This window comes from Heterodontus francisci, chromosome 17 (assembly GCF_036365525.1).
Source record: "Heterodontus francisci isolate sHetFra1 chromosome 17, sHetFra1.hap1, whole genome shotgun sequence".
Taxonomy (NCBI): Eukaryota; Metazoa; Chordata; class Chondrichthyes; order Heterodontiformes; family Heterodontidae; genus Heterodontus; species Heterodontus francisci.
The window spans coordinates 7646256-7790434 of record NC_090387.1 but is presented as its reverse complement, the minus strand read 5'-3'; the positions used below and the strand labels follow the sequence as shown (position 1 = coordinate 7790434).

General features: G+C 45.9%; 1 protein-coding gene and 1 pseudogene across 2 annotated transcripts; one reads left to right on the top strand and one right to left on the bottom strand.

Moving 5' to 3' along the window:
* Window positions 1-80005: 80005 nt before the first annotated feature.
* LOC137378717 (cadherin-5-like) lies at window positions 80006-141713 on the top strand. 2 transcript variants are annotated; one of them, XM_068049073.1, is made up of 13 exons: window positions 80006-80448; window positions 99972-100682; window positions 103697-103864; window positions 105584-105875; window positions 113912-114031; window positions 115469-115636; window positions 117428-117609; window positions 123795-124036; window positions 125417-125553; window positions 128333-128445; window positions 134295-134403; window positions 136413-136661; window positions 139657-141713. In XM_068049073.1, the coding sequence occupies exons 3-13, from the start codon at window positions 103712-103714 to the stop codon at window positions 140133-140135; spliced, it is 2244 nt and encodes a 747-aa protein (XP_067905174.1). In that variant the 5' UTR covers window positions 80006-80448; window positions 99972-100682; window positions 103697-103711; the 3' UTR covers window positions 140136-141713. The 2 variants fall into 2 exon arrangements, with proteins under 2 accessions (XP_067905174.1, XP_067905173.1); XM_068049072.1 differs by lacking the exon at window positions 99972-100682.
* On the bottom strand, window positions 92518-92961 carry LOC137379149 (large ribosomal subunit protein eL30 pseudogene; annotated as a pseudogene).
* Window positions 141714-144179: the final 2466 nt, after the last annotated feature.

Below are 144179 nucleotides of genomic sequence, written 5' to 3'. Positions count from 1 at the left end.
TAAATCATGGAGTGTTACCTCCTTCCCCAACATACACTAAATCATGGAGTGTTACCTCCTTCCCCCACATACACTTAATCATGGAGTGTTACCTCCTTCCCCAACATACACTAAATCATGGAGTGTTACCTCCTTCCCCAACATACACTAAATCATGGAGTGTTACCTCCTTCCCCCACATAAACTTAATCATGGAGTGTTACCTCCTTCCCCCACATAAACTAAATCATGGAGAGTTACCTCCTTCCCCCACATACACTGAATCATGGAGTGTTACCTCCTTCCCCAACATACACTAAATCATGGAGTGTTACCTCCTTCCCCAACATACACTAAATCATGGAGTGTTTCCTCCTTCCCCCACATACACTAAATCATGGAGTGTTACCTCCTTCCCCAACATACACTAAATCATGGAGTGTTACCTCCTTCCCCAACATACACTGAATCATGGAGTGTTTCCTCCTTCCCCCACATGCACTAAATCATGGAGTGTTACCTCCTTCCCCCACATACACTAAATCATGGAGTGTTACCACCTTCCCCAACATACACTAAATCATGGAGTGTTACCTCCTTCCCCAACATACACTAAATCATGGAGTGTTACCTCCTTCCCCAACATACACTAAATCATGGAGTGTTACCTCCTTCCCCAACATACACTAAATCATGGAGTGTTACCTCCTTCCCCAACATACACTAAATCATGGAGTGTTACCTCCTTTCACCACATACACTAAATCATGGAGTGTTACCTCCTTCCCCAACATACACTAAATCATGGAGTGTTACCTCCTTCCCCAACATACACTAAATCATGGAGTGTTACCTCCTTCCTCAACATAAACTAAATCATGGAGTTTTACTTCCTTCCCCCACATACACTAAATCATGGAGTGTTACCTCCTTCCCCAACATACACGAAATCATGGAGTGTTACCTCCTTCCCCAACATACACTAAATCATGGAGTGTTACATGCTTCCCCAACATACACTAAATCATGGAGTGTTACCTCCTTCCCCACATACACTAAATCATGGAGTGTTACCTCCTTCCCCAACATACACTAAATCATGGAGTGTTACCTCCTTCCTCAACATAAACTAAATCATGGAGTTTTACTTCCTTCCCCCACATACACTAAATCATGGAGTGTTACCTCCTTCCCCAACATACACTAAATCATGGAGTGTTACCTCCTTCCCCAACATACACCAAATCATGGAGTGTTACCTCCTTCCCCAACATACACTAAATCATGGAGCATTACCTCCTTCCCCCACATGCACTAAATCATGGAGTGTTACCTCCTTCCCCAACATACACAAAATCATGGAGTGTTACCTCATTCCCCAACATACACTAAATCATGGAGTGTTACCTCCTTCCCCAACATACACTAAATCATGGAGTGTTACCTCCTTCCCCAACATACACTGAATCATGGAGTGTTACCTCCTTCCCCAACATACACTAAATCATGGAGTGTTACCTCCTTCCCCAACATATACTAAATCATGGGATGTTACCTCCTTCCCCAACATACACTAAATCATGGAGTGTTACCTCCTTCCCCAACATACACTAAATCATGGAGTGTTACCTCCTTCCCCAACATACACTAAATCATGGAGTGTTACCTCCTTCCCCAACATACACCAAATCATGGAGTGTTACCTCCTTCCCCAACATACACTGAATCATGGAGTGTTACCTCCTTCCCCAACATACACTAAATCATGGAGTCTTACATCCTTCCCCAACATATACTAAATCATGGAGTGTTACCTCCTTCCCCAACATACTCTAAATCATGGAGTGTTACCTCCTTCCCCAACATACACTAAATCATGGAGTGTTACCTCCTTCCCCAACATACACTAAATCATGGAGTGTTACCTCCTTCCGCAACATACACTAAATCATGGAGTGTTACCTCCTTCCCCAACATACGCTAAATCATGGAGTGTTACCTCCTTCCCCCACATACACTAAATCATGGAGTGTTACCTCCTTCCCCCACATACACTAAATCATGGAGTGTTTCCTCCTTCCCCCACAGACACTAAATCATGGAGTGTTACCTCCTTCCCCAACATACACTAAATCATGGAGTGTTTCCTCCTTCCCCCACATACACTAAATCATGGAGTGTTACCTCCTTCCCCGGCAAACACTAAATCATGGAGTGTAACCTCCTTCCCCAAGACACACTAAATCATGGAGTGTTACCTCCTTCCCCAACATACACTAAATCATGGAGTGTTTCCTCCTTCCCCCACATACACTAAATCATGGATTGTTTCCTCCTTCCCCCACATGCACTAAATCATGGAGTGTTACCTCCTTCCCCCACATACACTAAATCATGGAGTGTTACCGCCTTCCCCAACATACACTAAATCATGGAGTGTTACCTCCTTCCCCAACATACACTAAATCATGGAGTGTTACCTCCTTCCCCAACATACACTAAATCATGGAGTGTTACCTCCTTCCCCAACATACACTAAATCATGGAGTGTTACCTCCTTCCCCAACATACACTAAATCATGGAGTGTGACCTCCTTTCACCACATACACTAAATCATGGAGTGTTACTTCCTTCCCCCACATACACTGAATCATGGAGTGTTACCTCCTTCCCCAACATACACTAAATCATGGAGTGTTACCTCCTTCCCCAACATACACCAAATCATGGAGTGTTACCTCCTTCCCCAACATACACTAAATCATGGAGTGTTACCTCCTTCCCCCACATGCACTAAATCATGGAGTGTTACCTCCTTCCTCAACATAAACTAAATCATGGAGTTTTACTTCCTTCCCCCACATACACTAAATCATGGAGTGTTACCTCCTTCCCCAACATCCACGAAATCATGGAGTGTTACCTCCTTCCCCAACATACACTAAATCATGGAGTGTTACATGCTTCCCCAACATACACTAAATCATGGAGTGTTACCTCCTTCCCCACATACACTAAATCATGGAGTGTTACCTCCTTCCCCAACATACACTAAATCATGGAGTGTTACCTCCTTCCTCAACATAAACTAAATCATGGAGTTTTACTTCCTTCCCCCACATACACTAAATCATGGAGTGTTACCTCCTTCCCCAACATACACTAAATCATGGAGTGTTACCTCCTTCCCCAACATACACCAAATCATGGAGTGTTACCTCCTTCCCCAACATACACTAAATCATGGAGCATTACCTCCTTCCCCCACATGCACTAAATCATGGAGTGTTACCTCCTTCCCCAACATACACAAAATCATGGAGTGTTACCTCATTCCCCAACATACACTAAATCATGGAGTGTTACCTCCTTCCCCAACATACACTAAATCATGGAGTGTTACCTCCTTCCCCAACATACACTGAATCATGGAGTGTTACCTCCTTCCCCAACATACACTAAATCATGGAGTGTTACCTCCTTCCCCAACATATACTAAATCATGGGATGTTACCTCCTTCCCCAACATACACTAAATCATGGAGTGTTACCTCCTTCCCCAACATACACTAAATCATGGAGTGTTACCTCCTTCCCCAACATACACTAAATCATGGAGTGTTACCTCCTTCCCCAACATACACCAAATCATGGAGTGTTACCTCCTTCCCCAACATACACTGAATCATGGAGTGTTACCTCCTTCCCCAACATACACTAAATCATGGAGTCTTACCTCCTTCCCCAACATATACTAAATCATGGAGTGTTACCTCCTTCCCCAACATACTCTAAATCATGGAGTGTTACCTCCTTCCCCAACATACACTAAATCATGGAGTGTTACCTCCTTCCCCAACATACACTAAATCATGGAGTGTTACCTCCTTCCGCAACATACACTAAATCATGGAGTGTTACCTCCTTCCCCAACATACGCTAAATCATGGAGTGTTACCTCCTTCCCCCACATACACTAAATCATGGAGTGTTACCTCCTTCCCCCACATACACTAAATCATGGAGTGTTTCCTCCTTCCCCCACAGACACTAAATCATGGAGTGTTACCTCCTTCCCCAACATACACTAAATCATGGAGTGTTTCCTCCTTCCCCCACATACACTAAATCATGGAGTGTTACCTCCCTCCCCGGCAAACACTAAATCATGGAGTGTAACCTCCTTCCCCAAGACACACTAAATCATGGAGTGTTACCTCCTTCCCCAACATACACTAAATCATGGAGTGTTTCCTCCTTCCCCCACATACACTAAATCATGGATTGTTTCCTCCTTCCCCCACATGCACTAAATCATGGAGTGTTACCTCCTTCCCCCACATACACTAAATCATGGAGTGTTACCGCCTTCCCCAACATACACTAAATCATGGAGTGTTACCTCCTTCCCCAACATACACTAAATCATGGAGTGTTACCTCCTTCCCCAACATACACTAAATCATGGAGTGTTACCTCCTTCCCCAACATACACTAAATCATGGAGTGTTACCTCCTTCCCCAACATACACTAAATCATGGAGTGTTACCTCCTTTCACCACATACACTAAATCATGGAGTGTTACTTCCTTCCCCCACATACACTGAATCATGGAGTGTTACCTCCTTCCCCAACATACACTAAATCATGGAGTGTTACCTCCTTCCCCAACATACACCAAATCATGGAGTGTTACCTCCTTCCCCAACATACACTAAATCATGGAGTGTTACCTCCTTCCCCCACATGCACTAAATCATGGAGTGTTACCTCCTTCCCCAACATATACTAAATCATGGAGTGTTACCTCCTTCCCCAACATACACTAAATCATGGAGTGTTACCTCCTTCCCCAACATACACTAAATCATGGAGTGTTACCTCCTTCCCCAACATACACTGAATCATGGAGTGTTACCTCCTTCCCCAACATACACTAAATCATGGAGTGTTACCTCCTTCCCCAACATATACTAAATCATGGAGTGTTACCTCCTTCCCCAACATACACTAAATCATGAAGTGTTACCTCCTTCCCCAACATACACTAAATCATGGGGTGTTACCTCCTTCCCCCACATACACTAAATCATGGAGTGTTACCTCCTTCCCCAACATACACTAAATCATGGAGTGTTACCTCCTTCCCCCACATACACTAAATCATGGAGTGTTACCTCCTTCCCCAACATGCACTAAATCATGGAGTGTTACTTCCTTCCCCAGCATACACTAAATCATGGAGTGTTTCACACTTCCCCCACATACACTAAATCATGGAGTGTTTCCTCCTTCTCCCACATACATTAAATCATGGAGTGTTACCTCCTTCCCCCACATACACTAAATCATGGAGTGTTACTTCCTTCCCCAGCATACACTAAATCATGGAGTGTTTCACACTTCCCCCACACACACTAAATCATGGAGTGTTTCCCCCTTCCCCCACATACACTAAATCATGGAGTGTTACCTCCTTCCCCAACATACACTAAATCATGGAGTGTTACCTCCTTCCCCAACATACACTAAATCATGGAGTGTTTCACCCTTCCCCCACATACACTGAATCATGGAGTGTTACCTCCTTCCCCAACATACACTAAATCATGGAGTGTTACCTCCATCCCCAACATTCACTAAATCATGGAGTGTTACCTCCTTCCCCCACATACACTAAATCATGGAGTGTTACCTCCTTCCCCAACATACACCAAATCATGGAGTGTTACCTCCTTCCCCAACATATACTAAATCATGGAGTGTTACCTCCTTCCCCAACATACACTAAATCATGAAGTGTTACCTCCTTCCCCAACATACACTAAATCATGGGGTGTTACCTCCTTCCCCAACATACACTAAATCATGGAGTGTTACCTCCTTCCCCAACATACACTAAATCATGGAGTGTTACCTCCATCCCCAACATTCACTAAATCATGGAGTGTTACCTCCTTCCGCCACATACACTAAATCATGGAGTGTTTCCCCCTTCCACCACATACACGAAATCATGGAGTGTTTCCCCCTTCCCCCACATACACTAAATCATGGAGTGTTACCTCCTTCCCCCACATACACTAAATCATGGAGTGTTACCTCCTTCCCCCACATACACTAAATCATGGAGTGTTACCTCCTTCCCCCACATACACTAAATCATGGAGTGTTTCCTCCTTCCCCCACATACACTAAATCATGGAGTGTTACCTCCTTCCCCAACATACACTAAATCATGGAGTGTTACCTCCTTCCCCAAGACACACTAAATCATGGAGCGTTACCTCCTTCCCCAACATACACAAAATCATGGAGTGTTACCTCCTTCCCCAACATACACTAAATCATGGAGTGTTACCTCCCTCCCCCACATATACTAAATCATGGAGCGTTACCTCCTTCCCCCACATACACTGAATCATGGAGTGTTACCTCCTTCCCCCACATACACTGAATCATGGAGTGTTACCTCCTTCCCCCACATACACTGAATCATGGAGTGTTACCTCCTTCCCCCACATACACTAAATCATGGAGTGTTACCTCCTTCCCCAACATACACTAAATCATGGAGTGTTACTTCCTTCCCCAGCATACACTGAATCATGGAGTGTTTCACACTTCCCCCACATACACTAAATCATGGAGTGTTTCCTCCTTCTCCCACATACATTAAATCATGGAGTGTTACCTCCTTCCCCAACATACACTAAATCATGGAGTGTTACTTCCTTCCCCAGCATACACTAAATCATGGAGTGTTTCACACTTCCCCCACACACACTAAATCATGGAGTGTTTCCCCCTTCCCCCACATACACTAAATCATGGAGTGTTACCTCCTTCCCCAACATACACTAAATCATGGAGTGTTACCTCCTTCCCCAACATACACTAAATCATGGAGTGTTTCACCCTTCCCCCACATACACTGAATCATGGAGTGTTACCTCCTTCCCCAACATACACTAAATCATGGAGTGTTACCTCCATCCCCAACATTCACTAAATCATGGAGTGTTACCTCCTTCCCCCACATACACTAAATCATGGAGTGTTACCTCCTTCCCCCACATACACTAAATCATGGAGTGTTACCTCCTTCCCCAACATACACTCAATCATGGAGTGTTACCTCCTTCCCCAGCATGCACTAAATCATTGAGTGTTACCTCCTTCCCCAGCATACACTAAATCATGGAGTGTTACCTCCTTCCCCAACATACACTAAATCATGGAGTGTTACCTCCTTCCCCAACATACACTCAATCATGGAGTGTTACCTCCTTCCCCAGCATGCACTAAATCATTGAGTGTTACCTCCTTCCCCAGCATACACTAAATCATGGAGTGTTACCTCCTTCCCCAACATACACTAAATCATGGAGTGTTACCTCCTTCCCCCACATACACTCAATCATGGAGTGTTACCTCCTTCCCCCACATACACCAAATCATGGAGCGTTTCCCCCTTCCCCAGCATACACTAAATCTTGGTGATTTTCCCCCTTCCCCCACATACACGGAATCATGGAGCGTTTCCCCCTTCCCCCACATACACTAAATCTTGGTGATTTTCCCCCTTCCCCCACATACACGGAATCATGGAGCGTTTCCCCCTTCCCCCACATACACTAAATCATGCAGAGCTTCTCCTTTCCCCACCTCGTTGACGCCAGCTTCTCCAGGACAGGAAGGTGAAGTTGCATGAGTGCCGCATGATGCGCTCAAGATTGGGAACTGAAGATAAGATTGCGGCGAATTAAATGCAAAATTATGCTGAGTGCTATTTTAAACATTTAAAGTAGGGTCCCATCGCAGAGCAGCGGAGGTTGTGCCCTGGAGCCTCGCCACCGCCAGGAAGATCGGGCCCAGCTATCCCAGCATCAGGCTCCGTGACAGCCGCTGCCACCCCAATTCCCCACCGCCACGAAACCTGGCGTCGGGCTGGGAACAAAATCCAGCTCCAAGTCCCATTCACCCGTCACCCTTTGGCTCACTGACCGACATTGGCTGCTGATCCAGTAGCATCTCAAATTTTTTAATTCTCATATTGGTTTTCAAATTGCCATATCCTTGTCCATCCCTATCTCTGTCATCTCTTCCAGCCCTACAACCCTCCAAGGTCTCTCTGCTCCTCCAATTTTGGCCTGTTGTGCATCCCCGATTTGAATCACTCCACTTTTGGTGGCCATGCCTTCAACTGCAAAGATTCTGAGCTCTGGAATTCTCTGCCTAAACCTCTCTGCCTCTCTACCTCTCTCTCCTCCTTTAAGGTGCTTCTCAAAACCTACCTCTTTGACCAAGCTTTTGGCCACCTACCCTTGTATCTCCTTATTTATGCAGCTCTGTGTCAGTTTCTGTATGATTACTCCCCTATGAACTATTACTCCCCTGTGTTCTCGCACCCACACTTTTTGGGATTTTCTTCTCCCTGCTGCTTTCACATGCGTTCAAATCCTCTGAAGAAGGAATTTTCCTCCACACAAGATCAGGGGGCAGGTTGTTCAACCTTGCCCGTCTAAAAGCGAAGTCCAAAGTACGGAAAGTCCTCATCAGAGAACTCCTCTTTGCTGACGATGCTGCTTTAACATCTCACACTGAAGAATGCCTGCAGAGTCTCATCGACAGGTTTGCGGCTGCCTGCAATGAATTTGGCCTAACCATCAGCCTCAAGAAAATGAACATCATGGGGCAGGACGTCAGAAATGCTCCATCCATCAATATTGGCGACCACGCTCTGGAAGTGGTTCAAGAGTTCACCTACCTAGGCTCAACTATCACCAGTAACCTGTCTCTAGATGCAGAAATCAACAAGCGCATGGGAAAGGCTTCCACTGCTATGTTCAGACTGGCCAAGAGAGTGTGGGAAAATGGCGCACTGACACGGAACACAAAAGTCCAAGTGTATCAGGCCTGTGTCCTCAGTACCTTGCTCTACGGCAGCGAGGCCTGGACAACGTATGCCAGCCAAGAGCGACGTCTCAATTCATTCCATCTTCGCTGCCTTCGGAGAATACTTGGCATCAGGTGGCAGGACTATATCTCCAACACAGAAGTCCTTGAAGCGGCCAACATCCCCAGCTTATACACACTACTGAGTCAGCGGCGCTTGAGATGGCTTGGCCATGTGAGCCGCATGGAAGATGGCAGGATCCCCAAAGACACATTGTACAGCGAGCTCGCCACTGGTATCAGACCCACCGGCCGTCCATGTCTCCGTTATAAAGACGTCTGCAAACGCGACATGAAATCGTGTGACATTGATCACAAGTCGTGGGAGTCAGTTGCCAGCATTCGCCAGAGCTGGCGGGCAGCCATAAAGACAGGGCTAAATTGTGGCGAGTCGAAGAGACTTAGTAGTTGGCAGGAAAAAAGACAGAGGCGCAAGGGGAGAGCCAACTGTGCAACAGCCCCAACAAACAAATTTCTCTGCAGCACCTGTGGAAGAGCCTGTCACTCCAGAATTGGCCTTTATAGCCACTCCAGGCGCTGCTTCACAAACCACTGACCACCTCCAGGCGCGTATCCATTGTCTCTCGAGATAAGGAGGCCCAAAAGAACTCCCCTATGAAGCACTATGGGGTGCTTTACTACATTAATGGCGCTATAGAAATGCAAGTTATCATCATGTGCTTTAGAGAAGGAAACCTTCTGTCATTCACTGGTCTGGGACTATATGTGACCCCAGTCCCACAACGGCGTGATTGACTGTCTCTGAAACGCCCTTGTACAGTTGAATGAAACCATTACAAAGAATCACCACAGAGACTGAAGTGGTTCAAAAAGAAGGTACACCACCCCTACTGTCTCAAGGAACAACTATAAATGGGCAACAAATGCCAGCCTTGCCTGCAACGCCCACATCCTGAGAATGAATGGAAATAAAATCTGCCACTTACTAGCACCTCCCACTAACATTATGGCATGCTCCTTACAGTTCCAGCACTTCACTGAGAACTGTTCCTTCACTCACGTCCTTACATGCATCTCACCTTTCACATTTAGCTTCCACTCCCGTCTGTAACCCAACTCCTTCACAGTCACTGAGTAGTAAAATAGGCACATTTAACAGCAGAGCAACTTGCATTGATACACCACATTTAACATCGCAAAACATCCCAATGTTTAAATTTAACACAGAGTCATATGAGGTGATATTAGGACAGGCCACCAAAAGCTTGCTCAAAGAGGTAGATCTTAATAAGCATCACAAAGAGGTAGAGAGACAGAACGGTTTTGGGAAGGAATTCCAGAGCTTAGGACCCAGGCAACTGAAGTCACAACCACAAATGGCGAGGCCATTAAAATTGGAGGAGTGCAGCGATCTTGAACGGTTGTAGGGCTGGAGGAGATTACATCGATAGGGGGAGGATTTGGAAACAGGATCAGCATTTTGACATTTCTGGGAATAAGCGTACGAGGGAGAAAATAATAGGTTATGCTGATAGGGTGAGATGAAGGAGAGTGGGAAGAGGCAGATGCAGAGCAGAAACACTGGTATAGCCCAGTTGGGTCAAATAGCCTGTTTCTGTGCTGTAAATTCTACGTAATTGTCGTATGAGGTTTTTTTTAATTTCCGAAATATACTTTATTTATAAAAATCTGTAAAAAATACATTACAAAACAGTTCCAAACAGCACCAAGTCAAAAAATACAAAGAGTGCAAAGGAGATCAGTTTCCTTCAATACAGGAGTGAGTTGCCTCATCACCCTTCCATTTCATTTTTCATGCCATATACATTTAACAGCAAACAAAGATTTTCCCGATACAGTTCGAGGGGTTTCCCGTGGATCCAGCCCCTCAGTTCAGCATGGTGGGGGGACCTTACACTGTGGTCTTTCCCCATTGAGCCTTTGTTGCGGCTGCCCCAAGCTTTAGTGCGTCCCTCAGCACGTAGTCCTGGACCTTGGAATGTGCCAGTCTGCAACATTCGGTCGTGGACAACTCTTTGCGCTGGAAGACCAGCAAGTTTCGGGCAGACCAAAGAACGTCTTTCACCGAATTGATGGTCCTCCAGCAGAAGTTGATGTTTGTCTCGGTGTGCGTCCCTGGGAACAGCCTGTAGAGCACAGACTCCTGTGTTACAGAGCTGCTTGGGATGAACCTCGACAAAAACCACTGCATCTCTTTCCACACCTGCTTTGCGAAGACACATTCCAGAAGGAGGTGGGAAACCATCTCTTCCCCACCACAGCCACCTCGAGGGCATTGTGCGGAGGGGGTGAGACTTCTGGCGTGCAGGAAGGATCTGACAGGGAGGGCTCTTCTCACCAGCAGCCAAGCTACGTCTTGGTGCTTGTTTGAAAGTTCGGGTTCATTCATTCCGCCAAATGACTTTCAGTCTGCTCAGGGAACCATCTGACAGGATCCACCGTCTCCTTTTCGTATGAGGTTATTTTTATTTCCAAAATATACTTTATTCATAAAAATCTGTAAAAAAATACATTACAAAAAAGTTCCAAACAGCACCAAGTCAAAAAATACAAAGAGTGCATATGAGTTTTTTTTAATTTCCAAAATAAGGCCCAATAGGGCCTTGAGGACATTCCGTGCAGACCACTGCCTGATGGATTGGTGGTCAAAGGTAATTTTCCGCAGAAACTTTTCCACGAAGGATAGGTGGTACGGCACGGTCCAACTGGATGGAGCGTTCCGCAGCAATGTGACCAGGCCCATCCTTCGCAACACCGGGGACAGATAGAACCTCGGGATGTAGTGACACTTGGTGTTTGCATACTGGAGGTCTACACACAGCTTGATGCAGCCGCACACGAAGGTGGTCATCAGGATGAGGGCAATGTTGGATACATTTTTTCCGCCCTTATCCAGAGGTTTGAAAATCGTGTCCCTCCAGACCCAGTCCATTTTGGATCCCTAGATGAAGCAGAAAATGGCTCAGGTGACCGCCACAGTGCAGGAGTGGGGTATGGGCCAGACCTGTGCCACGTACAGCAACAACATGAGCGCCTCGCACCTGATGACCAGGTTCTTACCCATAATGGAGAGAGATCGCTGCCCCCACATGCCCAGCTTATCTTGTACCCTGGCTACTCGCTCCTTGCAGGTTTTGGTGCATGCCCCGGCCCTTCCGAACCATATCCCCAGCACCTTCAGGTAGCATGACCTAACGGTGAAGGGGACAAAGGATCGGTCAGCCCAGTAGCCAAAGAACATGGCCTCGCTCTTGCCATGGTTAACTTTGGCTCCCGAGGCCAGTTCGAACTGATCGCAGATGCTCATCAGTCTGCGCACGGACAGCGGATCCGAGCAGAAAACGGCGACGTCATCCATGTACAGGGAGGTTTTAACCTGAGTGCCTCCACTGCCCGGGATTGTCACCCCTCTTATGCTCGCATCCTTCCTAATAGACTCAGCAAAGGGTTCAATACAGCAAACAAACAAGACAGAGGAGAGAGGAAAGAGTGCGTATGAGGTATGAGGCAAGTGAATTCGCCCATCCTTTCTGAACTGTACATTTGTTGCTGGGAGGTCCTGCGACCCAAAATCTCTCTCATAGTACGGTCTGAGCAGCTGGTTGATGAGGTGAATGAGCTACAGGAACAGCAAGAAAGCGTGAAAATACCGGTGCTAATGTAATGACGATCAATGGTGTATATAAAGGGATAGAATCCTCACAATCTGTTCCTGTAAGTCATTTCATAACCTGAAAACTAGCATCACTTTATATCGCACAATCTAGTCAGCTGTCTGCTCTCTTGTGACTTTAAATAAGTGAGCCTGATAACATGCAGCAACTTCAAGAGAAGAAAGAAACTTGCATTGTTATAGCGACTGAGAAGGGAAAATTCTGGAAATACTCAGCAGGTCTGGCAGAATCTGTGGTGAGAGAAACAGGTTTAATGTTTCAGGTTGATGACCTTTCATCAGAACTGGAAGGAGTTAGAGATTTAACAACCTTTATGAAAGTGCAGAGCCAGGGAAAATCAGGCAGGAAAAGAACAATAAGTAAAGGTTTGTGATAAAGTGGACAGCTGGAGTAATTAAATGACAAAAGTGATGATAAAGTAACGAAAAATGAAGCTAATATTACACAAATAATTCTTCTGCGTTTTTGCAGTATTTACATTTCGACAGCACCCTTTCGCGACATCAGTGCATCCCAAAGCACTTTATAGCCAATGAAGTACTTCTGAAGTATAGCCACCATTGTAATGTAGGACACACGGCAGCCAATATGTACACAGCAAGATCCCACAAACAGCAATGTGATAATGACATGACATTCTGCTTTTAATGATGTTGATTGAGGGATAGATATTGGGCAGGACACCGGGGAGAACTCCCCTGCTCATCTTCAAAATAGTGCCAGTGACAGAGAGATTAGGAAGAGAATTCCAAAGCTTAAGCCCTAAACAGCTGAAGGCATGGGGGTCAATGGCAGGATGAAGCAACAGGGGGTTGCACAAAAAGTCAGAATTGGAGGAGAGCCGAAATCTCAGAGGGTAGTGGAGCTGATGAAGGTTACAGAGGTAGGGAGGGGTAAGGCCAGGGATAGGTTTGAAAACAATGATGAGAATTGTAAATTCTCTATTCAAGTGGAGGGGGTAAAAAGGAATGTAGTAGCAGGAAAGGGGACAGATACTTTTCTCTGCAGCCAAGAGCATGAGTCCCGAAGGCTGTGCTGCCTGCCTGGTGTCAGGGTTAAGGCCATCTCCTCGGAGCTGGGGGCTGGATTTTAAAAGCCCGCCATCAATGTCAGTGGCAATCTCAAAGAACAGCAGCCCAGACATGTGGGCCACACACCAAAGAGCCACCGCGATCTCATGGGCAGCGGCTCATTTAAATAGCCGGGGCAGCCCGCACCCCCCCACAATGGCACGGAGGCGACGGGCTGTCTGTCCCCGGCAATGGCGTCAACTGCCTGTGTGCAGGCGTCATTTTTAAAGAGCAGCCAGCCCTGCCGGTCAATTTGAATTTTTAAAGGAGGGAGGAACTTAAAACAATCACTACCACTAGAGAAAAAGTACTTGGAAACTAATGTGACTAAAAGCTGACAAGTCCCTTAAGATCCTGAGGTCTTAAAAGAAGTCTCCAACAAGAGAGAATCTAAACATCTCCCCCTGACATTAAATAGCATTACGATGGCTGAATCCCCCACTATCAGCATCCTGGGGGTTACAACTGACCAGCAACTGAACTGAACCAGCCACATAAATACTGTGGCTACAAGAGCAGGTCAGAGGCTAGGAATCCTGTGATGAGTAATTCACCTCCTGACTCCCTAAAGCCTGTCCACCATCTACAAGGCACAAGTCAGGAGTGTGATGGAATACTTTCCACTTGCCTGGATGGGTGCAGCTCCAACAACACTCAAGAAGCTCGACACCATCCAGGACAAAGCAGCCCGCTTGATTGGCACCCGATCCACAAACATTCACTCCCTCCACCACCGACGCACAATGGCAGCAGTGTGTACCATCCAAAAGATGCACTGCAGCAAAGCACCAAGGTTACTCAGGCAGCACCTTACAAACCCACGGCCTCTACCACCTGGAAGGACAAGGGCAGCAGATGCATGGGAACACCACCACCTGCAAGTTCCCCTCCAAGTCACACACCATCCTGACTTGGAACTATATCGCCGTTCCTTCACTGTCTGTGGGTCAAAATCCTCAAACTCCCTTCCTAAGAGCACTGTGGGTGTACCTACACCCCAAGGACTGCAGCAGTTCAAGCAGGCAGCTCACAACCACCTTCTCAAGGGCAATTAGGAATGGGCAATAAATGCTGGCCTGGCCAGTGACGCCCACATCCCATGAATGAATTAAAACAACTAGGAGGCACAGTTTCAAAATAAGGGGTCTCCCATTTAAGATGGAGATGAGGAGGAATTTCGTCTCTCAGATGGTCGTTAATCTTTGGAATTCTCTTCCCCAGAGAGCAGTGGAGTATGAGTTAGACAGATTTTTGATCTACAAGGGAGTCAAAGGTTACGGGGATAGGCAGGAAAGTGGAATTAAGGCCACAATCAGTTCAGCCATGATCTAGTTGAATAACAGAGCGGACTCGAGGGGCCGAATGGCCTATTCCTGTTTCTATTTCTTGTGTTCCAGAAGCCAATGTAGGTCAACGAACATAGGAGTGATGGATAAACAAGATTTGATGCGAGTTAGGATATGGACAGCAGATGAGCTCAAGTTTCTGGCTTCATAAAAATGCAGTTTAATGCACTTTGAGAAGAACTTGGTGTCCTGGAATAATGTGATAGATTGATCTTAAAGCAGTTTAATGTAGAAGTTAAGTCATGTATTCATTGTCATCTGATGGTTAACATTTTCTTGCTTCTGTATAATTTTATTTCTTACAATGAATTAGATTTAGTAGTTTAACCCGAGCCACATAGTTGGCCAACATTTTCAGAGAAATCACAATTATATGGTGGCTACTACCTCTGGTGCATATCCTATGGGTCTATTGCTAACCCATGGCGTGCTAACCCAGATTGAGTAAACAAGGAAAAACTGTTTCCACTGGCAGGAGGGCCAGTTATCACTTCCAAAAGGATGCTGGAAACAGATTCAACAGTAACATTTAAAAGGATGTATACTTGAAAAAGAAAAAGAAAAGCCTGCAGGGCTATGGGGAAAGACCAGGGGAGGGGGAATAATTGGACAGCTCTCTCAAAGAGCCTGCATTGACATGATGGGCTGAATGGTCTCCTTCTGTGCTGTGAGATACTATGATTTTGTGCAACTTTTTTGATGATTGAAAACTGACTTCTGCAAAAGAGCAGAAAAACGCAGCATTGAGAATTCCAAATGAATTCCAACCCATGTTTATATTGCTCCCTCTGCTGGATTGTTTCTCATTTCAGTTGCTGGACAACCCAACATGTTCCTTCTACTGCCAATGTTATGAACGCTGGACTTTGTAACATGATTATGGTTTATAAACTGTAATTTTTAATGTAGCGTGTGATGGAGTCAGAGAAGTCATGTGACCTCACATCAACTCTAACTTAAGACAAGACAGGAATCGTGCTTACCAGGGCAACAGAGAAAACACATCAAAGACTTTATTTTTTTGAAAAGCAGAGAGTACAGGGGTATAAAACCTGAAGAACAATGGGTTTCACCCTCTCAGATCATAAACAAGGAGCCCGTGACTCTGAGAATGTAAATGAATGGCAGCTGCTAACACCTGGAAACAATGGAAAGCCTGGGTGGCTCTGCTGTAGCCAGACTTGTGGAATTTGCATCTTGGAAAAGGGCAATTGGCTATTGACTTTTGATTTAAGATAAATTCAACAGATTGTCAGAAGGGAAAGGAGTTGTAAGAAAGACCCAGCAGTGGTCGCCTCATGGAAGAGATAGGGGGAACACCTGCTCTCAGAAGACCAAAAAGCCGCAAAGGCTTGAACCTGTTTTGATAGTTGAGGTTCACAGAGAAGTAAACGTCTAACAGGATCACCAGGGATCGCCTTATTCACTGACGTGCGGGTTGAAAGTGCTCATGGAAGTTAGCGAAGAGGACATTGACTTTGAGAAAGATCTGGGAGATCCAACCCAATGCATCTGGGAGGAGTTTGGGACTTTAACCACAAAGATTTCACCATCAAGGAGGACGGTGTAACATATAAGTTTGGATTGAGGTTTTCACATATTTTAGTAAGTAAAGAAAATACTTTTCTTTGTAATTTGGGGCATCAGCTACTTTAAAAGGTCTATTTAATTAATGGGGATTTCTATTAGTTTAGTTGTTATGATAAAAGTCTTAAAACATGAAATCATGTGTAATTATTTAAATTGGCCTGGCGATTCATATCTCGTATTTTAACGTCAACAGTCTCACTGAGACTGTTATCTACACAGTGTTGAAAAGAAACACCACTCAGTCCATTGTTACGAACTGGTGAGAAAGGGGTCTAGGGATCCCTCTCAGCCTTCACCTGGCCTTACTGTAACAGAATTTAATTTTTAAAACACCGTGTTTTTAGCTCCCCCTTAGTGAATCCTTGTTCACTAACTTCCAATTATAAGGCAAAGAAACTCGACATACACGTTTTCTTACGTTTAAAGGAAAAAGGTTGAATTTTATTAAAGAACAAAGAACAGTACAGCACAGGAACAGACCATTCGGCCCTCCAAGCCTGCGCCGATCTTGATACTTGCCTAAACTAAAACCTTCTGCACTTCCGGGGACCGTATCCCTCTATTCCCATCCTATTCATGTATTTGTCAAGATGCCTCTTAAACGTCGTTATCGTACCTGCTTCCACCACCTCCCCCAGCAGCAAGTTCCAGGCACTCACCACCCTCTGTGTAAAGAACTTGCCTCGCACATCCCCTCGAAACTTTGCCCCTCTCACCTTAAATCGATGTCCCCTAGTAACTGACTCTTCCACCCTGTGAAAAAGCTTCTGACTATCCACTCTGTCCATGCCACTCATAACTTTGTAAACCTCTATCATGTCGCCCCTCCACCTCCGTTGTTCCAGTGAAAACAATCCGAGTTTATCCAACCTCTCCTCATAACTAATGCCCTCCAGACCAGGCAACATCCTGGTAAACCTCCTCTGTACCCTCTCCAAAGCCTCCACGTCCTTCTGGTAGTGTGGCGACCAGAATTGCACGCAATATTCTAAGTGTGGCCTAACTAAAATTCTGTACAGCTGCAGCATGACTTGCCAATTTTTATACTCTATGCCCCGATAGATAAAGCCAAGCATGCCGTATGCCTTCTTGACTACCTTATCCACCTGCGTTGCCACTTTCAGTGACCTGTGGACCTGTACGACCAGATCTCTCTGCCTGTCAATACTCCTAAGGGTTCTGCCATTTACTGTATATCTCCCACCTGCATTAGACCTTCCAAAATGCATTACATCACATTTGTCTGGATTAAACTCCATCTGCCATTTCTCCGCCCAAGTCTCCAACCGATCTATATCCTGCTGTATCCTCTGACAATCCTCATCACTATCCACAACTCCACCAACCTTTGTGTTGTCTGCAAACTTACTAATCAGACCAACTACATTTTCCTCCAAATCATTTATATATACTACAAAGAGCAAAGGTCCCAGCACTGATCCCTGCGGAACACCACTAGTCACAGCCCTCCGTTCAGAAAAGCACCCTTCCACTGCTACCCTCTGTCTTCTGTGACTGAGCCAGTTCTGTATCCATTTTGCCAGCTCACCTCTGATCCCATGTGACTTCACCTTTTGTACCAGTCTGCCATGTGGGAACTTGTCAAAGGCTTTACTGAAGTCCATATAGACAACATCCACTGCCCTTCCTTCATCAATCATCTTTGTCACTTCCTCAAAAAACTCAATCAAATTATTGAGACACGACCTCCCCTTCACAAAACCATGCTGCCTCTCGCTAATAAGTCCATTTGTTTCCAAATGGGAGTAAATCCTGTCCCGAAGAATCCTCTCTAATAATTTCCCTACCGCTGACGTAAGGACTATAATTTCCTGGATTATCCTTGCTACCCTTCTTAAACAAAGGAACAACATTGGCTATTCTCCAGTCCTCTGGGACCTCACCTGTAGCCAATGAGGATACAAAGATTTCTGTCAAGGCCCCAGCAATTTCTTCCCTTGCCTCCCTCAGTATTCTAGGATAGATCCCATCAGGCCCTGGGGACTTATCTACCTTAATGCTTTGCAAGACACCCAACACCTCCTCCCTTTTGATAATGAGATGACTGAGACTATCTGCACTCCCTTCCCTAGGCTCATCATCCACCAAGTCCTTCTCTTTGGTGAATACCGATGCAAAGTACTCATTTAGTACCTCGCCCATTTCCTCTGGCTCCACACATAGATTCCCTCCTCTGTCCTTGAGTGGGCCAACCCTTTCCCTGGTTACCCTCTTGCTCTTTATATATGTATAAAAAGCCTTGGGATTATCCTTAATCCTGTTTGCCAAAACTTAAACTCTAATTCGGTTAACGCCTATGGATAAACGATGCACCCACGCTAGCATGCACACACGATATACACATGCAGACAGAGACAGAAAAGAGCTGAAGAAATAAAGTGGAAAAGCTTGAGGCAATATCTGAAGATGGTTTTGGTTACTGTTCTTTGAACTCACTGTAAAGTCCTTGATTGTAGGTAAGTCGTGTTTTTCATTGGGGCCCAGTATTCTTCTTAAACTTTGTTCGACATAGGAGACTTTTCTCTTTTGATGTTCATGTGTCCTCAGTGGGTCCAGAGGCTTGTGAGGAAGAGATGGGAGCAGACAGGAGAGGTCTTCTCACTCCAGGAGCAAAACAGTCTTTTCTCAGTTCAAAAACACTGTGGCTAGTTCAAAAATCGCCCTGGACCAGCCAGTTAGTCATGTGACCAGCTGGTTTAACCAGTCCTGGCTTTTGTGGATTGTATCATCTTAGCAGTCTCTGGAACGCTCTTCCTTACACCTTCAATGTCTGGTGATCAAAATCCATTGTGGGTTGAATGTGTCAGGGAATGGTCCTTTTGTCTCCACAAGCACTGTCTGTTCGTATGCAAATGTTTTTCAGCTAAGTGTCTGGCAGCCCTTGTACAGACCTTCTCTTCTTCCCAGCAAGTTTAAAATCAATGTTCTTATGACAAAATTAATACACCTCATTTTTGGCAGGTGGGGGCCTGCATGACACCATCATCTGCCCTTTCTCAGAGCCTCAACAACCATGGAGCCCATGAACTTCCTCAAACCTCTTGCCTCCAGCAATCTACAATCTTTGCAAAAGTCAGCATTGTTACCGTCCAACCAACATTCTTTCCATGTCTTTTCATCAACTTTGGAGTTAGTCCTGCAAAATAAGCCTGATAAACCCTTCCTCCAGTTCCCTCAATAGTGAAGGAGTCTGAATGAATTCATTTGCCACAATGATTCTGATTATTTTGTCATCGATGGAAAGCAAAATTGGGAATGGGTCAAAAGAAAAATGGCTCCACCTGAAAACCCAAATGGTTGGAACCAGCCAATCAGACAGTGGAAGAAGAGCAGCCAGCCTTAAAGCTTCCATCAGCATTCTGCCATCACTTAATGACACATACGTCTTGACAAGTGGAGGGAACTTCAGCGAGCTTCAATATTCTTTCGGAGATGTTCAGGCCAAGAGAAAACTACATTCCATCGAAGCTACCCAACTCATTCCCTGCTCCAAACCTTCATCATTCTCTAATCCCATCTGAGATTGATGAGAACTCTTTCATGAAACAAAAACGAAATACTTCAGATGCTGTAAATCTGAAATAGAAACAGAAAATGCTGGAAAATACTTAGGACAGCATCTGTGGAGAAAGGAAACAGAGTTAACGGTTCAGGTTGGTGACCTTTTGTCAGAACTGGAAGAGGTTAAGAGATTTAACAGTTTATGAGCAAGTACGGAGCCAGGGAAAAGAGAGTTGTGTGGAAAGGAGGAAAGAATAAAGGAGAAGGTCTGTGAAATGGTGGAGCTTCTTTGGAATAGTGTCGGATGCCAACGACAGAGAAGTCAAAGTAGGAGTGGGATGGAGATCTCTTTTACGACAATTTGATAGATTTATTTTTCCCTCCAAGCTTGCCAGATATTCTATTGCAAGCAATGCTAATCATTCAATTCACATCCTCAACCCAATCATTGTCTGTGCTGTGACACTAAGTGCTCACTGATCTATATTGCCTCATGGTTTGGCAATGTTTCAATTTTAAAATTCCCATCTTTGTTTTCAAATTGCTCCATTCCCTCTCCTCTGTCCATCTCTTTAACCTCCTCCAGCCCTACAACCCTCTGAGATCTCTGCAATCCTCCAATTTTGGTCTCTTGCACATCCCTGATTTTCACTGCTGCACCATTGGCAGCCGTGCCTTCAGCTGCCTAGGCTCTAAGCTCTGGAATTCCCTCCCTAAACCTCTTAGCTTCTCTGCCTTTCCTTCCTCCTTCTTTCTGGAATATTCTTTCTCTCTCTCTCTCTCTCCTCTCTCTCTTGTTCCTTCTCCTGTCTTTCTCTCTCTCTCTCTCTCTCCTCTCTTTCTTTCACTTCAGGTTCCTTCTGGAAGGCTCTCTCTTTCTCCCTCTCTCTTTCCTCAAATTCAAGTTTCCTCTGTTCCAATTGTATTTTTGCGAACAATACCCTGTCAGAGTCTGCTTCTAACCCTGTTTCTGCTTCTTCAGATTCAAGGGAAAAATGGTTGGCCACTAGCCTTAGGAGTTCAGACGTCCTAGCCTTGCCACGCACCGTGATCCCACACTGCTCAGCTCCTCCATTGACAGTGCTTAACTTATCCCAAGTTACTTCACCCTGGCTTGGAGTGCTACTAGCTTCAGTTGCAGACATGTTAGTATTCAATCACACACAACCACAAAAAAACCTGTATTGAAATCTAGCTCTTTTTTGATTGGGAACAATTAGGCTTCCCACTTCTAATTTATCTCGTTTGTCTCTGGGTCAATTCTAGACGCTAGCACCCAAATTTCTGATACGACCAGGTGAGAAAGAGCTCTAGGGCTCCCCTTCACCTGGTCTTACTGTAACAGAATTTAATGTTTAAACACACTGTGTTTTCAGCTCCCCCTTGGTGAATCTTTATTCACCACTTTCTAATTATAAGGCAAAGAAACCAGCACAAACAGGCTACATTAATGATATAGATGAGGGAATTAAATGTAATAGATCCAAGTTTGCAGATGACACAAAGCTGGGTGGGAGTGTGAGCTGTGAGGAGGATGTAGAGAAGCTCCAGTATGATTTGGATAGGTTGAGTGAGTGGGCAAATACATGGCAGATGCAGTATAATGTGGATAAATGTGAGGTTATCCACTTTGGTGGCAAAAACAGAAAGGCAGATTATTATCTGAACGGCGATAGATTGGGAAAGGGGGAGGTGCAGTGAGACCTGGGTGTCCTTGTGCATCAGTCGCTGAAAGTAAGCGTGCAGGTGCACCAGGCAGTTAAGAAGGCAAATGGTATGTTGGCCTTCATAGCGAGAGGATTCGAGTACAGGAGCAAGGATTTCTTGCTGCAATTATACAAGGCCTTGGTGAAACCACATCTGGAGTATTATGTGCAGTTTTGGTCTCCTTATCTAAGGAAGGATGTTCTTGCTATGGAGGGAATGCAGTGAAGGTTCACCAGACTGATTCCTGGGATGGCAGGACTGACGTATGAAAAGAGATTGGGTCGATTAGGCTTGTATTCGCTAGAGTTTAGAGTTTAGAAGAATGAGAGGGGATCTCATAGAAACCTACAAAATTCTAACAGGACTGGACAGACCAGATGCAGGAAGGATGTTCCCGATGGCGGGGGAGTCCAGGACCAGGGGTCACAGTCTAATGATAAGGGGTAAGCCATTTAGGACTGAGATGAGGAGAGATTTCTTCAGCCAGAGAGTGGTGAACCTGTGGAATTCTCTGCCACAGAAAGCAGTTGAAGCCAAATCATTAAACATATTCAAGAAAGAGTTAGATATAGTTCTTAAGGCTAATGGGATCAAGGGATACGGGCGAAAGCGGGAACAGGTTACTGAGTTTGGATGATCAGCCATGATCGTATTGAGTGGCAGAGCAGACTCGAAGGACCGAATGGCCTACTCCTGCTCCTATTTTTCTATGTTTCTATGTTCCTTAGGTTTAAAGAAAAAAAGTTGAAATGTATTAAACTTAAACATAAACCGTAATTCGGTTAACACCTATGGATACAAGATGCACCCACTATAGTATGCACACACGATACACACATACAAATAGAGATGGAAAAGAGCAGAAAAAAAATAAAGTGGAAAGGTTTGAGACAATATCTGAAGAGTTGTTGTTACGGTTTTTCAAACTCACTGTAGAGTCCTTGATTGTAGGTAGATCTTGTTTTTCGTTGGGGCCCAATATTCTCCTTCAACCTTATTCGCTGCAGGAGACTTTTCTCTCTTGGGGTTTATGTGTCTTCAGAGGATTCAGAGGCTTGTGAGAAAGAGATGGGAGCAGACAGGAGAGAGATCTTCTCAGTCCAGGAGCAAACAGACTTTCTTTCCAAATTGTTTGTACAAAATTCAAAAAAAACTCGGATTGCCTAGCAGGTTAGTTATGTGACTAGCTGGTTTGACCATGTCCGTTTGTGTATTCGGCCATCTTAGCAGTCAATCTGGAATGCGAGCTCCCCCACCTCCAACGTCTGGTGATCAAAAGTCAATTGTGTGTTGAATGTGTCAGGGAATGGCTGCTTTGTCCTTCCAAACACTGTCTGTTAATATGAAAATGTCTTTTCCAGCTACAGCTGATCTGTTTAAGAAGTCCTTTCTTCACTCCAGTAACAGTTTAAAATCAATGTTCGTGACAAAATTAATGTGCCTCATTCTTGGAAGGTGGGGGCCTAGCATGACAGACGCTTCTTAAAACCTACCTCATTGACCACGTTTTTGGTCAACTGTCCGAATACCTCCAATTTGCACACAGTAAGGTTCCACATGCAGTAATGAAATAATGACCAGATAATATGTTTTAGTGATGTTGTTTGAAGGATAAATATTATCCCAGGACACTGGGGAGAAATCCCATGCTCTTAAAAAAGTGCTGCAGCATCTTTTACATCTATCTGAGAGGCCAGATGAAATGTCATCCCATTCAAAGGACAACACCAATAAAAATGCAATGCTTGTAGCATTAGCTTAGATTATGAAATCATGTTTCTGTAGTGGGACTTGAACCCATGATTATTTGGATTCTGAAGTAAGCTACCCACTGAACTACAGCTGGCACAGTTGTATTTTATACCAGAGTCAGGATAAACCTTCAGGAGAGAAGCAAAAAGACTTTGAGAATAATAATAAAAAACAAATTCTACTCCAATCACTAGAGGAGTGGAGTGGTTAAAAATAACACACAGTCCATGTGTGAAGGGGCTGATAAAAGTCAACCTTCTAGTGGCTCTGCTTTCTTTTAAGATCATACAATCATAGAAACTTTCAGGACCAAAAGGGACCGTTTGGCCCATCTTGCCTGTGCTAGGTCCCCATCATCCTGTAAGTTTTTTTCCCCTTCAAGTATTTATCCAATTCCTTTTTGAAAGTTACTATTGAATCTGCTTCCACCGCCCTTTCAGGCAGCACATTCCAGATCACAATAGCTCACTGTGTAAAAAGGTTTCCTCATGCTGCCTCTGGTTCTTTTACCAATTAGCTTAAAGATTTTATTTTTTGCTGCTTTCGACCTTCTGCTGTCAAAACCACCCACTGCTATAAAGGAATTAGTTTAATCAGCAGGGCAGCTGGAAATGTCAAGAATGGCTTCTGAAAAAAAACAGCAGTGTGTTACAAACCCCAATCTAAAGCCTTTTGGAACAATGCATTCACATGTAAGGAAAGTCCAAGTTAATTAGCAATGGCCAGGATTAGTGGTCAGTTAATTTGATAATGGAGAAAGCAGGAGATCAGAATTATGAAAGGCTTTCGTGAAAGTTCATAGTGAAAGTTTGCTCCTAGCTTTGTATTGTATCAACAAGGCGGCACGGGCTGAAGATTAAAGGTTAAAAAAAAGGGCAAGTTGGAGGAAACTTTATATAAATGGGACGTTTGACTTTGGGCAAAAGCATAAAATATTGAATCAGCCACCCCGGAAATCAAGAGAGACATATGATTCAACAACACCCAAGGGGTTATGGGCACTTTGGTCAGGGTTGAACTCTGCACACAGCAAGTCCACTCTGCGGAGGCAGCTGAAAGTTACACGGGAGGGAAGTGAGTGGGCGCTGCATCACCCAAAGGAGGAAGAGCTAAAGTTAAATGGGGTCACAATCCAGTGAATCCCACTGACTTCAGTGGGAGCAGAAATTGGGCCATATGCATAATGGGGTGTCTGTCCAATATCACACTTTAAAAGATGAATTGCATTTCTGTAGCACCTTTCACAACCTCAGGACATCCCAAAGTGCTTTACAGCCAAGTTTTTGAAGAGTAGCCACCGTTGCAATGTAGGAAACTTAGCAGCCAGTTCGCACACAGCAAGCTCCCACAAACCGCAATAAGATGATGACCAGATCATCTGTTTTTAGTGACGATGGTTGAGGGATAAACCAGAGTGACTACTTCCCTGCTCTTCTTAAAAATAGCACCACTGGATCCTTTATATCCACCTGAGCTTCGGTTTAATACCTCATCCAAAAGATGGCACCTCAGACAGTGCAGCACTCCACTGGATGCGTTAGCTTAGATGTTTGCACGCAAGTCTCTGGAACCTGATACTTGAACCCACAACGTACTGATTTAGCAGACAAGTGTGTTACTCACTGAATCACAACTGACACTTTATGCTATTGGCAAAAGTTAAAATGACTCCTCCTGTGTGAGTAAACCATCCCAAGTCAAAGCAGCCACAACCACAAACACAGACAATTCAGGGGACCTAAATGTGACAAGGTCCTTGCTTAGCTGAGCAATCCATCACAATGTATATAATACTCGATTCCGCAAATAAAACAAAATCCTATTCCCTGGCTTCATACATATATTACCTCAAGCCAATGTGATTTAGATTGGTAATTATCCTGTAGAGGAAGATTGATCAGGGCATAGAATAACTCGATACTTTGATGGATTGAAAGCACTGCTCATTCGTACTCTCACGTGTGTATGTTCCATATTCCTTCATCTTAAACACCACCCCCATCCCACCTTGTGAAAGAAAGCAGATCTACTTGGTGCCTGGAAAAAATATATTCAAAATATGTGTGAGACATCAAGGAATTAAAGGGAAAGTTCAAAAGAAAATTCGCTATACAGAGGAAATGTTGGAACTGACTGTGAACAAATCGTTGTTTGAAGGCAAAATTATTTCATAAGGGAATGAGGTAATTACTTGTAAAAAGGGGGATATTAAAGGGGTATCAGGAATGAGGAGGAGTTTGGGAATAGACTGGGTGGCTTATGTGGAAAAGAAACTTAGTGGGCGAATACAAATAGAGAGCATGCATTTCATATAGCATCGTTCACGCTCTGAAAATGCCCTAAAGTAATTCATCATGTATTTTTAAAGTGTAGTTACTGTTGGGTTATCGGAAACGATGTAGCCAAGTTACACACAGTAAGCTCCCACAAACAACAATGCAATAATGACCAGATCATCTGTTTTTACTAATGTTGATTGAGAGGTAATATTGGCCAAGACACCGAGGTGAACGGCACTGCTCTTCCAAGTAGTGAAATGGGATTGTTTATATTCACCAGAGAGGGCTGACAATGACCTTGGTTTAATGTCTCAGCCAAAAGGGTGGCGCAGTGGTTAGCACCGCAGCCTCACAGCTCCAGCAACCCAGGTTCAGTTCTGGGTACTGCCTGTGCGGAGTTTGTAAGTTCTCCCTGTGACTGCGTGGGTTTCTGCCAGGTGCTCCAGTTCCCTCCCACAGCCAAAGACTTGCAGGTTGATAGGTAAATTGGCCATTGCAAATTGTCCCTAGTGGTGGTAGGAGAATGGTGGGGATGTGGTAGGGAATATGGGATTAATGTAGGATTAGTATAAACGGGTGGTTGTTGGTCGGCACAGACTCAGTGGGCCAAAGGGCCTGTTTCAGTGCTGTATCTATAAATAAATAAAAGATAGCACTAACATCAGTGCTTGGTAAGGTTTTGGAAACAATAACCAGGGGGAAAAAATCAACAGGCACTTGGAGAAGTTTGATTTAATTAAGGATAACCAGCACAAATTTGTAAAAGGCAGATTGTATTTGACTAATCTACTTGAATTTTCTGATGAAGCAACAGAGAAGGTTGATAAAGAGAAAACAATGAATGTTTTCTATATGGATTTTAAGAAAGCATGTGACAAGGCTGGTTAACAAAATGGAGGCTCAGTAAATAGGAGAAATAGGAACCAAGGATGAAAGATTTTATTTGCAAGGTTACATTGGGGAAGCTGGGGTTGTTCTCCTTGGAGCAAAGGAGATTGAGGGAGATTTGATAGAGGTGTACAAGATTATGACTGGTTTAAATAAGGTAGACAAAGAAAAGCTGTTCCCATTAGTTGATGGTACAAGGACTGGGGGACACAGATTTAAGGTTTTGGGCAAAACATGCAGGTATGATGTGAGGAAGAACTTTTTTCCACAACTTGAGTGGTGATGGTCTGGAACTTGCGGCCTACGAGGGGGGTGAAAGCAGAGATAATGAATGATTTCAAAAGGAAATAGGATGGGCACCCGAGGGAAATGAACTTGCAGGGCTACAGGGATAGAGCAGGGGATTGGGACGGATTGGATTGTTCTACAGAGAGCTGGCATGCAGTTTGATGGGTAGAATGGCCTTCTTCTGATCCATTCTGACTCTGTGATTGGATTGTTCTTCAGAGAGCTGGCATGCAGTTGATGGGGCTGAATGGCACCCTTCTGATCTGTTATGACTCTATGACTATAGCAGTCCCTCAGTACTAACAGCGTGCGAATGTCAGCCTAGTGTACGTGGTTAGGTTCTGAGTGGAGTTTGAATCCATAATGTGCTGATTCAGACATCTGTCTACCAAGTTGGTGACAGATTTACTGATGTCAATACAAATCCTGCACCACGCTAAGTGAGAAACACTAGGACACATCAATAGGTCTTCCTTTGTGACAATCTTGATTGGTTGGCCTTGCCAGTGAGAGAAAAAAGCCCTTCTCAGCTCCATTTTGTTGCCGATTCCCATTTGGAGGGCTGTGCCAGAGTTTCCTTCAACAATGCTTCAGGTTCATGTATCAACTCAGATCCAGAGAGGCGGGTAATCCCATGGGGACAAGCTGGTCTAAATATGAAGACAGTCATCCACAGTCAAATACTGAGTACCCCACTAATATAGACTCCGTAGCCCTGCCGTAACCTATCGCCCTGAAACCAGGACATCATTCTCTTCTTGTTTCTGCCCAGGTTTGCTCCTCAATTATTAAGAACATAGGAACAGGAAGAGGTCATTCAGTCTCTTGAGCTTGTTCCTTCATTCAATTAGATCACAGCTGATCTGTATCTTAACACCATTATATATTCTATATTCCTTAATACCCTTACCCAACAAAATCTAACAATCTCAGTTCTGCAATTTTCAATTAACGCCCCAGTCACAACAGTTTTTTGGGGATAGAATTCCTGATTTCCACTACCTTTTGTGTGAAAAAGTGCTTTCTGACATTTACGCTGAACAGTTAAGTTTTTAATGTTTTGCACCTTTATTCTGGCCTTCCACACCCTTGCCCTCCCATTCTGTACTGGTAAAAAATAAATTGAATTAACTGTCCTGAATATCTTTCTTTTCAAGTCTTTTTTTGTCTCTTTAATATTTCTGCAGGAGTATCTGGGCACTGAACACACATGGGCAGGAGTGGCCTGTGTTGATTGGAAAATAAATATTTCATTCAAGTTTGGCAAGCAGGGGACAGAAGCTACAGAGCCAATGGTGGAATGGGTGGTCAGTTAGAGTCTGAAGGATCAGAAAGAAAGAGGCATGCATTTCTACAGCTCCTTTCAAAACCTCAAAACTGTGATGGAATATAGGTATATTAGGCTTAATTAGGTAGCATTTAGATATAGTTAATATATTATACCTTTTAGAATTAGAGATTGAATAAATGGTCAGTTTTCAGGACTCACTGGAATTCCCCTTTAAAAAGGTAGAGTTAAATATTTCAAGGTCCCTGTTAGAATAGAACTTCTGTTGCCAGGGAATTAGAAGATAAACACATGCTTTGAAATATCCTGTGTGACATCAGTAAGAGGTAGCAATAAACTTAATTAGTTTATGGGGTTGTTAATGCAGACAAATTGGCTCAAAAGTTTGCTTTAAAGTACCATAAAAAAGGCAATTATACAGAATAAAACAATAAATGAAAATGGACTTACAGAAACAAGAGGTCAAGTAAACACAATTATAAACATTTTGACCAGATAAATGCTCACAACTTCAAAAACAGGGAATTTCCAGTAAAACATTAAGTGGCGAGTTAGTTAATGATACTACCAAATATGGATTTTGAAAGCAAGAAAAACATACACAGAAAGGTAGCACCTATATGCTAAGAGGTCATATGACACCTTAGAAACAGAATAAACTTGAGAGGCTCCAAAGTGAAAATTAGAAGTGTTGAATTCCTCAAACAATACTTCTCACCTCATGCCTTACTCAGGGAATTTAAGGTAAAAAGTTTACTTTAAATTTTGATGGATATTCTAAGATATTTTGCTTAATGTTAGCAAGGTTAAACTTTTGGATTCTATGTAAGAAGTATGAATATGTGTTACATCTCTCAGTATTATTTGATATTGTGATATACTTATAACTGTGCAACAGCCCCGATAAACAAATTTCTCTGCAGCACCTGTGGAAAAGCCTGTCACTCTAGAATTGGCCTTTATAGCCACTCCAGGCGCTGCTTCACAAACCACTGACCACCTCCAGGCGCGTATCCATTGTCTCTCGAGATAAGGAGGCCCAAAAGAAAAGATATACTTATCCACTTAAGAAGTTTATTGCATGTTAAATTCTTTAATAAATATATAAAAGTTAATAAATCGTCTCATGTAGTATTCTGTAAACAACTACAAGAAACCCCTCTCTGTGTCTCTTTAAGTGGAGAGATATGTATTAAAGAGAGTTTCCCAGACCCTTATAATATCTGGGATATTTATGACTTAGCCTGATATTAAAAATAGGCTATGCGAAAGATGGTAATAGTCTCTGTTAGTTTTCTTTCTCTGAGGGAAAGCTAGTTCAATTCTTTGGACCCAAATAAGTGTCAAAAAGAGTTTGTCTGGTTTGGACTTAATTAAAGGAGATTCATAGGGATGTACTCCTGATTTGCTTTAGTCCCTATAAGGGGTTAAATTTATAAATCACTTCAAAACCTCCCAAAGTGCTTTGCAACCACTGAAGTACTTTCACACTGTTGTAATACTGTCGCAATACTCCAGCTGAGGCCGAGCTAGTGTCTTATATAAGTTCAACATAACTTCCTTGCTCTTGTACTCTAACTCCTATTAATAAAGCCCAGGATACTGTAACCTTAAGCAATTCCCTTTTGAATTATGTTATGATCTCTGCCTCAGTAACCCCTTAGGCTGAAGGAGTCAATGGTCCAATAACCCTCTGTGTGAAAAAATGTTGTTGAACTTTTTCTTCCTTTCCTCAGGTGATGAATCACATTCTATGCTCCCTTGTTACTGATTCAGCAACTACTGGGAATTATGCTTCACTGCTTAAACTCCCAGAATCTGGGAAGACTCTTTTACATTATCCTAATTGCAAATGTTTCTTGCACTGTAAAGTGCAGTCTAGACAATTTCTTTAATGGAATTACTATTCGAAAGGATATCATTTCTGATGAGAGGACCTGACATTAAAAGTTCCTTTACACAGAGTTGCAAAGGTAAATCCCCACTTAAACTGTCTTATTTTAACTTGTCTCAAGTTAATGCAATTAGCAGTACTGAAATTACAGCACAATCTGAATTCAGAACAGTCTAAGAACTGATTGTTAAATGCAAGCTTTATACAGTGCTGTCACAGTGGGTACATGTAGTACTGAGCCATTCTGAACACTATGTCACACATGGTTTGCCGTGATGTGAGTTTGCTGAGGACACTTTTTAAACTGTCTCCTTTGCTTCACAGCTCAAAGACTCCCACGAGGTTTCCAGCTTTCTGCTCAGCTCTTCCTGCACCCATATTCAACTCTTTGTAATCTGGAATAGCTACGTTTACACAAATATCAGACTCCTTCTAACTGGTCATCCAAAGCACGATACCTCCGACAGTGCAGCAGTCTTCAATACCGGCACCTGGTGTGTCAGTCTGAATTACAGGCTCTAGAGTGCTAACCACTGGGCCAAGACTGACATATGTGCACATTCACCATCTCTGACTTTGAGCTGGATTTTACCAGTCATCCAGGGATGGGCTTGGGAGGCGGTGGGGTGGAGTGGGGGGGGGGGTGGGGGGTTGGAGGTGGGGGCGTGCCTGTAAAGTGGTGAAGGAAGGTGGGGAAGAGTGTGGAGTGCCCATTGCCTTCCCGGCGCCATAGCATTTTACCAGCAGCAGGGAAGGTGGAGGACAGCCCTCCCACCCAAAGAACAATTGAGCCACTTAAGTGGCCAATTAAGGGCCTCTTCCCACCACTAGAGCAGATGGAGAAATTTGAATTCAATTAATAAATCTGGAATTAAAAGCTAGTCTAATAGTGACCAGGAAACCATTGTCGATTGTTGTAAAAACCCATCCGGTTTACTAATGTCCAATAGGGAAGGAAATCTGCTGTGTTACTTGGTCTGGGCGACATGTGACCCCGGACCCACAGCAATGTGGTTGACTCTTAAATGCCCTCGCAAGCCATTCAGTTGTACAAGGGCAATTAGGGATGGGCAATAAACGCTGTCCCTGCATCCCATGAATGAATAAAAAAAAACTGGCATTTGACAAGCAGCGGGGGGCCCTCCGCCACATGCGGAGACCACCTGGTGAACTCTGGTGGTCTCCTTGCTGGCTTGGGGTGGAGGAGGGCCCTCCAAACTGGGCACTCTGTGTTGTATGATTACCTTTAAGAGTGATGTCCCTTTAAGATCTTAGTATGCTAATGTGTCAACTGCCAGGCCACAGTCATGCGACTTGGAGCAAGAGTCACTCTGTAGCTGTAACACCCAGAGTAAGGTTCTGTAAATAGTTAGCTGTGTACTGTATATAATAGTCTAGCTGCAAATAAACCTGTTTTAGATCTTCAATGACCTAGACACCACGCATTTCATTTATGTTGCATCAGCCAACATAAAGAACTCATTACACTCTGCGGCCCACAGAGGGGCCACCCAGCTGCAACAGCCGATCTGGCCTCACAAACCACCACCACCCTCATCGCACCTCAGTGACCCAAGACCCCACTTACCAGTTGGGAGGAAAGCCTGCTCCCATGGTGTCTTCTCATACAGTCCCAGCAGTGGCCACCACTCCCAGTGATGCTGCTGAGACTGCTGAGCTGCTAACCCTCCGATTGGCCAGCAACTCCTGGGCTTTTTTAATTCGTTCATGGGATGTGGGTGTCGCTGGCCAGGCCAGCATTCATTGCCCATCCCTAATTGCCCTTGAGAAGGTGGTGGTGAGCTGCCTTCTTGAACTGCTGCAGTCCATGTGGGGTAGGTACACCCACAGTGCTGTTAGGAAGGGAGTTCCAGGATTTTGACCCAGCAACAGTGAAGGAACGGCGATATAGTTCCAAGTCAGGATGGTGTGTGACTTGGAGGGGAACTTGCAGGTGATGGTGTTCCCATGCATTTGCTGCCCTTGTCATTCTAGTTGGTAGAGGTTGCGGATTTGGAAGGTGCTGTCTAAGGAGCCTTGGTGCGTTGCTGTAGTGCATCTTGAAGATGGTACACACTGCTGCCACTGTGCGTCGGTGGTGGAGGGGCTAATTAGATTCCGGATGGCCAGAAAATGCAGCCAGGTGTCCCACAAATGGTCGAGGTGGGGTTGCCCCCAGCTTTCGGGCCCATTGCCAGGGCCCCTGCCGCGCTGACTAAATTCCGGCCGAAGTTCAAGTATCAGTTCCAGAAGAGGAATCACAGGATTATAAAACACAGAAGGGTGCCATTCAGCCCAACATGTCTTTGCCAGCTCTTTGAAAGAGCTAGCCAATTAGACCTACTCCCCTGCTCCTGCCCACATAGTCCTGCACATTTTTTCCCAGCCCCAATCCCACCTACAGCACCTGGCAAATGGAGAGTATTCCATCAAACTCCTGACTTGTGCCTTGTAGATGGTGGACAGGCATTGGGGAGTCAGGAGGTGAGTTACTCGCTGCAGAATTCGCTGCCTCTGACCTGCTCTTGTAGCCACGGTATTTATGTGGCTGGTCCAGTTCAGTTTCTGGTCAATGATAATCCCTAGGATGTTGATAGTGGGGGATTCAGCGATGGTAATTTTACTGAATGTCAAGGGGAGATGGTTAGATTCTCTCTTGTTTGAGATGGTCATTGCCTGGCACTTGTGTGGCTCGAATGTTACTTGCCACTTATCAGCCCAAGCCTGAATGTTGTCCAGGTCTTGCTGCATTTAGACACAGGCTCCTTCAGTATCTGAGGAGTCGAAATGGTGCTGAACATTGTGCAATCATCAGCGAACATCCCCACTTCTGACCTTATGTTAGAGGGAAGGTCTTTGATGGACGCACCAACTGGCATCAACCTGTGCACCGGAAGCAACAATGGCACACCCTACCCAGCCGACCCTGCAAAGTCCTCCTCACTAACATTTGGACATTTTACTACATTAAAGGCGCGATAGAAATGCAAGTTTTTGCTGTTGCTTCTCACAAGTACGCTACGCTTGCCCCACGTCATTTCTCAAATTATTTGTACACTCTATCCCAAAATATCACTTCAAAAATCGGGCAGGGTATATAACAAACGACTGATCTGCTCCCGCCCATTTTGTGCCCTCGCTCGTTGAATTTCACCCCCTACCATGACAGATCCCAGGGGGTGTGGGGTAGGATTTCCTCTTCAGCTCGAGGGAGTGAATACTTGGTGAGGTGGGCGGGCACTAACTGCTCTCGGTTTTACCCTCCCCCACACCCCCCCCCCACCACCCCGCCTGGCACTAAATTGGAATATTTACCACTGGCACATCTAACAAAGAAGGTTTGAAAAGGAACTTTTGGAAGGATGTTAAGGCATTAGAGAGGGTGCAGAAAAGATTCACCAAAATGGTTCCAGGGATGAGGAACTTCAGTTACGTGGGCAGGTTGGAGAAGCTGGGTCTGTTTTCCTTGGAGAAGAGCAGATTTAGAGGAAATTTGATAAAAGTGTTCAAAGTCATGAGGGGTCTGGACCGAGTAGATAGAGAGAAACTGTTCCCATTGGTGGAAAGATCCAGAACCTGAGGACACCGATTTAAGGTGATGGGCAAAAGGAGCAACAGCGACACGAGGAAGAAATCTTTTATGTAGCGAGTAGTTAGAATCTGGAATGCACTGCCTGAGAGTGTGGTGGAGGCAGGTTTAACAGTGGCCTTGAAAAGAGAACTGGATAATTACTTGAAGAGAAACAAATTGCAGGGGTACGGGGGAAAAGCAGGCGAGTGGGGCTAGCTGTGTTGCTTTTGCAGAGAGCTGGCACAGACATGACAGGCCGAGTGGCCTCCTTCTGTACTGTAACCATTCTATGATTCTATGATAAAGTGGAACCTGCCCTGGGGGAAAGGAAACACATGAGAGGATGTGAAAAGGAGAGTGTGTCAGACTGGTGCTAGGGACTTAGAGCTGGTCATGGAGGCCAATCCTGGATGCTTTTTAAAGGTGCTCTGCAAGGCGATTGTTAGGTATCAAGGGTGATTGACTTGAGAAACTATTTCCTCTAGGGGGGGAAGTTCAGAACCTTAAAATTAGATATAGTCAATTGAAGGGTGATGTCAGGAAGCACTTCTTCACACAAAGGGTAACGGAAATCAGGAACTGTCTCCCCTAAAAAACTGTTGATGCTGGGGGGGGTGTCAACTGAAAAAGACCAAATCGAGATTGATAGATTTTTGTTCGGGCAAGGGTAACAGAACCAAGGCGGGTAAATGAAAAAGAAACAAAAAAGGAAGACTTGCATTTATATAGCACCTTTCAAGACTGCCAGGCAGCCCAAAGCACTTTACAGCCAATGAAGTACTTTAATTGAAGTGTAGTCGCAGTTGTATTGTCGGAGACATGGCAGCTAATTTGTACACGGCAAGGTCCGACAGACAGTAATGTGATAATGACCAGAGAATCTGTTTTTTGTGATGTTGATTGAGGGATAAATATTGGCCAGGACACTGAGGCGAACTCCCCCTGCTCTTCTTCCAAATGGTGCCCTGGGAGCTGTTACGCTCTCCTGAGAGGGCAGAAGGGGCCTCGGGTTAACATCTCATCTGAAAGACAGCACGTCTGACAGTGCAGCACTCCCTCAGAATGTGATTTTTGTGCTCAAGGCCTGAGCTGGGATGTCCTTCTGACCCAGAGGTGAGAGTACTACCACTGAGCCACAGCTGACACTAGAAAATGGATTTGACATGCAGATCAGACCTGGTTTAACTGAATGGTGGTACAGTCCTGAGGGGCTGAATGGGCTCTTTATGTTCATATGTCTCTTGCAGCAAGTCTCCCATTGGCCCTACTATCTGACTGCTGCATTCACATGTCAATGGAGGTGCTAATTGCCCATAGCGCATAGTGCCAGTGAATAAGGTCTATCCGTAACTCAGTCTGCTCAGAATGACAGAGAACATTGATGCAGACACCCAAGATGCTGCTTGGCCTCATTTAAGCTGAAATTTCTGTGTTATTGTTAGCGCACTTGTTAACATGGTCCCTGTCAAACTCCCATGTGTGTTACTGTGAGGATAGTGGTTGCCATATATTTTAAAAGAGCCCCCAGAGGAATTGGATAACAATTTTACTGTTGGCAGCCAGGAAGTCCACCAAGCTTTCACTGTTTATATATGTAAGTCCACCTCCGCGGTATCTAAATGTGAATGCTTTTCACGTATTCCATTTACTGTCGATATAAACTCAGCATTTTAAACTGTCTGTGTGTTGCCTCTCTGGTGCCAGGGTCAAGGATGGCACGGAGAGCCTGCAGGACATTCTTCTGGAGCAGGATGAACAGCCAGAAGTCGTGGTCCACATTGGTACCAATTACATAGGTAAGAAGGTGGATGAAATCCTGAAAGCAGATTTTAGGGAGCTAGGAAGGACCAAAAAGCAGGACCTCAAAAGCAGTAATCTCAGGATTACTGCCAGTCCCACGTGCAAGTGAGCAAAGGAATAGGAGAATTGAGTGATTGAACACGTGGCTGGAGAACTGGTGTAGGAGGGAGGGCATCAGATTTCTGAGACATTGGGACTGGTTCTGGGGCAGGTGGGACCTGTACAAGATGGATGGGTTGCATCTTAGCAGGACTGGAACGAATATCCTTGCAGGGAGATTTGCTAGTGCAGTTGGGGAGGGTTTAAACTGAATTGTCAGGAGGATGGGAACCTGAGAAGGAACTCAGATTGGAGGGAAGCAAAACTGGTAACTGGTCAGGGGTGTGGAAACCAGGAGCAAGTATCAGAGAGGAATACCAAGGAGCACAGAATACTGGTGGAGATAGATAGCATGAGAGTAGGGACATGTTGTTAGGGTCAGAGTAAGGGAGAAAGTAATAAAGTCTGAATCAGGGTTAATGTACATGTTTGTGAATGCATGGAGTGTGGTTAATAAGACTGTCGAGGTACAGGTGCAGCTTACCATGTGGAAATGTGATGTTGTGGCTATAACAGAGACCTGGCTCAAAGAAGGGCAGGACTGAGTGTTAAATATTCCTGCATACAAGGTGTTCAGGAAAGATAGAAAGGTGAAAAATGGGGGAGGGGTGGTGGTATTGATTAAAGAGAGCATTACAGTGCTGGAGAAAAAGGATGTCCCAGAGGGGTCGAGGACAGAATCAAGTTGGCTAGAGCTAAGGAACAAAAAAGGTGCGGTTACATTGCTCGGTGTTGTCTATAGGCCACCAGCTAGTGGGAAGGATGTGGAGGAACAAATTTACAAGGAAATTACAGAGAGGTGCAAAAATTATAGGGTAAATTTAATGGGGGGCTTTAATTATCCAAACATAGACTGGGATAACAGTAGTGTAAAGGGCAGTGAGGGGCAAGAGTTCCTAGAGTGTGCTCAGGAAAATTTTCTACAACAGTATGTAGCTAGTCCAATGGGAAAGGAGATGCTGCTAGACCTGGTTCTTGGGAATGAGGTGGGCCAAGTGGATCAAGTATCAGTAGGAGAACATTTAGGGGATAGTGATCATTGGACAAATGTGAGTTAATTAAGGGAAGCCAGCATGGATTTCTTAAGGGAAAATCATGTTTAACTAACTTGCTGGAGTTTTTTGAGGAGGTAACAGAGAGGGTTGATGTGGGCAATGCTGTTGATGTGGTGTACATGGACTTTCAAAAGGCATTTGATATGGTGCCACACAACAGACTTGTGAGCAAACTTGTAGCTCATGGAATAAAAGGGACAGTAGCAACATGGATACAGAATTGGCTGAGTGACAGGAAACAAAGGGTAGTGGTTAATGGATGTTTATCGGGCTGGAGGAAGGTTTGTAGTGGAGTTCCCCAGGGATCAGTGTTGGGACCCTTGCTTTTCCTGATATATATTAATGACCTAGACCCTGGTGTACAGGGCACGATTTCAAAGATGATGTGAAACGAGGAAGCATTGTAAACTGTGAGGGGGATAGTGTAGAACTTCAAAAGGACATAGACAAGTTGGTGGAATGGGCAGACAGGTGGCAAATGAAAGTTCAGTGCAGAGAAATGTGAAGTGATTCATTTTGGTATGAAGAACATGGAGAGACAATATAGATTTTAAAGGGGGTGCAGGAGCAGAGGGACCTGGGTGTATATCTGCATAAGTCATTGAAGGTGGCAGGACAGATTGAGAGAGCGGTTAATAAAGCATACAGTATCCTGGGCTTTATTAATAGGAGCATAGAGTACAAGAGCAAGGAAGTTATGTTGAACTTGTGTAAAACACTAGTTCAGCCTCAGCTGGAGTATTGCGTCCAAATCTGAGCGCCACACTTGAGGAAAGATGTGAAGGCACTGGAGAGAGTAGAGAAAAGATTCATGAGAATGGTTCCAGGGATGAAGAATTTCAGTTATGAAGATAGATTGGAGAAGTTAGGACTGTTTTCCTTGGAGAAGAGAAGGCTGAGAGGTGATTTGATCGAGGTATTCAAAATCAAGAGGGGTCTGGACAGAGTAGATAGAGAGAAACTGTTCCCACTCGTGAAAGGATGGAGAACGAGAGGGCACAGATTTAAAGTATTTGGTAAGAGAAGCAAAAGCGACATGAGGAAAAACTTTTTCACACAGCGAGTGGTTAAGGTCTGGAATGCACTGCCTGCGAACATGGTGGAGGCAGGTTCAACTGAAGCATTCAAAAGGGAATTAGACAGTTATATTAAAAGGAAGAATGTGCAGGGTTATGGGGTGAATGCAGGGGAATGGGACTGAGGGAATTGCTCTTTCAGAGAGCCAGTGTGGACACAATGGGCTGAATGGCCTCCTTCTGCACTGTAATAATTCTGTAATTCTGTGAGCTGGAGTCTAGTTTCTTGCAAGACCTCGCAAAGGGGGTAGGGTGAGGGTGGGGGGACAGGGGAAGAGGGTAGGATGAGATTGGGGGGCAGGGAATGGGGTAGGGTGAGGTTGGCGGGACAGGGGAAGGGGTAGGGTGTAGATTGGGGACAGGGGCAGGGGGTAGGGTGAGGATTGGGGACAAGTAAATGGGGGAGGGGGAGGTTGGGAGGGACAGGGGAATGGAGCAGGGTGAGGTTGGGAGGGACAGGGGAATGGAGTAGGGTGAGGTTGGGAGGGAGAGAGGAATGAGGTAGGGTGAGGTTGGGAGGGACAGGGGAATGAGGGAGGGTGAGGTTGGGAGGGACAAGGGAATGAGGTAGGGTGAGGTTGGGAAGGACAGGGGAATGGGGTAGGGTGAGGTTGGGAGGGACAGGGGAATGGAGTAGGGTGTAGATTGGGGAAAGGGGCAGGGGGTAGGGTGAGGATTGGGGACAAGGGAATGGGGTCGGGTGAGGTTGGGAGGGACAGGGGAATGGGGTAGGGTGAGGTTGGGAGGGACAGGGGAATGGAGTAGGGTGAGGTTGGGAAGGACAGGGGAATGGGGTAGGGTGAGGTTGGGAGGGACAGGGGAATGGAGTAGGGTGAGGTTGGGAGGGACAGGGGAATGGGGTAGGGTGAGGTTGGGAGGGACAGGGGAATGGGATAGGGTGAGGTTGGGAGGGACAAGGGAATGGGGTAGGGTGAGGTTGGGAGGGACAGGGGAATGGAGTAGGGTGAGGTTGGGAAGGACAGGGGAATGGGGTAGGGTGAGGTTGGGAGGGACAGGGGAATGGAGTAGGGTGAGGTTGGGAGGGACAGGGGAATGGGGTAGGGTGAGGTTGGGAGGAACAAGGGAATGGGGTAGGGTGAGGTTGGGAGGGACAAGGGAATGGGGTCGGGTGAGGTTGGGAAGGAAAGGGAATGGGGTCGTGTGAGGTTGGGAAGGAAAGGGAATGGGGTAGGGTGAGGTTGGGAGGGACAGGGGAATGGGGTCGGGTGAGGTTGGGAGGGACAAGGGAATGGGGTAGGGTGAGGTTGGGAGGGACAGGGGAATGGGGTAGGGTGAGGTTGGGAGGGACAGGGGAATGGGGTAGGGTGAGGTTGGGAGGGACAGGGGAATGGGGTAGGGTGAGGTTGGGAGGGACAGGGGAATGGGGTAGGTGCTGCCTGTATCCTTATTAACCTATAGTCCCATTCACCATCACCACCTGTGCTTGATTCTGTGCTTCTGTGGCTTTGGACAATGAAATCCTGTCGCCAGTGAGCTGCTATGGAGTGTGTATAAGCATGAAATGTCAATGACAGGTAAAAAGGCTCAGACATATGGCAACATATCAATGTAACAAGCAGATGAATCAATGGGTTCGATTCGCAGTTACTTGGCATCCCACTAAAGGTCAAGTCACAGGGCAAAACCTTAAATGAAACTGAACTCAAACCATTGTCCTGGCTGGTTAATTGTTGCCAAAGCCACTAGCACGGAGACCTCACAGAGCGCCCAGAGTCTGACCCTGCCTGAACCTTCACCAACCAGAGCAGAGCAACATGGGAGAGGGCCACAAGGCAAAATAAGAATAAGATGGGACAACGACAGAATATTATCCCTTAACAGCATTGGGCCTAACTACCAATGAGGTGCCAGTGAGAGCACCGTAATGGGAGGTAGCAGCAACCTCCTCACATGTGGGTAAGCCACCGGATAATCAAGTCATTAGCAACTTATGAACAGGAGCAGGCCTTTCAGCCCCTTGAGATCTGTTCACCCCATTCAATTAGGTAATATCTGATCTATATCTTAACTCCATTTACCTGCATTGGTTCCATAACACCAGCCAGGGTTTCTTCAACAGCACCTCCCAAACCAGTGACCTCTACCACCTAGGAGAACATAGACAGCAGACACATGAGAACACCAGCACCTGCAAGTTCCCCTCCACATCAGACACCATCCTGACTTGGAACTATATCGCCGTTCCTTCACTGTCACTGGGTCAAAATCTTGGAACTCCCTTCTTAACAGCACTGTGGGTGCACCTACCCCACACGGACTGCAGCGGTTCAAGAAGGCAGCTCACCACCACCTTCTCAAGGGCAATTAGGGATGGGCAATAAATGCTGGACTGGCAGCGATGCCCACATCCAGTGAACAAATAAAAAGCCTTTTCCGAATGAAAATGTTCCATGTTGCAGGGTCAAGAGGAGATGGGAAATGTTTAGGAACGCAGACAAAATCACACAATGGTAGCCTCAGCCTGTCTACCCACTGTGCACCCACCACTGCTGTGTTAGGTGCAACCAGATATTCGTCAGTACAAGAACAGTATAAGGTTTCTTATATTGCCATTGTAAATTGGACCGAATGATAAATACACAAGTAAATCAATTAGCCAGAAAGCCTGCATTAGAAGAGACGTATAAATGGGATGTCCAGGAGCTAAGAACTCATTGTTTCCCATTTGTCTTTCTCGTGTTTCCACATGAAATACTGCCCCAACAGTCGTTAATGTCTGGATAGTGTTGCAGACTGAGAGTATAATATTCTCCCCGCCATGTCTCTGAATAAGTTGACGTGGGTTTTAAAAGCACATTACTGCCTAATTACCATTTTTTTTTCTGTATCAACAAGAAACCGACCCAGCTGGCTCCACTTAAAATTGCGCCGGACTTTTATTTTTTTTGACAAGCCCCTCTTCAACTCTGAACCTAATCCTAATGACATTTGAATGCCACATCTTGAACTGATTTCAACCACCAATCACCCAATCCTTCAAACCCCAATAAGAACCCATTAAAAACCTCAAATTCCATTTTTTCTGACAATAGAACACTTCAAAGGGCCAGATTTTAACCCCCTTTCTGCCCATTACCACCCCCCGCCCCCCCCCCATCTCCCCCCACAAACCACGATCCCAGCGAGAATGGGGCATTCAGGATTGAGCAATGTAGAATTTCTCTAGAATCTTCAGCAACTGAAGAAAAATCATCCAGGCATCAAAGAAACCGTTTTCTTCATTTTCTTTAAACATTTTATTAGTTATAGAAATATTAGAGATGGGGAAATAAGGGTGTTTGACTGACAGGATCAATCCAATCGGCTAAGAAAGAGTCTGTTCTCTTTCCAATTGGACCTGGCAAGATGAGGTGCTGCAAGGATGTGCCATTGGTCGGACAGTGGGGGAGGGGTGGTTCAAGGTGGAAGATCAATTGGTGAAACGTCCAGGAATGCACCCAATCAGAGTTGGCAACCCCTAGGGCAGTGAGGTACTCACCTTGACTATGTCCTATGTGTGCTCCGTGCCATTTTGTGAGAGGCTGTATTGGGTGGCATTTGGAGACCCTCGATCCCAGTCAGGAGATGGCCTTGTCAATTTCAATGATTGGGCTCTGTTCATATAATTCAGACTCCGGACATGACCTTAAACTCACATAGGGTGGAAAACCCACTGCCAATCACATGAAGGTCAGCCTCATTTTCAACGTTTCCTCAAGTGTCTTGTCGTCAGGATTCCCTCCCCCCTCTCACAACCATGAATTCCTCGGACCCTTTCTCCCCATGCCCCTCCCCCATACGGCACTTACCTTCCTCGCAGTAGCCTGATGCCGTGCGATTTCCGGCTCCTGCCCATCACGGCAATCTGGCCACTTCATGGATTACAGTGACCCAGGTCTCTAGCCAGCCCTGCCTTGCCAATGTGTCACCAACCCCCAACTCCCAACCCCATCTCCTTGCCCGCCCTGACGACCCCAGAGTCCACACTCACGCCCACAATTGACGGCAGTGCCTTCAGCTGCCTAGATCCTAAGCTCTGGAGTCCCCTCCCTAAACCTCCCCTGAGAGAAATAGACTTGCAGGCCAAGGGGATAAAGCTGGGGAGTGGGACTGACCGCATAGCTCTGTGGAGAGCCAGCATGGACTCGATGGGCCGTATGGCCTCCTTCTGTGCCATAAATGACTCTATGGGCTGGAATTTGGTGCGCAAAATTGTAGTGGTCCCGCCTGTGAGGTTAGCGGCCACGTTGACACAATTACGTGGCAGGCAGCCATTTTATTTTTTATTTAGAGATACAGCACTGAAACAGGCCCTTCGGCCCACCGAGTCTGTGCCGGCCAAGAACCACCCATTTATACTAACCCGACAGTAATCCCATAATCCCTACCACCTACCTACACTAGGGGCAATTTACAACGGCCAATTTATCTATCACCTGCAAGTCTTTGGCTGTGGGAGAAAACCGGAGCACCCGGAGGAAACCCACGCAGACAACGGGAGAACTTGCAAACTCCGCACAGGCAGTACCCAGAATTGAACTTGAGTCCCTGGAGCTGTGAGGCTGCGGTGCTAACCACTGCGCCACTGTGCCACCCTTAGCGTAACAATGGCGCCCGTTTCCCCCAATCACATGGAGGGGACTGCATTGGCGCCGCAATTAACGCCATCTCTTGATGTTGGATTGCAGAGTTCGACCCTCCCCACTCCAACAGTATCCACTTGCACAGTTCCCTTCTCCTCTCACATCTGCAAATTTCCGATGTGAAAAATAGTTAACGACGGATAACTTAACTAACCTTTACAGGCACCGACGACTCTCGCCTCGGTGGTGCCAGTTTTTCGAGGACAGGAAAGTGAAGGCACGCGAGTACCACCCATCATGCATAAGATTGCGAACGGCTGGTAGGATCGCAGCGAATTAGATACAAATTCATGCAAAACAGCATGTAACAGATTTAAATTACAGTCCCGTCGCATCACAATGGAGGTGGCACCATGGAACCTTGGCACCTCCAAGAAAATCAGAAACCTGCATTACGGCGTCAGGTTCTGTGGCAGACGACTCCACATCGATCCTCCTGATTCCTCCCCCGCCAAAAAAACCCGACTTCTAACGGAGCATAAAATCCAGCCCAATGACTCTATTATCTCCCTCCTCCTTTAAGACAGTCCTTAAAAACGACCTCTTGTCACTTGTCCAAACATCTCCTCATGTGGCTCAGTGTCAAGTTTTGTTTCAATAATGTCCCTGTGAAACACCCTGGGTCATTTCACCACATTAAAGATGCTATATAAATGTAAAAGATGTTTCCAATTGTGGGTAAGACCAGAACTAGGGGCCATCAGTATAAAGATAGTCATTAATAAATTGAATAAGGCTCTCACAGCAGGTCACTGCTGACTTTTGCAGCCTCCTAGAATAAGACCTTGCCAGTGGAGCAGGTGAGCACACATTGCCAATGGCCGCCAAGGTTCCTGTCATTGGAGGGCCACCCACACACACACCCACTCTCCATCCGCAGATCGCTACCTCTTGCTCGGTAGTGTGGTTTTTTTTTTATCCTGCAAGGAGAGAAAACAAAGAAGTGTTCGTGCTGGTAATGGCTTGTGTAGAGGGAAGGGAGGGGGTAAGTATGAAGCATGGGTGCCAGACAGTTGTAGGCTGAGAGTGCGTTTGAGTGTTACCTGTTTTGGATGGGGATGTGCAGTGCCTGCAGGGAGAGGGATGAGTGGAGCTGCAAGGTGTGTTGACCTGAGGCGTGATGTCCAGGAGAATTCTGGACAAGTCAGAGCGTGGGGCTTGGGACCTGTAAGTGTTGACTGCTCAGCTGTCATGCCTTCCTGACGTCCTGGATCCTCTTGGTGCACAGTCTGCAGGTTGGAGGGACCACACTTCTGCCGCTGACATTTTTGGCCACTTCAATCCATGCCTGCTTGGTTGGAGAGGCTGTCCTCTTCCTCCCGTTCTTGGCAGAGCCCACCTCACTGCAGCCCCTCAGATCCCACAGGTAGAGGTGAGAGGCCTGGTGTGGAGGGTGGGCAGCTTCCTAGGTCTCCTCCCCTTTCCTGTGGCTGCTGCAGCCTCAAAAATACAAGTGCTGTTGAGCCCTTGTAAGATATGTCGTGGCCCCTTTAATTAGACATCCTTTCTCCGACAGAAGAGCCACTTCAGCCTGGTTGGTCAGGGAGCCTGGAGACAGGATGATAGCAAGTTTACTTTGGGGAGGAACAACAGTAGGGCAGGCAAATTAGTCAATCAGGTTCCTGACCTGAAAATGGTCCTGTCATGGCAGCAGGCACTAAAATGAGAAGATTCTGCCCTTAAATTGGAACAAGTGGCACTGCATTTAGTTTACAGGCATAAACCATGGCATCTATGCATCCAGTATGGCTGCTGCAGTCTATAATTGTTGTGGAACCTTTTGCATGAAACTGGGCTGTTCCAATACCTGACTCGCCACCTGAGAAACTCACCCAGAAACTCCAGGTGCGAATGGGCAGCAAGGACCCTTCAGCAGTGCTATTTAAAGGGCTCATCCACTGCATGCAGTTGGTGGTCTGTCCTTTTAAACTGCTGGCTAACTTGTGGTTGCTTATTGTCCATTTTCTATTCTCTAAAACGGTTCTTTTTAAATCTGCTCATGGAATGTGAACATCACTAGAGAGCATTTGTTGCCAATCCCTAATTGCCCTTGAGAAGGTGGGAGAGAGCCACCATCCAAGACAAAGCAGCCTGCTCGATCGGCACACCATCCACCACCTTCAACACTCACTCCCTCCACCACCGACGCACAGTGGCAGCAGTGTGTACCATCTACAAGATGCACTGCAGAAACACACCAAGGCTCCTTCGAAGGCTCCTTCCAAACCCGCGACCTCTACCAACTAGAAGGACAAGGGCAGCAAATGCATGGGAACACCACCACCTGCAAGTCCCCCTCCAAGTCACACACCATCCTGACTTGGAACTATATCGCCGTTCCTTCACTGTCGCTGGGTCAAAATCCTGGAACTCCCTTCCTAACAGCACTGTGGGTGTACCTACACAATACAGGCAGCAGTTCAAGAAGGGGGCTTGCCACCACCCCCTCAGGGGCAATTAGGGATGGGCAATAAATGCCAGCGACGCCCACATCCTGTGAACGAATAAAAAAAACTGGCCATTCATCTCATTCGCTTTTTGTGGAACCCTGATTTATGCTAATTAGCTGCTACTTTTACCTACACAGCAGCAGTGACATGTGGACAGGATTAGGGGATATATAAATGTAGTTTCTTGCATTCTGACCATCACACACAGGAAGATTCGCTGTGGAGCCCATAGTGATACAACACTAACAGTAACTTGTATTCATACACCACCTTTACTGTCACAAAATATCCCACGGAGCTTCACAGGAACGTTATTGAACAAAGTTTGACATTGAGCCACATCATGAGATATTAGGACAAGTGACCAATAGCTTGCTCAAGGAGGTAGGTTTTAAGGAGCATCTTAAAGGAGGAAAGCGAGGTAGCGAGGCGGAGAGGTTTAGAGAGAGTATTCCAGAGCTTAGGGCCCAGGCAACTGAAAGCACAGCCACCAATGGCGGAGCGATGGGAATCAAAAGATTGCTCAAGAGGCCAGAGATCCCAGAGGACTGTGGGACTGGAGGAGGTTACTGAGATAGGGAGGGAATGAGGCTATGAGGGATTTGAAAAGGAGGATGAGAATTTTAAAATCAAGGTGTTGCCAGACTGGAAGCCAATGAGTACAGGGGTGATAGGTGAATCTGACTTGGCACAGAATGTATCCAGTTTTCGCATGCAAGGCTCTGAAATAAAATTGAAAAGGCAGCACTGTGAGCAAACAGAAAATGGAGAAAAAAATCTGAGGCTTTCACCTTGTGAATTGAATGAGGAGCTGGTTGAGAACACATTAGTCATTCCTCTGCGGGAGAAACCTGACGATGTAATTTGTACATGTCGTGAGTATGAGCATCATAAACAGTGTGAAAGATGTTGTGAATTTTCAGCGGGCTCCAATTTAGCTGCAATATTCAACTCAAGGCCTCAGAGTTACAGCAATTCATATCAAAGCCAACAGACCAACTTTGACCAAATTTCCACCTAGATCCACCTTCCCAGCAGAAGAAGCATCAACTCCTGTCATAGGATCATCGCCCAAGTTCTCCTTCAAGTTACATAATGATTTGGATGTATATCAGCTGTTCCTTCATTGTCACTGGGTTAAAATTCTGGAATCTTCTTCTCAAGCAGAATCTGCTTCTACCGCCCTTTCATGCAGCTCATTCCATAGCATAATAACTTGCTGGATGAAAAAAACAATCTCCTCATCTTCCCCCGGTTCTTTCTTCCAATTACCTTATATCTGGGTCCTCTGATTATCGACCATCTGCCACTAGAAATAGTTTCTCCTTATTTACTCTATCAAAGCTCCTCATGATTTTGATCGCCTCTATTAAATCTCCCCTTAACCTTCTCTGCTCTAAGGCGAACAATCTCAGCTTCTCCAGTCTCTCCACATGACTGAAGTCTCTCATCCCTGTGCCCATTATAGTAAATCTCCTCCGCACCCTCCCCAAGATCTTGACATCTTTCCTAAAGTGTGGCACCTAGAATTGAACACAATACTCCAGCTGAGGCCTAACCAGTGATTTATAAATGTTTAGCATGACTTCATCACTTTTGTACTCTATGCCTCTAATTATAAAGCCAATGCTTTTTTTAAACTGCTAAAACTTTATCCAACCAAGTATACAAGAAGGTTCACAATCAGGAACAATAACTTTTCTTTGTCCGATTCTCCTCCGCTACCTTCCAAAGGCACCAATCCTTGACTGGACATCGTCAAGCCAATCATCATTCACCATGCAACAGCCCAGTCTGTGAGTATCGGTGGGCCAGTGAAACATGGAGGTCCATAGGCCTTGACAGTGAATACTGGTTCACCTTCAACCACTGGAATCCATCGCCCCTTCCTGCTGCAGAACCCCCCCCCCCGCCCCTCCTCCCCCCTCAGCCTGCCCCTCAGTGGCACATAGAATTTACAGACCATTTGGCCATTTCTGTTCCATAGGAGCCTCTTCCCACCCCTACTTCATCTCACCCTATCTGCACTTTTCCCTTCTCCCTCATGCTCTTATCCATCTTCCCCTTAAATGCGTCGAAGAATCAATCCTGGAATCTGCCTAGTTTGTCAGCAGCGTAATTTTCCAACTAATCCCTCAAAGTTATTTGAAGTTCTTTTGTATGTTCAGGGTTGCACTCCCAGTCCCTAATATCCACTGTGTCCCATTGAAAGTTATTGACACCGTGTGCTCCACCAGGAAGCTACATAAGAAATAAGGAGAATTTTTTTTTTTACTCGGCAAGTTGTTGTGATCTGGAATGCTCTGCCTGAAAGGGCAGTGGAAGCAGATTCAATAGTAAGTTTCAAAAGGGAATTGAATAAATGCTTGAAGGGGGAAAAAAAATTGCAGAGTTGTTGGGAAAAGAGCAGGGGGAGGGGGACTAATTGAATAGCTCTTTCAAAGAGCCAGCACAGACAGGATGGGCCGAATGGCCTCCTTCGGTGCTGTGTGATCCTGTGATTCTAGGATTCTGCCTTCTTTCGGTTAAAATGCCAGCCTGAAATCAAAATGTTTTCTCTTTTTCTCTCTCTCTCTCTCTCTGTCCGATGAAGCCAATGCAGAACGATGGATAGATCTATATGCAGCAATTCGTCTAGTCACATTAAAAAACATTAACTTTAAATCCCACTGACAGATTGCAATTTCTCTGAGCCCTCACTCCCTCCTTCGGTTTGTCTGACCACAGGAGCGGCAGTGAATAAAAGATGCTGTCCCCAAAAAAAACAACAAAAATAAATCGCTATTGGCAAATCAGATTGACAGGTTATAAATTGGGATTTAATGAGTTGTTTTTATCAGGTAGGATGCTGGATTGTGGTCAAGGCACTGAGCAGAAATGTAACAAATGTTTTTTTTTATATTTTCTTTTAGTGATGGATTGTGGCAGGGTGACAGAGTCGTAAGTTCTAGGTTTCGGAGATGGTAGTTTGGGGATCATTTACAAGACCAATGACTTCATTCGCAAGGAGACGGTGTTGTGAGAGACAAATTGTAACATGATGGAGGACTGCCCTCTGGTGGTGTTTTAGGCCCAAGGTTGCTTTATTCCAACAGTCGACAAGGCAACTCATTTCGTGTTTTTGCATTTCATTAGCTCCTTTCACAACCTCTGGATGTCCCAAAACACTTTACAGCCAATGAAACACTTTTTGAAGTACAGCTATTTTTGTAATTCAGGAAACACAGCAGCAAATTTCCACACAGCAAGCTCCCACAAATAGTAATCTGTATTTTAGTGATGCTGGTTGAGGGATTAATAATGGCCAGGATATCAGGGAGAACTCCCCAGCTCTTCTTCGAAAATAGTGGCATGAGATTTTTAGGTCCACCCAAAGGTGTAGACGGGGCCTCGTTTTAACTTCTCATCTGAAAGACAGCACCTCCAACCGTACAGCATTCCCTCAGTACTGCCCTGGAGTGTCAGCCTGGGTTATTGTCCTCAAATCTCTGGAGTGGGACTTGAACCCATGATCTCCTGACTCAAAGGCAAGAGTGTGACCCACGGATAATGGATTCTGGTTTCAACAGAGATGCGAGAAAGAGAAAAGGCAAGGTAGGAGGAACCAGAGCGGAGCATTTATGGGACTCAATGAACATTCCTTGACACCCTAGGGCTGTCTGTCCCTACACCACTGACTCTTCCAAACCTTAGAGGTGTTGGGGAGGGAGGTCACTGGTCAGGCATCCATACCACTAGGGGTGTATCTCAGGCTGCACTTTTCACATGAGATGTAAACTAAGGCCCCGCATGCTCTCTCAGATGGGTGTAAAAGATCCCATGGCACTATTTCAAAGAAGAGCAGGGGAGTTCACCCTGGTGTCCTGGACAATACTTATCCCTCAATCAACTTCACAGAAACAGATTATCTGGTCATTATCACAGTGCTGTGTGTGGGAGCTTGCTGTGCGCAAATTGGCTGCCATGTTTCCTACATTACAACATTGATTACATATCAAAGTACTTCATTGGCTGTAAAGCACTTTGGGATGTCCTGAGATCATGACAGGCACTATATAAATTGTTACGACCCAGTGAGAAGGGGGTCGAGGGTTCCCTCTCAGCCTTCACCTGGTCTTACTGTAACAGGGTTTAATTTTAAACACACCGTTCTCTTAGCTCCCCCTGAGTGAATCCTTGTTCACTAACTTCCAAATATAAGGCAAAGAAACTAGTCAAACAGGTTTTCTTAGGTTTAAAGAAAAAAGGTTGAACTTTTCTGTTTCTGTGCTGTATAACTCTATGACGTTATGCAAGGCTACGGGCCGAGTGCTGGAAAACAGGATTAGAATAGATAGGTGCTTGATGGCCGGCACAGGCACGATGGGCCGAAGGGCCAGTTTCTGTGCTGTATAACTCTATGACTCTATTTATTAAACTTAAACTTTAATTTATGGATATGCGATGCACCCACGCTAGCATGCATACGCAATACACACATGCAGATAGAGATAGAAAAGAGCAGAAGAAATAAAGTGGAAAAGTTTGAGGCAATAAATGAAGATAGTTTTGGTTACTGTTCTTTGAACTCACTGTAAAATCCTTGTTTGTAGGTAGGTCTTGCTTTTCATTGGGGCCCAGTATTCTTCTTAAACCTTTCGATGTAGGAGATTTTTCTCTCTTGAAGTTCATGTGTCCTCAGTGGGTCCATAGGCTTGTGAGAAAGAAATGGGAGCAGACAGGCGAGGTCTTCTCACTCCAGGAGCAAACAGTCTTTCTCCGTTCAAATTCTTCATACAATTCCCAGGTTGCTAAGCAGGTTAGGCATGTGACTAGCTGATCTGACGATGTCTGTTTATGGATTCTCTTCTCTTAGCCGACCCTGGAATGTTTCTTCTTACACACAATACTGGTGCTCAAAGTCCATTGTGGGCTAAATTGGAGCAGGGATTAGCCCTTTGTCATTCCAAGCACTGTCAGTTAGTATGCAAATGTTTTTTCCAGCCATGGCTGATCTGGTGAACAAGTCAATTCCGCACTCCAGCAACAGTTTAAAATCAATGTTCATATGACAAAATTAATATGCCTCGTCCTTGGCAGGTGGGGGTTCTGCATGACAAAATGCAAGTCTTTCCTTTTTTGGATACCACTCCTGGCCGCTAATTTGTTCTTTGCACCTGTCCTCCAAATCTAGCCTCTTACACATCCCTGATTTCAATCCCTCCACTATTGAAGACTATGCCTTCAGCTACTGAGACCTTAAGGAATTCCCTTCCTAAACCTCTCTTTAAGGCACTCCTTAAAACCTTCTGCTTTGAGCTTCTGGTCTTCAGCCCTAATATCTCCTTATGTAGCCCAATGTCAAATCTTGTTTGATAAGGTTCATACAGAACGCTTTGGGGCATTTTACTACTTTAGAATCATAGAGAGATACAGCACCAAAACAGGCCCTTCGGCCCACCGAGTCCGTGCCGACCATCAACCACCCATTTACACTATTCCTATATTTATCCCATTTTTCCCTCTCAAATCCCCACCTTCCCTCAATTCTCCTACCATCTACCTACACTAGGGGCAATTCTTACAATGGCCAATTTATCTATCAACCCACAAGTCGTTGGCATGTGGGAGGAAACCAGAGCACCCGGAGGAAACCCACACGGTCACAGGGAGAACTTGCAAACTCCGCACAGGCAGTACCCAGAACTGAACCCGAGTCGCTGGAGCTGCGAGGCTAGCCACTGCGCCACTGTGCCGCCCACTTTAAAGTGGCTACATGAATGAAAGTTATTGCTGTCCGTATAATTTAACTCTAAGCACCGGTATCATTCTGTCGAATCTGTTCTGTAACCCTCTTCCAGGCCAATATATTCCTCCTGAGGTGCACTTTCCAAAGTAGCATAAACTTTGATACAGCATAGCAGGAAGCCAGTGCTAGTGCCAGCTCTTTGAAAGTGTTAGCCCCATTCCCCCACCCCCTGCTCTTTCTCCACATCCTACCAATGTTTTCTTTTCAAATATAACTTGAATTGCTTTCCATGGAGTTTAGAAAGTTGGTTGAGGTGTGATTTTTTTAAATTCTTTCATGGGATGTGGATATCACAGGCAAGGCCAGCATTTGTTGCCCATCCCTAATTGCCCTTGACAACTGAACAGCTTGCTAGGCCATTTCAGAGAATACAAACACCGTTACTGCAGGATTCTCTGCAGGAGCACCAGACTGAGTGAGAGCGAGGCTGAGTGAGTGCGAGGCTGAGTGAGTGCCAGGCTGAGTGAGTGCGAGGCTGAGTGAGTGCAGGGCAGAGCAGGCTCCACACATTACACAGCTAATATGGCAGTCAGTGTCCGACGTATGTCACAGGACCCTAATATTAAATGAGTTGACCACCTGACTTGGGATGGGGTTGGGGGTCGTGTTTGACCACTGAGCAGGAAGTGCAAGCAGTGTGAACAGGAACGGTTGGTCAGTTCCACAACACTCACACATTCCAAATTAAATCTTTAAATCTCCAACTATAATAAGAGCAAAGCCACCACCAGAGGGACTCACTTACCTTTGCAGTTCAGAGGATCTGCATCAGGAAACCATTACAGAAAGAAACATCTTGCATTTATATAGACTCAGGACTGTCCAAAAGTACTTTACAGCCAATGAAGTGCTTTTGAAGTCTCGTCACTGTTGTAATGTAGGAAACACAGCAGCTAATTTTCACACAGCAAACTCCGCCAAACAGCAACATGATAATGAAAAGATCATCTGTTTGTGACATCGATTGAGGGATAGATATTGGCCAAGTCACGAGGGAGAACTCCCCTGCTCTTCTCAAAATAGTGCCATGGGTTCACTTATATCCCAAGAAGGCAGACAGGACTTCGATTTGACATCACATCTGAGAGACAGCACCGTGCTTCCTCTTAAATGTCAACCTAGAGTTGAGCCCAAGGCACTGGAGGGGAATCTAAACCCACAATCTCTTTACGACAAAGTGTGAGTGCTACCCGCTGAGCCACTGCTGACATACTGCAATGCAGGGCCAAATCTTACAGTTCAACCATCTCAATGTGTATGAACAGGCGGATCAAACACATATTTCTGCGCCCGAATTTTTGACGTGTGCTCCTACTGGGTGAAACTCCATACCAGGAGCCAAGCATCCTGGAGTGGAGTTTTAGCTTTGAGTTCAATCAGTGATCCAAACAAAAAAATTTTGCTTTTTAAAATATTTCTTGACATATTTCAGAGTGGTAACTTGATGCAAATTGATTAATTCATGTGAAAATGGGTTTATCACAAACTATCAACCTTTTTGATCACAGTGTCAATCCACCCACTGGTGAACAACCTTTTGTTTTATATTTGTTCATGGGATGTGGGCGTCACTGGCCAGGCCAGCATTTATTGCGCATCCCTAATTGCCCTTGAGGAGGTGGTGGTGAGCTGCCTTCATGAACCGCTGCAGTCCATGTGGGGTAGGTACACCCACAGTGCTGTTCGGAAGGGAGTTCCAGGATTTTGACCCAACAACAGTGAAGGAATGGTGATATAGTTCCAAGTCAGGATGGTGTGTGGTTTGGAGGGGTACTTGCAGGTGATGGTGTTCCCATGCATCTGCTGCCTTTGTCCATCTAGTCGGTAGAGGTTGCAGGTTTGGAAGGTGCTGTCTAAGGAGCCTTGATGCGTTGCTGCAGTGCATCTTGTAGATGGTACACACTGTTGCCACTGTGCGTCGGAGGTGGAGTGTGTGAATGTTTGTGGATGGGGTGCCAATCAAACGGGCAGCTTTGTTCTGGATGGTGTCGAGCTTCTTGAGTGTTGTTGGGGCTGCACCCATCCAGGCAAGTGGAGAGTGTTGCATCACACTCCTGACTTGTGCCTTGTAGATGATGAACAGGCTTTGGGGAGTCAGGAGGTGAGTTACTCACTGCTGTATAAATTTAGATTGGGGATATTCACCTTCTCATGGAGCCTCCTCATAGGCCTGAATACAAGCACAATTAGCAGAAATTCCATCTGGGGTCATAGCCAATTTTATGGGGCGGGGCCTGCTTCTCACACAATGACTTTAAACTATAGCAAAAGGCCGTGGAACCTTTGCACTGGATGTAATTAACGCTTAACATTCCTCAAACATCTTACATGTGTTGCACCGATTTTGGGCGAATTACGCTGAAAATAACCAGCGCAACCGAACGTCTGCCCATAATATTTACTCCATTGATCCACCAGATGGGCATGAGTGACAGAATTGTACATCAAATTTATACAGCACCTTCCACCATCCATGGACCTCTCAAAGCACTTTGAAACCAATGAAGCACATTCGATGTGTAGTCACCGTTGTAATGTCGGGGATGCGGCAGCCAATTTGTGCACAGCAAGCTCCCACAAACAGCAATGTGATAATGACCAGATAATCTGATTTTTAGTGATGTTACTGAGGGCTAAATATTGCCCCAGGAGACTGGGAGAACTCACCTGCCATTCTTCGAAATAGTGGCTGTGGGATCTTTTATTTCCATCTGAGAGAGCATTAACATCTTAAACGAATATGTTTATACGTCAGAAATCAATTAAAGCACATCAAAGGTCATAACTCAGGAAAGGTCATGAAATGCTAATAATAAATTCATTAACATAGCTGTAATGTTACTAGGCTAGTAATCCAAAAGCCTGGATGAATAATCTTGAGACATGTGTCCAAATCTCACCATACTAACTGGAGGAATTTAAATATAATTAATAAACCTGGAATTAAGAAAACTAGTCTCATTGGTAATGATTATGAACCGACTGGATTGTTGTAAAAACCCATCTGGTTCACTAACTTTCTTAAGGGGGTAAATCTGCTGTACTTACCTGGTCTGGCCTACATGTGACTCCAGACCCACACCATGTGGTTGGTGCAGCAATGCCACTCACTTGTAAGCGGCTCACCGTCATCTGCTCACGGGCAATTGGGGATGGGCAATAAATGCTGGCCTTGCCATTGATGCTCACATCCCAAGAATGAATGAAAAATAACTTTATAGAGATTGGACGCTATGTGATGTCTATTGGAGGATAAGAGATGTGACATCACCTCCTTTATTTGGGAAAAAAAATGCATACGTATACAGCACCTTTCACAACCTCAGGACATCCCAAAGAGTTTTACAGCCACTGAAGTACTTTTGAAGTGTAGTCACTGTTGTAATGGAGGACACGCAGCAGTCAATTTGTGCACAGCAAGCTCCCACAAACAGCAATGTGATAATGACCAGATAATCTGTTTTGATTGAGGGATAAATATTGGTCAGGACACCGGGGATAACTCCTCTGCTCTTCTTTGAAATAGTGCCATGGGATCTTCTAAGCCTACCTGAGCAGCCATACAGGGCCTCAGTCTAATGTCTCATCTGAAAGACAGCACCTCTGACAGTGCAGCACTCCCTCAGCACTGGAGTGTCAGCCTTAATTTTTGTGCTCAAGTCCTAGGGTGGGACCTGAATCTGGAACCTTGTGACAATGTTCCTGCTATGCTGCATGGGTGCATGGCCATGCACCGGCATGAAATGTACCACACAGGCCTTTCTCTGCGATAAATAATGAGTGTGTGCAACTGCGCAAACAAAATTAAAGGGACCGCGCACTGAAATAAATGAGCCACGCACAACAACTAAATTTTAAAGAGAACATTGCTCAGAGGCGAGGATCCAATGACTAAGCCAGAGCTGACACTGCAAGTCAGTAAGATTTCAAAGCAAGATTTTGGCAGCACAGGTTTTGGAGTTTAAGTATTTCAGAGAGATTTTTTTTATTTGTTCTCCAGATGTGGTCAATTACTATCCACCCTTCATAGTCCTGGGAGAGTGACTGGCCTGCAATTATTCGGTCTATCCTTCGCTCCCTTTATAAACAGAGGTACAATGTTAGCAGTTCTCCAATCCTCCGGTACCAGACCTGTATCCAGTGAGGACTAGAAAGTGATGGTCAGACCTTCCGCTATTTCCTCTCTTGCTTCTTTTAACAGCCTAGGGTACATTTCATCTGGCCCTGGTGACTTATCAACTTTCAAGGAAGCTAATCCCATTAATACTTCCTCTCTCCCTATGTTTATCACATCAAATACTTCACATTCCTGCTCCTTAACTACAGTATCTGCATCATCCCCTTCTTTTGTGAAGACAGGTACAAAGTGTTCATTAAGAACCATACCAACATCTACCGCCCCTACACATAGGTTACCTTTTTGGATAACACCATAACAGTGTAGGGAGGGGTGTTCCAGGATTCGGGCCCTCATCAGGAATGGAAATGCTCCAGTTAAAGTCAAAAAGGAAAGACGTTCTCATGGGCGGAGCAATGGTGGAAGGATATAATCTTTATATATTTCACATTATTGTCATATTTTTACCTTGGATGTCTCTTTCCCACTTCCATATTCTCCTCCTTGGTTGGGATCCCATCAATGTCACTTGATCAAACAAACAAGAGCTCAAAACTCCTTATCACTCATTCATATAGAATCCCAATGGATTAAATTTCTTCCCAGTCACTTCCCCTTCCTATTCACCTCCATTGTAGAGAATCCCAATGGAACAAACCCCTTTCCAACGACTCCCATTGTATAGAATCCCAATGGAGAATATCCCATCTTTTCATTGCCGTTGTGCAGAATTCCAAAGGATCTAATTCCTGCCATTCATTCCCATTGTACAGAATCCTAATTTGTCTGAACAGCTTTCCATAATTCACAATGTATAGAAACTCAATGGACTAAATCACTTCCCATTCACTCCGATGGTACTAAATCCCTCTGTCATGCCAATCAGAGCAGTTTCAGACCCAAACTATTCCTGAGATAAGCTCTTATACTGCATGATCATGGCAGTGACTAAACTATGTATAAGGTGAACTGCATCATCTTGACAGAGTTCCTGTAGCATTCCCTGCTTCCTGCCCTCGGTGTTCAAGATTTGTTTTTCCAGGGAAATCCTGTGGACGTGATCATGAATCAGGACAGCGAGAAAAAGGCCTCGTCTCAGTTCCCTTACTGTTTAACCGATTTAAATAGGAAACCGAGCTGGGGGGGGGAAGTCATAGGAGGTTTACCCAGTGTAATATTAGTGAGAGGGTTACCCAGTGTAATGGTTGTGTTCAGTGGGCTGCAAACCAGAGGTTAAGGGCAGGCTACAGAACAAAGCAGAGTATCAAAGCAGGAAAAGAAAAACTTATTTCACCATTTTCAACAGTAAAATCAAACTTCTCCAGCTCTTTTGCTCACCCCCGGCGACTTTGAGCACCCCTAACTTTAATCACTCCACTCTTGGTGGGCGTGCCTTCAGCTGCCTGGGCCCTAAGCTCTGGAAGTCCTTCCCCAAACCTCTCCACCTCTCTACCTCTCTCTCCTCCTTCAAGATGCTTCTTAAAGCCTACCTCTTTGGCCAAGCATTTGATCACCTGTCCTAATATCTAATCATGTGGCTCAGTGTCACATTTTGTTTGATCATGCTCCTGCGAAGCACCTTGGGATGTCTTACTACATTAAAAACGCTATCTTTGTAGGGCTTTAGGGAAAGAACAGGATGAATAGGACTAATTGATTTCAAAGAGCCCATACAGGCACATTGGGTCAAATGGCCTCAATCTCTGCAGTATCATTCTTTATTTCTATCTAGAGTAGTGCTATAGTATCGCTACTGTTGTAAATTTAATAGCAAGCTCAATTGTCAAAAGGCCAATTTGGGCCAATGAAATGCTCGGGCTTGAATTAGACAAAACAGCACAGTCTGCACTAATTTACTGCATTGTTTTGGAAGGCAAAAGGAAATGAAGGAAGTGAGTCAAAATGTACATTGTAAGACGACTTTAAAACCCCCAGTGCGAGAGAGGAAGGAAGGGAGCTGATAGGAAATGTGAGTCTTTAGCTGGGCTGATCAATGGAATGCAGCCTCTTAGCCCGATGAAACTGGTGTTCAGCAGAAGTTGTGGTTCTGCTTCGGTTGTGTCGACATCACAGACTAACATCCGTATCTTGCCAACAGGGGCAGGACAAAGAGGCAGGTCCCCAAGTCTACCTTTGCCTATCGAGCATCTCCTCGGAACAGAGAAGATCTCACTTGTGGCTGAATCCAAAATTAGAGCTCATAAACATAATTTTGATTCATTATTCAGAGATGCTACCAAAGCACTAGCACAGACACGATGGTTGGAATGGTCTCCTTGTGTGATGTACCATTCCATAATTCTATGATCTTTCTCTGGAAGATGGGACGAATGGCCTACTCCTGCTCCCATTTCTTATGTTCTTATAGAAGCTTCCAGCTTATGATTAGGTCATCTTTCTGTCACTCTCCCACGCTCCCTTCAGAACTGTCCATGACCATCATGCAACCTGTTGGGTGCCAAATAATGCTATGTGGCAATTTGTTTCACTGCACTCTACATCACTTGCAACAACATCAACAACTTGCATTTATATAGCACCTTTAATGTAGCAAAATGTACTAAGATGCTTTACAGAAGGGTAATAAGAACATAAGAACTAGGAGCAGGAGTAGGCAATTCACCCCCTCGAGCCTGCTCCACCATTCAATACGATCATGGCTGATCTCATCTCGGCCTCTAGTCCACTTTCCTGCCCATTCTCCATAACCCTTCATCCCATTACTAATTAAAAATCTGTCTATCTCCTCCTTAAATTTACTCAATGTCCCGGCATCCACCGTACTCTGGGGTAGTGAATTCCACAGACTCACGACCCTTTGAGAGAAGTAATTTCTCCTCATCTCTGTTTTAAATCTGCTACCCCTTATCCTAAAACTATGACCTCTCATTCTAGAATGCCCCACAAGAGGAAACATCCTCTCTACATCTACTTTGTCAATCCCCCTAATCATCTTATATACCTCAAATAGATCTCCTCTCATTCTTCTAAACTCTAGAGAGTAAAGGCCTAAACTGCTCAATCTCTCCTCATAAGACAAACCCCCCATCTCTGGAATCAATCTAGTGAACCTCCTCTGAACTGCCTCCAGTGCAACTACATCCCTCCTCAAGTAAGGGGACCAAAACTGTATGCAATACCCCAGGTGTGGTCTCACCAATCAGGCATAATTTGACACTGAGCCTCAAGAGGAGATATTAGGACAGGTGACTAAAAGCTTGATCAACTAGGTATGTTTAAAGGAGTTTGAATCTTTGGAATTCTCCATCCCAGAGAGTTGTGGATGCTCAGTCATTGAGTATATTCAAGACTGAGATCGTTAGATTTTTGGGCACTAAGGGAATCAAGAGATATGGGTATAATGTGGGAAGGTGAGACAGGGACGAAGTTGGGTGATGTTCTTCTTTGGCCTCCTTGTCTCGAGAGACAATGGGTAAGCATCTGGGGGTGGTCAATGGTTTGTGAAGCAGCGCCTGGAGTGGCTATAAAGGCCAATTCTAGAGTGACAGACTCTTCCACAGGTGCTGCAGATAAAATTGGTAGTCGGGGCGGTTACACAGTTGGCCCTCTCCTAGCGCTTCTGTCTTTTTTTTATTTTTTTAGAGATACAGCATTGAAACAGGCCCTTTGGCCCACCAAGTCTGTGCCACCCATCAACCACCCATTTATACTAATCCTACATTAATCCCATATTCCTACCACATCCCCACCTTCCCTCAATTCTCCTACCACCTACCTACACTAGGGGCAACTTACAATGGCCAATTTACCTATCAACCTGCAAGTCTTTGGCTGTGGGAGGAAACCGGAGCACCCAGCGAAAACCCATGCGGGTTTTTTCCTGCCAACTGCTAAGTCTCTTCGACTCGCCACACTTTAGCCCCACCTTTATGGCTGCCCGCCAGCTCTAGCGATCGCTGGCAACTGACTCCCACTACTTGTGATCAATGTCACAGGACTTCATGTCGCGTTTGCAGACGTCATTACAGCAGAGACATGGAGGGCCGGTGGGTCTGATACCAGTGACAAGCTCGCTGTACAATGTGTCCTTGGGGATCCTGCCATCTTCCATGCGGCTCACATGGCCAAGCCATCTCAAGTGCCGCTGGCTCAGTAAGGTGTATATGCTGGGGATGTTGGCCGCCTCGAGGACTTCTGTGTTGGAGATACGGTCCTGCCACCTGATGCCAAGGATTCTCCGGAGGCAGTGAAGATGGAATGAATTAAGACGTCGCTCTTGGCTGACATACGTTGTCCAGGCCTCGTTGCCTTAGAGCAAGGGACTGAGGATACAGGCTTGATACACTCGGACTTTTGTGTTCTGTGTCAGTGCGCCATTTTCCCACACTCTCTTGGCCAGTCTGGACATAGCAGTGGAAGCCTTTCCCATGCGCTTGTTGATTTCTGCATCAGGAGACAGGTTACTGGTGATAGTTGAGCCTAGGTAGGTGAACTCTTGAACCACTTCCAGAGCGTAGTCACCAATATTGATGGATGGAGCATTTCTGACGTCCTGTCCCATGATGTTCGTTTTCTTGAGGCTGATGGTTAGGCCAAATTCATTGCAGGCAGCCGCAATCCTGTCGATGAGTCTCTGCAGACACTCTTCAGTGTGAGACGTTAATGCAGCATCGTCAGCAAAGAGGAGTTCCCTGATGAGGACTTTCCGTACTTTGGTCTTCGCTCTTAGGTGGCAAGGCTGAACAACCTGCCCCCGATCTTGTGTGGAGGAAAATTCCTTCTTCTGAAGACTTGAACGCATGTGAAAGCAGCAAAGAGAAGAAGATCCCAAACAGTGTAGGTGCGAGAACACAGCCCTGTTTCTCGCCACTCAGGATAGGAAAGGGGTCTGATGAGGTGCCGCTATGCTGAATTGTGCCTTTCATATTGTCATGGAATGAGGTGATGATACTTAGTAGCTTTGGTGGACATCCGATCTTTTCTAGTAGTCTGAAGAGACCACGTCTGCTGACGAGGTCAAAGGCTTTGGTGAGATCAATGAAAGCAATGTAGAGGGGCATCTGTTGTTCGCAGCATTTCTCCTGTAGGGAGAACAGCATGTCAATGGTGGATCTCTGTGCTCAAAAGCCACACTGTGCCTCAGGGTAGACACGCTCAGCCAGCTTCTGGAGCCTGTTTAAAGCGACTCGAGCGAAGACACTCCCCACTATGCTGAGCAGGGAGATTCCACGGTAGTTGTTGCAGTCACCGCAGTCACCTTTGTTCTTATGGAGGGTGATGATATTGGCATCTCGCATGTGCTGAGGTACTGCTCCCTCGTCCCAGCACAGGCAAAGCAGTTCGTGCAGTGCTGAAAGTATAGCAGGCTTGGCACTCTTGATTATTTCAGGGGTAATGCTGTCCTTCCCAGGGGCTTTTCCACTGGCTAGAGAATCAAGGGCATCACTGAGTTCCGATTTTGTTGGCTGTACGTCCAGCTCATCCATGACTGGCAGAGACTGGGCTGCATTGAGGGCGGTCTCAGTGACAACATTTTCCCTGGAGTACAGTTCTAGGTAGTGCTCAACCCAGCGGTCCATTTGTTTGCGTTGCTCAGTGATTGTGTCCCCTGATTTAGATTTGAGGAGGGCGATCTTCTTGATGGTTGGCCCAAAAGCTCTCCTAATGCCATCATACATTCCTCTGATATTTCCGGTGTCTGAGGCCAGCTGAATATGACTGCATAGGTGTTGCCAGTAGTCATTTGCGCAGCACCTGGCTGTTCTTTGTGCAGCGCTTCTGGCTACTTTAAGTGCTACGGATGTTAACTCACTGGGGGCTTTCTTGTAGTTCAACAGTGCAATGCGCTTAGCGGCTATGACAGGTTCCAGCTCTTCAAAGTGAGATTGAAACCAGTCTGCATTCCGCTTCACGTGTTTGCCATAGGTGGTCACTGCTGAGTCATAGATGGTGTCATCACCCAAGTGGGTGATGTTACAGAGGTGGAAATAGGCGGACTTAGTGATGGCACGAATATGAGATCAGAGGCTCATCTTGGGCCAATTCACAGCCAATGCAATACTTTGTGAAGTGCAATCATGAATAAAATAAAACCACAGAGAACCATAGAAAAATTACAGCACAGAAGGAGGCCAGTCAGCCCATCATGTCTGCACCGGCTGAAAAAACTAGCCGCCCAATCTATTCCTACCTTCCTGTACTTGGTCCGTACCCTTGCAGCTTGCAGCACTTCAGGTGCATGTTCAGGTACCTTTTAAATGAACTGAGGGTTTCTGCCTCCACCACCATTCCTGGCAGTGAATTCCAGCCACCCACCACCCTCTGGGTGAAAATGATTTTCCTCATGTCCCCTCTGATCCTTCTACAAATAACCTTAAATCTGTGCCCCCTAGTAATTGACCTCTCTGCCAGGATAATCAGGTCTTTCCTGTCTACACTATCTAGGCCCCTCATAATTTTGTACACCTCAATTAAGCCACCCCTCAGCCTCCTCTGTTCTAAGGAAAACAACCCTAGCCGATCCAGTCTTTCCTCATAGCTGCAACTTTCAAGCCCTGGCAATATTCTTGTAAATCTCCTCTGTACTCTCTCCAGATTAATGATGTCCTTTCTGTAATGTGGTGACCAGAACTGTACGCAATACTCCAACTGTGGCCTAACCAGCGTTTTATATAGTTCCAGCATTACATCCCTGATTTTGTATTCTATACCTCGGCCAATAAAGGAAAGTATTCCATATGCCTTCTTCACCACTTTATCTACCTGTCCTGCCACCTTTAGGGACCTGTGGACATGCACTCCGAGGTCTCTCACTTCTTCTACCCCTCTCAATATCCTCCCGTTTATCGTGTATTCCCTCGCTTTGTTTGCCCTTTACCTCACACTTCTCTGGATTGAATTCCATTTGCCACTTTTCCACCCACTCAACCAAACCATTGATATCATTCTGGAGTCTACAGTAAAGGCCTGCTCAGGTCTGCAAATGAGACCCGACCCGAGCCCGACATAACCCCATCTGACCCCAAGCCCAACCTGGCCCAAGTCCTTCCATTTTTTCCTGCGTCCGGCCCGACCATCAGTTAACTTACTTTTTCACTTTGTTCCTTACCTGCACAAGCTTAAAATAACTGTAACAAAACCACCTTTAAAGTCCAAAAAGTAAATTAACATTAGAGTAACTTACCTGAGGTGGTGATAGAGTGTGTCCAATCGAGCCTGACCCGACCCGAGTCTGAATGCTGGACCCCAAAGTGCGACCCGATCTGACCCTAACCCGACACATGTCGTCGGGTCCCGTCAGGTTTGGGTCGGGTAGCAGGCCTTTAGTATGTGGCTATCCTCTTCACTATCAACTACACGGCTAATTTTTGTGTCATCAGCAAATTTCCCAATCATGCCTCCCACATTTAAGTCCAAATCATTAATATATCCCACAAACAGCAAGGGACCCAACACTGAGCCCTATGGAATGCCACTGGAAACCACTTTCCATTCGCAAACAATCCATTGACTACTACCCTTTGTTTCCTGTCACTGAGCCAATTCTGGATCCAACCTGCCACATTCCCCTGTATCCCACAGGCTTTTATTTTCCTGACCAGTCTGCCATGCGGGACCTTGTCAAAGGCCTTACTGAAATCCATGTAAACTACATCCACTGCACCACTCTCATCAATCCTCCTTGTTACTTGCTCTAAAAACTCAATCAAGTTAGCAAGACATGACCTTCCCTTAACAAAATGTCTGAAGAATATGGTTAATTCCACACTCTCGAGTTCCTGATAAGGGAAAACTCACTCAAGGGGCATGGGGGTTGGGGACTGAGTCAACAATGTTGTAGTTCCAATTTTCCACCCCTCTTGCTGTCAGTGACATCGGGAGGTTTGGACTGCAGAATTAATACCGATATCCAACTCCGGGCTAATTGTGGATTCTTAATATTATTCTCCTTTCAGACGAAGGTGCTAGCAATGGAAAAAAATTGTTGGCTTTCCGTATGGATAAGCAGTTCTTCACACCTTATTTTGTTCTCTCTGTTCTGTCTAGGCATTAATTTGCACCCTAGCATCACGGATGAAAATCTATCCTCCAAATACAACTTTGACAAAGGTTCCTGGTTGAGATTTCCATCCACTGAATATATTTACATAGAATAATATGACATCGAAGGAGGCCATTCGGCCAATTGTGTCTGTACCGGCTCTTTGAAAGAGCGATCTAAATAGTCCCACTCCCCTGCTCTTTCCCCATAACCCTACAAGGTTTTACTCTTCAAGTATTTGTCAAATTCCCTTTTGAAAGTTACTATTAAATCTGCTTCCACCGCCCTTTCAGACAGCACATTCCAGATAATAACAACTCACTGCGTAAAAAGAATTCTCCACATCTCCTGCTCTGTTTTTTTTGCCAGTTGCCTTAAATCTGTGTCCTCCGATTATGAACCCGCCTGCTACTGGAAATAATTTCACCTTATTTACTCTATAAAGACCCCTCATAATTTTGAACACCGCTATTAAATTTCCCTTTCAACTTCTCTGCTCTAAGGAGAACAATCCAAGCTTCTTCAGTCTCTCTATTTCCTCTAAACTTTCCCATTATTTCTTTCTGTCAATATCTTATGTCTGTACCCTCACACATGGCTGTCTTGAAGTCCTCTATCAGGTCACCTTTACATCTTCTCAGCACCAGTCATGACTTCATAACATGAACTCCTAATCCCTGTTAAAATTCCAGTCCAGCTACATTGCACCTTTTTCCTGTTCCTTTATATTCTTCCTATATTGGTGTGATCTTGTCCTAAATGGCAGGCAATGGTTGCCATGGTTTCTCAAATTAGTTCAGGAAAACTCCATCGGGACAGCAGATGGACTTTGACATACACAGTGAGCTACTGGAATTGGAAACGGAATAAACTCATGATATATAACAAATGAGTGTTCAAAACCAAGGGGAAAAATAGGAAAGATATTAAGCTGTGCTCATCAACCAATCACTCACAGTGTTCAGTCAACGTGAGGCTGTTGTCAACAAGGTAAATCTCAAGGGGATTTGATCCAAATAGATACAAGTGGCTTTAACCCTCTATATCGCAGAATGTTGCCAGGGCACCAAGGGCTAGATTAAGAGGACAGAGTACTTAAAATAGATTTGTTTTCCCTGGAATATGGAAGGTTAAAGGGTGGATTCAATTGAGGCTTTAAGCGTTTCAACGGGAATTGATGGGCTAGATAGAAATGTTTTCTGCTGCTCAGGGCTTCTAGGACAAGAGCATTTAAAATCAGAGCCAGGCCATTCAGGAGAGGTTAGGAAACACTTCTTCACACAAAGGGTGGTATAAGTCTGGAACTCCCTCCCACAAAAGGCAGTAGATGCTAGCTCAATTAATCATTTTAAATCTGAGGTTGATACATTTTTGCTCGACAAGTGCATAAATGGAAATTGAGTCAAGGCAGCTGGATGAAGATAAGGTACAGATCAACCATGACATCAGCAAAGGGAGGAACAGGCTTGGGCGGCTGAATGGCCTCCTCCCCCCAGCCCCCTTCCTAGGTTCTATTCCTCATTGTCAAGCTTACGTCTGCCACACTGAGCTTTGCAACTCTGAAATAGCATTGGACAAAAAAAAACGATGGGGATGACTCTAGGGCTGAAAAATCCTAACAATGCTCGCTCAGGAGGTCATGTGCATTTGCGCGCAGTCTCTTTGTTCTCTCTGCTTATCGTCCTCCATCAATGGCTTCCTGCTGGAGGTTGCTGATAGTAACAGCTTTCCACAGCTGCTTCCTCTGACTGCTGATTCAACAATAACAACAGCTTGCATTTATATAGTGCCTTTAACATCGTAAAACATCAGAAGATGTTTCACTGGAGAGTAAACAATGTAAATTTGACACCGGGCCACATAGGGAGATATCAGGACTGGTGCCCTCAAGCTTGCTTGGTTTCAAGGACCATCTTAAAGGAGGAAAGAGGATGGTAGAGAGGCGGACAGGTAAACAGGCAATTCCAGAGCTTAGGGCCCAGTCAGAACTGCCAATAGTGGAACAATGAAAAATTGACAAGAAGCTAGAAAGATCTCAGAGGGTTGTAGGGCTTAGAGTAGGTTACCAAGATAGAGAGATAGATCCAATTGCTAATTGTTCTCTCACACTGGATGAATTCCACCTAGAAACTAACAATGGACTTTTCCTTGTCCAATGGACATCTCATTAACTAATTCACCTGCCGTCTTTCTCCTCATCACTCGCTCCATCACACATCCATGAATGCACACAATTCCCCCGCCGGCTAACCTTTGCTTCCAAACGCTTCAGTGATTGTGACTCCCTGCCAACTCTTGGCAACTTTCGAAGTCTTCTCCCAACCATGGGCTGGCGACTGCTGTGAGCAATCGCGGAGAGTTAAATCATAGGGACATGAGGTTCCTTTTCATTGAACACTTCTGTTTATTAGTTATAAAAATATTGGAGATGTGGAAAAGGTCATGAATTGCCCAATTGAGTGATGAGTTGAGTTTGCTAACCAATTGGCCTGGGAAGGCGATGCGCGATGAGGATGGACACAGTGGGAAATTAATGGCAAGTGTGGCAGGGGATAGTGTAATGAATTCTTTATGTTGTTTTATGCAGTTCATAAACTGGAGTCCAGTTCATTGAAGATCTATAACAGGTTCATTAACAGCTAAACTAGTGTATACAGTACAGAGCAAACTATTTACAGAACCTTCGTCTGAGTGTTACAGTAGCAGAGTGACTATGGCTGAGTGACCAGTTGTTCTTTAGTCACAAGTTTTTTGTTGAACCTCGGCCTTCAATTGTCTGTATACCTGCTTTTTTTCCTTCAAACTTTGGTGATGCTTCCAATTGGCATCAAGGAGCCCTAGCAAAACTGGACTCAATGGGAATCAGGGGGAAAACTCTCTGCTGGTTGGAGTCATACCTATCGCAAAGGAAGATGGTTGTGGTTGTTGGAGGTCAATCATCTGATCTCCAGGACATCACTGAAGGAGTTCCTCAGGGTAGTGTCCTAGGCCCAACCACCTTCAGCTGCTTCATCAATGACCTTCCTTCAATCATAAGGTCAGAAGTGGGGATGTTCGCTGATGATTGCGCACTGTTCAGCACCATTCGTGACTCCTCAGATACTGAAGCAGTCCGTGTAGAAATGCAGCAAGACCTGGACAATATCCAGGCTTGGGCTGATAAGTGGCAAGTAACATTTGTGCCACACAAGTGCCAGGCAATGACCATCTCTAACGAGAGAGAATCTAACCATCTCCCCTTGACATTCAATGGCATTACCATCGCTGAATCCCTCACTATCAACATCCTAGGGGCTACCATTGACCAGAAACTGAACTGGAGTAGTCATATAAATACCATGGCTACAAGAGCAGGCTAGGAATCCTGTGGCGAGTAACTGACCTCCTGACTCCCCAAAGCCTGTCCACCATCTACAAGGCACAAATCAGGAGTGTGATGGAATACTCTCCACTTGCCTGGATGGATGCAGCTCCAACAACACTCAAGAAGCTCGATACCATCCAGAACAAAGCAGCCGGCTTGATTGGCACACCATCCACAAACATTCACTCCCTCCACCACCGACGCACAGTGGCAGCAGTGTGTACCATCTACAAGATGCACTGCAGGAACGCACCAAGGCTCCTTAGACAGCACCTTCCAAACCCGCGAACTCTACCACCTCGAAGGACAAGAGCAGCGGCTGCATGGGAACATCACCACCCGCAAGTTCCCGTCCAAGTCACACACCATCCTGACTTGGAACAATATTGCCGTTCCTTCACTGTCACTGGGTCAAAATCCTGGAACTCCCTTCCTTACAGCACTGTGGGTGTACCTACCCCAAATGGACTGCAGTGGTTCAAGAAGGCAGCTCACCACCACCACCTTCTCATGGGCAATTAGGGATGGGCAATAAATGCTGGCATAGCCAGTGCTGCCCACATCCCGTGAATGAATAAAAAACAAATTCAGGAATACCTTGCGCTTGCAATTTAGTAGCTCCTGGATCTCTTGGCTCTTCTCGTCAAACCAGTCTTGATGTTTCCTGGTCAAGAAACCAAGAGTATCTTCGCAAGTGATGATTATGGTAGCTTTGAGGGCAGACCAGGCATTGTGGAAATTCTGTGGTTCCTGTTCGTTGAGCGTTGCCAAGTTGCTTGTAAGACGCTGCCTGAGTAAATCTTTCTTCACAGAGTCCTTCATACCATAGACATTGATTTTCCTGCTTCTGCTGCCGCTGCCATTTTTGGGCTGGGTTTATGGAGACAGTAGCTCGGATTAGGCAATGGACGGTCCAGCAGTCATCGGCTCCTATCATGGCACGGCTGATGCGAACATCCTTGTGGTCCTTCGCTCGGACGATGATATAGTCAAGAAAGTGCCAATGTCTGGAGCGAGGGTGCTGTCATGCGGTCTTGTATTTGTCGCTCTGATGAAATAGGATGTTCGTTATGATCAGGTCATGTTCAAGGCATTTCATCAGAAGAAGAACTCCATTGGAGTTAGCCCTTCCAACACCTTCCTTGCCAATCACACTTTTCCAAAGGTTTGTGTCCCTTCCAACTCTGGCATTGAAGTCTCCGAGGAGGATCAGCTTGTCTTCCTTGGGAACATGGGACAGCAAACGATCAAGGCTGGAGTAGAATTCCTCTTTGGCCTTGTCTGTTGCTTCTAGGTTTGGGGCGTAGGCACTGATGACTGTGGTGTGCTGTTTCTGGGTTAGGGTGAGCTGGAGGATCATGAGAGGAACATTTAATCCACAAGTGGCTTGCTGAGGCGGTCAGCTAGTTCATTTTTTATGCTGAAGCTGGTCTGATTAGTAAGTTTGCGGACGACACAAAGGTTGGTGGAGTTACGGATAGTGATGAGGATTGTCAGAGGATACAACGGGATATAGATCGGTTGGAGACTTGAGCGGAGAAATGGCAGATGGAGTTTAATCCGGACAAAATGTGAGGTGATGCATTTTGGAAGGTCTAATCCAGGTGGGAAGTATACAGTAAATGGCAGAACCCTTAGGAGTATTGACAGGCAGAGAGATCTGGGTGTACAGGTCCACAGGTCACTGAAAGTGGCAACGCAGGTGGATAAGGTAGTCAAGAAGGCATACGGCATGCTTGCCTTCATCGGTCGGGGCATAGAGCTGTACAGAACCTTAGTTAGGCCACACTTAGAATATTGCGTGCAATTCTGGTCGCCACACTACCAGAAGGATGTGGAGGCTTTGGAGAGGGCACAGAAGAGGTTTACCAGGATGTTGCCTGGTCTGGAGGGCATTTGCTATGAGGAGAGGTTGGAAAAACTCAGATTGTTTTCACTGGAACGACGGAGGTGGAGGGGCGACATGATAGAGCTTTACAAAGTTATGAGTGGCATGGACAGAGTGGATAGTCAGAAGCTTTTCCCCAGGGTGGAAGAGTCAGTTACTAGGGGACATAGGTTTAAGGTGAGAGGGGCAAAGTTTAGAGGGGATGCGTGAGGCAAGTTCTTCACACAGACGGTGGTGAGTGCCTGGAACTTGCTGCCGGGGGAGGTGGTGGAAGCAGGTACGATAGCAACGTTTAAGAGGCATCTTGACAAATACATGAATGGGATGGGAATAGAGGGATACGGTCCCCGGAAGTGCAGAGGTTTTAGATTAGGCAGGCATCAAGATCGGCGCATGCTTGGAGGGCCGAATGGCCTGTTCCTGTGCTGTACTGTTATTTGTTCTTTGTTGTTTGAAGCCAATCCGGTGGAGTCAGCACTCTTCTTCTGGTTTACCTTTCCAGATGAAGGTGTATCCACTACCTTGTTCCTTGAGCTGGCCTTCTGCTGCCCGCCATGTCTCATTCAGGGCAGTGATATCAATGTTGTAGCGGCGCAGTTCTCGGGCCATGATAGCGGAGCGACGTTCAGGTCTGTTGCTGCTGGGGTTGTCCATAAGAGTCCTGATATTCCAGGTCCCAAAGTTCATTTTGAGGGGGTGGAAGATGCCTGTGCGTGGGTTCCTTTAACGTGGGTTAGCCATGGCACACCGACTACCACACGGTCTGAGCAACGCAAGGTCTTTGTCCAATGGCAGGGATGGCCGAGACGATTGGAGACTGGGCCCCACTGCACGGACGGGGACTAATACATACACATGGCCAGCATGTCCAGCTGGTGAGCCTGGGAGATGGCTGTGTGAATCGGCATCAGGGTGTTCTTGAAGGGGTAGCTGAAAGCCTGCTCCAAGGGCTCCTGTGACATGGGCTCCCCAGGACCCCTCATGGAGCTGGCAGGAGTAGGCTGAACTCATGACCTAAAGAACAGCTAGTGGGCTGAAAGTGCGCAGGAAGTACAGCAACTCACTGACAGCCACAACATGCATGGGTTCTTCAGCGCAGTCAAGACCATTTACGGCCCAAGTACCCAAGGATCTACCCCACTGAGAGCAAAGAATGCAGTGTCGCTGATCAAGGACAGAGAGGCAGTCAGCGCTCGTTGGAAGGAGCACTTCGAAGATCTTCTCAATCACAACAGTCCTTGATGCGAGTGCCCTCGACCACATTCCACAGCATGCTACCCGACACGACCTCAACACAACTCCAGCCCGACATGAGAGCGAAAAGGCCATCCGACAGCTAAAAAACAATAAGGCGGCTGGTGTAGCTGGGATTCCCCAAAAATTCTAAAATACGGCAGAGAGGCACTCTTGACACAAATATATGGTCTCATCTCCCTCATCTGGAAGGAGGAGAGCATTCCAGGGGATCTCCGAGACGCCATAATTGTGACTATCTTCAAAAAAGGTGACAAGACTGACTGTGGTAACTACAGAGGGGTATCCCTGCTGTCCGCCACAGGGAAGGTCATCGCAGGAGTCCTTCTCAACCACCTCCTCCCTGTGGCTGAAGAGCTCCTACCAGAATCACAATGTGGATTCCATCCATCAAGAGGCACAGTGGACATGATCTTCACAGCAAGACGACTCCAAGAAAAATGTAGGGAGCAGCAGCAACCTCTATACATGGTCTTCTCTGACCTCACAAAGGCCTTTGACTCTATCAATCAGGAGGGATTATGGAACAGCCTCCTCAAATTTGGCTGCCCAGAGAAATTCGTCACCATCCTCCGCCTGCTGCACGATGCCATGCCAGCTGTAATCCTTACAACGGATCTGCCACTGGCCCAATCCAAATGCAAACTTGGGTAATGCAAGGCTGTGTCATCACACCAATGCTCTGTTCCATCTTCCTTGCTGCAACACTCCACCTCATCTCCTTGAAGCTCCCTGTGGGAGTAGATCTACTCTGCATGACGAGTGGGAAACTATTTAATCTACATCGTCTCCAGTCCAGAACCAAGGGCACTCCAACCTCTATCATCGAGCTGCAGTACGCTGATGATGCTTGCGTATACGCACACTCAGAAACCGAGCTTCAAACCCTCGTTGATGCATTCACGGAGGTGTATGAAAGAATGGGCCTTAAGCTAAACATCCGGAAGACAAAGGTCCTCTACCAGCCTCCTCCCGCTGCATAACACTGACCCCCGACGATCAAGATCCACGGCAAACCACTGGACAATGTTGATCACTTCCCATACCTTGGGAGCCTCCTCTCAGCAAGGACAGACATCGACAATGAAACTCAGCATCGCCTCCAGTGTGCCAGCACAGCCTTCGGTCGTCTGAGGAAAAGAGTATTTGACAACAAAGTCCTCAAACCTGGCACCAAGCTCATGGTCTACAGGGCCGCAGTGTTAGCTGCCCTCCTGTATGCATCAGAAACATGGACACTGTACAGCAGACACCTCAAAGCCCTGGAGAAATATCCGCAAGGTCCTGCAAATTCAGTGGCAGGACAGGCGCTCCAATATTAGTGTCCTCTCTCAGGCCGACATCCCCAGTATCGAAACACTGGTCATGACTAGTCAGTTACATTGGCAGGCCACATCGTCCACATGCCTGACATAAGACTCCCAAAACAAGCTTTCTACTCCGAGCTCCGTCACGGCAAGAAGCTACCAGGAGGGCAGAGGAAACACTCCTTAAAGTCTCCCTGAAAAAATGTGACATCTCCACTGATTTGTGGGAATCTCTTGCCCAAGACCGCCCAAAATGGAGAAGAAGCATCCACAACGGTGCCCAGGCAGTCAACATGCCCAGGCAGTGACCAAGTGCAAACAGCAGAAGGAGGTTTGGAATTTCCTATTCACTCACCTCACCAAACACCACCTGCCTCACCTGTGGCAGAGTGTGTGGATCCAGAATTGGACTATTCAGTCACCTAAGGACCCACAACCCTGGATTGGAAGAAAGTCATCCTCGCTCCCGTGGGACTGCCTAAGAAGGGAAGAAGACTATGACTTGTAGTCACATGACTACATCCTGATACTTAGCTCATTAGCATACTGTCATGCAGGCCCCCACCTGCCAAGAATGGGACATATTAATTTTGTCATATGGACATTGATTTGAAAACTGTTGCTGAAGTGAAGAAAGGACTTGTTAAAAAAATCACCAGACACTTGGCTGGAAAAACTTTTTTGCTTACTAACAAGACAGTGCTTGGAGTGTCAAAGGGCTAATCCCTGCTCCAATTTAACCCACAATGGACTTTGAACACCAGGTATTGTGTGTAAGAAGAGACATTCCAGGGTCAGCTAAGACAAGAGAATTCATAAACAGACGTGCTCAGACTGGCTAGTCACATGACTAACCTCCTTGGCAACCTGGGTTTTTCTGAATTGTACAAAGAGTTTGAACTAAAAAAGACTGTTTGCTCCTGGAGTGACAAGACCTCTCCTGTCTGCTCCCATCTCTTTCTCACAAGCCTCTGGACCCACTGAGGACAGATGAACTTCAAGACAGAAAAGTCTCCTACATCGAACAAGATTTAAGAAGAATACTGAGCCCCAATGAAAAGCAAGATCTATCCACAATCAAGGACTTTACAGTGAGTTCGAAGAACAGTAACCAAAACCAAATTCAGATATTGCCTCAAACTTTTCCACTTTATTTCTTCTGCTCTTTTCTGTCTCTATCTGCATGTGTATATCGCCTATGCATGCTAGCGTGGGAGTGTCGCATATCCATAGGTGTTAACCGAATTAGAGTTTAAGTTTAATAAAGTTCAACCTTTTTCCTTTATATCTAAGAAAACCTGATGGCTAGTTTCCTTGCCTTATAATTGGAGGTGAGTGAACAAGGATTCACTAAGGGGGAGCTAAAAAACGGTGTTTAAAAATTAAACTCTGTTATGGTAAGACCAAGTGAAGGCTGAGAGGGAACCCTAGACACCTTTCTCACCTGGTAGGAACAATACTGAGATCTTAAAGGGGCATCACTCTAAAGGCGATCATACAACATCCCATTTCTTTCCAAAGATAAGTCTCATACGCTACTAGTAAAAACACATAAAATTAGATAACATCAAAATCAGTTTATGGGATGTAGATTATAAAATTTACAAGTATAAGGATAGGGATTATGAAATTTACAAGTGCAGAGGCTTAACAGTCCATATATCATTTCAGTGGTTTGACAATTCTTGCTCGGAGAATTTGCATCTCATTTTTCTTTTCTTTCTGAAGTTTCTCCCTCTCTGCATTCAGTTACTGTTTCTCCTCCTTCAGTCTGCTAATATACTCTGTTGCTTTTCTCAAAATGACCGCTTTTGAGGCCTGGTCATTCTTGGAGATTTCCGGCACCTCATCTCGAAGAGTCAACAGACAATCCTTCAACTTATTCCTCCTCTGCCTCTTCAGGACATTGTGTGTCCTTCGCCTCTCCTCATCCTCCATGTCTGAAGGCTTGGGACTCAAGGTCGAGGACTTGTTTGGGGAGGAGGACTTGGTCTCATGGAGATACCTGTCCACTCTGGCTCTGTTTTGGGGCTGGTGGTTCTCTAGAGAGCAGAGGTGAGGGCGCGGCATAGTTGTGCTGTTGCTGGATTTCCAGGTTGCACCGTTTGATGCTGATCAGAGTCAGCGAGCGGGTTCCGGTCCTTGGAGATTTCCCCTTGGCAATGCTCCCCACTGCCAGCTTTGCTTCTCAGTGATTACAACGTCAGTCTCTTCTTCTGAGTTATTGGTGCGTGAAGAAACACAAAGAACTTTTACCATCTGAGTTTGGATCTTCATTCTGTTGGTGTGGCGGCTCTGAGATGGGGTTGATACTCTCCAAGTCTCCCATGGCGTCGCACCTGTCCCGGTAATTTTGTTGTAAGCCATGGACTGAGTCAAAGTGGGTATCCTTGATCTTTTCTGCTTTAATGGGTAGCTTGGTGACTTTGTGGACAGTCACAATGTTGAGGTCCTTACACGCTGGTAGTCCTGCCACTGCTGGTCCACTCGTGTCTTCCAGGTAAAATATTTGTGATTTCCATGTGACTTGCCATAGCTGCATTGCATTGTTAGTGTTAGAAGGGTGACCCATTATATACAGATAACTTGGAAATTAATGATAAAACCGACAACTACCACCGACTCAGGTACATATCTTTCAGGGTTTGAACTGGTCGGATATTTGCACTAGCTCTGGTGTCAGTCTTAATCCAGAATGTATGTTTGCCAACTGTCTTTGGGTACATGATGTTAACAGTAGCGAAAGCTTCCAGTTGTTTGACCTCATCAACGCAATGTGTCAGGTTCGCAATGTGAAATGCCTGCTCATCTTCTGTCTGAGACTTACTTTTCTCTGTGTCTTGTCTCAGGTCTGTTTCACTGTGGACTTCGCAGGACTTTGGCGCTTTCCTTGTTGCTGTTGCCTTGTTTGCTGTTTGTTTGTGCCCTACTGTGACTTCTGGCTGCGTCTTTGGAGCCAGATTTCTTGCATAGACGGGCCCAGTATCCTTTTGCACCGCACGCCTTCCACAGATCTTGAAATGCAGGACAAACTTTGCGGTGAGTGGGACAAACCATGCTTACCAGACAGCTTGCTTGCTTTTTGCAACCTGATTATCATGCCGATACTGTCGGCTGCAACTAGTGCTTGCAGGTGCTGTTGTCCAGCTACAATGGCTTTGTATTTCCTGCCATCTTCTAGCAGCGCATCAATGCTGTGACCTACTTGTTTCTCCAAGAGGTCTTTTTGAAACACTTCAATTGGTGTTGAGACAATCACCAGTTTTATTATTCACCCTGACAGCTCAGCTTCTGAAAAATCGCATTTGTTGCCTTTGCTACAGCATCTACTGGTGAATTGATCTATTGAGTCCTGTGGCTGTTGCCTGTAGGACATCAATTCCAGGCAGTGAATTCTAAAATTCACTCTTAACCAGAGCTGATCTTCTAGCACTTTCCATATCCTTGTGGGATCTTTCTGGTCTTCTTCAGATAAGCCAGAGGTGTTGATTCTGTGTCACCTCTCATTTCCAACTGCTATTAGTATTTTCACAGCCTGTTTCTCTGATTCTACAGTCACTTGGTCTGTGAAGCATAACTGCATTCTTTGTTTAAAAAGGTTGAACTTGGATAGGATATCAATGGCCTTCCAGTTCATGCTGGGAAATTTGGTATCCATCTTCCTGCTGTTCTTTTGCTTTCTGCACTATATTTAACTTTGTTCAGCTCTGTGTGTGCTGCAGCACTGTATTTATTATGACTTTTCTATTTGTGGTTTGAAACTGGTTTTAAAACTTGTTCTATTCTCTCTGCGAAGTTTCCCCCTTTAAGAAATTCTCTTTTATTTAGACTAGCTGTTTTGGTGGTGTGTAGCAGGTGTTTGACAATGTTCTCTGTTTATCTTGCTTTCAGCAGTAAAGCTTGTATGTTACACAGCTGTTCAGTAGGAAGTTCAATTGCTTTGTTTTAGAGTTTGTTTATGTTCTTCACGCACGAGTGGTTTAATGATTTTTTAGCTGTGGCTGCGTGAATGGAGACTCTTCTTCATGCTCAAATGGTTTACTGATTTTTTAAAGCTGTAGCTGTGTGAATGGAGGTTCTTCTTCATGTTCAAGTGGTTTAATTATTTTTTTAACTTTGGCTGCATGAATGGAGACTCTGCAGTGTTCAAGTTTTCCCATGCTTTTGCATCGGACCCCTCCTGTAATGGTGCTGACCTCAATCAGCCTGGGAGAGGAGTCAGGTTTTCTCCGTTTTTTGTCTCTCCCATGGCACCTTTGGAAAAAAAATCACAGAATCACAGACAATCTTTTAAGAACTTCAAACCCTGTCTTTTTTAAACCAGTATCCCTCGACCGTCGGCACAATGACTCACCTGATCGCAGGAATTTATTTGCAGCCTGTCGTTCTGTGCTCTGTCTTCTACAGCTGGAGGTAAGTCCTTTCTTCTTTCCACTGTTTGGGACAGTATTTTTTTAGTTTTAGTTTTAGAGATACAGTACTGAAACAGGCCCTTCGGCCCACCGAGTCTGTGCCGACCATCAACCACCCATTTATACTAATCCTACACTAATCCCATATTCCTACTACATCCACACCTGTCCCTATATTTCCCTACCATCTACCTATACTAGGGGCAATTTATAATGGCCAATTAACCTATCAACCAGCAAGTCTTTGGCATGTGGGAGGAAACCGGAGCACCCGGAGGAAACCCACGCAGACACAGGGAGAACTTGCAAACTCCACACAGGCAGTACCCAGAATTGAACCCGGGTCGCTGGAGCTGTGAGGCTGCGGTGCTAACCACTGCGCCACTGTGCCGCCCTTTTGAACTTCATCTCTTTTGGCTGCAGGAAGGGTTGTTTTCACAGCTGTTTTACTTGTGGTCTTCAAACTTAGATCTTGTGTTTTCACCACAGCTGCCACCATGTAATGAGTTCTTTATGTTGTCTTATGCAACATATTGTGATGCGTGGAGTCCAGTTCATTGAAGATCTATAACAGGTTTATTAACAGATAAACTGGTATATACAGTAAAGAGCAAACAATTTACAGAACCTTCTTTGGGGTGTTACAGTTGCGGAGTGACTATGGCTTGTAGTCACATGACTACATCCATCCTGGTACTTAGCTCATTAGCATACTGAGATCTGAAAGGGGCATTACTCTTAAGGCAATCATACAACAGGTGGGTCAACTGGGAGCATGATCATGTGATGAAACCTCCTGGACTATGTTTAACAAGAGTTGGCAGGTCTACCCAGCATGCTCCAGCAACATTCACTCAATCTGACCTTGGTTTCTATCCTGAACTTCTAAGCCATTCCTAACTCAGCTGTGGCTCAGTTGGGAGCACTCTTGTCTCTGAGTCATAAGGTTCAAGCCACACTCCAAGGATCGAATACAAAAATCAAGGCAGACACTGCAGTGAGTACTGTATTACTGGAGGTGCCATCTTTTGAATGAGATGTTAAACTGAGGCCCCATCTTCCTTCTCAAGTGTCTGTAAAAAATCCCAAGACATTATTTTGAAGAAGAGCAGGGTAGTTATCCTTGGTGTCCTAGTCAATAATTATCCACATGGAACATCTCAAAAAGCAGATTATCTGGTCATTATCACATTGCTGGTTTTGGATTTTGCTGTGTGCAAATTGGCTGCTGTATTTCCTACATTACAACAGTGACTACACTTCAAAAAGTACTTCATTAACTGCAAAGCGCTTTGAGATGTCCAGCGGTCATGAAAAGTGCTATATAAATGCAAGTCTTTCTTTCTTTCCTGTCCTATAACTTAATGACATAATTTCTTGAGTTAAAAACAGAAAATGCTGGCAAATACTCAGCAGGTCCGTCTGTGGAGAAAGGAACAGAGTTCATGTAATCAATTAGAGGTTCTGATGAAAGGTCATCAAACTAAAAAGTTAAATCGTGTTTCTCTCTCTCCAAAATGCTGTCTGACCTACTATTGTTATTTTCCAGCACTTCCTGTTTTTATTTCAGATTTCCAGAATCCGCAATAACGTATGCTCATGAAATTGCTTGAGTTAATTTCAACCAGGAGAGATGATGGTTGGAATTCTCCTTGGGACCATGGACCAGCTTTTGTATAAGTATAGCTGTGTGTAAATGTGAATACACAATCTGGGGACCTTTACGTGGTCCAATGTCATAGTTAGAAGGCTCCAGCTCCCTTCTTGTGCTGGCCAAGTTGTACATAAATTCTGAACAAGCAGCTAATTAGGCACACTGCTACCAACCTCACTCCAATGCCCATGTTAAAGCCCAGCAAGAACAATCTGGGGGGTGGCGAAGGAGTAAAGTGCCCACTCATTTACCCCTTTACTCACAGAGGCCAACAGGAAACCTATCAGACTCCTTAAGTAAGATTGGGAATATGCCATGTAGGGAAATGTTAAGAATGCCCTCTCCTGCATGGAAACCCTTTTAAATAACTCTCTGCTCTCCTACCTACATTGGTTCTTGGTCCAGCAATGCCTCAAATTTAACATTTTTTACCTTGTGTTCAAGTCCAAATTGGGGAGGTGGTGGACACTGGACAAGTAATCCCAGAAGCCCAGGCTAATGCCCTGGGGACACATGATTCAAATCCCACTACAGCAGGTACTTTCATGGGCATCGCCCACTCCAGGAGTTCCCACTACAAATTTGAATTCAATTAATAAATCTGGAATTAAAAAGCTTGTCTAATGGTGATCATGAAACCATTGTCGATTGTTGTAAAAACCCATCTGGTTCACTAATGTCCTTTAGGGAAGGAAATCTGCCGTCCTTGCCTGGTCTGGCCTACATGTGACTCCAGACCCACAGCAATGTGGTTGACTTCTAAAAGGCCCTCCGAAATGGCCTAGCAAGCCACTCAGTTTCTCAAGGGCAAATAGGGATGGGCAACAAATGCTGGCCTAGCCAGCGATGTCCACATTCCATGAAAGAATAATCCCTCCAAGGCCTCACCCCTTTCCTATCTTTGTAACCTCCCCTCACCCTAAAACACTCAGAGGTCTCTGTGCTCCTCCAATTGTGGCTTTTTGTGCATCCCTGATTTTCATTATCGCACCATTGGCAGCTAAGCTATCGGCTTCCTCAGTTCTAAGTTCCAGAATTCCATCCCTAAACCTCTCCGCCTCTCTACCTTTCCTCTATCAAGACACTCTGTAAATCCTGCCTCTTAGACTCAGAGAGAGCTCCCCTGCTCTTCTTCAAAATAATGCAGTGGGAATTTTTGCATCCATCAGAGAGAGCAGACAGGGCCTTGGGTTTAACATCTCATCCAAAAGATGGCACCTCCACCAGTGCAGCACTTCCTCAGTGTTGACACTGGGAGTGTCAGCCTGGATTCTGTGCGATATATTCTGAGAGTCGAACCCACGACCTTCTGACTCAGAGTAACAGGAACCCTTACTGCCTCACCTCTTCCTAGCCCAAGGATACTTGGGGGATGGATGAAGCAATCCCAACTGTAACCACAACTGAGATCAGGTGGCTCAAGAGAAATTGAGAGGGGAGGTGGTGTTGCTAGATAAGTAATCCGGAGGGCCAGGCTATTGTCCTCAGTGCCAGGGCTCAAATTCCACCATAGCAGCTGGTGAAATTTAAATTCAAATTCAAATAGTTCATAAATTCACTTCATTAATAAAAATCTGGAATTGAAAGCTAGTCTCAGTAATAGTGCCAAGCTATCATTGATTATTGTAAAAACCCATCTGGTTCACTAATGTTTTAGGGAAGGAAATCTGCCATCCTTACCTGGTCTGGCCTACATGTGACTCCAGACCCACAGCAATGTGGTTGACTCTTAAATGCCCTCTGAAATGGCCAAGCAAGCTAATCAGTTCAAGAGCAATTAGGGATGGCCTTCCCAGCGATACCCGTGAAAGAATAAAAAAATCCTGGGACACAGTAATTCTGTTTGGATCAATGTGATCGTATGCAGTCATTGGGGTGTAAAGTAAGTTGTCTTTCTCTCTGGTGTTACTGTTTGAGTTGAATTTAATGATTCCTGTGTGTTTTTTTTTAACTCCCAGCCAAATGGAAGAAGTTCATGCCGAGATCCTCTCCGTCCAGCTGTCAGTTACAGGAACTGCTCATGACCCGAGCAGACATAAGCTCTTGATTGTGCAAGTCATCCCAGGGGACATGGATTTTAGTTGCTCTACACAGGCTGTTCTTGAAATCGTCTTTTTTTCGGTGCCTTTCAACTGAACCAGCGTGGGTGAGGCAACTGCTTTGTAAATGCAATACAGCTTCCAACCCATGTTGGAAGCTCACTCCTTTTTACTCTCCACTCTGTACTTTCAAAAACATATGTGCTAAATTTCTTAAGTCCACTCTCTTAAACATTCACTCCCTCCACCACCGGCGTACAGTGGAAGCAGTGTGTACCATTTACTAGATGCACTGCAGCAATTCATCAAGGCTTCTTCGACAGCACCTTCCAAACCCGTGACCTCTACCACCTAGAAAGACAAGGGCAACAGTCACGGGGGAACACCAATACCTGCAGGTTCCCCTCCAAGTCACACACCATCCTGACTTGGACATATATTGGCCATTCCTTCAGCATTGCTGGGCCAAAGTCCTGGAATTCCCTCTCTAACAGCACTGTGTGTGTACCTGCATCACACAGACTGCAGTGGCTCAAGAAGGCTAACAAGCACCCTTGCAGCTGCATCTAGGGGATGGGCAATAAATGCTGGCCTTTCTATTGAAACCTATATCTTGAGAAAGCATTGACAACTTTATAGAAAGTTTGGCAGGGACAACTTGCTGAGTGTGGTGATGGATTGAACTGCCCAGGACAGGTTAAAAAATAAGGAAGTTAGAAGTAAGAAGGAAAGTCAAGACGAGAGAGGTCAAAGGGTTGTGGGCCGAGTTATCAGGGAAGGTCATTGAACCAGACGGTTAAATGGGTTCAAGAAATAATTACATGCATTTTTGGAAAGGGATGGGATTGAGGGATATAGTTCGGAGGTGGGGTTGATTTATTTGAAAAGGTCCAGACTGTTGGGTCCAGCTTCCATTTCCGGCCTCCTCTTTTTTTCATTCTTATGACAATATTATTCAACTGTTCTTTTCACTAGAGAATTTCATAAACAATTTTTTAAACTAACTGAAGAGTTATTTTTGTCTCTGTTTACATTTCTAATAATTTTGTTTAAAAGGGGAATTATGATCGTATCAGGGTTTAACATGGGGAGAATCACTGGCCTGAGCATAAGGGGATAGCTCCAGGTCAAAGGATACTGCCTCCCAAGAGCTGTGCCCCTTTTGATAGTAACCCAGCTCCCATATAGTCCACTTCAGAGACTCCTTTTTAGGTTTAAAAGAGAAACTGAAAACACAGTAATAAGCAAAACGACAACAGATGATCATTTATTTGAATTGGATGAGGTACTCTCTCTGTATGAGCAGTTCATGTTACAGCCAGCTCCCTCCACCAATTATATGACATGCAACACAATTATTTAAATCGCCATTTATTTCTCTGGAAATCAAGAGGCTACTTTGGGATAATTACGCTCAATTTATCTGGTTTCCTTCACTCTCAGCCCTCAGCTTTGATATCACAAAAGTGTTAGACAATGTCAGGAAATGACTGAATGGCAAACAGGCTAGGTCCCTAAAGCACTAGCAAAGGAACAAACAGCTCTGGAAAGCTAGGGCGTCACACTGTACATCGCGACCACACAAGTCACCTCTCGAAACAATCACTGTAATCTGCATGAGACTTTTGCCTCTGAATATTCCTTATTTTTGGATGTAAACTGGACTGCTGAGGCCTGATCCAGACTTCTACAAAGTGATTTATAAAGAGGTGAGTGAATTTTGTTTGATAAGGAATTGTAGGGACAGCTCGGCTATTGTCGGTGTGAGTTCAAGCATCCCACTGGGGCAGAGAACCAATACTAGCCTACTTTTACCGTATGTGGGACTTGACCTGGGACAGTGTAGAGGGAGCTTTACTCTGTGTCTAACCCTGTGCTGTACCTGTCCTGGGGAGTGTTTGATGGGGACAGTGTAGAGGGAGCTTTACTCTGTGTCTAACCCCGTGCTGTACCTGTCCTGGGAGTGTTTGATGGGGACAGTGTAGAGGGAGCTTTACTCTGTATCTAACCCCGTGCTGTACCTGTCCTGGGAGTGTTTGATGGGGACAGTGTAGAGGGAGCTTTACTCTGTATCTAACCCCATGCTGTACCTGCCCTGGGAAACTGATACTGGGATGGGGGATTTCCTCCTTATGTTCTATATGCAATCAATGTATTAAGATATGTACTGAGAAGTTGTTCACTACACAGAGGAAATCATTCCCCTGGCTCCCTGAGATAGAAGGTGCTCCACTCACATGCATTAACTTTCTCATTGCCCTGTTTGAGCACAAACCTTACAAGGAAAAGGTTTCCTTTGAGTTAATTGCTTTAACGACCAGCTGCATTGTGGCTTTTATCGCAAAGCGGGCTTATGGTGGCTTTCTGTACCTGGAGCAGTTTTCACCAGTCGACCTGGTGACTAAGATTTACCCAACCTCTACTGCTTTGTGGGCGGCACAGTGGCGCAGTGGTTAGCACCGCAGCCTCACAGCTCCAGCGACCCGGGTTCAATTCTGGGTACTGCCTGTGTGGAGTTTGCAAGTTCTCCCTGTGTCTGCGTGGGTTTTCTCCGGGTGCTCCGGTTTCCTTCCACATGCCAAAAGACTTGCTCGTTGATAGGTTAATTGGCCATTATAAATTGCCCCTAGTATAGATAGGCGGTAGGGGAATATAGAGACAGGTGGGGATGTGGTAGGAATATGGAATTAGTGTAGGATTAGTATAAATGGGTCGTTGATGGTCGGCACAGACTCGGTGGGCCGAAGGGCCTGTTTCAGTGCTGTATCTCTAAAACTAAAACTTAAAAAAACTTCCAATAGAGATGTAGGACAACAATCGGAATGACAAAGATTCTCTTCTTCATGAAGGATCAGCATGTCTGCGCTATTTAATATGCTTTTGCCCCACTCAGATGCAAGCTTATTACTTGTTTGCTTATTATTTACTAATTATCATCGATATTTTTCAGTTCAATGTGTATCTGGGTTAGTAGATGTGTTAAAAGTGGCTCAATGAAGCTTAGAATGGTAGGAGCAATGAAAATGGCAGGTGAAACGGTTCTCAAAAATTAAATTCAATGTTTCATTGCTTTGCCTGATTTACTGACTGTTCATTTTAAATGGCTTTTTTTTAAAATAACATGCTTAGCAGCCATTGTATAACAATTTAAAACAGCTTGTCTTTGGAGTTCCTCACCCCTCCCTGTCTTTGTAATCTCCTCCAGCCATGTAATCCTCTCAGGTCTCTGCACTCCTCCAGTTCTGGTCTCTTGGGCATTCCTGATTTCATCCACTCCACTATTGGTAGCCGTGCCTTCAGCTGCCTGGGCCCTAAGCTCTGGAATTCCCTCCCTAAACCTCTCTCTTTTTCTCCCGCTTTAAGACGCTTCTTAAAACCTATCTATTTGACCAAGTTGTTGGTCATCTGTCCTAATACCTCCTTATGTGGCTCAGCATTTATTTATTTTTTTTGTTGACAATGGTCCTGCGAAGTGCCTTGGGGCATTTTACTATGTTAAAGGTGCTATATAAATGCAGATTTTTGTTGCTGGTGTTATTCTGCCTGCCTTTCCCATGCTGGATTGTTCTGTTGCCAACCACTGTTCAAATCTGATCCATTCAGATGCAAGTATGTTGCAAAATCTTCATATAGAAAAGGGTGTCATCCAAGACTGACATCTGAGGTGTGATAAGCAAAACAAGCGTTTCCACTGGCAGGAGCGTTGATAAACAGAGGACACAGATTTAATAAGAATTGGCAAAAGAACCAGAGGAGAATTATTTTTAACTCAGCGGGTTGCTGTGATCTGGAACGCGCTGCCTGAAAGGGCAGTGGAAACAGATTCAATAGTAACTTTCAAAAGTGAATTGGAAAGGAAAAGATTGCAGGGCTAAGGGGAGAGAGCAGGGGATAATTATATAGCTTCTCAAAAGAGACAGCACAGGAATAATGGGCTGAATGGCCTCCTTTTGTGCTGTATGATTGTATGAGTCTACCCTGTGCATGACTTTTTATAAAGTGAGAGATATGAAATTGAAGGATATTGGAAAATTATCTGCACCTGAAATATGTCGTATACTAAGTTATTGAAACAAAATCCTACTTTTTATTTCCAAAGTGCAAACAAAAGCACAGCAGACAAAATGTTAATCCGCTTACCCTCATATGAAGGTTATTGCCCTAGAATCTCAAGCTCAGACTATGAGAGTACTAGATCCTTTGTGATCATACCATGTCACATTGATCTCCAAGAGCTGTTTATCAGATTCTACAGATGGATCACTTCCAAGATTCTGTGGGAAGATAAAGTGAAATCAAGCCAAAAGGAAATGAAGAATAAGAATAGATTTCTGACTAAAACAGGACACTCCTCAAGATGTCAATGAAGGAAGGCATCATCGTGGTCAAGTGTGACTCAGTCAGCATGACCCTTATCTCGTAGTCCCACTCTGGATACTTGAGCACATAACCCAGGCTGATGCTCCCAGTCCAGTAGTGAGGGGGTGCAGCACTGGCAGAGATGCTGCATTTTGTGTCAGATGTTAAACTGAGGCTCTATCCACCTTTGCATGGTCACTATTTGAAGAAGAGCAGGGGAGTTCTCCCTGGTGTCCTGGCCAATATTTAACCCCCAACTAACATCACATAAAATACAGCGTATCCGGTCATTTATCTTATTGCTGTTTGTGGGATCTTGCTGTACACAAATTGGCTGCTGCATCTCCTACAATAACTACTAGACTTCAAAAAGTACTTCATTGGCTGTAAAGCACTTTGGGACGCTGTGAAAGGTGCTACATAAATGTAATTTCTTTCTTTTGTCCCGCTTCGTGCAACTAGAATCAACTGGCCAATAACAGTTGGTACTGGTTGTTGGACAAGTAATGAGGCCTGATTTTAACTGCCACTAGTCAGCTGCTCGGACACTTTGGGTAAAATGCAGAAGCTGTCCAGCAGCAAGATTAGTCAAGGTGGGTGGGCCATGTTCTGAGGGTCCGGGGAGTGGGGAGCAGGCCCAGACATTCCCTGTGGAGCCTGCCAGAGCTCTGCTGTCCTCCTGGTCCAGCTAAAGAAGGTTTTAATGTAACTAACTGTAGAAGCCCTTCCTGACATTTTCACCTGGCAGTCAGACCAGGGTGGCCAGTCAACTCACGAGTATCGGAGCTCAGCACAGTCACAACCAAAGGTTCATAGTTACAGGGAGGAGGCCATTCAGCCCCATGCCCCTTGGCTCCTTGTCTCCATGCCCCTTGAAATCTATTGATCTCAGTATTAAAAACTCTAGTTGACTCCCAGCATTCACGGTCTACTCGGGAGGAGAGTTTCGGATTTCCACTAACCTTTCTGCGAAAAAGTACTTCTTGACTTTCCTCCTAAATGGTTTGGCTCTAATTTTAAGGTAATATCCCCTCATTCTGGATTTCCCAGACAAGAGGAAATAGTTTGCCTCTATTTATACTATTGCAATACTTTTTCTGGAAAATTCCCTCCCGCCCCCTCAGGCAATCAGGCCCCTTCCTCTTTCTCATCTACATGCTGCCCCTCAGTGACATCATCCGCAAACACCTTCCAGTAAGACTCCCCTACTGTCTCTAAACTGTCAGCCTGCTTGTCCGGCATCCAAAGCTGTTGAACAGAAATTTCCTCCAATTTAATAATGGGAAGACCACAGTCATTGTCTTTGGTCCCTGCCACAAACTGCATTCCCCAGCCATTTACTCCATCCCCCTACCTTGCAACTATCTGAAGCTGATCCATTGCGTTTTGTATTTGAGCCCAAAATGAGCTTCCAACCACATATCTGCGGAATCACTAAGACCGCCTATTTCCACCTCCGTAACATCGCCCGACTCCACCCCTGTCTCAACTCATCTGCTGCTGAACCCCTCTAGACTTGATTACTCCATCACACTCCTGGCCAGCCTCCCACATTCTACACTCTGTAAATGTGAGGTCATCCAAACCTCCGCTGTCCATGTCCAAACTCAGACCAAGTTCCATTCACAGATGTGCCAACTCTTTATGGATTGGTCACGAGAGACACATTTTTTCAGCCAAATCCATCCTAACACGATCTCATGAGGGTGGGGGATGTGAAATCTGCCGATTTGCTCGGGGAGCCCTGTTCATACTTCACCTCCGACATTTACTCTCCTCCCAGTTCCATCTCCCCTCCGATGGGTCCTTATCCAATACTGTTCTGGAGTTGCCATTTGATGTGTGCTGTGAGCAGGAGATCTTGGATAATTATTGTGGGAATTTCCAGCTGCCGTGGTGATGGTGGACAAATTTAGCAGTGGTGCCGACATTTGGCCATGAATGCGGGCAAGGAATCCAAAATGTTCACTGTGTAAAATATAGATTGTTGGTAGTTATACAGTAAGTTAAAATGTTACGAGCAGAACTTGAGTAATTATACAGTTACTTAAAATATGCCCCAGCACCTGCAAATGGAAATATGTTTCCACCCCCCCCCCCCCCCCCCCCACTTCCCCCTCCCCCCAATTCAGGCTTGTATTTGTGAAGTAAAAGGCAGATCGAACAGCTAGATATTAGGAAAGCAAATAAAAACAGAAAGTGCTGGAAATACTCAGCAGATCTGGCAGCATCGGTGGAGAGAGAAGCAAAGTTAATGTTTCAGGCTGATGACCAAACTCAGCACAAACTCTGTTTTTCTCTTTATAGATTGTTGCCAGACCGGCTGAGTATTTCCAGCATGTAAGGAAAGCAAATGTGATTTAAATTAAAAGAATCAGATTATTACTGGTGATGTCCAAATCGGTGTTCGAACGTGCATGTTGTTATGATGAAGTGGAACATTTGCTGTTATTATCAGCGTAAGAACTGCATTGTTTGTGGATGTAACTATAAAGGGCCAAAATCAATTGCAGCAGATTTCCTTCTCTAAAGGATGTTAGTGATCCAGTTGGGTTTTTACAACAATCACGGTCTTCAAAGTCTTCCAGATTTTGACAACTAAACTGAAATTCCCAAATTCGCAGGATTTAAACTCGCAAATTCTGGATTAATAGTCAAAATCTCTGGATTACTACCCCAGTATCATAACCACGACACTAACATGCACTTAATTTGCAGCAACAGTAAGTTGATCAGAGTTTTTACCTGAGTAATACTATGATTATGACTGTCAAAATGTCAGATTTCATAAACAGTAACATCCATTCAGAGCCTTAATTATAGTCTTGAACTCACTTCCTGCTCACTGTCATCTTTTCAAATACATGTGAAAGAAAGAGTGAAAGAGAAATCGAAACACAGAGACAATAGGCTGAAAGAATTAAAGAGTGGGAGGCAAGCAGATAGTTACAGGCCAGAGAAACAAAAAAAAACTGTATTCAGTTCCACGGCAAATCAACTATATCGGGTTGATATTTTGAATCTTCACCAGCGGTGTGATGGTTGGCCTGCTGTGAGGTCAGATTGGAAAATTGTGAGTGCACTGCCTGTAATTTTCCAATCTATTCTTGTTCGGGTTGCTTACTGTCTGCTGATTGGTGACTGGTTACAAAAGGCAGCTTTGCATGGGCCTGAAACTGCCACTGGCATTTTTTTAAAGAGGTAAGTAATGTGCGGGGTAAAGGCTGGAGACGGGGAACTGGGGGCGAGAGTGCTACCACCATCTTTCTCTTTCTGTCTCACTCTTTCCCCCACATTATAGAAGCCCGAGGGAGTTGACGTGAATTGTTGGCCTAATTTTCAACTTCCTGCAAGCTCCCTCTACTCCTGTAACACCAAGTTTCTAGCTGTTTTTCACTTTTTCTCTATTGATGGCTCCTCAGTTAGCCTCTACTCTCCTGCCCTCTCTACTCAGTTCTCTCCACCTTAAAAAAAACTCCCTCAAGCGCTTTTCTTCCACTGTTCTTTTCATTTCCCAAATTTCTCTTTATTTTTAAACTTGCCATTCCAGCTTAGCATCCACTGGTTTGCACTCTACCAAACCCGTGACCTCTACCACCCCGATGATCAAGAGCAGTGGACGCATGGAAACAAGCTCCCCTCCAAGTCACACACTATCCTGACTTGGAACTATATCCTGGGTCAAAATCCTGGAACTCCCTCCATAACAACACTGTGGGTCTACCTGCACCAGATGGACTGCAGTGCTTCAAGAAGGTGGCTCACCAGCAACTTCTCAAGGGTAACGAGGGATGGGCAACAAATGATGTGATGCCCACATCCCCCGAATAAATAAAAAATGCTCTTCATTGTAAAGCACTTTGAGGTGTGTCCCTGCACAGGAGTGCCTGGGGACATTTTCTTATGTTAAAGTGCTATATAAATACAAGTTGCCATTGTTGTTGAAAGCAATCCAGGAGATCACACGGATCTTCTTTGGCTTCCTTGTCTCGGGGGATAATGGGTAAGCGCCTGGAGGTGGTCAGTGGTTTGTGGAGCAGCGCCTGGAGTGGCTATAAAGGCCAATTCTAGAGTGACAGACGCTTCCACAGGTGCTGAAGAAAAATTTGTTTATCGGAGCTGTGACACAGTTGGCTCTCCCCTTGCGCTTCTGTCTTTTCTCCTGCCAACTGCTAAGTCTCTTTGACTCGCCACACTTTAGCCCCGCCTTTATAGCTGCCCGCCAGCTCTGGCGATCGCTGGCAACTGACTCCCACAACTTGTGATCAATGTCACAGGACTTCATGTCACGTTTGCAGACGTCTTTAAAGCGGAGACATGGACGGCCGGTGGGTCTGATACCAGTGGCGAGCTCGCTGCACAATGTGTCTTTAGGGATCCTGCCATCTTCCATGCGGCTCACATGGCCAAGCCATCTCAAGCGCCGCTAACTCAGTAGTGTGTATAAGCTGGGGATGTTGGCCACCTCGAGGACTTCTGTGTTGGAGATACGGTCCTGCCACCTGATGCCAAGTATTCTCCAGAGGCAGCGAAGATGGAATGAATTGAGACGTCGCTCTTGGCTGACATACGTTGTCCAGGCCTCGCTACCATAGAGCAAGGTACTGAGGGCACAGGCTTGATACACTCAGACTTTTGTGTTCCGTGTCAGTGCGCCATTTTCCCACACTCTCTTGGCCAGTCTGGACATAGCAGTGGAAGCCTTTCCCATGCGCTTGTTGATTTCTGCATCTAGAGACAGGTTACAGGTGATAGTTGAGTCTAGGTAGGTGAACTCTTGAACCACTTCCAGAGCGTAGTCACCAATATTGATGGATAGAGCATTTCTGACGTCCTGTCCCATGATGTTCGCTTTCTTGAGGCTGATGGTTAGGCCAAATTCGTTGCAGGCAGCCGCAAACCTGTCGATGAGATTCTGCAGACACTCTTCAGTGTGAGATGTTAAAGCAGCATCGTCAGCAAAGAGGAGTTCCCTGATGAGGACTTTCCGTACTTTGGACTTCGCTCTTAGATGGGCAAGGTTGAACAACCTGCCCCCTGATCTTGTGTGGAGGAAAATTCCTTCTTCTGAAGACTTGAACGCATGTGAGAGCAGCAGGGAGTTGAAAATCCCAAACAGTGTGGGTGCGAGAATACAGCCCTGTTTCATGCCACTCAGGATTGGAAAGGGGTCTGAGGAGACGCTGCTATGCTGAATTGTGCCTTTCATATTGTCATGGAATGAGGTGATGATACTTAGTAGCTTTGGTGGACATCCGATCTTTTCTAGTAGTCTGAAGAGACCACGTCTGTTGACGAGGTCAAAGGCTTTGGTGAGATCAATGAAAGCAATGTAGAGGGGCATCTGTTGTTCACGGCATTTCTCCTGTATCTGACGAAGGGAGAACAGCATGTCAATGGTCGATCTCGTTGCACGAAAGCCACACTGTGCCTCAGGGTAGATGCGCTCGGCCAGCTTCTGGAGCCTGTTTAAAGTGACTCGAGCAAAGACTTTCCCCACTATGCTGAGCAGGGAGATTCCACGGTAGTTGTTGCAGTCACCGCGGTCACCTTTGTTTTTATAGAGGGTGATGATATTGGCATCGCGCATGTCCTGAGGTACTGCTCCCTCGTCCCAGCACAGGCATAGCAGTTCATGTAGTGCTGAGTGTATAGCAGGCTTGGCACTCTTGATTATTTCAGGGGTAATGCCGTCCTTCCCGGGGCTTTTCCGCTGGCTAGAGAATCAATGGCATCACTGAGTTCCGATTTTGTTGGCTGTACGTCCAGCTCATCCATGACTGGTAGAGGCTGGGCTGCATTGAGGGCAGTCTCAGTGACAACATTCTCCCTGGAGTACAGTTCTAGGTAGTGCTCAACCCAGCGGTCCATTTGCTTACATTGGTCAGTGATTATGTCCCCTGATTTAGATTTGAGGGGGGCGATCTTCTTGATGGTTGGCCCAAAAGCTCTCTTAATGCCATCATACATTCCTGTGATGTTTCTGGTGTCTGAGGCCAGCTGAATATGACTGCATAGGTGTTGCCAGTAGTCATTTGCGCAGCGCCTGGCTGTTCTTTGTGCAGTGCTTCTGGCTGCTTTAAGTGCTACGGATGTTAACTCGCTGGGGGCTTTCTTGTAGTTCAACAGTGCAATGCGCTTAGCGGCTATGACAGGTTCCAGCTCTTCAAAGTGAGAATGAAACCAGTCTGCATTTCTCTTCGCACGTTTGCCTTCGGTGGTCAAAGCTGACTCATAGATGACGTCTCTGATGTGGGCCCACTTGGTCTTAGCATCCCCTGTGGGAGTGTTTTGAAGGGCTGTTACAAGTGAATTTAGAAATTTTTGTAACAGCTGTGGATAAGAAATTCTGCTCGTGTTGATGTGCGGGTGGCCCTCCTGCTTGGAGTGATGCAACTTCTTTGGTCTGAGTCTAACCTTGCTGCACACCAGGGAGTGGTCGGTGTCGCAGTCCGCACTGTGGAAGCTGCGTGTGATTTGAACACTGTTTAAGGAGGCTCGCCTTGTGACGATGAGGTCTAGCTGGTGCCAATGACGTGATCTAGGGTGCCTCCATGAAACCTGGTGACAGGGTTTAGTGTGAAAGAACGAGTTGATGATGCAGAGGTTATGATAGGTACACAACTCAAGCAGTCTCTGCCCGTTCTCATTCATCCTTCCAACGCCATAGCGCCCAAGGCAGGAGGGCCTTGAGTTATGGTCGGCCCCAACCCTGGCATTAAAGTCCCCCAGCAGGAATAGGTGTTCGGTGTTGGGGATGCTACTAATGATATTATGGAGTTCCACGTAGAACTGGTCTTTAGCTTCAGGTGGGGAGCAGAGTGTTGGAGCATAGATGCTGAGTAGGTGTACTAGACCAGAGTTGGTGAGCAGTCGGATGGACAGTATGCGTTCCGAGCCATTTGAGGGAGGCTCTGTCATGCTGAGCAAGGAGTTTCTGATGGCGAAGCCCACTCCATGCTGTCTTGGTTCTTCAGGATCCCTGCCCTGCCAGAAGAAGGTGTAGTCTTGCTCTGTTAGAGATCCACTCGCGGAGAGGTGTGTTTCCTGAAGTGCTGCAATGTTTACATTGAGTCTACTGAGCTCGTTGTTAATGATGGCGGTCTTCTGAGAATCGTTAATTTGTGTAAGGTCTTCCGACAGGCCAGGACACATAGTTCTGACGTTCCAGCTTGCAAAGCGAAGGGCTGGTACCTTCTTTCCTTTTTTCACGTTGTTTGGTGCGATGTTGCAGTCCGCTTTTCGGGCAATGACCCTGAGCTCCAAGCACCCATTGAAGCAGGTGGACTGTGGTGGGACAGAACCTTATTGATCGGGGGCTGCCCGGTTTGAGGCGGGCGGTAGCTGTCCAGTGAGGTGCGATGACCTCTCCCACTGACAAAGGCAACCCGTGGCGCCCAATCTCTACGCTAATTTATCTGGACTTATAACCCGTAACTGCTGCCTTCCGTGTTGTTTCAGTCGCTGTGAGGCGACTATGGAGTGACCTCTCCATGGCGCATGCCTGGGCAAATGTGTGGAGGTTGAGAGTTGCCCAAGCATCAAATCCCCCTCTCGGCCTTTCCGGTGGGGTCCAAAGGAGTGCAGAGCACGACGTTTGGCACCGGTATAGCTGCAGGAACTGCCGGAAACATGCCAAAGGTGACACATGGCCGCCTACGGGGTTCCGCTCCGGATTTTCTGTTAGGGTTTACTCCCTTAGCCTTGGTCTCTCCCGAGATGCCCACAAGGCAGTGGGGTTGTTAGGGCCCCTACACAGGGGTAGGAGGATGCCAGTGGGAGGAGGGGGTGCGAGGGGGAGGGGTGGAGGGAAGGGGTTGCGAGGGGGAGCTGGGAAGGGGGCTGTAAGCGGGTAGGGGGTGTGTTGGGGAAGGGGGTGCAGGGGGGAGCTGGGAAGGGGTTGCGCTGGGGGAGGGGGTGGGGAAGGGGGGTGCGGGGGTTGGGGGGTGGTGAGCTGAGAGAGTGGAGCTGGGAAGGGGAAGAGGAAGGGGGGGAAGGGGAAGGCGGGGGGAAGGGGGGGGAAAGGGGGTGCAGGTAATAAACCATTTCATCAGTTCCCACCATCGACACCAGGAAAGCTCATCCGCGTCTTCCGGGAGGTGAGCGACATCCTCGGGTGCCGGTACCAGCAGGAATACGCCGACATTGCACTGCAGATGCTCTCCGAGCCGACTCCCGCGGGCGCACGGACCAAGTGTTAGTTATAAAGACATGTGCAGAGGAGGTTCACTAGGATGTTGCCTGGTATGGAGGGCGCTAGCTATGAAGTACAAAATCATGAGAGGTATAGACAGGGTGGATAGCAAGAAGCTTTTTCCCAGAGTGGGGGATTCAATTACTAGGGGTCACGAGTTCAAAGTGAGAGGGGAAAAGTTTAGGGGGGATATGCGTGGAAAGTTCTTTACGCAGAGGGTGGTGGGTGCCTGGAACGCGTTGCCAGCGGAGGTGGTAGACGCGGGCACGATAGCGTCTTTTAAGATGTATCTAGACAGATACATGAATGGGCAGGAAGCAAAGAGATACAGACCCTTAGAAAATAGGCGACATGTTTAGATAGAGGATCTGGATCGGCGCAGACTTGGAGGGCCGAAGGGCCTGTTCCTGTGCTGTAATTTTCTTTGTTCTTTGTTCTTTGTAAATTCTTTCATGATACAATCACTGCCAATGACTAAGGGCACTGTGTTATGGGCAGGGTCTTGTTAAATATAATCTAAATACAAGGCAGCTTGCATTGCCTCAACTCTGAACCTTAGTGACAGTGAAATCACCAAAAGGGTTCTGCTGTGTTAAAGGAAACTTTGATACAATTTAGTTGAATTATTTCGGGATTATTAGGTACACTTTCTCCCGAGTCACAAAGAATGAGCAGAATAAATCTTCATTTTATACTCAGAACAAGTTTATCTCTCGCAGTTCCAATTGGAGGAAAATGAACCCTGTGCAGGGATTGGCTCAGTGGATGTAGATATGATACACACTGTGGGAAAGTTTTCAAATACTGGGAAGCACATGGCAAAATATAGGAAATTCAAAAATACATTCATGGAAGTACACTGTGAAAAAGCAGGGCATTCGACCCAACCAGCCCATGTTGGTATTTACCCTCCACACAAGCAAATAGTTCCAATCATGTTTACGTGGACTTACATAGAACTTACAGCACAGAAACAGACCATTCATCCAAACTGATCCACGCTGGTGTTTATGCTCTACACAAACCTCCTCCCATCCTTTTTCATCTAACCCTATCAGCAGATCCTTTTATCCCTTTCTCCCTCATGTGTTTATCTAGCTTCCTCTTAAACTCATCTATGATATTGGCTTCAACTTCAATCTGCCCTGTTCCTGTATTCCTTTAACTCTTATGGTCGTACAATGAATGGTCCAGTCTTGCTCTCTCACTCAGTATGTCATTTTTTTTTTTTTTCTTTTTACAGAATAACTTTATTTGTAAAATATTTCAGAGTCACAGGCGAGTTTATTTCTCACTGATCTGCTCTGGCATGCTCCTGATGCTGTCAGAGTCACCAGGATCAATGATAGCCAGTGTGCACACTCTGTAATATTTACCGCAAGCTGTACCTAGCTCAATATTGTTGCTGCTGTAATGATGCACACCAGTCTTGGCTAACATAGCATCGTACTCAATCTCTGATTTCCTCAAGGCTGGACAGTTGTTGGCAAGAATAACCAGTTTGGCTTTGCCCTGGCGAATCATTTTCAAAGTCTGTTTGTAGCCCAGCACATATTTGCCGCTTTTCATAACCAGCTGGAGCCGGGAGTTGATGGACTCCAAAGACTTTTTCGTCTTCTTGGCCGCCACCATCTTGCCGCCCTCTGCCGCTGCTAATGCTGCTGCTTTCTCGTCATGGGAGCTGAATTTCAATGTTTCCCCAAGCCAAACAGCCTCCTAATAACTCCCACACAATTTGCATGCTATGATCCCATAAACACAACCACAGTACTCAAAACGTCTCCTGATGTAGGTGTACAGGACAGCGAGGCAAACTGCCAACATGAACAACTTTGAATCTAAAATGCCTATTCAATGGAAAGCCTGTGAAACATACACTTTTCGCACCCTCTGTCAGCCGTGGCTCAGTTGGTAGCTCTCTTGCCTCTGAGCCATAAGGTTCAAGTGCCCCTCCAGGACTTGACTACAAAAGTCAACGCTGACACTCCAGTGCAGTACTGAGGGAGTGCTGCACTGTTGGAGATGGTGTCTTTCAGATGAGATGTTAAAGTGAGGCCCTGTCTGCTCCCTCAGGTGGACGTGAAAGATCCCATTTAGAAGACAAGACGGGGAGTTCTACCCGGTATCCCGGCCAATATTTATCCCTCAATCAACATCGCAAAAACAGATTGTCTGATCAGTATCATATTGCCATATGTGGGAGCTTGCTGTGCGCAAATTAGTTGCTGCATTTCCTACATTATAACAATGACTACACTTCAAAAGTACTTCATTGTCCGTAAAGTGCTTTGAGACATCCCGTGGTCATGAAAGGCACTATATAAATGCAAGTCTTTCTTTTTCTTTTACAATGTCCAACCTCAAATCACACTCCTCTGCCACCCCACCACTCTCTGCATTGACCTGTCCTCCAGGCACCACCGCCTTCCCAAGGCCAATTGGAAAGGCAATGGATTCTTTGTTGTCCAATTAGAATGAAACCAGACAGACCACCCGGCATCGACCTAGGCACCGGAAACAACAATGGCAAACTCAGCCCTGTCGACCCTGCAAAGTCCTCCTTACTAACATCTGGGGGCTTGTGCCAAAGTTGGGAGTGCTGTCCCACAGACTAGTCAAGCAACAGCCTGACATAGTCATGCTCACGGAATCATACCTTACAGACAATGTCCCGGACACTGCCATCACCATCCCCGGGTATGTCCTGTCCCAACGGCAAGACAGACCCACCAGAGGTGGTGGCACAGTGGTATACAGTTGGGAAGGAGTTGCCCTGGGAGTCCTCAACATCGACTCCGGACCCCATGAAGTCTCATGGCATCAGGTCAAACAAGGGCAAGGAAACCTCCTGCTGATTATCACCAACTGCCCTCCTTCAGCTGATAAGTCAGTACTCCTCCATGTTAAACACAACTTGGAGGAACACTGAGGGTGGCAAGGGCGCAAAATGTAGTCTGGGTGGGGGACTTTAATGTCCGTCACCAAGAGTGGCTCGGTAGCACCACGACTGACCGAACTGGCTGAGTCCGAAAGGACATAGCTGCTAGACTGGGTCTGTGTTAGGTGGTGAGGGAACCAACAAGAGGGAAACAACATACTTGACCTCATCCTCACCAATCTGCCACAGGGGCAGCTGTCCATGACAGTATTGGTAGGAGTGACCACCACACAGTCCTTGTGGAGACGAAGTCCTACCTTCACATTGAGGATACCCTCCATTGTGTTGTGTGGCACTACCACTGTGCTAAATGGGATAGATTTTGAACAGATCATGCAATGCAAAACTGGGCATCCATGAGGCGCTGTGGGCCATCAGCAGCAGCAGAATTGTATTCAACCACAATCTGTAACCTCATGGCCTGGTATATCCCCAACTCTACCCTTACTATCAAGCCAGGAGACCAACCCTGGTTCAATGAAGAGTGCAGGAGGGCATGCCAGGAGCAGCACCAGGCATACCTCAAAATGAGGTGTCAACCTGGTGAAGCTACAACCCAGGACTACTTGCGTGCCAAACTGCGCAAGCAGCATGCGATAGACACAGCTAAGCAATCGCATAACCAACGGATCAGATCTAAGCTCTGCAGTCTTGCCACATCCAGCCGTGAATGGTGGTGGACAATTAAACAACTAACTGGAGGAGGTGGCTCCACAAATATCCCCATCCTCAATAATGGGGGAGCCCAGCACATCAGTGCAAAAGATAAGGCTGAAGTATTTGCAACCATCTTCAGCCAGAAGTGCCAAGTTGATGATCCATCTTGGCCTCCTCATGAAGTCCCTAGCATCACAGATGCCAGACTTCAGCCAATTCGATTCAGTCCGCCTGATATCAAGAAACGACTGAAGGCACTGGATACTGCAAAGGCTATGGGCCCTGACAATATTCCAGCAATAGTACTGAAGACCTGTGCTCCAGATCTTGCTGTACCCCTAGCCAAGCTGTTCCAGTCCAGCTACAACACTGCAATCTACCCATCAATGTGGAAAATTGCCCAGGTATGTCCACTGCACAAAAAGCAGAACAAGTCCAAACCGGCCAATTACCGCCCCATCAGTCTACTCTCAATCATCAGTAAAGTGATGGAAGGTGTCGCCAACAGTGCTACCAAGCCGCACTTGCTTAGCAATTACCTGCTCAGTGACGCTCAGTTTGGGTTCCGCCAGGGCCACTCAGCTCCTGACCTCATTACAGCCTGGGTTCAAACATGGACAAAAGAGCTGAACTCAAGAGGTGAGGTGAGAGTGACTGCCCTTGACATCAAGGCAGCATTTGACCGAGTATGGCATCAAGGAGCCCTAGCAAAACTGAATTCAATGGGAATCAGGAGGAAAACTCTCGGCTGATTGGAGTCATACCTAGCGCAAAGGAAGATGGTTGTGGTTGTTGGAGGTCAATCATCTGAGCTCCAGGACATCACTGCAAGAATTCCTCAAGGTAGTGTCCTAGGCCCAACCATCTTCAGCTGCTTCATCAATCACAAGAGGCTCAACACCATCCAGGACAAAGCAGCCTGCTTGATCGGCACCCCTTCCACCAACTTAAACATTCTCTCCCTCCACCGCCGACACACAGTGGCAGCAGTGTGTACCATCTACAAGATGCACTGCAGCAACGCATCAAGGATCCTTAGACAGCACCTTCCAAACCCGTGACCTCTACCACCTAGAAGGACAAGAGCAGAAAATACATGGGAACACCAGCACCTGCAAGTTCCCCTCCAAGTCACACACCATCCGGACCTGGAACTCTATCGCCGATCCTTCACTGTTGTTGGGTCAAAATCCTGGAATTCCCTTCCTAACAGCACTGTGGGTGTACCTACACCACACGGACTGCAGCGGTTCAAGAAGGCAGCTCACCACCACCTACTCAAGAGCAATTAGGGATGGACAATAAATGCTGGCCTGGCCAGCGATGTCCACATCCCATGAATGAATTTTTAAAATCTTGACCGTCAGTGAAACAGCCTTTCCTTTTGCCAACTCAAATATTTTTAAAACCATGAACGAAAATGAATAGAGAAAATGAAACAGAAACACAATATTGTTTCATGCACCCTGTGAATTTTCTCCTGGGTTTTTGTTTATAGTAGCATCCTGGACATTTATCTTCAACTTCTGAAGATTCCAGGGCAATCCTGGAGGGTTTGCATCCCTTCATCCACCAGTGAAATGGACTCACAATGAATCAGCTGCCATTTTACACCATGCATGTTTTTCTTTTCCAATGTCCTAGTGTAAATCAGTCTACCAATTTGTTGTGACCCCATTTTGCGCTACAGAGAAGCGCGATGGCAGGAGGGAGTGGAGTACTGTTGGAGGTGGGATGGAAGCAGCGATTGCAGCCATTGAGGGAGTTTGGTTTTAATTTGTTTTTTGTGACAAATTGAGCAGCACCATCCTTATTACTGGCAGCTGCCTGAGACGTCGCAGACAGTGACGTTTCAGTGGATGAGGCTGCATTTGCACATGTGCCAGTACTGCGCCACCTAGTGGTTACGTTGTCAGCAAACACAGCCTTCTTAAAATTCATTCTCTGGGACGTGACCATAGCTGGCACAGCCAGTATTTATTGCACACTCCAAGTTGCCCTTGTGATAGTGGTGATGAGCCTTCTTCTTGAACCACCGCAGTCCACAGTGCTGTGAGGAAGGGAGTTCCAGGATTTTGACCCAGCAATAGTGAAGGACTGGTGATATGGTTGCAGGTCAGGATGGTATGTGGCTTGGAGGGGAACTTGCAGATGGTGGTGTTCCCATGCAACCTGCTGCCCTTGTCCTTCTACATGATGGAAGTCGCCGGCTTAGTAGGAGTTGCCAGCATTATCCAGGTTAACACAAATAAGTAAACTACATGCCAGGAACACAAACTGAAGAAAGTATTACTCAATTTCAGTCTGTTGTTAACAGTGCAATCAAGCTACTTGAGAAATTTGAAGAACATCTGACTAAAATCTAAGAGAAGAACCAGAGGGAAGATGAGGAGAAATTCTTTTACGCAGAAAGTTGTTGTGATCTGGAACGCACTGGCTACAAGAGTGGTGGAAGCAGATTCGGCAGTATCTTTCAAAAGGGAAATGGATAAATACTCGAAAAGGAAAAAAATGCAGAGCTATGAAAATATCAAAGGGAGTGCGGCTAATCGGATAGCTCTTTCAAGGAGCCAGCATGGGAACTATGGGCCAAATGGCCTCCTTCAGTGCTATAAGTTTCTATGATATATTTAAACTGTGTGCAATGCATTGGTGCAGAAAAGTTTAGGATTTTATTGCAGGCAAAGGTTGACACTCAGACGTCACAAGGACATTACTACGATGCTCAGAAAATAAAATAAGCAATGATTCTGGAGCATGAAGCTCTTAAGGTATTGGCATCACTTTGCACAACGAGTAACCAGCGTGATACATGTTAGTGTGAAATACTTGCCAACATTTTGATAAAGTTGCTAACCTATTTAATAAAAATAGATTAGCACCTTGGTTTAAACAGCACAGAAACCTCACACCGATTCCTTCCAAGGACTCCCTCAGCAGACTTAGGCTTCCAGTTCATTGGCATTGAGCAGAAGCTGCATTACTTAAATATCCTTTCACTGGAGAAAGACAAAGAGAGGACATCATAGATCTTTTTTGTTTCCATCTATCTACCACGGAAATCCTTATCCACGCTTTTGTTACACTGCCCACCTGGCCAGCGTCCCATCTTCCATACTTTGTAAACTTGGCTTCATCTAAAGCTCTTCTACCCTTATCCTAACTCGCACCAAGACCCGTTCACCACTGGCCTATATTGGCCCCCAGTACAACAACATCTCAAATTTAAAACTCTCATCCTTATGTTCAAATCCCTCCATGTGCCGCTCCTCCCGAACTCTGCAACTTCCTCCAGCCCTACAATCCTCCAAAATCTCTGCACTTCTTCAGTTCTGGCCTCTTGTGCATCCCCGGATTACTCTGGCCCCACCATTGGCGGAAGAGCCTTCAGCTGCCTGGGCCCTAAACCTCTCCACCTTTCCACCTCTCTTTCCTCCTTTAAGTCGATCCTTAAAACTTACCTCTTTGACCAAGCTTTTGGTCACCTGAACTAATATACCCCGATATCAAATGTTGTCCAATAATGCTTCTGTGAAGCATCTTGGGATATTTTGCTATGTGCTATATAAATGCAAGTTGTTGTGCATCCTGTAAAATACATGAATAATGCAGGTTACATCAGATTAATTCCCTCAAAATCATGATAGGAACATTGTGGGGATATGAGCTCACATTCAGCAAGCCCTTGCAGACAAAATGACTGATTCTTAGGGTGGATTTTCCTCCTGAGCTGATTTCGAACAGCTAACCAGCTGGTAAGGCCCTGCTTTCAGACAAGACGTTAAATGGAGGCCCCATCGGCCTACTCAGGTGGATGTAAAGGATCCCATAGCGCTATTTCCAAGAGGAGGGGGGGAGTTCTCTCAGGTGTCCTGGCCAATATTTAGCCTGTTGCAACATCATTAAAAACAGATTATCAGGTCTTTGTCTCATAGCTGCTTGTGGGAGCTTGCTGTGCACAAATTGGCTACCGCTTTGACCTACATTACTACAGTGACTACACTTCAAAATTACTTAATTGGCTATAAAATACTTTGGGATGTCCTGAGGTCATAAAAGTTGCTAAATAAATACAAATTCTGTCTTTTTTAATCTAAGGTCTCTAAGTGTTTTAATTTATTTGTGACATTTAAAGTGATTTGGATGAGCTGTTAAACTGAACCCCCTTCTGCCCCCTCAAGTGGACCTAAAAAGATCCCATGGCCACTATTACCAAGAGCAGGGGAGTTATCCCTGGTGTCCTGGCCAATATTTATTCCTCAACCAGCATCACAACAAAAAGGATTATCATTGAGAGTCATTGCAGCCAAACTGGATGATTTGGATAATTATTCAGGTTAAACGATTCTCACTAATGTTGACATTCCAGATGGTCAAGAAGGCGCGATTCTGATCTTCTTGGTAAACTTTCAAATTGAAAGAGTCCACCAAGCCTGGGACACTGCACCTTGACCATTCAAGATGTCCCAGAGCTGTTAGCACTAAAGGTCTGCAAAGGAAACCCAAACCGAGCCTGAATGCCGGACCCGGAAGTCCGACCTGACCCGACACATGTCGTTGGGATCCGTCGGAGTCGGGTCGGGTAACAGGTCTTTACCCATGTACTGATGTAAAGGCCTGCTACCTGACCCGACCCGACCCCGACGGGTCCCGACGACATGTCGGGTCGGGTCGGACTTCCGGGTCAGCATTACATTGTGAAAATTCTGCATGAACACTCAACAAGGGCTCAATATGTTCCCACATTAACATCCCAACTGCCTTAATTTGAAAGCTGCTTTAAACTACTTAACATAGCGAAAGCCTTGCATAGAATGACATAGTATTTACAGCACTAACTGGTCCCAACTGGTCCAGACCAGTTATTCTCTACACCAGCCTCCTCTCACCCTCTCAATATAATCTTCCTATTCCTTTCTCCCTCATGTGTTTATCCAGCTTCCCCTTACATCACCTATGCTATTCTCCTCAACCACTTCCTGTGGTAGTGAGTTCCACATTCTCACCACTCTCTGGGTGAAGATGTTTCTCTTGAATTCCCTATTGGATTTATTACTGACTACCTTATGTTTTATGCTCCCTAGTTTTGGTCTCACTCACAAGTGGGAACATCTCGACATCTATCCTGTTAATCCTTTCATCATCTTAAAGACCTCGATTACCTGATATCATGGCCTGGAGCTTCAGTAGAAGATGAGTCATTTGATGTTCCTTGATGAGATATTTCCTCAGCAGACCATTCATGGCTACTTACAGTTGTTGGGATCAAGGGGACTTGCTTTGCTGAATAATCTTGGCTTTATTGAGTTGACTACTTTAATCATTGGGCAAGAGACAAAAGAAATTCATTTATATAGCATTGTATTTTGTCTCTCAGCACTTAACACACAACAGATTTATAGAGCAATAACTATTAGTATGTGGACAAACGTGGAAGCCATTTTGTATCAATGTTTCAAACTAACAGCAATGAGATGAATGATCTGCTTTTGACTTGAGAGACTAACGTCACCAGGGCACCAGGAGAACTTGCTGCTTTTCTCGGAATGGTGCCATGAGGACTTTAGCAACCTGAGCTACTATAACATGAAGGACAACACTTCCAGCACTAATTGCATTGACGGCACCCCACTGTCTTAGTAGAAGGGATGGAATATCAAGCCTACATTACAAACTCAAAGCCCTGGTATAGAACCTGAACCCACAGCTAGAGGCAAGAATGCTAGCAACTGAGCCAAGCTGACAAGACCTTGTTAAGTTGGCATTTCGGAGAGTCAAATAACTCTGATCAACAGGTAGGTAAGATACACCAGACACTTTTTTTTATTCGTTTTTTTTGTGGGATGTGGGCATCACTGGCTAAGCCAGCATTTATTGTCCATCCCTAATTGACCTTGAACTGAGTGGCTTGCTGAGTGGCATTTAAGTGTCAACCACATTGCTGTGGGTTCAAATTGATTGAGTTCAAATTTCACCATCTGCCATGGCGGGATTCAAACCCATGTCCTCCGAGCATTAGCCTGGGCTATGGATTACTAGTCCAGTGACATTACCACTACACCACCGCCTCCCCCTCAATGTAATTTTTCTTTGAAAGCTAAAATTTAGTTCAAGTTGTAGCATCAGTTGACTGGTTAATATAGATGGATTCACAACAGAGGAAGAGACCACTCAGCCCATTATGTCTCTGTCAGCTCTTTGCTTGATTAATGCAAATGTAATCCCACTGACCGATTGCCTTGTCTCTTCCTCTTTAGATTTTTCACTAGCTCTCAACTGATTGGTTGGCCTCATATGGGACTGAAATAAAAACAGGAAATGCTAGAAATGTTGGGAGTTAGGTTAAGATTTTGGTGAAACCCCTTCATTCGAACCTGTTATCAGATCTCGAATGGAGGATTCATTGTAAGAAAGAAGTTGCATTTATACTGACTTTTCATGACCACAGGACTTCCCAAAGCGCTTTATGGATAATGAAGTATTTTTGCAGCGTAGTCACTGTTGTAATGTAAGAAACACAGCAACCAATTTGCATACAGCAAGATCCTACAAATTGCAAAGTGATAAATAACTAGGTAACCTGTTCCTTTTGTGTGATGTTGGCTGAGGAATAAATATGGCCAGAACTCCCCATTCCTCTTCAAAGTGACACCACGAGATCTTTCACATCCACCCAAGAGGGCAGATGGGACTGCGGTTTAATGTCTCGTCTGAAATATGGCACTTCAGACAATACAGTGCTCCCCCAGTACTGCATTGGGAATGTCAGCCTAGATTATGTACCCAAGTCTCTGGAGTAGGACTTAAACCCACAACCATCTTACTCAGAGGTGGAAGTGTTACTCATTGAGTTTTATGCTATATTCTTGTGTATAAAGAAAACCTACATACGTTAACTGGCAGTGCACAAGACCATATGGAAGTCACTAATTGTTCATAAAGCACTTTGAAAGATTTCTAAGGGGCACTCTTTCTCGTTAGATTTTATTCTGCCCAACAAAAATCCACACTGAAAACAGTTAAGAGACCAGATCCTGCTCGGTGAACATCGACCTTTCACTTTGTATGTCAATGGAAAAGGATGGTGCTTTTCCCCAAATACATAAACAATATCAGTGGGAAGGAACGTCTGATAATCAACACACCAGACATTTTCTCCGACTAAATGGCAGGAAGGGTGTGTTAGAAAAGCAAAACCTATTTAAAGTCCAGGCCTCAATTTTAATGCTGCTTCATCACACTAAAGCTAAGGCAGTTGAATTGCGAGAGGCAATAAGTGTGATTGGTTTCAGATTCATATGTCCTGTTTTCAATGCTGTAATTCATATCCCTGTGAGAAGGAGAGAGGGGAATAAAGCTTAACAAAGGGTCTTGGCGTTAATAACTTAATGCAACTGTATCAAAGCACACCAAACAAATCAGAGGGGGGAGGTGAGGAGATTTTTTTTAACATAGTGAGTTGCTGTGATCTGGAATGTGCTGCTTGAAAGAGTGTCATAGAGTCATTTATGGCACAGAAGGAGGCCATTCGGCTCATCAAGTCAATGCTGAGTGGTGGAAGCAGATTCAAGAGTAACTTTCAAGAGGGAGTTGGATAAATTCTTGTAAAGGAGAAATTTGCAAAGCTATGGGGATAGATCAGCAGAGTGGGACTAATTGGGCTGTTCTTTCCAGGAGTCAGCAGAGACATGATGGGCCGAATAGCCTCCTTCTGTGCTGTATGAGTCTATGATTCTGTAAAATGTCCATTGAAGCTTTAGTTATCACTGCAGTCAACCAACTGGTGCATTTAAACTATCAGCAGCTGCAGAGTTTTGAAATGTCTCGCGCTTTACGGGGTCAATGTTGCTTGCTTTCCCCTGGAATTAACAGGATGGTAATATTGTTAAAATGGGGTTGATTGCCCCTTCATTCCATACACTGATGATGCAGCCTGTATTTGTGAGTCCCAGTGGAAACAATACTGGAGGGTGTTGGGAAAGCAATTTGAATGACATTGTCAGACACAAAGGAATTGAATCAATATGAATTGTTAATTCCATTGACTGGCAAAATACACTCATAGATTGTGTCTGCGACTGAATGTTGGCTAGGACAAGGACAATTAGAGCTTCATCCCTGACTGCCGATTGGCAGTTCAATGAGTTACTACTCGAAACATCAGCAAAATTGTTTTTCATATCTTCTGTTCTGTAACACCTTGCATTTATATAGCACCTTCAACATAGTCAAATATTCTAAGCCACTTCAGAGGAGCAATTATCAAACAAAATTTGACTGCAAGCATACAAGGGCAAAGACCAAAGGCTTGACCAAAAAAAGTAGGTTTAAAGTAACAGAGAGGTAGAGAGGTTTATAGGGGCAATTCTGGACAATAGGGCCCAGGCAGCTGAAAGCACAGCTGCTAGTGGTGGAGAGATCAAAATCAGGGATGCACAAGATGCAGAATTGGAGGAGCACAAAGATCTTGGAGGGTTGTAGAGCTGGAGGAGGTTACAGTGATAGGGAGGGGACAAGGCCATTGAGGGATTTGGACATGCTTTTAAAATTGAGACATTGCCGAACCAGGACCAATGTTGGTCAGCGAGCACAGGGGTGATGGGTGATTGGGACTTGGTGTGATTTAGGGTACAGGCAGCAGGGTTTTTGATGACCTCAAGTTTACAAAGAATGGAAAATGGGAGGTTGGCCAGGAGAGCATTAGAATAGTCATAATGTTACCCACACTCTATACTATTGCCCCTGTAAAATAACCTGTGTACACTAAGCTAACAGGATGAAATGAAATATGCTTTGCTTTGGGTTACAGGTCAGTGATTCCAATATGTTCTCACTATTGCTGGCGATCAGCATTGTGGGTTGTGCAGCACAACCAGGACCAGTCTTGAAAGGCAACAGCAGTGACCCTCAATCAGACTGGATCTGGAACCAGCTACACTGCTGGGAGGGCCGATCGGAGCCCAAACAAATCGGAAAGGTAAGATTACTTAAAGTTTTCACCCCTTCCCTTTCCTGCACCTGGTTTTTAGCTGGTGCCACTTTGAAGCCAGCAGCTACCCATATACTGAGGACTCCTTCCTCGCTCATCGATTCTGGTGACACAGAAGGTTGTGGGTTCAAGTCCTACTCCAGAGATTTGAGCACATAATCCAGGTCAACAATCCTAGTGCAGTAGAGTCATAGAGTTATACAGCACAGAAATAGGCCCTTCGGCCCACCGTGTCTATGCCAGCCATCAAGCACTGTACTGAGGAGCAGCTGGACTGTTGGAAGTGCCGTGTTTCAAAGGAGACATTAAACTGTCTTCCCTCTCAGGTGGATGTAAAAGATCCCATGGCTACTATTTGAAGAAGAGCAGAGGTGTTGTCCCTGTGTCCTGGGTCAATATTTATCCCTCACCAACAAAGCTAAAACAGATTATCTGGTCAGTATCACATTGCTGTTTTGGGACCTTGCTGTTGGCAAATTGGCTGCTATGTTTTCTATATTACAACAGTTATTACACTTCAAATAAATACTTCACTGCCTCCAGAGGGCTTTAATCCACCCTCTAGTGATGAAAGGCACCGTATAAATTACAGCCTCTCTATATGGAGGTACACTGGACATTATGAATAGATCCAAACTCACAGCATTGGACACAAATCCCCGTGTCCCCATTTATATTCCTAACTAAGAGTTTTATATGGTGTCAAGTCTCGTGTTGAGACAGAGTTTTATATGAACATTGGTGTAATGCCAAGGAGTATTAATGGGGCACTGACTCATGAGCCTCGGGAATGGCCCAGGGACTCGGAAGCAGTGGGAAGGGATCATGGGGTCTGGGATCATGAGGTCTGGGATCATGAGGTCTGCCTTTACTGGGATGGGGGGTCTCAGAGTCTAACAATTTTAATGAAGGATCCCAGACCCTGGAAGCACTGTGGGAGGTGGGAGAATGTTCTGGGAACATAGAACTTCTGGACCCTGGGATCTGAGGATAGGGATTTGGGGAATTGTGGGAGTGAAGGTAAGAAGTTCCAGAGGATTCAGGTATTTCTGGGATTAGAGAGCACTGGAAAAACAGTCTAGGGCTTTGTGAGAATGATTCAGTTAGTACAATGCCTGCATTGGAGCTATCCCACAAAACTCAAATGAGACGGTTAGCAAGATCGAATGAGAAAGAGAAAATTACAGAATACTGAAATTGATTTACAAGCCAACAACAGAAACAGCTCCATTAAAAAAATGGAGTGAAGGACTAATTCTATAAATAGACTTTATCATCTTCCTATAGGATCATAATTCCATAACACAAATGGACTATTCAGTCCATTGTCATTGTGCCTGTGCTGGGTCTTTACAAGAGCAGTCAAAAACTAATCCCATTGTCTCCGTATAGCCCCATGTCTCTCTCCATGGAGGGATTTGAAAACAAAGAAGGGAATTTTCCAATGCTATCATGCTGGACCGAGAGCAAATGTAGGTCACTGAGCACAGGGATGACGTGGGAGGGACTTGGAAATTCGTCTGGTTAATGCCCCTGGAGACAATACCCGGAAGAAAGCTCTAGGCAGATGGGCAGGTCCAGGAACTGAAGCCTCCACCAGGGCAGTCCGATAATCTGTAAAAAATGTAAATGTATCTCACACCTGGAGAAACGGAGCCGGAACATTCAAATGTTTAATCGCAAAATATGTCAAATTGTGCTTTGCAGATACACTCAGTGTGGCACAAAGATGGAGAAACAAAGTATGAGCTACGTGGTGAGGGGGTAGGAACTATTTTTAAGGTGGATCCAGAAACTGGAAATATTGGTGTCTACAGACAGTTGGACAGAGAGCAAAAGGATCGTTACAAATTGGAAGGACTTGTGATTGACATAAAGACTATGAAGCAAGTGGGTCGTTCAACCAACTTTAGCATTCAGGTACTGGACCTGAATGACAACGCTCCCATATTTACCAAAGAGGCATTTAATGGAACTGTTCCTGAGATGTCTGGCAGAGGTAAGAACAAGGCAACTTGTGTCAATAGGGTCAATGAGGGTTAGATGTACTGTAAAGCTCCCTGTACACTGTTCCTTCAAACACTCCCAGGACAGGTACAGCACGGAGTTAGATACAGAGTAAAGCTCCCTCCACACTGTCCCCCATCAAACATTCCCAGGGCAGATACAGCACGGAGTTAGATACAGAGTAAAGCTCCCTCCACACTGTCCCCCATCAAACACTCCCAGGGCAGATACAGCACGGAGTTAGATACAGAGTAAAGCTCCCTCCACACTGTCCCCCATCAAACACTCACAGGACAGGTACAGCACGGGGTTAGATACAGAGTAAAGCTCCCTCTACACTGTCCCCATCAAACACTCCCAGGGCAGATACAGCACGGAGTTAGATACAGAGTAAAGCTCCCTCCACACTGTCCCCCATCAAATATTCCCAGGGCAGATACAGCACGGAGTTAGATACAGAGTAAAGCTCCCTCCACACTGTCCCCCATCAAATATTCCCAGGGCAGATACAGCACGGAGTTAGATACAGAGTAAAGCTCCCTCCACACTGTCCCCCATCAAATATTCCCAGGGCAGATACAGCACGGAGTTAGATACAGAGTAAAGCTCCCTCCACACTGTCCCCCATCAAACACTCCCAGGACAGGTAAAGAATATTCACAGGTCCAGTTCCTTTAAAAAAAGAAAAAGGAACGGAGTTGGCTACTCTCTGATTGGGAATCCTGAGTGTCTCAATGAGGTGCAGCTGACAGTGCTGCAGTCAGTTGCTGGAGGTGCTGCTGGAGAGGGAGAGCTGCAAAAACTTTGAACAGCTTTTGCTGCAGAGGAGGAAAGACTTTGGAATAAGCCTGTATTTCGAGGTGGGTGGTCGAGCACCAGACTTTTATTTCATTTGGACTGTTGTGGGAGGTAGAAGAGGCCGGAACAACAAGGGGTGGGGGCTGTACAATTCTGCAGGGAGCTGTGCAATTGCATTTGACTACACAAGGAAGCTCCCTCCCCACCCTAATTGCCCAGCCTGGGTCAGCTGAAGCTCCCCGGCTATGGAGACAGAAGGATCTAGCCAGTGCTTGGACAGCTTTCAGCTGACCCAGGTGAAGACCCTTCCAACAACCACAAGCAGAAGTAGTTAGAGTGCTCAGAGTACCACACTTTAAGGAAAAAAAGCAAAGTCATCGATTGCAGCCTGTCTTTCCCCTTTCCTGTATACCCTCGGCCTCTCCCCAAACCTACTAGCTGCTTTTTCTTGGAAACATTTCTTTCTTTGTTTGGTTGGTTTTTTTTGTTTGTTTGACTGCAATTTGGGGATGGGTTTGGCTCTTGAACCCATGACAAGCCCATCATCACCGGTGGCGGGGCCCTCTCAAACCTATGCGACTGTAGCCTCTGTGGCCGCCCACGTGACCCTGTCACGTTTTAAATTAATTACATTGAGCCATGGGGTAAAGAGCTATTCCCACCCCAATATGTCTATAGAGGCCTGTGTAAAGGCAATGGCCAAGGTTGTCAGCCCCTTGACCATTGTGGCAGCCTCAAAAATGTACGGGAAGGCTGTGTTCTTCCAGAAGACCGAGCCGGCCATGTACCCTGGCCCTGAATAAAGGGCTCACTGTGGGGGGGATTTTCCTGCCGGTGACCCCTGGAGGCCACTGCGCAGCGGATAATGTTATCAAATGTCCCGCCCTTCATTCCCAGTGAGCTCCTCCTCCCCCACCTGCACCATCTGGGGAAGGTGAGGTCAGGGATCACCCCAATCCTGCACGGTCTTCAGGAGCACAGCCTCCAACATGTCTACTCCTTCCGCCACCAGCTATTTATGCAGCTGGCGCAGGAGGAGGTCTTGGAGGGCCACTTCGATGTAGAGTGCCAGGGGACGGCCTACCACAGCTTCTGGACTTCAGACGGGGCGCAGTGCCATGTCTGCAAGGGCGTGGGACATGTTCCAGGCCGCCAACTCCTCCACCTCAGCGGCCCAGGGTGGCACCACTGCACCTCCTCCCACTCCCCCACACATCCAATAGACACCGCTCAGTCAGTTCCGGAGGCTGTGGTTTTCACAGCCTCCGGCAAGGAGGGGTGTGCCCGTCCGCATGGAAGAAAGCCGTGGGGAAAAAATAAACACTGAGAGGCGCGTCCCCTGGACACCGTGACACCTGAGCTCAGCCCAAGGCCCGTTCCCGGGGAATCCACCTGTCCCAGGGCTGGGCTCAGGCCCAGAGTAACTGAAAAAAAAAGGAGGGTGCGGAGGCAGAGGCCTCTGATGACATGGAGGTCTCTGAGCCTCCGTGCCCTAGTAGGAAAAAGAGGAGAAGGCACCCCTCCACAGTGGTAACACAGGGCCCTGAGGTGCAGGGCCCATCTGTTGGAGGGGAGCTGTCTCCTGTTTCGGGGCCCCAAGTTCCCCCTGCCACCACCAACATCAAGTCTGTAAAGCCTTAGCAGGAAGCTCCCTACCCCTCAAGATTTTTTATATATATTCATTCATGGGATGTGGGCATCGCTGGCCAGGCCAGCATTTATTGCCCATCCCTAATTGCCCTTGAGAAGGTGGTGGTGAGCTGCCTTCTTGAACCACTGCAGGCCATGTGAGGTAGGTACACCCACAGTGCTGTTAGGAAGGGAGTTCCAGGATTTTGACCCAGTGACAGTGAAGGAACGGCGAGGGGAGGGAGAGACCCCAGTACATGTGGCTCCTACGGGGGGAGCCAGTGGAGCCCAGCTTGGGGTGGGGGAGCCTGCGGACATCTCCCATTCTGCCACTGGGTCGGGTGCCCTGAGTGGAGGGGAGGGCAAGGCCCCAAAGGGTCGGCCCTCCCAGCCAAAATCCACCACCAACCAGGAGACACTCAACCCGGTTATAATTGAAAACTTTGCTCCAACTGCTGGGTCTGTGGGTGCTGGTGGAGCAGGAGATGGCCTCCTCTCTCTGCCTCCGGTCCCGGCTCCGGCTGGATTTCCGCAGTCAGGCACTTCCAACTCCCCTGGACCACTCATTGGCCTGGGGAGGGAGGGGGAGGGGGATCCTGAACCGCTGGTACCCACAGGCTCTAGTTCCATTCTAGAACCCAGAGAGGACTCCTCCACCATCGATCCTGGCGGTGGGATCGTGACGGAGGCGGGACCATCTGGCGCGGCCGGGACATCCACCCCACAGTGTGTGGTAGATGTGTCGGCCGCTGGCGGTGACGACCCGAAGGAGGTTGGGGATTTAGTGTGGGGCATGGAGGATGACCTTGACTCCATCGCCAGTGAGGTGGTGGAGTCCCTTGTGCCTCCCATCGAGTTTCCTCTCATCCCCACAGCGGAACTCTGGGATTTCCTCGTGGCATGCAGGGGTTGCCGCAAATAAACTTCAGCTGGCCCTCAGCCGTTGGTCGAATCTGGCGCTGATCATACAGTCCGTCCGTGCCGCCCTCAAGAAAGCGGGAAAGGGCACGCGTGTGAAACTGGTTGATAGGTGCCAATTTAATGCGTTCCTCAATGGGTTGCTGGGGGAGTGGAGGGCCAGGTGCACTTCCACTCCCTCCTCACAGTGAGGTGTTTGTGACGGGTTTTAAGTACCTTTGACATGAAGATAACCATAGCCAGCCTCAACATCAACGGCAGCAGGGGGTCTCACCGCAGATTTCACAATCTCTCAGTCCTCAGGGAAGGGAGATATGCAGTGAGCTTTCTGCAGGAAACCCACACCGTTCTGGAAGACGAAGCCACCTGGCTCCTGGAGTGGCAGGGTGGGGTCTACATGAGTCACCTCACCCCTATTTCTAGTGGGGTGGCTATCTTGTTGGCCCCGACTTTTCAGCCGGAGATCTTGGGGGTCAAGGAGCTAGTGCCGGGCAGCTTGCTCCACCTCGCCGTTCGCCTGGGTAGCGTGCCGCTCCACTTTGTGAACGTGCACACGCCCAGGCCCGGCATGTTGCAAGCGCGCTTCTTTGAAGAAGTGTCCACTCTCTGGAGCTCCATCAATAACAGCGAGTTCATCATCGTCGGGGGGATTATAACTGTACCCTCGAGGTGGGGGATCGCTCCGGTCCCCAGTGCAGCCAGGGGACTGATCAGCTCCCTCAACTTGGTGGACATCTGGCGGAATCTCCATCCTGACTCCAGCGCCTTCACATGGAGGTCTGGAGGAGGAGGGTCCCGAATCGACTGCCTTTACTTTTCGCAGGCATACGTCTCCTGCGTCTTCTAGGCCTCCATACGGCTGGTGCCGTGTTCGGACCACCACCTGGTGTGGGCGGAATTCACTTCGTTCCAAACGGGGACGGGGTCCGCGTACTAACACTTTAACAACTAGCTGCTGGAGGACGAGTGATTCCGGGTTTCGGAGGAATAGCCGAAGCCCCCGGAACTGATCATCGGACCCAGGCCCCGAAACTCTTCTCGGTCCCACACAACCCGAGCCGCCTCTCGGAAATGCCCTCTGGGCCATTCTAATCGACGCAGAGGGGTTTCCTGTACGAGTTGCTCCTGCACACTCTTCACTTCCTCGCCCTCGTCAGCCGGCTGGACACGGCCTGGAGGTCTCTCTACGCGGGAGTCCTCCCCCTTTACATCGGGGACCTGGGGTGGAGGGTGTTGCACAGGGCAGTCCCCAGCAATAGACTTTTAAGTAGGTTCACGGACTCCCAGGCCGCCCGTAATTTCTACGGCCTGGACAAGTCCGTGTTCCATGTATATATAGAGTGTGCGAGGTTGCAGCCCCTCTTTGAGTATCTGAAGGGGCTGCTCCTCAGGTTTTGGTTGCACTTCAGTCCCACGCTCCTGATCTTTGGGCACCCGGTGAGGAGGGGCGTGGGCTGGGAGGAGAATTTCCCCGTCTGTCTGCTCCTGGGCCTGGCCAAGGTGGCAATTCACAGGTCCAGGCTGCAGGCCGTCGTGGGTTCCGTCCTCCCCGATTGCCTGCCCCTCTTTCGCGGTTACGTTTGCGCCCGGCTGTCCCTGGAGAGGGAGCATATGGTGTCTGCCGGCACGCTTGAGGCCTTCTGCGACCGGTGGGCACCGCAGGGACTGGAGTGCATTGTCGACGCCGCGAATAGCATTTTAATTTGAGTTTTTTGTTTATTTATTTGATTTTGATAAAGTTATTTTTAAAAATATGTATATAAAGGGGGCCTGAGGAATAAAGGCCCCCTCGACATAAAATATATAAAAGGGGCCTAGAGTATAAAGGCCACCTTATATTAAAAAGAAACGGGTTAGACACAGAGCAAAGCTCTCTCTACACTGTCTTCCCCCCCCCCCCCCCCCCCCAAAGAAGACAGGTTAGGTAGAGTAAAGCTCCCTCTACACTCCCAAGGCAACTACAGCATGAGTTTTGATCAAAATACCTGCTACTGAATCCCACTGATGTTTAAATTAAGGCCATCCTTTCATACACTGTGGTAAAGGAATGACTTGGAGCTCAGTCTCCGTGTGAGCACATACACAATCATTGTCCGCTTACTGAAGCTCAGTGACTGAGGTTGGCGTGACCTTTGTTTTGGAGGTTGAAGACTTTCCCGTTCTTCCTGTGGTTATCTCCACTCCTGTGTGGAGCTTGCTGGAGATAAGGTGCAAAATTGCTACAAGGAAGATGGAGAAGAGAGTTGGTGTGATGACACAACCTTGTCTGACTCCAGTCTTCACTGAGATAGGTTCTGATGAAAGGTCACTGACCTGGAATGTTAACTTTGCTACTCTCTCTCCACAGATGCTGCTGGACCTGCTGAGTATTTTCCAGCACTTTTTGTTTTTATTTCACTGAGATAGGGTATGTTGTGGTCCCGTTGGTGAGGATTACAGCTTGCATCTCATCATGCAGTTTGGCGACAGATGGTGACAAATTTCTGAAGGCAGGCAAACTCGAGGAGGACTCTCCATAAAGCCTACTGACTGATGGAGTCAAAGGCTTTCACAAGGTCAAAAAAGGCCATGTACAGCAATTGATGCTGCTCCCTACATTTTTCTTGGATTTGCTGCACAGTGAAGATCATATCTGCAGTACCTCTCCCTAGGCAAAATCCACATTATGACTCTGGGAGGAGTTCTTTGGCAACTGGAAGGAGACGATCGAGGAGAATCCTTGCGATGATCTTCTCCATGGCAGGCAGCAGGGAGACTCCCTTGTAATTACCACAATCGGATTTGTCTCCTTTCTTGATAGGAGGCAATCACAGTGTTCCTGAGATCCCCCGGCATGTGCTGCTCTTCACAGATAAGGGTTATCAGGTTGTGCAATTGCATCAGAAGTATATCACCACCATGTTTCAGGATTTCAGCTGGAATTCCATCTACTCCAGTGGCCTTGGTGTTTTTCATATGATGGATGGTTTTTCCAACTTCTTTCTGGGTTGGGATAGCACCAAGGCTGAACCAGGTAGTGTACTCAGGGATGAAGTCAAGGAGGCTTGCGTCAAAGACAGGGTCCCAATTGAGGAGCTCTTTGAAATGCTCCCTCCAGCAGACACTGACTGCCTCTCTGTCCTTGATGAGCGCTCTTCTGTTCTTGGCTCTCAGCAGGGTGGGCCCTTGAGTGTTTGGGCCAAAGACAGACTTGACAGCACTGAAGAATCCATGCAAAAAAACCATGGAATGATTACAGCACAGAAGGAGGCCATTTGGCCTGTCGTGTCAGTGCCAGCTCTCTGCAAGAGTGAATTACCCAGTCCCACTCCCCCCGCCTTTTCCCCGTAGCCCTGCAAATTCTCTCTTCAGATAATTGTCCAGTTCTCTTTACAAGGCCTTGATTGAATCTGCCTCCACCGCACTCTCAGGCAGTGCATTCCAGATCCTAACCACTCACTGCATACAAAAGGTTTTTCCTCATGTCACTTTTGCCAATCACCTTAAATCGGCATCCTCTGGTTCTGGATCCTTCGGTCAATGGCAACAGTTTCTCTCTACCTACTCTGTCCAGATCCCTCATGATTTTGAAAACCTCTGTCAAATCTCCTCTTAATCTTCACTTCTCCAAGGAAAACAGACCCAGCTTCTCCAAGCTATCCATGTAACTGAAGTTCCTGATCCCTGGAACCATTCATGTGAATCTTTTCTGCACCTTCGCTAATGCCTTAACATCCTTCCTAAAGTGCAGTGCCCAGAACTGGACACAATACTCCAACTGAGGCCCAACCAGTGTTTTATACAGGTTCACCATAACTTCCTTGTTTTCTTTACTCTATGCTCCCATTTATAACTCCCAGGATCCTGTATGCTTTATTAACTACTTTCTCAACCTACATGGTTATCCTCAAGTGTTTGAATTTCCCGTGCTCTTTAACCCACCACTTGTTCTTTATGTCACTAAAATCAGCACCTATGAAGAGGTTCTTATTCACTGGTTTGATGAGAACAACCAAGAGATTCAGGAGCTAATTGAACATAAGTAAAAAGCATTCATAGTCTGGAAGCAAAACCATGCTTCAAGAGAAAAGCAACTGGCCTGTAGGGATCTGAAGGCAGTGGTACAACAAAAACCCATGACAAATGCCAGTGGCCCCCACACCCTGGGCATTCAAATGGCCCCATCCCCTCCATATTCTGGGATGGGGGAGGGAGAGTTCTGCAGCCTGCGACTAGTGTTGGTGAGATTCAGCTGCACCACCTTTTCTCCTTGGCAAAGTGGCCTCCAGAGAATTCCAAACCATTGGTTTTTAGCGTTATTAATAATACTGTGTAGCTATTTCTGATATTTGCGCTGTAACATTGGTCTTTGCTTCAGCTTCACCATGAATGAACAGGTAAATAACAAAACCAGCTGGGCCAGGGAGACGAGGAGACTCCCTGGATTGACTGAAGGCCATAGATTAAAGTCGTCCGGGATACCAAGGGACAGATGCTTAACATCTTTCCCATGACATTCTTTTGTCCTCTGAGGCAGACATTAATCTCTTTCTTATAAATGGGTTAATGCTGCTGCCAAAAATGGAGGTATGAGGAAATTTGGACTTTCTCCACTAATATTGCCAACAGAGTGGGATTTGAGTGTGCCACATATTAAGTTGTGACTCTGTGTTATTTTCACCCCCACCCAACCCCTCACCTCAGGAACTTTCATTCTCACCGTGAGCGCTCATGATCCAGATGACCCAACTGTTGGCAAGCACGCAAACGTAACCTACAAGATACTGAGCAACGAGGAGAATTTCGACATCGAACCGATGACCGGTAAACAGTGTTTGTGATCTAATCCAACCCCACTCGTCCTAACTGTTGGGGATGAAATCAGTCTTTGCTCGAAGTATGAGATGGGCTCAGAGTAAATCAGAGTAAACCTGGTTACACTGAGCCCGATAGTATAATGGAAATAAGGGCTTGGTTTAAAAATAGTCTGGCAAAGAACAATTACCACATTGAGCATTCTGCCAAAGACTAATTTCACCCTCATTTCCATGGTTTCTCATTGTTTGCTTTTTGTCCTTTTCTCTTTGCTGTCTTTCGGATGAGATGTTAAACCACAACTCCATCAGTCCTCTCAGGTGGATGTAAAAGATCCCATGGATACTATTTTGAAAGAGACCAGGGGAATTCTCCCCAGTGCCCAAGGCCCAAATATTTAACTCTCAACTACCATCTAGAAACAAATAATCTGATCATTTATCCCTGTGCTGTTTGTGGGACATTACTGTGCACAAGTTGGTTATTTCCTGTGACTCAAAGTATGAGTGGGCTGAATACAGACTATAGAGTGTATGGCCTCCAATTCTCCTTTCACTCAGTTGCAGCCTCTTTAGGTAGCCTGGCTCAGATCCATATCCTAAAACCATACATTAAAAAAGCACATCAAAAACACAGCCTGGTGCTACATCCACATTGAATATAAATCTGTATTAGACTTCCTGTAAGCTGTCTGTACTGGACGGTTCTTCTACTGAAGCTGCCAGTTGTGTCCCATTGAGTAGCATGGACACGATGGGCTGAATGGCCTCCTTCTGTGCCTTAAATGACTCTGACTCAATGACTCTCTTGCCTCTGCATCAGAAGGTTGTGGGATCAAGTCTCACTCCGGAGATTTGAGAGCAAAATCCAGCTGACACTCCATAGCAGTACTGAGGGAGTTCTACACTGTCAGAGGTGGCATAGAGTCATTTACAGCACAGAAGGAGGCCATTCAGCCCATTGAGTCACTGCCAGCTCTCCATGGGTCTATGCAGTCAGTCCCACTCCCCAGCTTAATCCTCGTAGCCCTGCAAGTCTAATTCTCTCAGGTGACCATCCAACTTCCTCTTGAAGTTATTAATCGTCTCGTCTTTCAGATGAGATGTTAAAATGAGGCTCTGTCTACCCTCTCACATGAGGATGTTAAAGATCCATAGGCACTGTGCACGGCAGAACAGGGGAGTTCTCCTCAGTGCCCTGGCCAACATTTATCCTTCAACCAACATCAGTAAAATGGATTATCTGGTTATTATGAGGCCTTGCAGTGCATAACAACAGTCACTGCACTTTAATCTAGTCCATTGTATGAGACATTTCTCAGAGGTATGAAAAGGGCGCTACAGCAATGCACGTCTTTCTTTCTTTACAGGGAGCTCGCCGGTGATGAATCTCACAGTATCATAAAAGAACACTATTAATTAAAAATTTTATTCTCTTTTTTTATAGGAGTCATACGTGTAAAGAACCCTAACCTGGACAGGGAGAGGCAAAAAGACTATCAAATCATGGTCCAGGCTAAGGATATGGGTCTTGATCCAGGAGGAATGAGCTCAACTGCTACCGTATATATCTCTCTGACAGACATCAATGACAATGCACCCTACTTCCCACACAGTATGTTCCCTTTCCACCTACTGGTGACTAATTAATGGACAGAGGAACAGGAGTAAACCCTTCAACCCCTTATGCCTACTCTGCCATTCGATTTGATCATGGCTGATCCGTGTCACAAATCCATTTGCCCGCCTTGACATCCTTACCCAACAAAAATCTATCGATCTCAGTCTTGAACTCTCCAATTGACCCTCAGTAATCCACAGCCTTTTGAGGAAGAGAGTCGCAGATTTCCACTGTTTGTGTGAAGAATTGGATTCCTCATTTTGCATCTAAATGGCCTTTCTCTAATCTTAAGAAGATATAAGATCACTGCATTTAAGGGGAAGTCAGATAAGCCTGCGCCGATCTTGATGCCTGCCCAAACTAAAACCTTCTGCACTTCCGGGGACCGTATCCCTCTATTCCCATCCTATTCATGTATTTGTCAAGATGCCTCTTAAACGTTGCTATCGTACCTGCTTCCACCATCTCCCCTGGCAGCAAGTTCCAGGCACTCACCACCCTCTGTGTAAAGAACTTGCCTCGCACATCCCCTCTAAGCTTTGCCCCTCTCACCTTAAACCTATGTCCCCTAGTAACTGACTCTTCCACCCTGGGAAAAATTGAGTGAAGAATGAGTGAGTTTCTATGAGTGAAGAAAATTGACAAGATGTAAAAAGTATTGCCAAAATCTTGAAGGTTGTTACCAATGGGTTCAGATAGCCAGAGAGATTTATTCTGCTCCTCTCCTCTATTTTCTCAACACCTTCCTTCTCCCCCCTCCAGCCAACTCAAATACAAACATTTCATCTTGGGTTACTACTAACCACTGACCACCTCCAGGCGAGGCAAGGAGGCCAAAGAAGAAGAAGACTACTAACAGTATCACATATAACAGTGAAATTTCTTAATTTAATACACCATTATGGATAGCTGTATCCATGCAGCATAACGTACACTATCTACTGTAATATCAGATAGTTAGCTCACAACTTAATTTAAGGGTTATAACCACATAAGTGCATAAGAAATAGAAGCACGCTATAATACACCCATCAAGCATGCTCTGCTCTTTCGTAAGATCACAGTTGATTTCCTCAAACCCGTTTTCCTGCTCTATCCCCATATTCCTCCATTCCCTTAGTGTTCAAAAGTCTATCGATCTCAGTCTTAAATATATTCAATAACTGAGAATTTACAGCTCTCTGGGGTAGAGAATTCCAAAGATTTCCCTTTGAGTGAAAAAATGTCCCCTCATCTCAGTCCTAAATGGCCACCCCTTTGTTCTGAGGCTATGATCTCGAGTTCTAGACTCTGCAGCCAGGGGAAACAGCCTCTCAGTGTCTACCCTATCAAGCCCTCTAAGAACTTTATGGGTTTCAATGAGATTACCTCTCATTCTTCGAAACTCCAGAAACTTTAGGCCCATTCATTCTGTCCTCTCTCAATGGATAAGCATCACCGCTACCTGTTCAGGTATTTCCATACCATAATAACCATCAGGTAGAGGGTAGGTGAAAGACGCCTTCAGTGGCAACACAAAACCAGGACCCGATTTTCTTTTGAAAATCCAATATGTTCTTAAAAATAACAGGGATACGAAGGGAGAGATGGCATTAACATAAAGCAAACTGGAGACGTGCCGAGATAAACCAATAATTCTGGGGATTTGCAATTCACAACATATCTGTTTTTCCCCTGAACCACTGGACAATTTGTGCATTATTAATGTCACGCACCATTAACACGCTGCTCTTTTTCCAGCAAGCTCCTGTTCTATTTAATTTGTGCATTTTGGTGTCCCTGTAGGACAATACAACTATTCTGCATCGGAAGCCACCAGGATTGGAGCTACGGTAGGGCGAGTGAAAGCAGAGGACCTGGATGAAGGAGAGAATGCAAAAATACTGTACACAGTTGTCAGTCTCAACCACATATTTCATATCAAAACAGATCCACGCACACAAGAGGGAGTGATAACAATAAAGGAGGTAAATTGAAATTAACTGTATCAAGCCCCATGCCGTCCTGGCAGTTTGATGGGGGACAGTGTAGAGGGAGCTTTACTCTGTATCTAACCCTGTGCTGTTCCTGTCCTGGGAGTGTTTGATGGGGGACAGTGTAGAGGGAGCTTTACTCTGTATCTAACCCCGTGCTGTATCTGTCCTGGGAGTGTTTGATGGGGACAGTGTCGAGGGAGCTTTACTCTGTATCTAACCCCGTTTTTTTTTTTAACACCCGTTTTTTTTTCTTTTTTCAGGTGGCCTTTATACCCCAGGCCCCTTTTATAATTTTTCACGACGAGGGGGCCTTTATTGCTCAGGCCCCCTTTATATACATACTTATATATTTTTAAATAACTTTATTAAAAACAGAAATAAACAAAAACTCAAATTAAAATGCCATTCTCGGCGTCGACAATGCACTCCAGTCCCTGCGGTGCCCACCGGTCGCGGAAGGCCTCAAGCGTACCGGCGGACACCGCATGCTCCTTCTCCAGGGACACCCGGGCACGAACGTAACCGCAGAAGAGGGGCAGGCAATCGGGGAGGGCGGATCCCCCGACGGCCCGCAGCCTGGATCTGTGAATTGCCACCTTGGCCAGGCCCAGGAGCAGACCAACGAGGAGATCCCCCTCCCGGCCCACGCCCCTACGCACCGGGTGCCCAAAGATCAGGAGCGTGGGGCTGAAGTGCAGCCAGAACTTGAGGAGCAGCCCCTTCAGATATTCAAAGAGGGGCTGCAACCTCGCACACTCCGTATATATGTGGAACACGAACTCATCCAGGCCGCAGAAAGTACAGGCGGCCTGGGAGTCCGTGAACCTACTTAAAAGTCTATTGCACGGGACTGCCCTGTGCAACACCCTCCACCCAGGTCCCCGATGTAAAGGGGGAAGACTCCCGCGTAGAGAGACCTCCATCGGGGTTTCTCCTCACCGCCAGAGGGCACGCCAGGGCGTGTCCGGCCGGCTGACGAGGGTGAGGAAGTGGAGAGTGTGCAGGAGCAGCCCGTACAAGAATCCCCTCCGTGATGATTGGAATGGCACGGAGGGCATTTCTGAGAGGCGGCTCGGGTTGTGCGCGATCGGCTCCCGAGGAGTGTTTCAGGGCCTGGGTCCCATGAGCAGTTCCGGCCAAGCGGGGATCAGCATGCCGGGATCGCTCAGCACTCCCAAGCCCCCTCGCCGCTCGCAGTGAGGGCCGTCCCGGGGGTTTCGGCTACTCCTCCACCCGCCGGTCCATCCCCGGAGTCGGCCGCCCGGACAGCCGAGGCGCTCTCCTCCATCGGCGGGGGAGCGCCCTGACTGGAGGCGACCATGTTCCAGCTTTGGAATAGATCCCGGTAAAAGACAGGCAACTCCCTCAGAGAGACGCGGCTAACGGACTCCGCCGGGAGCTGCATGTCGTCTTGAAGGGAGTGACACTGGCAGAAAAAATACATCGCCAGCGCACACCATCTGGGAGGACGCTCAACGTTCAGGTATCTCTGCAGGGTCCGAAGGCGGAGAGTCGCAGCCTGGGTGCGGACGCACACCAGCGACTGACCGCCCTCCTCAATCGGGAGACTCAGGACCGCGGCAGAGACCCAGTGTTTCCTCTTGCCCCAGAAGAAATCGACGAGTTTCTTCTGGATCTTGGTGGCAAATGCAGGGGGCGGAGCCAAAGTGACCAACCAGTACCACAGCATCGAGGCCACCAGTTAGTTTATGACCAGCGCTCGGCCCCTGCAGGAAAGCACTCAGAGCAGTCCTGTCCAGCACCCCAGCCGAGCGGTGACTTTTGCCTCCAACTCCTGCTAGTTTGCCGGCCAGGCTTCCTCAGCGGGGCTAAGGTGGACTCCCAGATAGAGGAGGTGCGTGGTGCTCCACGCAAAAGGTGTCAACTCCTCTGGTAGGGAATCCACCTGCCACTGACCCACCAGGAGACCGGAACATTTCTCCCAATTGACCCTCGCGGAGGACACGGCAGAAAAGGTCTGCTGGCAGTCGCACATCCTCAGCAAGTCAATGGGATCTGTGACTGCGAGGAGCAAGTCATCGGCATAAGCCGAGAGGACAACCCGCATGGCTGGCTCGCGCAGAGCCAATCCCGTGAACCTCCGGCGAAGCAGGTACAGGAACAGCTCCACGCAGATGGTATACAATTGGCCGGACATGGGGCATCCCTGGCGCACTCAACTCCCAAAGCGAAGGGGCGCCTTCAAGGACCCGTTAACTTTGACCAGACACTCAGTGGCAGTGTATAAAAGTCGGACCGGGCCACAAAATGTGACCCGAATCCGAATGCGCGCAGAGTCCCGAAAAGGTATTCGTGATCCACCCTGTCGAACGCCTTCTCCTGATCGAGGGAGAGAAAGGCGACCGACAGACCAGTCCTCTGGGAAAGATGGATCAGGAACCGGACCAGGTGGATGTTGTCCTGGATGGACCGGCCCGGGACCGTGTAAGACTGGTCGGGGTGGATCATTTGGGCCAGCACGGAGCCCAGGCGGGTAGACATAGCCCGGGCAAAGATCTTATAATCCGTGCTGAGAGTGGGAGACCGGACACCAGTTTTTCAGCAGGCGGAGATCGCCCCTCTTCAGCAGCAGGACGATGACCGCCCTGCGCCACGAGAGGGGCATCTCCCCGGTCGCCAGGCTTTCCCCCAGGACCCGCGTGTAATCGTCCCCCAGGACGTCTCAGAACGCCCTGAGGAACTCCATGGTCAGCCCATCCAGCCCTGGGGATTTGCCCCTTGACAGCTGGTGGAGGGCGCCAGTCAGCTCCGCCAAGGTGAGCGGAGCCTCCAAACCTTCGGCGCCTTCCGGGCTGACTTTCAGCAGGTCCTCCCACAAAACTCTGCGTGCGTCCTCGCTGGACGGATCCGAAGAGAACAACGCACTGTAATAGATACGGACCAGGAAGCCCATTCCCTCCGGATCTGTGATGGAGGATCAGTCGTCGGCCAGCAGCTCAACGAGCTGCTTTCGGACCCCCCGCCATTTTCCCAGCGACTAGAAGAAGGGTGAGGCGCGGTCCAAATCTTCCAGGATCTGGATTCGTAACCTCACGTACGCGCCTCGGCACCCTATGAGCTGCAGGTCCCTCAGCGCGCCCTTCTTCTCTTTGTACGCCTGCCACAGGGCCGGGTCCATGACGGCATGACCGAGGCAGGACTCCAAGTCGAGCACCTCCCTCTCTAGGTGTCTGATCTCGTCTTCCCGCCTCCTGGTCGACCCCTTCGTGTACTTTGGACAGAAGACACGGATGTGAGTCTTGCCCACATCCCACCATAGCCTCAAGGAGGGGAAGCCCCCCTGCTTCCTTCCCCAGTCGGCCCAGAATCGACAGAACGAGTCCTGGAATCGCTTGTCCTCCAGCAGCCGGTTGTTAAAGTGCCAGTACATGGACCCTGCCCGCCCAGAAGGTGGTCCGAGCACGGCACCAGCCGCATGGAGGCCGTCGAGACGCGGGAGACGTACGCCTGCGAAAAGTAGAGGCGGTCGATTTAGCACCCTCCTCCTCCTGACCTCCATGTGAAGGTGCTGGAGTCGGGATGGAGATTCCTGCCAGTGGCCGACACACCCACCACACACTGTGGGGCGGTTGACCCGGCCGCGCCAGCTGGTCCCGCCTCCATCACGATCCCACCCCCAGGATCGATGGCAGAGGAGTCCTCTCTGGGTTCTAGGATGGAACTGGAGCCTATGAGCGCTAGCGGCCCAGGACCCCCCTCCACCTCCGTCCCCAGGGCCAATCAGTGGTCCAGGGGAGATGGAAGTTTCCGACTCCGGAAATCCAGCCGGAGCAGAGACTGGAGGCGGAGAGAGGAGGCCATCTCCTGCTCCGCCAGCACCCACAGACCCAGCAGATGGGGCAGCATTTTTCAATTATAACCGGGTCGGGTATCTCCTGGAAGGTGGTGGATTCTGGATGGGAGGGCCAACCCTTTGGGGCTTCGCCCTCCCCTCCACGCAGGGCACCTGACCCATTGGCAGAATGGGAGGTGTCCCCGGGCTCCCCTACCACAAGCAGGGCTCTACTTGCTCTCACAGGAGGGGCTACATGTAGAGGGGCCTTCCCCTCCCCTCCATCCTGAGGGGTAGGGAGCTCCTGCCCAGACTTTGCAGCCTTGATGTTGGTGGTGGCAGGGGGATCCTGAACCAGGAGACAGCTCCCCTCCAACAGATGGGCCCTGCATCTCAGGGCCATGAGTTACCTCTGTGGATGCCTTCTCCTCTTTTTCCCGCTAGGGCGCGGAGGCTCAGAGACCTCCATGTCATCAGGGGCCTCCGCACCCTCCTTTTTTTTTGGTTACCCTGGGCCTGAGCCCAGCCCTGGGGCAGGTGGAATCCCCGGGAGCTGGCCTTGGGCAGAGTTCAGGCTCAGGTTGTACCATGGAATTCAGGGGACACGCCTCTTTATTTTTCCTCCGCGCCTTCCTTCCACTTGGATGGGCATCTCCATCCCCTCCGGAGGCTGTGAGAACCACAGCCTCCGGCACCAACTGAACGGTGTCTGGTGGAGGTGTAGGGGGAGTGGGAGGAGGTGCAGCGGCACCACCCTGAGCTGCCGAGGTGGACTTGGCGGCTGGGAGGTTGGGGCAGTTCTTACAAACATGCCCCACACCCTTGCAGACATGGCACCGCACTCCGTCCAAGGTCCAGAAGACAGGGTAGGCTGCACTCTGGAATTCCACATTGAAGTGGCCTTCTGTGACCTCCCTCCGCGCCAGCTGCTTAAATAACTGGCGACGGAAGGAGTACATATGCCGGAGGCTGTTCTCCTTAAGACCGAGCGGGATTGGCGTGATCCCTGTCTTTACTTCCAACAAATGCTGCAGGTGGGGAAGGAATGAAGGGCGGGACATTAGATAAAATGAGCTGGTGCGCAGTGGCCTCCAAGGGGTCCACTGGCAGAAAGGTCCCAACCATGGTGAGCCCCTTGTTCAGAGCCAGGGACACCGCCCACTCGGTCTTCAGGAATAACACAGCCTTTCCGTACATTTTTGAGACAGCAACAACCTTGGTCATTGCCTTCACACATGCCTCTATCGTCATGTTCGGTTGGACATAGCTCTTGACCCCATGCTTAGATGTTATCAGCGCAAACGGTGAGGGGACAACAGGTGCAGCTGCAGCAGCATATGTGCAAGAAGGCCCCGCCACCGGTGAAGAGGGGTTTGCCATGGGGTCAAAGAGCCACACCCACCCCTACGAATGAAAGCAAACAAAGCAAACAGCAGTTTTTTTTTTTACTACAGCAATATGATGGAGGGCGTGGGGGTAGAGGGGGATTGGGGTGAAAAGGACAAGCAGAGGAGAGTAGAGATTAGGTAACTGGGTGGTGGAAGGGTGAGAAAGGCTGTGAGGATGTTTCTCTTCAATTGGTGGTTGGAGCACCTTACTTTCGAGAACACAAAGTCCAGTCTTCTGGTCAGGGGAGGGTTCTTCGCCCGGGTTGGCTGGAACCTCCGGTTCTTTCCATTTTCTGCTCTTGTTGCAAAGAGTTTCTTCGCCCAGGTGGCTCCAGCTGTCCCGAGCCACGACACAGGGGCCCCCTATAGAATCTTTCAGCCCCACCCCAGGATCTTCCAGCGTCTCCTCCCTCCCCCAACAGTCCAAGCAAAGCAGTTCACAGTGCTCCAACACCCACCTCTCCAAAATAACTCGCAGGTCTTTTGCTCCAATAGATAGACACAGTTCCATACTTGTCTTATAGTTTGTAATTGTTAGTTCTCAGCTCTCAGTTCTCTCCTCTCCAGTTTCAGCTCCCACAGATGCAGCTGATTACACAAAGTGGAAGTGCTCCACAAATTGCCCAGCCAATCCCGTGCTGTACCTGTCCTGGGAGTGTTTGATGGGGACAGTGTAGAGGGAGCTTTACTCTGTATCTAACCTGTACTATAGATGTGTTGAGATGTTTGACATCAATGCTGAGCCCCTCCATTTCCAATCAGTCATATTCCCATAGTCAGAGTTTGCTCTCAGTCCACAAGAGAAGTTGTGCTCCCAATTCTCTTCCTTTCCAACCCACGCCTGACGTGCTTTTCTCCGCAGCCCTGAAAATTTCCATGTCGTCTGCATCAGCGTTTTGAAGTGCTCCTCTTCTTCCGAATATGCTTTTTTTGCAACTTCTAAACCAATACTGCACCTTATTCCATTAGTTACTGTCGACTTTATATTTTAACAGCCCCTGGACTTTGAAAGGCAGCAATTGCACTGGATACAAGTGGAAGCAGAAAACCCCACACTAGTGAAGGGGAGAAAGTACAAGACCAAAACTGTTCTCAGGATTGACGTACTGGATGTCGATGAGCCTCCAGTGTTCAGCCGATCCCAGTACACCTTTAGAGTTCACGAGAACCTTCCCATTGACACGCTGGTAGGGAAGGTTTTGGCAAAGGACCCAGACCAGGCAAAAAATCGCATTGAGTAAGAGCTCAAAAATAATCAATCCACTTGGTTCCACGTGGAAAATAACTTAAAGGGAAATGAAAGCAAATGCTGCAGATGCTGAAAATTTGAAATAAAAACAGAAAGTGCGAGACTTACTCAGCAGATCAGAGAGCATCTGGGCAGAGAGAGAAACAGAATTAATGTTTCAGGTCAATAACCTTCTGTCAGAACTGGAAGTAGTTAGAGGTTTAATAGGATATAAGTGAGTACAAAGTCAGGCAATGTGAGAGGGCAAGGGAAAAAGGAAAGCAACTTATTATATACATAAACTGCCTAAATTCTACATATAAACCTTCCGAACCCCTCGATTAGATTCCAGTCTGTAACTCACTCCCAGGTATCTGTTATTCTATATATAAACCATCCGAACCCCTCGATTAGATTCCAGTCTGTAACTCACTCCCGGGTATCTGTTATTCTATATATAAACCATCCGAACCCCTCGATTAGATTCCAGTCTGTAACTCACTCCCAGGTATCTGTTATTCTATATATAAACCATCCGAACCCCTCGATTAGATTCCAGTCTGTAACTCACTCCCGGGTATCTGTTATTCTATATATAAACCATTCGAACCCCTCGATTAGATTCCAGTCTGTAACTCACTCCCGGGTATCCGTTATTCTATATATAAACCATCCGAACCCCTCGATTAGATTCCAGTCTGTAACTCACTTCCGGGTATCTGTTATTCTATATATAAACCACCCGAACCCCTCGATTAGATTCCAGTCTGTAACTCACTCCCGGGTATCTGTTATTCTATATATAAACCATCCGAACCCCTCGATTAGATTCCAGTCTGTAACTCACTCCCGGGTATCTGTTATTCTATATATAAACCATCCGAACCCCTCGATTAGATTCCAGTCTGTAACTCACTCCCGGGTATCTGTTATTCTATATATAAACCCCCCAAACCCCTCGATTAGATTCCAGTCTGTAACTCACTCCCGGGTATCTGTTATTCTATATATAAACCATCCGAACCCCTCGATTAGATTCCAGTCTGTAACTCACTCCCGGGTATCTGTTATTCTATATATAAACCATCCGAACCCCTCGATTAGATTCCAGTCTGTAACTCACTCCCGGGTATCTGTTATTCTATATATAAACCCCCCAAACCCCTCGATTAGATTCCAGTCTGTATCTCACTCCCGGGTATCTGTAATTCTACATATAAAACACCTGAACCACTGATTAGATTCCAACTTGTATGCTTGGTGCTTTAAATTATTGTCGATGAAATATGTAATTTAAAAAGTTAAAAAATAATTTATTGTAGTTAAATAAATATTTTGTGTTCAGCACTGTGATTACTTACTGTTCTAACATGCATCTTGTGCTCCCAGGTATTCATTAAGTGATGGGGTGAACTTTTATAAAATTGGGAAAGATGATGGAATTATTAAAACAAAAGTGGAACTGGATCGTGAAGCTATTGCCTGGCATAACATCACAGTAGCAGCCAATGAAGTTGGTAAAAGAAGTAAGTTTCCACCCCTGCCTCAGCTCATTGGCTGCTGAAACCTTCTCCCACGTCTTTGTTGCCTTCAGACTTGACTATTCCAATGCTCTCCTGGGCGGGCTCCCACATTGCACACTCTGTAACCTTCATTCAGCCAAAACTGTGTTGCTTGTTTCCTAATTCACACCACCTCCTGTTCACCCATAATCCTGGCACTCACTGCTCTCCATCAACACCAAGTCCAGCAACGCCATGAGTTTAAAATTCTCATTCTTGTTTTCAAATCTCTCCATGGCCTCGCTCCCTCCCTATCTCTGTAACCTCCTCCAGCCCCACAACCCTCAGTGATCTCTGTATTCCTCCAATTCTGGCCTCTTGAGCATCTCTGATTTTCATCAGTCCACCACTGGTAGCTGTGCCTTCAACTGCCTAGTCCCTAAGCTCTGGAATTCCCTCTCTAAACCTCTCTGCCTCTCCATCTCCTCCTTTAAGTTGCTCCTTTAAAACCTACCTCTTTGACCAAGCTTTTGATCATCTGCCCTAATATCTCCTCATGTGGCTCAGTGTCACACAAGAGCAGAAGTAGACCATATGGCCCATCAAGTCTAATCCGCCATTCGATACGATCATAGCTGATCTTGGTTTTCAATCCCACTTTCCTGCCCGCTCCCCATATCCCTTGATTCCCTGCAAGACCAAAAATCTATCTATCCCAGCCTTAAATGTATTCCATGATGGAGCATCCACAACCCTCTGTGCTAGAGAATTCCAAAGATTCACAACCTGTTGAGTGCGTAATTTCTCCTCATCTCAGTCTGAATGATTGGCCCCTTATCCTGAGACTGTGCCCTCATGTTCTAGATTCCCTGACAGTCAAAACAAGCTCTCAGCTTCTAACCTATCAAGCCCTTTCAAAATCTTGTATGTCTCAGTTAGATCGCCTCTCCTTCTTCTAAACTCCAGAGAATAGAGTCCCAATTTACTCAGCCTCTCATCATAGGACAACCCCTCATCCCAGGGACCAATTTAGTAAATCTTCTCTGCACTGCCTCCAGTGCAAGTCTATCCTTTCTTAAATGTGGAGACCAAAACTGCACACAGTATTTCAGGGGCAGTCCCACCAAAGCCCTGTACAATTTCAGTAAGACTTCTTTATTCTTGTACTCCAATCTCTTTGCAATAAAGGTCAACATGTCATTTGCCTTCCTAATAACCTGCTTCACGTGCATGTTAACTGTGCATTTCCTGTACCTTTTTGACCAAGCTTTTGATCATCTGCCTAATATTTCCTTAAGTGGCTTGGTGTTGAATTTTGTTTGATAATGATCCTGTGACATCCCTTGGGACATATTAACTTTGTTAAATGTGATATAAGTTATTGTTTTGGTTTACCAATTACCCATCAACCATTGAGGAATGGTGGCACAGTGGGGTGGGGTCTATGATTCCGACTGATTTCTCTGCCTCTGTACCAATGTTTGAGTTAAGGGGCAGAGGGAAGGGGGGGTGAGGAAAGGAGGAATCTTTTATTCTGACTTTCTCCTCCTCTCTATTATAGTTTGGGCTTTTCTGGCAGCTGGGCTCACTTACAGCCAAGTGGGAATTTCCTCCACAAGGTTTTGAGTTCCTCTATCCCCTTTACAACTGGTCCTATCCACCTACACTGTGGCAGGCCCAGAATACATCCCTTCCCCCATGCCTGGTGACCTCTCACTGGATCAAGGATAATACTAGAAATCAGCCCAATGGCGTTAAATTAACCTGAGCCCTGGAAAATCAAATGGAGTCATGTTGGGTTCAGACTGACAGATGGGAACCCCGTCCCCCAACTAATTTTCAGTGACATTCCTGCCCTTAAGGAAAATCCCCACCTCATCGCTATGACTAAAATTTTCCATTGCATGAGGGTTGCAGGGGTGGGGTGTAGTGTTGATATGGCATTGGTTGCCCGTAATACAACCCACCTACTTTTTCTCCCATTGAAGCCAATGTACAACAGCTGGCCAAATTGAACACGTGTCTGTCAGTGTGGAGTATGTGTATTTGTATATAGACATCTCTATCCTTCTTTATTGTTTGTGAGTCAGAAGGTTGTGAGTTCAGTTCCCAGTCCAAAGACCCAAGCACAGAATTCAGGCTGACGCTCCCAGTGCAGTACTGAGGGAGTGCTGCACTGCTGCAGATGCCGCCTTTCAGGTGAGATGTGAAAACCCATCTGTCCTCTCAGGTGGATGTAAAAGATCCTAGGACACTATTTCGATGAATAGCAGGGGAGTTCTCCCAGGTGTCCTGCCAATATTTATTATTCAAAAATCACAGAAACAGATTATCTGGCTGTCATCACATTGCTGTTTGTGGGAGCTTGTTGTGTGCAAATTGGCTGCCGTGTTGCCTACACTACAACAGTGACTGCACTTCAAAAAGTACTTCATTTGCTGTAAAGTACTTCAGGATGTCGCGAGGTTGTGAAAGGTGTTATATAAATGCAAGGGATGGGGTGGGTTGTAAGTGTTGGCTCGGTCACACTTCCAGGTGAATGTAGATGGAGCTATGCACTGGACATGGGGATTTGTGACCCATAATCTCTCTCCTGCTGCAAAGTTCGCACATGGTCCGTTTCTCATCCCTCACATTCCTTAGTTCAAATAACAGAAAAACACTCATCAGGTCAGCCAGCATCTGTAATGAGAACCAGAAAAGGTAACCTTTAATGTTGGTGCACATTTCAAAATTTTCTGTTTTTATTTCAGATTTCCAGTTTTTCTCTTTTTTATAACTTAAGCCATTGCTTGTTTTACAGATTCAACATCCTCTGCTCTCGTTACAATTAAAGTGCTGGACAAAAATGATAACGCCCCAACATTGGCTGAAAATTATAATCCCCATGTCTGTGAAGATGATGCAGCTGGAACAGTGAGTGAAGTTTGTCCAGTTTAATTAAAATAACACTACATCTGCAGCTACACACTGCACCTTCTCTCTCTCTCTCTCTCTCTCTCATTCGCTCTCTATCCCTCTCTCTGTCTCTCTCTTGCTGTCTTCTATTCTCTCATGTATCTCTCTCTCACACTATCTCTCGATCTCCCTTTCTCTGTTCCTCTTTCTATATCTCCTGTCTCTCTATTTGTCTAACTGACTCTCTCTCTCTTTGTCTTCAATGGAAATAAAAATCGGAAGAGATGTAAAATGGGCTGTGGATTCGCTATCGCCTGTTGCACACTCACACAAAGACAGAATTACCCTCAGTACATTACTGGGTGTAACACTGTATATATTATATAATAACAGTGTGTTACTGGGTATAACACTGTATATATGATATAACAGTGTGGTACTGGGTATAACACTGTATATATTATATAACTGTGGTACTGGGTATAACACTGTACATATTATATAACAGTGTGGTACTGGGTATAACACTGTATATATTATATAATAACAGTGTGTTACTGGGTATAACACTGTATATATTATATAACAGTGTGGTACTGGGTATAACACTGTACATATTATATAACAGTGTGGTACTGGGTATAACACTATATATTATATAACAGTGTGGTACTGGGTGTAACACTGTATATATTATATAACTGTGGTACTGGGTATAACACTGTACATATTATATAACAGTGTGGTACTGGGTATAACACTGTATATATTATATAATAACAGTGTGTTACTGGGTATAACACTGTACATATTATATAACAGTGTGGTACTGGGTATAACACTGTATATATTATATAACAGTGTGGTACTGGGTATAACACTGTATATATTATATAATAACAGTGTGGTACTGGGTATAACACTGTACATATTATATAACAGTGTGGTACTGGGTATAACACTGTATATATTATATAATAACAGTGTGGTACTGGGTATAACACTGTACATATTATATAACAGTGTGGTACTGGGTATAACACTATATATTATATAATAGTGTGGTACTGGGTGTAACACTGTATATATTATATAACAGTGTGGTACTGGGTATAACACTGTACATATTATATAACAGTGTGGTACTGGGTATAACACTATATATTATATAATAGTGTGGTACTGGGTGTAACACTGTATATATTATATAACTGTGGTACTGGGTATAACACTGTACATATTATATAACAGTGTGGTACTGGGTATAACACTGTATATATTATATAATAACAGTGTGTTACTGGGTATAACACTGTACATATTATATAACAGTGTGGTACTGGGTATAACACTGTATATATTATATAATAACAGTGTGGTACTGGGTATAACACTGTACATATTATATAACAGTGTGGTACTGGGTATAACACTATATATTATATAACAGTGTGGTACTGGGTGTAACACTGTATATATTATATAATAACAGTGTGTTACTGGGTATAACACTGTATATATTATATAACAGTGTGGTACTGGGTGTACTACTGAGTCAGCGGCGCTTGAGATGGCTTGGCCATGTGAGCCGCATGGAAGATGGCAGGATCCCCAAAGACACATTGTACAGCGAGCTCGCCACTGGTATCAGACCCACCGGCCGTCCATGTCTCCGCTATAAAGACGTCTGCAAACGCGACATGAAATCGTGTGACATTGATCACAAGTCGTGGGAGTCAGTTGCCAGCATTCGCCAGAGCTGGCGGGCAGCCATAAAGACAGGGCTAAATTGTGGCGAGTCGAAGAGACTTAGTAGTTGGCAGGAAAAAAGACAGAGGCGCAAGGGGAGAGCCAACTGTGCAACAGCCCCAACAAACAAATTTCTCTGCAGCACCTGTGGAAGAGCCTGTCACTCCAGAATTGGCCTTTATAGCCACTCCAGGCACTGCTTCACAAACCACTGACCACCTCCAGGCGCGTATCCATTGTCTCTCGAGATAAGGAGGCCCAAAAGAAAAAGAAGGTACTGGGTGTAACACTGTATATATTATATAACAGTGTGGTACTGGGTATAACACTGTATATATTATATAACAGTGTGGTACTGGGTGTCACACTGTATATATTATATAACAGTGTGGTACTGGGTATAACACTGTACATATTATATAATAACAGTGTGTTACTGGGTATAACACTGTATATATTATATAACAGTGTGGTACTGGGTGTAACACTGTATATATTATATAACAGTGGGGTACTGGGTATAACTCTGTATATATTATATAATAACAGTGTGTTACTGGGTATAATACTATATATATTATATAATAGTGTGTTAGTGGGTGTAACTCTATATATAATATATAACAGTGTGTTACTGGGTATAACACTGTACATATTATATAACAGTGGGGCACTGGGTATAACTCTGTATATATTATATAATAGTGTGTTACTGGGTATAACACTGTATATATTATATAATAACAGTGTGGTACTGGGTATAATACTATCTCTTTCTTTGGGCCTCCTTATCTCGAGAGACAATGGATACGCGCCTGGAGGTGGTCAGTGGTTTGTGAAGCAGCGCCTGGAGTGGCTATACAGGCCAATTCTGGAGTGACAGGCTCTTCCACAGGTGCTGCAGAGAAATTTGTTTGTTGGGGCTGTTGCACAGTTGGCTCTCCCCTTGCGCCTCTGTCTTTTTTCCTGCCAACTACTAAGTCTCTTCAACTCGCCACAATTTAGCCCTGTCTTTATGGCTGCCCGCCAGCTCTGGCGAATGCTGGCAACTGACTCCCACGACTTGTGATCAATGTCACACGATTTCATGTCGCGTTTGCAGACGTCTTTATAACGGAGACATGGACGGCCGGTGGGTCTGATACCAGTGGCGAGCTCGCTGTACAATGTGTCTTTGGGGATCCTGCCATCTTCCATGCGGCTCACATGGCCAAGCCATCTCAAGCGCCGCTGACTCAGTAGTGTGTATAAGCTGGGGGTGTTGGCCGCTTCAAGGACTTCTGTGTTGGAGATATAGTCCTGCCACCTGATGCCAAGTATTCTCCGAAGGCAGCGAAGATGGAATGAATTGAGACGTCGCTCTTGGCTGGCATACGTTGTCCAGGCCTCGCTGCCGTAGAGCAAGGTACTGAGGACACAGGCCTGATACACTCGGACTTTTGTGTTCCGTGTCAGTGCGCCATTTTCCCACACTCTCTTGGCCAGTCTGAACATAGCAGTGGAAGCCTTACCCATGCGCTTGTTGATTTCTGCATCTAGAGACAGGTTACTGGTGATAGTTGATGTATATACTGGTGATAACACAGTATATATTATATAATAGTGTGGTACTGGGTGTAACACTGTATATATTATATAATAACAGTGTGGTACTGGGTATAACACTGCATATATTATATAATAGTGTGGTACTGGGTGTAACACTGTATATATTATATAATAACAGTGTGTTACTGGGTATAACACTGTATATATTATATAATAGTGTGGTACTGGGTGTAACACTGTATATATTATATAATAACAGTGTGTTACTGGGTATAACACTGTACATATTATATAACAGTGTGGTACTGGGTATAACTCTGTATATATTATATAATAGCAGTGTGTTACTGGGTATAACACTGTATATATTATATAATAACAGTGTGGTACTGGGTATAACACTGTATATATTATATAATAGTGTGTTACTGAGTGTAACTCTGTATATATTATATAACAGTGTGGTACTGGGTGTAACACTGTATATATTATAGAATCACCATGTTTTACCAGCGTAACACTGTCTATGTTATAGAATACACCGTGTTTTACCAGTGTAACACTGTATATATTATAGAATCACCATGTTTTACCAGTGTAACACTGTATATGTTATAGAATACACCGTGTTTTACCAGCGCAACACTGTATATGTTATAGAATACACTGTGTTTTACCAGCGCAACACTGTATATGTTATAGAATACACTGTGTTTTACCAGTGTAACACTGTATATATTATAGAATCACCATGTTTTACCAGTGTAACACTGTATATGTTATATAATACGCCATGTTTTACCAGTGCAACACTGTATATGTTATAGAATACACCGTGTTTTACCAGCGCAACACTGTATATGTTATAGAATACACCGTGTTTTACCAGCGCAACACTGTATATGTTATAGAATACACCGTGTTTTACCAGCGCAACACTGTATATGTTATAGAATACACCGTGTTTTACCAGTGTAACACTGTATATATTATAGAATCACCATGTTTTACCAGTGTAACACTGTATATGTTATATAATACGCCATGTTTTACCAGTGCAACACTGTATATGTTATAGAATACACCGTGTTTTACCAGCGCAACACTGTATATGTTATAGAATACACCGTGTTTTACCAGCGCAACACTGTATATGTTATAGAATACACCGTGTTTTACCAGCGCAACACTGTATACGTTATAGAATACACCGTGTTTTACCAGTGTAACACTGTATATGTTATAGAATACACCGTGTTTTACCAGCGCAACACTGTATATGTTATAGAATACACCGTGTTTTACCAGCGCAACACTGTATATGTTATAGAATACACCATGTTTTACCAGTGTAACACTGTATATGTTATAGAATACACCGTGTTTTACCAGCGCAACACTGTATATGTTATAGAATGCACCGTGTTTTACCATCGCAACACTGTATATGTTATAGAATACACCGTGTTTTACCAGTGTAACACTGTATATGTTATAGAATACACCGTGTTTTACCAGCGCAACACTATTCTTCTTTTTTTCTTCTTTTGGGCCTCCTTATCTCGAGAGACAATGAGTAAGCGCCTGGAGGCGGTCAGTGGTTTGTGAAGCAGTGCCTGGAGTGGCTATAAAGGCCAATTCTAGAGTGACAGACTCTTCCACAGGTGCTGCAGAGAAATTTGTTTGTCGGGGCTGTTGCACAGTTGGCTCTCTCCTTGCGCCTCTGTCTTTTTTCCCGCCAACTGCTAAGTCTCTTCGACTCGCCACATTTTAGCCCTGTCTTTATGGCTGCCCGCCAGCTCTGGCGAACGCTGGCAACTGACTCCCACGACTTGTGATCAATGTCACAGGATTTCATGTCGCGTTTGTTATATAATATGTTATATAATACACCGTGTTTTACCAGCGCAACACTGTATGTCATAGACTACACCGTGTTTTATCAGCGCAACACTGTATATGTTATATAATACACTGTGTTTTACCAGTGTAAAACAGTATATATTATAGAATACACCGTGTTTCACCAGTGTAAAACAGTATATATTATAGAATACACCGTGTTTCACCAGTGTAACACTGTATATATTATAGAATACACCGTGTTTCACCAGTGTAAAACAGTATATATTATAGAATACACCGTGTTTCACCAGTGTAACACTGTATATATTATAGAATACACTGTGTTTCACCAGTGTAAAACAGTATATATTATAGAATACACCGTGTTTCACCAGTGTAAAACAGTATATATTATAGAATACACCGTGTTTCACCAGTGTAACACTGTATATATTATAGAATACACCGTGTTTCACCAGTGTAAAACAGTATATATTATAGAATACACCGTGTTTCACCAGTGTAACACTGTATATATTATAGAATACACCGTGTTTCACCAGTGTAAAACAGTATATATTATAGAATACACCGTGTTTCACCAGTGTAACACTGTATATATTATAGAATACACTGTGTTTTACCAGTGTAACACTGTATATATTATAGAATACACTGTGTTTTACCAGCGTAAAACTCCTCTTTTTGATTTGAATTTCTTCCAGGTAATCCAGGTGATTTCTGCTGTCGATCTCGATGAAATGACCCCAGCAGTCAGATTCAACTTCAGGATCGCAGTGAAGGACAGCAACTTCTCTGTCAAGGACAATGGCAGTAAGTGAATTCTTCAGAGTATTGTGAAGAGAAAAACATGAAATCGTGCTGTGAATGGATGCTGAACACATTCAGCCAAATTCAGCTGTCTGATTTCAACAGAGGTGTTCGCCCGTTCAATATAAGATGAATGCCTTTGTTAATGTGGTGAGAAAGAAGTTCACATCATAACACACGGCACAGATTCGTCCCCACAATTTGATCAGCAGTGCACAGCCCCCATAACACAAGATAGAAATTACTCTTCTGCATATCCTTAATGCACTCAAGGGTTGAGAGACCTGAGAAGCTGTGAATATTCTCCTTAGAGCAGAGAGGGTTAAGGGGAGGTTTAATAGAGGTGTTCAAACCATGAGGGTTGATAGAATGGTTAGGGAGACACTGTTTCCATAGGCAGGAGGGTCAGTAACTATCGTACACATTCAGCCATCTGGGGCCTAAACTCTGATAATCCTCACCCCACCCCCCCCCCCCCCTCCCAAAACCTCTCTACCTCTCTCTCCTCCTTTAAGATGCTCCTTAAAACCTATCTCTTTGGCCAAGCTTTTAGTCACCCCTGCCCCTTCCCCACTCTTCACTCCTGTCTTTTTTAACCTTAGTGTTAATTCTTGTTTGAATATGCTCCCGAGAAGCACCTTGGGATATTTCACGATATTTAAGGCACTTGATACATCCAAGTGCCTGTTGTACAATTTGCACAGCCTGTTTGAGTTCATGTGAGGCATGTCAGGGGATACACTCGAGCCTGCGTTCAATGACCCCTCCACACCCCTCACCCACAAACCTACCCCACCCCCTGACAAACCCATCTTCTCCAGCTGATCACTTCTGCGATATTCTAATTGTCAGCGAAGTATTGTGCTGAGTAACTAACCAAGCAACCAAGCCAGGAATTCCATGGGCATGTCACATCAATAACATCCCATCTGAACCGTTGAGGATCAAAATGACAGGGCATTATCTGTCAACTATCTCGGGCTTTTTAAGTCCTCTGTGTGCTGCGACCAGTCAGAGAGTAGCCAAATAACTGCATCTACAGGGCCAGACAGCATTACTTATGGCGTCCCTAGATCCCATAGCAGATTATCAAGTCATACAGCACGGGAGGAGCCATTTAGCCCATCACACCTGTGCTGGGTCTTTGAAGGAGCTAAGCAATAGTCCCACTCTTCTTTCCCAAAGCTCCACAATTTTTTCTTTTTCAAGTATTTATCCAATTCCCGTTTGAAAGTTGCTATTGAATCTGCTTCCACTGCCTTTTCAGGCAGCGCGTTCCAGATCTTAATAACTTATTGCTTAAAAAACTTCTCCATATCTTCCTTCTAGTTCCTTTGCAATTTACCTTAAATCTGTGTTCTCTGGTTACTGACCATCCGGCCACTGGAAACAGTTTCTCCTTACTTGCGCTATCAAAACCCCTCATAATTTTGAACACCTCTATGAAGTTTCCCCATAATCTTCTCTGTTTTAAGGAGAACAACCCCAGCTTCTCCAGTCTCTCCCTGTAACTGAAGTTCCTCATCTCTAGTAGCATTCTGATAAATCTATTCTGTGCCTTCGCCATTGAATGTGTAGAGGGTGTTGTGGTGCACCTTTAAGTGAGTGTTGTTATGTTTTCTGTATACATTACTGGAGGGGAAATAATGCAATGTACCATGTGACTCAGAAGCTGTCTCAGTCTGCTGTGCGGAGGCAATCAGATCAGACATGTGTACAAGTTTTTCTACTTTGTAATGTTGCTGTAAACTCTTCAACTCCTCAATAAGTGAACCTACATATCTGTGTGTGTGTGTTAACCAATGCGTGGTTGGTACTTTGATGTTTATTTGTACAAGCACAAGGAGAAAAAAACACAACAAAGGTGACAGATGCCGTGCTGTAAAATAGAAGAATGCTGTCAACTGCACAGGACAATGCAGTGCAGCTCAAGTTCATTCTCTGCTTTTTTACTTCTCCGTCTCTCCCTCACTCTCTCTCTCTCTCTCTGTATTCCCTCCATTCCTCCCCAGATAACACTGCCAACATCACAGTCAAACAGGCAGGCTTCAATCAAAACGAGGTCAGCAAGTTTTTGGTGCCGATTATCATTTCCGACAATGGGAATCCATCCATGCATAGCAACGACACCCTGGAAATAAATGTGTGCTCATGCGACCGGGACAGGAAGCCGATTAACTGCCGGCACTTTGCTCCACTCACCTCAGGAGTAACCGTCACCGTCCTGCTGATTATCTTCCTCTGTATCATCGTTGCAATAGGTGAGTCAGGTTGATCAGCGATGACACTTTGTGTTTTTATGTCATTTTTCCCATTCCATCCTCCTCCTCTCCCCATTTTCACATCCTACCTATTCTGAAAGCAATAACCCAGCAACAGGACACTTTCATGTCAAAATGTATCTCAAACCACTTAGTGACATGAGTTGTTCTGAAGCACTGGCTGTTGTATGTGACAGGTGTGGCTTGTTGGTATTCTCACTGCTGGAGCATAGAGTTCCAGGTTCAAATCCCACTTCAGAGCTTGAGCACAAAGATCAAGGCTGACACTTCAGTGTAGTACTGAGGGTGATTTTTTTATTCTTCCATGGGATGTGGGCATCACTGGCAAGACCAGCATTTGTTGCGCATCCCTAATTGCCCTTGAACTGATTGGCTTGCTAGGCCATTTCAGAGGGCAGATAAGAGTCAACCACATTTTCTGTGGGTCTGGAGTCACATGTAGGCCAGACCAGGTCAGGACAGCAGATTTCCTTCCCTAAAGGACTTTAGTGAACCAGATGGGTTTTTACGACAATCGATGATAGTTTCATGGCACCATTACTGAGGCGAGCTTTTAATTCCAGGTTTTATTAATTTAAATTCCACCAGCTGCTGTGGTGGGATTTGAACCCGTGTCCCCGGGGCATTAGCCTAGGCCTCTGGATTGCTAGTTCTGCCCTAACAGCAGTGCTGCACTGTCAGCGATGCTATCTTTCAGATTTAAACTGAGGCCCTCATCTGCCTGTTCCTTGTATGTAAAAGATCCTGCGGCACTATTTTGAAGAAGAGCGGGGGAGTTAGCCCTGGTCTGCTAGCCAATATTTATCTCTCAAACATCATCACAAACACAGATTATCTGGTCATTATCACATTGATTTTGTGGGAGCTTGCTGTGCACAAATTGGCCACTGTATTTCCTGCATTGCAACAGTGACGACACCTTGAAAGTATTTAATTGGCTGTACAGTGCTTTGAGACATCGGTGGTTGTGAAAGGTGTGATATAAATGCAAGTCTTTATTTTCTTTTTATATCAAGCCTTTCACACCACAGAATGTCCCAAAGCACTTTACAACTAATGAAATACTTTTTGAAGTGCAGTCACTGCTGTAATCCAGGTTTCGGACACTCCACAAGTGGAAGCATCCTCTCCATCCTCTACCCTATCAAACCCATTCATAATTGTAATGACCTCTAAGGTAATAGGAAGGTGCAGGCGTGGGCCATTCAGCTCATCGGGCTAGCTCCACAAAAAAGACAGTACCTCTGACAGTGCAGCACTCCCTCAGTACTGCGCTCAGATGTCAGCCTTAATTGTTGTCATAAGTCCTTGAGGCAGATATGAACCCAAAACCTCATAACTCAGAAACAAGAGTACTACCAACTGAGCCACAGCTCAGTAAAAGTGGTAATTTAAGTTTTCTGTCTGGTGACAAAATTGTACTAGAAAGAGATTTGAAGAAGATTTCTCCCCTTCAGTTATAGAATCTTGCGGCACAGAAGGAGGCCATTCGCTCATCGTGCCTGTGCCAGCTCTTTGAGTTATTGAATTAGTCCCACTCCCCTGCTCTTTCCCACATAGCCCAGCAAGTTTATTTCCTTGTCAACTATTTATCCAGTTCCCTTTTGAAAGTTACTATTGAATTCACTTCCACTGCCCTTTCAGGCAGCACATTCCAGATAACAACAACTTGCAAAGTAAAAATAATTCTCCTCATCTCCCCTCTGGTCCTTTTGGCAATTGTCTTAAATCTGTGTCTCTGTTATCAATCATCCTGCCAGTGGAAACAGTTCCTCCCTATCTATTGTACCAAAACCCTTTATAATTTTGAACATCGCTATTAAATCATCTCCTAACCTTCTCTGCTCTAAGGAGATCTCAGCTCGGTTTTTCTAATCTCTCCACTTAACTGAAGTCCCTCATCCCTGGTATTTTTCTGGTAAAATTCTTTGCATTTTCCAAGGCATTAGCATTCTTTATAAAGTGTGGTGCCCAGAATTAGATACAATACTCTAGCTGAGGCCAAGCTAGTAACTTATAAAGATTTAGCATAACATCACTGATGTTGCACTCTATTTCTCTACTTATAACGGCAGGAATACTGTACCCATTTTAACAGCTTTCTCGTCTCGTCCTGCCACCTTCAAAGATTTGTGAACATAAACACCCAGTTCGCTCTGTTCCTGCACCCCTTTAAAATTCTATCATTTAGTTTCCCCTCCATCCCTGCCTTTGTTCCCATTAGACTTGACTATTCCAACACAGTCAGTCCCCCCATCTTCCACCCTCCATAGACATGAGCTCATTCAAAACTCTGCTGCCCATTCCCTAACTCGCAGCAAGTCCCCTTTACTCTTCACCTCTCTGCTCATTGATCTACATTGGCCCGTAGCCCAGCAACGCCTCGATTTTAAAATGCTCATCCTCAAATTCAAATCTCTCCATGGCCTCCCTCCTCCATATCTCTGTAACCTCCTCCAGCCCTTCCCTATCTCCAAAATCTCTGCGCTCCTCCAATTCTGGCCTCTTGTGCATCTTTGATTTTAATCACACCCCAATTGATGTGCGTGCCTTCAGCTGCCTGGGTCCTAAGCTCTGCAATTTTCTCCCTAAACCTCTCTTTCCTCTTTTAAAACCTACCTCTTTGACCAAGCTTTTGGTCGCCTGTCCCTAATAGGTTTTGAAGCTACTGGATTGATATAAAAACTCATCTGGTTCACTAATGTCCTTGAGGGAAGGAAATCTGCTGTCCTTACCTGGTCTGGCCTAGATGTGACTCCAGACCCACAGAAAATGTGGTTGACTCTTTTATATTGACTGCCATTCGATTCTCATATTCTCTCTTTGCCAGTCTTATTTTGTTTGATAATGCTCCTGTGAAATGCCTGGGGTGGTTTTACTATATTAAAAGGTCTCAGTGCAGGTTGTTGTTGTATATTTCCCCTTCCCGTTCTTCCTTCCAAAATGCATTACTTTTTTCTTTCCTTAATCCCAGTCCTGGTGGTGCTGATTGTCCATCAGAAGATGCAGAAGAAGAATGCCTTTGTGGGACTGGTGAAGCCCCCGGGCGAGATACGAGAGCAGCTGGTGAGGTACGACGAAGAAGGAGGCGGAGAAATGGACACCAATAGCTTCGACATTACGGTACTGAACTCTCTGCGGGCAAATGGGCCACGGTCGGTGAAGGCGACAGACTGCATGCCAGTTTACGCCCAGGTCAGGAAGCCCAACAACGACATGGGATCAGTGGTCAAGATGAAGAAGGATGAAGCAGACGGCGACAGAGATGGACTGCCCTACGACACGCTCCACGTCTACGGCTACGAGGGTTCTGATTCGGTTGCCGATTCGCTGAGCTCCTTGGATGTCTCCTCTATCGACTCTGACCAGGATTACGACTTCCTGAATGACTGGGGACCCAGGTTTCAAATGTTGGCTGAACTCTATGGATCAGAGCCATACAAGGATTATTAAAACAAGAGAGCGTTGTGATTTTATTTGAAGGGGGCGGTGGAGGAAGGGAGGGGAAGCTATGAAATTTAACTGGATCATTAGTAGGTACAGCAGAGGAACGTAGGAACAGGAGGAAGCCATTCAGCCCCTTGAGCCCGTTTCACCATTCAGTTAGATCATGGTTGACCTGTATCTTAACTCCATCTACCTGCCTTATTCCGTAATCCTTAATACCTTTGTCTAACAAAATATTCAGCACCTCATTGTAACACCCATTCTGAAGAACCAAATTAGTTACCACACCAAAAACTAGAGGCAAACTTTGGGTCAGCTTCCATATATTATTTTCTGGTGTATTGCACATTAACCTTGGCTTGCAATACAATAAAGAGCAGTTACATTGCATGCAGTGAAGTCCCTGGTTTTGCTCCATTAGTCAACCTTAGAGTTGGGGTGGGTGGTGGTAAAGGTACATTATTTCAGTCTGAACTTCACTCGCAGCAGGACGGTCCCAGGGTTGGGGAAGGGGGAGGGTTCCGTGTAGATGTTTTCATGCTATTCACATAGGGACAGCAAGAGGGGAAAATCAGACATCGTGTTACCAGCAGGAACACGTTTATAGCCTTTTTAGCTGCTGCATTGAGGGGCACAAAGATAGAATTGACAGAACAGAAACAGGCCATTCGGCCCAACTAGTCTCTGGTGTTTGTGCTCCATATGGGCCTCCTCCAACCCTACTTCATCCAACCTCCAAATCAGCCCAACCTTCTATTCCTTTCTCCCTCATGTACTAATCTTACTTCCCTTTAGATGCCTCTATGTTGTTCATCTCAACTGCTCCTTTTGGCTGCAAATTCCACATTCTCACCACTCCCTGAATAAAGGAGTTTCTCCTCAATTCTCTGTTGGATTCATTAATGATTATCTCATATTTATAGTCTTGTAAACCCACTGCCAAATTGATCAAATAGCACCAAAACATCTAAATGTAAAGAAAAGGGAGAATAAGCTTTGTTTTAATGAACTCTGCTTTAATAAAACTCCCTTTATAAGGAAAAGTTTCAAAAATTCAACAAATCTTCAAGACATTCCCAGCCAATCAGGAGTGACATTTTGTGGAAATGAGGTAGACACTCTGCATACCTTTCATTCTGTAACCATGGAAACTCTCAGGTCTAATTGGTCTGCATTGTACTTCAAAATTTTGTTTAAACCCCTTAGACTGCTTAGTTGTATTTTAAATGTTTTAAGTTTTAATTTTAAGTTTGATGTAAAACACTGTAACAGTATGTAAAGGTTTATGCCTCTGTGTGGGCAAAGGATTTTTCATAACCTTTTCTTGATGTGTGAAATAAAACAATTTTTAAATGTGACTTCAAAAAAGTCTTGAAGCAATCAGCAACAGGGCTTTCATACGTGTGCCTGTCCCATGAGGAAAGTGTATTTGTAATAATTTTAACGTTTCATTTAGGATGGGCTATAATTGCCAGTGAGGCTGTGACATAATAAATGCCTTGTTGTTAAGATGTTCTTTGTTTTTAACTAGTCGCTCTAACATTTAGAAAAAGTTTGTTAATAAAAGTTTGTAAAGTTCAATAATATTGTATCAATTGTGTAACAGGATAACTGGAAGTTAAATCTCAGACACCCGGAGCCATCTTGTTTCCCACTCTGTGTCTTCTCAAGGGCAATAATCTCCCTCCTGTGATTAAGTGACCAGAACTGTACGTAATAATCCAGAGGAGGCCAGGCCACCGTCTGATACACAAACAACACAACCACCTCATACAGAACTATGTGGCCACATTCTCTTCCACGTAAATCGCCACACATCAATTCCTTCTGTTTTGGTGTCAGCCATGGCTCAACGGGTAGCAATTTTGCCTCTGAACCAGCAGGTCATGGGTAGCTGTCGGATTGGTGGAGAAACCCAACTGGTTTACTAATGTTATTTAGAGAAGGAAAATCTAAGCAATCATCTATAAGTGACCCCAGTCCATACCAATCTCTGGAATTCCCTGTCTAAACCTCTCTGACTCTTGACCTCTCTTTCTTTCTTTAATGGCTGATCTGTCTCAACTCCACTTTCCCGCCCGCACCTCAAAACACTTAATTTCCTGAAAGATCAAAATTCTCTCGCAGCCTTAAATATATTCGCTGATGGAGCATCAACAGCCCTCTGGGGTAGAGAATTCGAACCCATTGAGTGAAGACATTTATTTTTTATTTATTTAGAGATACAGCACTGAAACAGGCCCTTCAGCCCACCAAGTCTGTGTCGACCAACAACCACCCATTTATACTAATCCTACATTAACCCCATATTCCCTACCACATCCCCACCATCCTCCTACCACCTACCTACACTAGGGGCAATTTACAATGGCCAATTTACCTATCAACCTGCAAGTCTTTGGCTGTGGGACGAAACCAGAACACCTGGTGGAAACCCACGTGGTCACAGGGAGAACTTGCAAACTCCGCACAGGCAGTACCCAGAACTGAACCCGGGTCGCTGGAGCTGTGAGGCTGTGGTACTAACCACTGCGCCTCATTTTATCTCATCTCAGTTCTAAATGATCAGCCCCTCATCCTGAGATTGTGAACCTGTGTTCTAGATTCCCCAGCTAGGCAAATGAACCTCTCAATGTCTATCCTGTCAAACTCCTTCAGAATCCTGTATGCTTCAATGAGATTACCTCTCATTTTTCTAAACTGCAGAGAGTATAGACCCAATTTACTCAGCCTCTTATCCAATTGGCCGTGAGAAGACAGGGTCCTGTGAAGATGGACGTGTCATGCGACCAATGGCAGGAGAATAGGGGGAACGGAGCAATTGGAGACAGGAGGTTATGTGATGAAACCTCCAGGAATATTGTTACATACAGGTGAGCAAGGGGTCTCAGGCTCCCTTTTCGCCACTTCTCTGGTTTGACCACAACAGGTTTTATCCTTTGTTAACACAGTGATTTAACTTACCACCTCAGTGAGCGCTTGCTGCTGTTCCTCTAATATAATTGCCAAAAGAACCAATCAGGCAGGTTTTCTTGAGTTTAAACAAGAAAGATGTAAGTTTATTATTCTTAACACTTTAAACCAGTTAAAATTATTAAAATACGCTACACATTCATGCACACATTCACACAAGAGTCACACACACACACACACACACACACACACACAAATAGATTACAGAGGGTAAACAGATTTAGTGGTTGGAGTAGGGTCCAGAATAAATGGAATTTAAATACTGAATATCAGTCCCAGAGTCCTCAGTTCAAATTGAAGTCCTGAAGTCCTCGTTGGGCCACGTGCACGGTTGCAGGCTTGCTTCTCATGGCTCCAGAAGGCAGAAGAAGGGGTTTGATCCTTGTTCCTTAGTTGTTGGCTGTGGCGGTCTTGAAGTGATTATTGACTTTAACCTCTTATAGGGACTAAACCAAATCAGGAATACATCCCGATGAATCTCCTTTAATTAAGTTCAAACCAGACAAACTCTTATAGACAGCCCGTTTCTACCTCCTTCCCAAAATCCACAAATGGGACTGTCCCGGCAGACCCATTGTGTCAGCCTGCTCCTGCCCAACTGAACTTATTTCTTCCTATCTAGACTCTATCTTTTCTCCGCTGGTCCAGTCTCTTCCCACCTACATCCGTGACTCTTCTGACGCCCTACGTCATTTTGACAATTTCCAGTTTCCTGGTCCCAACCGCCTCCTCTTCACTATGGACGTCCAATCTCTCTACACCTCCATCCCCCACCAGGATGGTTTGAGGGCTCTCCGCTTCTTCCTGGAACAGAGGCCCAACCAGTCCCCATCCACCAACACCCTCCTCCGCCTGGCTGAACTTGTTCTCACATTGAACAACTTCTCCTTCAACTCCATGCATTTCCTTCAAGTAAAAGGTGTCGCTATGGGTACCCGCATGGGTCCTAGTTATGCCTGTCTTTTTGTGGGATATGTCAAGCATTCTTTGTTCCAGTCCTACTCAGGCCCCCTCCCCCAACTCTTTTTCCGGTACATTGATGACTGTATCGGTGCCGTTTCCTGCTCCCGCCCCGAA

Bases quoted from the DNA above. Each gene is read 5' to 3' on its own strand.
- LOC137378717 (XM_068049072.1), top strand. From the start codon at position 103,712: ATGTTCTCACTATTGCTGGCGATCAGCATTGTGGGTTGTGCAGCACAA. The intron at 114,032-115,468 runs GTAAACAGTGTT...CTTTTTTTATAG, and splicing joins CGACATCGAACCGATGACCG to GAGTCATACGTGTAAAGAAC. The intron at 124,037-125,416 runs GTAAGAGCTCAA...TTGTGCTCCCAG, and splicing joins CAGGCAAAAAATCGCATTGA to GTATTCATTAAGTGATGGGG.